The 144,179-nt window shown below is 43.3% G+C and overlaps 3 protein-coding genes across 4 annotated transcripts; all 3 read left to right on the forward strand.

Moving 5' to 3' along the window:
* Positions 1 to 18,510: 18,510 nt before the first annotated feature.
* On the forward strand, positions 18,511 to 76,628 carry LOC139300656 (protein shisa-6). Its single transcript, XM_070923812.1, has 8 exons — positions 18,511 to 19,067; positions 23,488 to 23,645; positions 29,188 to 29,283; positions 29,688 to 29,756; positions 68,374 to 68,436; positions 69,288 to 69,308; positions 70,907 to 71,065; positions 76,015 to 76,628. The coding sequence occupies exons 1-8, from the start codon at positions 18,511 to 18,513 to the stop codon at positions 76,626 to 76,628; spliced, it is 1,737 nt and encodes a 578-aa protein (XP_070779913.1).
* A 26,888-nt stretch (positions 76,629 to 103,516) lies between these two features.
* On the forward strand, positions 103,517 to 103,924 carry LOC139299595 (phosphoinositide-interacting protein-like). Its single transcript, XM_070922410.1, has one exon. The coding sequence runs from the start codon at positions 103,517 to 103,519 to the stop codon at positions 103,922 to 103,924; it is 408 nt and encodes a 135-aa protein (XP_070778511.1).
* An 8,239-nt stretch (positions 103,925 to 112,163) lies between these two features.
* On the forward strand, positions 112,164 to 124,357 carry foxk2b (forkhead box K2b). 2 transcript variants are annotated; one of them, XM_070922686.1, is made up of 9 exons: positions 112,164 to 112,625; positions 118,116 to 118,310; positions 119,504 to 119,657; positions 120,422 to 120,568; positions 120,695 to 120,888; positions 121,105 to 121,307; positions 121,789 to 122,034; positions 122,254 to 122,454; positions 122,725 to 124,357. In XM_070922686.1, the coding sequence occupies exons 1-9, from the start codon at positions 112,333 to 112,335 to the stop codon at positions 122,940 to 122,942; spliced, it is 1,851 nt and encodes a 616-aa protein (XP_070778787.1). In that variant the 5' UTR covers positions 112,164 to 112,332; the 3' UTR covers positions 122,943 to 124,357. The 2 variants fall into 2 exon arrangements, with proteins under 2 accessions (XP_070778787.1, XP_070778788.1); XM_070922687.1 differs by having other exon boundaries at positions 122,737 to 124,357.
* Positions 124,358 to 144,179: the final 19,822 nt, after the last annotated feature.

Consider the following 144,179-nt stretch of genomic DNA (forward strand, 5'->3'; position numbering starts at 1 on the left):
CTTAGCTGGGGGCTCTCTGAGCTACATCAACTCTCACATAGAGAATCATTTTATGTGGAGTTCACTTGAGAGCATTCCTTGGATCAGAATTAAAAAAACGAAACCACCCCTCTGTCTGATTTTTGTGGCTCCATCTACAGCGAAGAATGTGGAGCAGTCCAGACCGAAGCCTCTGGAGGCCGAAGTGAACATGTAGTGATCTAACCCCCGCTGGACAAGACACAGAAATGTTTTTTGGTTTAATTTTATTGTAAAAGAATTCTACATTTTTTGAACTTCCATGCATGCAGAATATATATAAAGCAAATCATGATCGATGTAATGAATATATTTATAGTAACGGATGCATATTTAAAGATTCAGACAAAACAGAACCAACAACCTTTCCGACCAAACCATATTCTTTCATTTCTTTCTGAGCTACCTCAGCTCTCACACAACGAAAATTGTTGCTCAGATAAGAACATTAGCTGCATCTGACTGCTTGATATCAATTTAGCCTGCTAAACTCATGATTGTGTATTTCTGTATTCCTTTTCACGCGATTATCATTCTTCTAATAACCAAACTTTTATCTATCATTTAGTGTTTCTCTACAGCCGATCGCACAATCCAGATGTTGTCGCTCATAGTTTTGATTGTGTCGTCATGGTAACTGCAGAACCATGAACTACAGTCGATGAAGAAGAAGAGGGCAACTCTGTGCCTGTCCTGGTTCTGCCAGCTCACTGTGACAAGGAGCCACATTAATCAACCCCATCCAGTGGACAAGGGGAGAGTCCAAAATTAACATGTCACCAAATTTAGCCCATTTTCCCCTCCGCAGGAATACCCTGTCCCAAATATCCCTCTCTGCCTCTGAGAGGAAGTGAAGAAACCCTTCACTAATGCTGAAGGTTAAGGTTTGACTCTGGCTCTAGAATTGTTTGTGTTAAGTTAAACATTAAATATATTGCTGAGCATTTAGGAAGGTCATATTCATTTATTATAAAAAAGCTAATTAAACAGACATGAATCCATTACAGCTCCTAGTTTGACTGTCTGATTTGCTGCAGGCAATACAGCCTCTTTTCACACAGGCAGGCAATGGACTTTGCTGTATTGATTATGTATCGATTCAAGGTTCAAGACATAGAAAGATCTGCGCCCTTAGCTCCATACTTTTGTTTGGGAGAGCATTGCAGCAAATCAGATAACATTGTTAGAGAGCGAGGCAGAAGGATTACACCGTTAGGATGCAGCAGGGAGGGATTTTGCACCGCCGAGGCTGTGATTTGGCTCTCGTCTGCAGGCCCCTCTCTCATCCCACTGGCCGGTACAAGATGTAATTTTGTCACACCAGATTGAGCACCTCTCTGTCGACCCTATGGGCGGCCGGCACTCTGTTAGTTATGGTGACAGAGAGTGCGGCCATTTATCAGCCCAGGCGATTTCTTAAATGAGGACATATTGGCAGGTGCCCAAGCAGCATGAGACGGGATGAGAGCTTCACGTCGGCCAAGAGGACGTCTCCTCTGGTTTTAATGGGGAGAGGAAGTTCAGCATTGGTGGCCGAAGAGATGAAGTCGGTAAATGTATGTTTGCAGAAATTTGTATTCACTGCATTGTCACAATACTGCACGCTGAATGCATTTAAATTTGATACAAAAAACGAGGCCCTGAAAACAGACACTGCAGGAATACTAATGATATTTCATAGGCTGTCTGTTCAAATAGGATAACCAGACATTTTCTTCTGTATAAATCAATAAAGTTGGCCTGTTATCAATTATGATTCTTTTTGCTAAGGATGCAGCATCGCTGCCTGGGCCACATAATGAGAGATGGGACAATCTCACTGATTAATTTATAACAAAAGAGTCAACAAGGGGAGGAACATTGTATATCACCTGGTGCAGACAAGACGATTGCGGGGGTCTAAATTATATTTGTTGAGATACAAACATAGATGGATTACCTCTGTTCTCAAACAGTAAATTAAAATGCAGCATATTCACCTCAGCAGGCGCCTCCTCTTGCTGCAAAAACTTTATTTTTCTCTTAATTTATTTGCTTTTTTTTTTTCATTTAAGCAGGCAGCAGGATGGAATAATAAATCGTCCTCTTTGGTGGTTGGTTAAGACTCATTAAAAATCTCTATAAAGCATTGGAGCCAACTGAGACTGTGTACCATGTGAATAGCCTGCAAAATAAATATTGTGCCTCAGCCATATTTTCTTTCAGGGATTTACATTAATAAGATAGTGGGTGTGCAGTAATCAGCTAATGGCAAGCCTGGCCAAGGAGGGCTAATAGCGTTGAGGTTGTGTTACAATTAGCTGGTGATTGCAGGCAACAGCTGAGACATTGGTTTCTTCGGAGGAGGATTTTGCTTTATGAGAGACCATTTTTAAAGACCGTTTTGTTGAGTGTAATGCTTTCCCCAGTTTGTTAGCAAAATGCAGCCTAAGACGATGAACTCAAGTTTGTTTTGTGTTTATAGTCATAAAGAAAGTCAATTTCCAGACCTGTCACATCATTCCAGCCCTTTTACAGTAATACAGCAGTTAAACAAAGAGCCTGGCTGTGAGCAGAGGACCTGACCTCTATTCAAAAGGACATCATGTAAGCCCTTGCAATAGAACAGCGTGTAAAAATAGCAGCCTCCTGGTTTAGGAGTTTTTTTTGAAGTCCTACTAACTCATCCCAGATTGCTGCGACGCTCCAACATTTCTGCACTTACAAGTTGTAGTTGGCGAGTGACGGAGAAAAACAATCAAATGTGTTCAGAGACGTTACTCCGACCAAATAAGGCAATGTATTATAGGCAGTCACGACCAACAATAATGCTGAACTGATGTTTGCGTCACTAGTTAACGTTAAAGCCAATGCAGAAATTCAATTTGTCCAATGCTTTAGTTTTGATGCTAATTAGCAATGTTAGCATACTAAAGCTCTAAACTAAGAAGGTGAACATGGTAAACATTATACCTGCATGTTAGCATAGTCATTATGAGCATGTTAGCATGCTGAAGTTAGCGCCTAAGCATGGCTTCACAGAGCCTGCGAGTACGTGAAAAAGAGTAAAGACGCAGACGCAGACCAGGTTCAAAGAAAAAAGAAGTGAGAATGCCTCTGTTTTGGTAGCGTTTTCCCTCCTTTTTGTAAATCAAAGATGGAGCGCAGAAGGACGTCGCAGCAGGCTGCTACCTGCAGTCAGTTCTTCTCAAATCTTCCACTGGGCTTTAAAGACCTTTTGGACCTGACCTCCTTAGACCTCCACATTAATGCTGATCATGAAGATTGCTTAGAAATCTTTTCAGGTATGTGGTCACGCTTTCGATTTGGCCATTAATACAATGAGTGCATAAGAGCGTGTCTTAATGACAATCTGGGCCAACAGAGTTATAGATTATACAAATTTATAACCTGGGCATCTGCGTCACTTTGGCTCTGATTCGGTGATCTTTATTCCCCGCGGTAATTGAGGGCAAGACAAAGTCATTTAATGCCAGACCTCCAACTCACCAGAGTCAAGGCTGGAAGGGAATTAAATCTATTAGCTTTGCATACATTAATTATTAAATGCTTAAGTTCACTTTGTAATGTTTTAGTTTGCATTATGTATTTTTATGCTTTTCTCTTTTTGCTGCAAATACAGCTCAGTTAGAAATGATACCATCGTGAGAGCTGAGCGTGATTGCTGCTTCCAGTGATGAATGAAGAGACGGGGGTTAGGACCTGCTGACACCCAGCTGAGTTTTGTCTTTGTCCTCTCCAGCAGAGCCATCTAGGACGTTTCAAACACTCTTTCTGTTGCGTTGTTACTCCCCATGTGGAGACTCTGTTTCCTAGTTTCCACTTTCTCCAGAGGGCCATATGGAGGTGGCAGAGGTGCAAACTGCCGTGCCATACATCCGCCTCACATTAAAAGACAGCGAGACGTTGCCCCCACCCCCCCCAGCCCCTTTATGGTGGATTAATGATTTATTGCTCTGGCTTCTCGCTCTTCTCATCTTACTTGGAGGGGGGGCAGTTTAACAAGCGAGCTCGTTTTCTCCCCCGGCCTTCAGATAGTCCTCGCTCACGGAGAAATGTGCCATGGTGCCACTGTGTGCAGCTGTGACCCAGTTCAGAGACTTTTTCACCAGAACAGCCTCAGCGGGGAGCAGAGGAATCCAGCAAGAACACCAAACCCGATGGGCACGGCTCACAGTGCACCCTGCTCCAGAACCTCAGTCCTGCTCCTCCATGTCGGTCTGCCACGTTCACCACAGTCTAGCATGCTGATGCTCACGTTGGGTGGACAAAATAATGTAAACACTTCAGGAAAAAGGACTTAAGTTTGCATAGAGATTACTACCCCTGTCTGTGACCTCAGCACTCCACATGTTACTCCATGATTTGGAGACATAATGTTTCCTTCCCAAACTTCAGGGGAAAAATCGATAACTTTCTAACCTGTTATCCAGCAGCAGGTGGCATCTTCATTCAGGACCATGAGCAAGGCTAGCGGACTCAAACACGTCCAACAAAGAAGAAGAGGAGATATTACAACGTATACTAGATTGTCTTAAATACTTTGGGAGTGTTCTCTGTAGATTTGAACCCATTCATTGAAGTAATTCTGTTCTCAGTAAGCTGTGACTTAAAGTCCTTTCCACGAGGTGTTTGTGTGGTTTTGTACGCTCCCATGATACGGCAGATCATTTTAGCATTTTGTCTGTACGTTTGCAGGATATCTGAAGGTTCATAGTGTGTTCATAGAGTGTAAAGTCAGTAAAGTAAGATGTGAATTGGAGCAGGTAGCGCCACCATGTGGTCATTTAGAAAGCAGAGTTTTTTTGATCAGAACTCTTTCCTTTGCTTTCCTGAGTTATTATAAAGTTGCTATATTCGCAGTAGGTATTGTCTAAACATCTGCATGATTGTTACATATTTTAATATCAGATTCTGAAACTTCTGAATGTTTTTATCATCAAACCAACACGTTTAGAGGATTGTGCCCCCCTTGGGCTGTGCTCTCTGACTCCCGGCTAGCTCACCTATATATTTATATGACATTTACTTTTAGCTTTATTTTTTATGTTTACTACTTGGGAGAAAACTTTTTGGAGCGCTCACACACTTTTCGCAGGCATTGTATTAAAGCTGCAATAACCTTCAGGATGTTCTCGGTGATTATGGGTGCTTTGGTGCTGCACCAACATCATAGCCATAATCCCAGTGAAGAACATCCTCCTGGGTATTTTTGCTAGAAGCAATAACAAACTCATAATCAATACAGTTTGAGTTTACAACACTTATTTGCCTGTCAGGCGTTAATAGCAGCAAAAAGTGTTCGCATATGCTTTTAGATATGGTGAATATATCTGTCTCGCCTCTAATGCCGAATGTGCCATATTTATACTTCGATATAATCAGTCCAGTACCTCTCACATATGCTGCCATTTATATTCCCCTTCCATCTCACTCTAACTGGAATTACATGTAATGTCATTAGAGAGGTGGCAGAGTGACCGGTGTCTCTTCAAAGAAAAATAATGAGACGGGAATAAGCAACATGACCTTTACATGAATTTGTATAAAACAACATTTCTTTCTGTTTCCGTGGTTCTTACATCGGGGTTTTCATGTACACCCTCCATCTACCCATTTGTAACTTTTAAAAAACAAAATAAAAATACTTAAAGGGTCGTTTTTTTGTATTTTCAAACCTGGGCTTTATTTTGTAAAATGACAAAAAAGGTACAAAAAGTTTTGGAATTGGTCCAGCAGATCTCCTCAGCCAGCAGCCATGAAAAATCGTCTGCAATGGCTGCAACGTAATCCTTGTGGTCCATTAAAAGTGTTTTGACTGAGAGGCTCCGATTGTTATTCTCAGTGTCTGACGACATTATGGAAAGCATCTCTACCAGGCCAGTTCCTCTGTGGAAACTCCAAACTCCTCTCTCCAACTCTCACTCACGTTTTTCGCGAGGTTTCAGAGCGAGACTTCTGTTTCTGGATCTTTCTCTTTCGCAGAAAGGTCTATCTCTGTCAGGATTCTTTCCATAATGTTGCCAACAATCTGAGCCTGTCTCTGGCAACGGCTGCAGTTGCCTGCCAGGATTACGTCGCAGCCTGTTCGTGGCTGCCGGTTGAGGCGATCTACTGGACCGATTACAAAACCCAGGTTTAAAAATACCAAAATTCCCCTTTAAGGTGGATTTTATGACAGCAGCTGATAGCCATCTTCATCTTTTACCAACATAAAATCTAAATCAATTAGTTTTGAACGAACCGCCCTCTCTTCCTTTCCAAAGCGGTGAGTCTCTGCTGGATATTTCACTTCATTTTCTCTCTTCTTTTTACGCATACAGATGGTTTTTCCTTCACTAATTTATGGTCTGCAGCATTAGAGTCTCTGAAATAGCTGTGAAATGGCTTTTTATTAGCTCGTTTTATTCACAGCTCTATCTATTCGGTCTGCACAATAACCTTCAGTCTGTACTGAGTGTAATCACCACAGATCCAGTGAGCAGTTTGACAACTTATAGTCTCCATTTTAACATTAAAGCAGTGGTTTCCAACCTTTTGGGCGGGTGACCCCATCATCACAGCTCAACCAAAGACAGATTTTAGTTTCATTTGTAACTGTGAGAAGCATGAAGAGGTCTTTCCTCACTATCCTGTTACCAGATAAAAAACTAAGATTAGAGAAGTCAGAAAAAAATGGTCTAAATTTGAGGTATTTCTTGAGTTTTTCATCTCTTCTTTCCCATCAATCACTGTCGGGTTGTCTTGACACCTACAATAGAGTTTGGTTCATTTGGTAAAAACTGTAAAGTCGTATACTCGGACGTGACAAACACATGGAGTAACACACAAGCTCAACAGACCTCTGTTTTAATTCCTTTTCACTTTCTGTTAGATCAGGAAACCCCACATGTTGTATGTGTTACCATGGTTACCGACGATGATTTGCACGAACGTGCACAGATCACCTATAAGAAATCACGAATCTATCGTAAAATGCTGCGTTGGTCCGTTTGCTTTCAGGCCAAATAGCACCAGAGTCCGACCGGAAGCGGACTGAGACCCTTCCCCTCAGGCGGTCTCTGTCCAGTACTTTAGTCCACACCAGAATACGACTGAGATCTCTCAGTTCGTTTGAACCGAATGAGACAGGTTTGGTGTGAAGGACCCCTCAGATTTATCCTGCGGTGGGGAACCCCTCCTCTAAACAAAATGGTAAATAGAAGGGCAAATATTAAAATTGTGCATTGTGCAAACTCTCCTTTGTCCAAGTGCTCAGTAGATTCTACAGAGCTGCTGTCTGGCTCAACAGCAGTTTTACGGTCCAACAGAGGTCAATATAGTCCAAGCGGGGGTTTGTTTTAAACCCTCTCTGATTATCAGTGTTGGTTGCTGATCAGATCAACTATCAGTGACTGAATTGATCAATACGACGTTATCATAAAGTTTCATTTGATCATGAAGCCAGGTGTTAACCCTGTCTGGCCCGGTTGGCTGTTATCTCAGCTGAGCCACACTGGACGAACACCGAACCGAAGCCCTCCCCGTGCTGATAGACCTGTTTATGTGACTGTCACACGTAGCCGGCCCACCTGGGAACGATGCCATCAGCGTGGGATGTCCTGGTTAGGATTCTTGTTCAATCACCGCTCCTGGCTGCCGGTCGTGTTGCCTGTGGCATTTTGATTGAATGTTTTCTATTCACACACAGAACTCCCCTTAATGGCCCTTTTCATGTGACAGTGATCTATATGCAGGTAATTACAATTGGCTATGATGGATAGTGCTGTCCGATTTACCATGATTATCCTGAGATTAAACATGTTTCAGAAATCCCAAATGTCAAAAACTATCACAAGTTCACAGGAAGAGCCGGTTCTCCGGTTCTGCAGATTATAATTTATTTGAAATGATATGACTGCAGTGCTAACCACGAGTCTATGAGTTTCTTTTTTTTTACCTTACAAACAATTTAGAATCTAGATGGTTTGTGGAAAGCAACGCTCCACGTGCCATGAAATGCGACAGTACGTACTTTATAAACCATGTGGGCCTTGTTTGTGACGATTAAATCTCTTAGCATGGCTGTCACACCGCAGAGTGTGAAAACACACTCATTTGATGTTTAGTCAGACAGGTTTCACAGGCTTATCTGACTGACTGAAGCCTGCCAGAACCGTGACGGATGCTTCACAGACATCATGACAAAGCCGGTGATGTGGAGTCGTGGGTCGGTGCCTGTGGAGGAAACAAAATGGAGAGAACGGATCAAGTATCGCCGGATGCCCGTTTCTGTTAGTCTTGTTGGCATAAAACTCTGTCGTGTGTTCTTCTGTTTTAACCCAAGTCCCTTTTAAAATCCTCGACTGACATCGTGAGTAACAATTAGTTTAAATTGACCTCCATTGTTAAATAAAGGTTATGTAGAAGATAAAAATGCTCAAGGTTGTTCTCTGAAAGCTTGGCTGGGCCTCTGCCAGCCAGGCAGGAGGAAGTCAAAGAGTTTCCTGAACTGAGAGGACATCCGCCAGAAAGACAAGGCCTTAAAGTCTAATTGGTCTGATTAGAGGGACTCCTAAGCCAGCACTTCTGATTAAGTGGAGTGATGGAGGTGATAAAGGCCGACTGGCAGGTGGCGCTGAACCATTAAGTGGGCAAAATGAAGCAAAGTTCACTTCTGGCTGGAAGGGGATCCCGTCTTATATTTCGTCCTCCGTGAGCAGTGAGATGTGACCATATCAGTCATTGTCTCGGCCAGCGCCGGCTCCATGCATCTTCCTACTGCAGCCATTCATAGACTGACACATGCTCACAGTGTGAACAAAAGTAAGGGCAGAGGCAGGAACATTTCTGCTTCAAGAGTTTCACATTTTCCTCCTCAGCCGACGTTTAATCGTCTCATTCTTTTTCATTCTTTTGTGTTTATGCTGCAGGACCCAAACATTGTCCCTGCGCCTTCTGCAATATGCACAATTCAATATTTGTACTTACTGTATATATATATAATGAGCTGATTAGATTTCATTTTCCTTTGGAGACACTCCAACAAGTTAAAATTCAGTTTAAAAACAATAACTGGGGAAAGGAGAACGCAGACACCCATGTATCTCTGCAGGCGTGTGCGATAACTGAGTTTACAAACCTCCAAACCTTCCAATTCTGGTGACGTTTGGCGGTTTTGTGTTCTTAAGCTTTGACAGATGTGTGTTCCCACCGTGTTCAAAGTTCATATTGAAAGAACACAGTCTCAGCACTCTGCAGAGTACAAACACAGATATGCACATTGTTAAACGCAAGGCGCAAGGGTTTTGTTCACCGTCAGCCCTGCGGTGTAATTTTGGGGCACGAGTCTTGATAAGGAATTTGGGTTGTTTGCAGCGGGTTAGGAGGAAGCATCGCATGCCTGGAAGAGAACAACTTAATGCTGATCCTCACGCCTAACTGCATAAAACTGGATTGACCCCAAAGAGGAAGAATGTGATCTCATCAAACCCCTTTTTGCTTTTTTCAGCTCACATTGAGTTTAGACTCATGTGAAACACTTGATTATGTGACTACAAACATGTATAGATTTGATATTAGACCTCCAGTAGCTTGGTGAAGTCGAGTTCCAGTCCTAAGCTGCTTGTTCCTTCACAATATTCCTTTGCGAAGTTGTCCTGAAGTCGAACTGTTGGCGGTGGAGCTTGTTGATAGCAGCGCTGCATGAGCATACCAGAGTCATGGCCGTTTAAATAGACCACCGTATTGCAAAGGCAGTGCTGGATACACTGTCTGTTACAGTATGACGTGTGTTTGTATTGTTACGGTGGTCAGCTCAAGTAAATAGAAACATTTCTACCATTATCTTTTTTGAAATTTGCAGTGCAATAAGCAACACCTTGGACTGGTATCAGTGTCACAACCCTTCCCTGTTCTGTTCCTCTTTAAACCTTCTGTATTAAAGACAAACATTAAAAAACGTGCTGTGATCTGAGGTATACGGACATATAAACACCTGCATCTAGACTCACGTTATGGCGAGACAATATCACAAAAGTTACACAGCTGTTTCCCGCTGTTTCGCAGCCTGAGCCTGGAAACAATATCTCTGAATGAAGCCGAAGCAATGACTCCAATCGTGTTTGGACTGAGCATCAGCTCTTCTCCTCTTTTTTTAACAAACACTGTCCTCTAACCATGTGAGGAGGAAGAAGGCTTAAGAGATTCCTCTTCTCATAATACGCGTCAAGTCCTTATTGCCTCTTGGTTATTAAAAGTAAATGTTATATTGACATTTCAATCACTGAGCCTTATTGCTTTCTTCACGCCGCAGACAGTGACCGCTTGTATCTGAGGAAATGTTCTCTGGACTTTTGTCTGGTTTCGGTTACATGCAGAGCTTACGTTGCCGGAGCAAAGGTCATCTATAGTGTCAGCCTGCCTTTTCTCTGCGTAATTAGGTTTTCATCATAACTTATAGAACTCACGCTTTAGAGTCTCCGGGGAGATTATATAGATTACAGCAATCTGCTGCACCGTGTGGACATGTTTAACACAACAATGTGGGCAGCGGATTTTCCATTTCCTATCTTCTGCCTCTGCACCACATTTCCAAGTGAAAGATGATAGTTTAACTGAAAATATGTCTTTTATTTTTACCAGCTAGAGTGTGTGTGTGTTTGTGAAACCCTCAGCATCTATTTCATCCTTAATAAAGCGCCGGTTCCTCTCAGTCTCTGCCCAGTGACAGTTTCCAAAGCTGTGACATTTATATCCAAATGGTAATTGATTCAGACAGAGCTGTTAGTATGCAGCTACAATTTAACAACTCTCCTCTTGGGGGAGGGGGAGGGATCAAGCCCTGGGAAGGAGAGACAGGATTTTTTTTTAGCTGTTGTTGTTTTCTGTGTTTTAGGCAGCCCCCCCCGCCCGCCCACCCCCAAAAGATGGAAGAGAAGATTGGAAAAAGAGAGGTGGCTTGTTTTCCACATTTTGCTTCCCGGCTCGACACACAGCTCGTGCAGTGGGATGCTGCTGAGGCTGTTATTGATTGGATGCCACTGACAGAATGGACTTTGTCACAGGCAGTACTCTCCACTCAGGCTGCAGGCTGTGTTTACTGGTGCATCTTACCTGCGAAGTCAAGGCACCAACGCCACCGCGGACAACACACAACAACAACAACAACAACATGAGGGACCGGCAAGCCGCAGTAATCCTCCCCAGATACTGTCAGGCCTTCTGAACAGAAATAATGGCTTCGCATCCAGCGCGCTGACTGCAAGTAGGCCACGCGAAATTGCAGAAGTTGTCACTCATGATTACCGCTCGTGAGCGCTGACCACAGGCCGTTACAATTACGACACACTTAAGGAGAACAAATGAAGCGATGATTGGCCGTATAATGTGACCTCCAGCCACCGGCAGCAGGGTTCATTGTGTGTCCTTACTGTGCGTTTTCCTTCAACAGCTGCTAACACGGATGAAGGTAATCGCTTATCATGAAAGCCGCTATTAACAAAACACACCAAAAGTGGTAACAGAGCAATCTCCGCGCCCGGGGATTACTCCGTTCATTACAGCCAACCAGGGCTCCTCTTGAACACAAACAATCGACCCGGCATTCAATTTGAAGTTGGGCTGGAGCAGAGGTGATATGAGTTTAGCACCACAGTCTTAGCTAAACAAGACAAATGCACTGTGTTCTACAGTTTACACCCTCTAATCTAGTCTCCCCCCGGATCATTAGTGCTGCACAAGTGATGAAAAGGAGGAAATCATCGGCTCTCTCGCTTGTAAGGCCTCCGCTTCCTCTGGCATCTTTCATTACACTCCATTGTCTCTCAGAATCATGAGAAGCAGCACGATGAGGATGCACGACCGTGACAGCTCTTACCAAGAAGCTTCTCCGTTACTACGATAACATTATTATTATTGGATTTCACGTGTCGGGCAGAAATACATCAGTTTGCTGCAAAGACGGCAGTGTTCACTCTTAAAACTGCACTTTATTTGGCTACCAACTCTGACGGCCAGATGTCTTCTCATAAATACGTGTTTGTTCGGCACGAAACACCTGTGATGGCGTGATGCACTCGACACACACACACACACACACACACAGTCTGCTCCTCGACTTCATGTTTTCATACTTTGCAGTGATCTCCTCTGAGATAATCTCCACAGTTCTTCACTCCTTCTCCTCCTGCTCTGTATCTTAAGTTCAACATCTGAAAAACACACATTTAAACACACAAAGATGCTAAAAGTTTTAATTTCCCCCGACTCTACTTTGCATTCTTCAGGCATTCATTACGTGTTCTTTAAGGTGCGACGCATCCAGTCACTTAGGTCCAAATTAGAGGTTTAAGTGTAGCTTAAAATCCCCCTCTATGCATCACAGAGCAGTGAGGTGTGTCAAATAGGAACAAACTACAGGAATGAACACACCAAAGGTCTCTGGCTGCTCCTCATTCTCACACTGAACATCTTTAGAGGAGTTTATTCAAACGTAAAGCTTTTGTTCCTTAATTCAGTGGCTTACCAACCACTGCTCCACCCACCTGAAAATGATCAGGTAATAATAAATGTATTGATTAGACCCTCGTCCATTTAGTCAATGTGGTCATTTTCAGAAACAACATCTTGAAAATAGCCCAGGGACAATGCACTGCACAGTATACAACTAAAACCTGGAGCATGTGGTGTCTAGCAATCTGGAAGACCAACATTGTAATAAATCCTTGAAAACTTTACGTCTAAATTCATCCCGACTGAGACTCCCGAAATGCTTCAGTCCTCTTTCAAGAAAACGGAACAAAGTCAAATGGAACAATCAGCCGGCCTTTGTATTGTGAATTTGAAGATGTTTTGTCATTAATCCAAAAGGCGGGCAGGAATCCAGTGCATTGTTTAATTCTGTCATTGGATGTTGGGCTCAACCAATGTCCTAGCCTTCTCACCAATCTGTGATTTTTTTAATGGAGGGGGTCCAGTTCCGTCTCTTCTTTCCCTCGAGGGGATGTCTTCCCCCAGGGGTTTGTCCGGGCCTCATCTTAGCATCTTAAGGGTCGAGTTATACTAGAAACGAAGTGCTTGGTGGGACGTGTTGTCCGACCTCGGCGGCGCATTTTCAGACAGTCTCTCGTGGGAGACATTCGTAGAGTTGAACTCGGTTGTTCTGTGTGAAGCTGGTGTGAATAGCGGATTGTTGGTTTTGTCTCCCCCACTGCCCCCTTCATATTGTCTTTGTTGGGTTCACACATACAGATAGAAAATAGTCGTCAGTCTCATGAATCTGTCGCTCTGTGGCTGTGTGTCGTGTTGAGCACCTAATTTACATACTCTGCTTCTGACGTAGCCGCCACAGAACACACGACGAAGTAATTCTGTTCCTGTTCTGTTTATTTTACACGTTGTCTAAACTGTTTTAATGCGACACTGACGGCCAAGCTGCTATGACTGTATCTGTGCTGGAAGCGACTGAGCAGTAAACAACTTCTGGTTCTGTGGGAATCACAACGAGCGTGATTGGTTTCTCTGTAGCTGCTTTACAACTGAACCAGATAAACCTGGGAAACAAATATAAGTGGTTAATTGATGTGTTTATATCGCATGTACACCAGCTGCATCAAGTACACCAAGAAAACGTCCTCATATTGACATATTCCCAGCAGAGTGTGAGGAGCACTCGACATGAAAACAAAGGGGAACCAAAAAATGTTCATCATTTACATAATATTTTGTAAATAATTCATCAGATCATCGGGATCTCGTCGTGGTGACAGGTGGGTTGGCAGCGTAGAACGCGCTCAGTCAGAGTGCACCGGCACCGTCATCGCTATAAAATATTATCTATTAACTGCAATGCTTTGGTCCGCCTCAAGAGAGTCTTGTAATTAATAAATAACGTTTTGCAAATAAAATTGTCAATCAAAACCTTTTTTTTTTTTCCTCCACTGAGTAAAAAGCTGCTGCAACTCTGGAATATTAGTGCGTGTTGACAGAAGCATCACTGACACAGAAATGTTTTTAGGTTTCCTTTATAAGGAAGTGTTCTGCACATATACACAAATATGAACATGAGCTTAATTATCAGTGTTATTTTTTGGAGATGACAAGCTGATTTATTGGAATATTGTTTGACTTCTCGTGAGTAAAAACCACATAAATGGTACAAAAAGTAGCCCAAGATAAGTTTGACCTGCCCAGTGACATAAACGTTGCCGATTGGGCAACAAAGAAATCTGGTGGCAGTTGTTGAGCTCAAGAGGCATGTGATTGGCTGAAAGGTGAGATGGCAGTAACAAAATAAAGTTAGATAAAAAGTGACATGAAATGTGAAATTTATGTTTCAAATTATTGTTTCATTAATATATTTTTCACTATTCATTGCTGTGATTATTTATTTCATTATTACTTATTTGGATATTTGACATTGAACACTTTTACCTTCTGACTCGTGCCTTTCATTTTACAGCCAACAAAGTTTTTCTTTATACGCTTTATGAACTTATCTCTGCAGGCCTTCGTGCTGGATGTAAAGTAAAGATTATTATGGGACCACTTTAAGTGAAGAGGCACGGTATGGAGGATCAGACACCCGCAAGGTCGATGAGCCACGTCGCCCCTTCAGTGATGCGCCGTCGTACCAAAATGGTGTTAAGATTCACTTTGCATCGAGTGTTGAGCGTTTGAAACATGTTGAGGCCGCCTGGCTCATTAACAAAGGCGACGGAGCGGACCCTTGAACAGGGCCGGTGTCAGAGGAGAGCAATTCCCCCCTGCACCAGAACTGGGGCAGACATTTTGGTTGGTGCTCTGAGCTAAGCCAAATCAAGACCCACATAAAATCCCTGATTGAAAGACAAAATATAGACCAACTAGATAGTAGAGAGAGAATGTGGGGCAAATATCCGTGATGCTAATCAACGTGACAATTACAAGGTGAGTGCTTTCAAGAGCCTTCCCACCGCGCTGCAAAGAGCTGTATTACTTTCCCCGTGTGATTGTTTTGTGCTGTTGGTGTTGAAAGCCGCCACCGAGCTCCAGATCTCTTTGGTGTCATTCATTATTTCTGTGGAAATATGGTCTCATTATTCTTCAGCCAATGTCGACCCCGTTGTTACCTGTCAGCGCTTTTTGCTGAGGCCAGCTTCGCGCACTCGGAGCCGTTTAACACTAATGGACAATTCCTCTTCCCTTTGTGCTCAACATGCCATCTGATGTGCCATTTTGACTGACAGACGAATGGAGGTCCAATTTGCAAATGCTGACTTCCGGAGCATCCAGTGTGGAAAGACATTCATCAAAAGCTCCGCGCCCTTTTTCTTGTCTCCTTGTTATATTATCTGTGCAGCGCTGTCAGGGGCGCCGCCGGTCAGATCACACTTTATTTCTAAGGCCTGCATGAGCAGATCACATGACCGGTGCAAAGTAGTATGGGTGGACAATTAAAGTCCACTTCCTTCTCTGTCAGGGGTGTGAAATTAGCAGTGTGAGATAAAGTACAACTGAAGTCCAGATGTAAAAGTATAAATCACCATCTGTGTGGTGCAAAGAGTGCAGACACCTGCGCTTTAATGACCTACTCAGGAGTCTTTGGTCTTATGTCTACAGTATGTAGTTGATCGACAGACTGATATATCAGCTATATAAAAGGTGATCCTCTAATACACAAATACAAAGTTAACTACTACGTTTTACTTTCTCCGCTTGTAAAATACTGGGTAGTTTTAACTCTTCAGGTTTCTGATTGTTACAGGAAAAAAACAAACATTTGTTAATGAAGAAGTTGTTATCATCGAAATTGCAATCATCATCATCCTCATCACTGTCATTATTGACGTCATGGCCGAAATTGTTTTTAAACCATCACATAATTCTGGCAAATTCATTCACCTCAAGGTCCACTTGCTACCTTCTTCTGAGCTTTAAACCACATCTCCCAGTCTTCATCAGCAATTCAATCTATTCAGACATGGTCCTCAGCACCAGATGTGATGCTATAATATAGCATCTATATATATATATCTATCTCTTAAGAAAACCCCTTAACCTGTTTAATGACAAGCAGTATGAACTGATGCCGTGCAGCCAAACATTATTTCCAATTCTGGTGCAGATCACAAAGATACCAGAAGAAATGTCAGGCTGAATTTGGGGAAAATGTGTCTAAAATGCTGCACAAGACTGTGAATATATATATATATATATATATATATATATATAATATTTCACAAGTGTAAAAGTCATGTAGCTTCAAATATGAGCTGAAACAAGCTGAAACTGAACATGTATGACACCTACAGACAGTGTGACATTGGGAATGAGCTACTGAAGGGAAACTGTATGTATGTACTGTAGCGTATTTAACTACATTCTGTAATAGTTTGTGAACGGATTTGAGCTCCATAAATACGACTTCTCTCAGTTCCTGTATGTCAGGTTTGAGCAGCTGATCCCACAGATCACTTCACTGAAGGCAGCTTTGATTTGGGACTTGCTGTGGTGAGCTTTGGTGAGCAGGTCATGCTTAGTACTGAAGACTGCTGGTTGGTGGCTACTTAGGATCAGTGTAATAACTTCAATGTAGTTAAATGCTGCAGAGGCATCCAATAAATATAATCAGCTTGCCCCACTGGGGGCTACATGGAACCTCTGTGCTATAAAAGGTAATAACAGCAGACCTTGGTCAAACAGCATTCACCTTGATCAAATAGCGTTCAAGCTGGCTACGACAAATAAATCTTGGCAGTGGTTTTAGTCTGCACACCAGATGGATGAGCTTTGACACGCCAGATAATAACTGAGTGAATGAGGACAGCGGAGTTCAGAGCAATGACAGCAAAGTATTTGAAAGTCAATTTGATGTCGTTTCCTTTCGCTGTCAAATCACCTGTCTGGGATGTTTTACTGTGGTAATTTTCACCATCTGGTACAACCGGATTTTACCAGACTGAAACACGTTTGTGAATACGATTAAAACTCCATCAAAATGAAAAAACTTTTGCTTTATTAATACTCTTAACTGTCTTCCACTGCCGGTGTTTGTCCTTGTGATGCCTTTGTGGAGATGGACTGTTGCATCCTGGAAGGCACTGATGAATTAATTGATCTTTAATGAATAGAAAAATGATGTTGATGTTGAAACAAGACGAGGTGTTTAATGTGCTTCTCAAAGAAACTCAGCAGGGTCTAAGAATAAAGTTTGAACCTTCAGATAAAAGTTCCTGAGATTAGAACATCTGAGAATAAATTAATTCATAATATTAATAATAGTCAAAGTCAAATTTCCTCTTTACATCCATCCAGTAATATTTCTATATCCAGTTAATTCTAAAATAAACCAGCTCGGGCGTGTTTTCACATTTGCCTGAACACACACACACACACACGCACACACACGCACCCTGCAACACTGGACGTGATTGGTGACTTGTGAGTGGATGCAGCTTGTGTGTGCACTGGTGCGTGAATGTTCACCAACAGCAGCGCCTCGCCTCTTACACACTCTTTCTAATACACTTATCTTTTTTCCACCTCTGCGACTTATCGAGTGAAGCCTGGAGGCATATGACCAAAGAGGGGAGTGGATTGGGGGTGGGGGGGCGATTGATAATTAACTGAGGTACCTGAATCGGTGACGTGGGTGAAGGTTTGGGGTGACGAGGGAGAGAGAGAGAGAGAGAGAGAGAGAGAGGGAGAGAGAGAGGTGGAGGGAGGCGGGCCGGAGAGGAGAGAGAGGTCTTGCCTCTTGTCTTGCTGAGGCTCTTTGATTCAGTGGCAGTGGCTGAGACAACCCGGTTACCGGCCACCGTTAACCCGGTAAGTCCTCTTCATCTTCTCCTCTTAATTTTTCTTCTTCTTCGTCTTCTATCTCTCACCAGAAAAAAAAAAAAAAAACGTGCTCCGTTTCCGCTCAGGAAGTCGGATAATAAAGTTTATGCGTAAAATAAAAGCGAAAGGAGGCGAAGTTCTTTAAGAAATCTCTGTGAGTCGATCTGCTTTCTTGTTGAATAACTCGATGTTATGTTTGAAGTGAATTCAGAATGACTTTCTGCTGCTGAGACGTGTGAACCTGGGCGCTGTCCGCGGTGCTGGAAGCGTCCAGTCATCGATCCCTTCTTCTTCCTTTAAACTCATTGATAAAGTTTCTCGTGGGCTGAGTCATGTTTGACGGTCTAAATGCCTCTGTACACGCCTCTCTCCTCCACAGTCACTGCTCATGGTACAGAGGAGCCACATCTCCCCGGAGGACTTCGCGTCTGTATCGCGTCGCTGCAGCTCAAATCCAAAAGCGAAGTTTCATGAGAACGCAGGCTCTTTACTGGACGGCAGAAGATGCGTTGTGTGTGTGATGAGCGCGAAATCAGTCAGTCAAAGTCCGTCAGTGAAAGCTTGGCACGTGAAGGAGTACCTGCGATGAAGAAACCCGCAAGAAGCTCCACTCGGTAAGAAGTGGAAGACATTCACAGACAGATAAGACAGCAGAGAGTGGAGGCCAAAGAACAAACACCAGCGCGTCCTCAAATGATGGGGATAAAGCACCTTCTGCTTCTTTTGATTTACTTAGACCCGCTGAATGTCCTGTGCGCCGCCAACCCCAATAAAAAGAACAAAACCCCGCCGAGGAGGAACCCAAAGGTGAAGGAGGTCAACGGCAGCACCACTGCGGTCCCGTTGGCCGCCGTCCCGGGGAGGATCACCCAGGTCCAGGCTCCCTCGGTCCAGCACGACACCTGCCTGGGCTACTACGACGTGAGCGGGCAGTACGACAAAGAGTTCTCCTGCAACAACACCGACCACCGCTTCTGCTGCGGCAGCTGCTTCCTGCGCTTCTGCTGCGCGGACCGGGGGAAGCGGCTGGAGCAGAAGAGCTGCACCAACTACAACACGCCCGACTGGATCAAAACCCAGCCCCCTTCACCGGCGCCAACAGGTGACACGTACGACCCGGCGCTGGACCAGACCAACACCACGGTGTACATCACCTGCGGGGTCGTAGCGCTCATCATCGCCATTGGGATTTCTGCTAAAGTTGCTTATGATAAAGCCACCAAGCCCCCTCAGGAAATGAACGTGCACAGGTAAGATTGTCCTTCTAATAACAACTTTTCATAGACGAGGAGCTTTGAAAGAGCTGAAAAACGGTATAAAATGTGACAGAGCACATGATTTCACACCATAAAGGTATGAAAGTCTTAAGGATTTGGGGGGGGGGGCTATACCCACCCATATAGTCCCCAGTTTGCCCATAGACTGCTATAAAGTGTAGAAAAAGACCTCACACTGTCACATAACTCCTTAATATGGAAATCTGTCCTGCTGACTCAGGTGACTTATAGTAGCCGAAATAACTTACAGCCTCAATATCACGAGTTCGAACCATCTAATGACCTTTAACAAATGCCCCCCCCCCCGAGCCTCCCTGTCAAAAATGTCAAGATTGTATACCTTTCCACGGTACACTTCCCATCCTGTGTCAATCCCAGGAGAGCGGGGAGGGGGGTGGTATTTTGTGTCCGTTCAACCCCAGAGGGACAAAGTAAATGCCACTGAAAGCCATTAAGAGTGATAACGCTCATCCTTGTTGGGAGTGGTCTCTTCTACAACGGCAATATTTTGAAGTCCTCGAGGCGTCGATGGTGGTCACTGAATTGCTCGATGAGCGTGAAAGCATTAAAACACATCCTGCGGCCATTTCAGTCTCGAGCTGAACAAATGGCTGTATAGTGATGTTGGGAACGGACGCCATCATCGACAAATGATTTCTTAATGTTGGCAAATGTTTTTTTTTGTGCCTTTCTTCCATAGAAGTTATCTGCACTTGTGTTCTGAGAGTCACGAAGCATCTCCTCTGTTCATCTTTACCTGGTGACATAAGCAAACCCCACAACTGTCAAAAGATTGTGATTCGAAATGGTGCCAAATTCTAATTGGTGCACAGAAGCTCGTGACATCACCTTTTCCCAAATGAGCTCCACCCACTTGAAACCGGTGAGAGGAGCACAGCGTTTGTTCAGGTCCTTTAAAAGGTGGATGAATCCTGTAACTAGAGCTGAATGATTAGATAGGAATTAATTCATTGACAGAAAATGTATCTGCAAATATTTTGATAATAGATTGACATTTTTCAACCAAATACTCAAAACATTTGGTGGTTCTAGCTTCTCATATATGAGGAGCTGTCCCTTGTCTTTCATTAAACTGAATGCCTTTGGGCTTTTGGACTGCTGACCAGGCAAAGAGGGCAATTTATAGATGTCAGCTTGTGCTGCAGGAGTCTGGTCTATAAGATGTAATAAAACAGTGAACATGCCCACAACAAACGATTAATCTATAATGAAAATAATCGTTAGTTGCAGCTCTACCTGTAACTCCTCTTGGCGTAAAGTTAAGGTTATTGTATTGTGTGGAAAAGACTGAGGCAAGGTATGATTTTGGTTTTTACCATTATTTTATTAATTTGTGAAGGATTGAGACATTTTGCGGGTTTCCTTCGGGGTCAGGGTCCAAGTTTTCATCCTGCTCAGTTGGGTTTCCTCCCACAGTTCAAAGACATGTAGGGCAGGTGGAGAGGAAAGTCTTTTAAGTGATGCATCCTGGTATGCTGTCCCTCCCCTCTGGTGCAGGGATCAAAAATGTATAAAAGGATAAATGGTGTAAGTAAAATTGCATGTTTTCCACCCACTGGTAAAGAAAGATCATAGCCACTTTGTCATCAAGTTACTTGAGTCACCTGCCATTAAAAGAGTCCATGTTGGACAGAGCAGAGGAGGACATGTTGCATTGACTTAAACATATGAAGATAATTGAGGATTGTTATGCCTTGGTCATTAAACTTTGGTGCCAGCTGCTTTGAAAATGTCAAGGGAGATTACTCAGCTTTCTTGCTCAGAGAAACGCAAGTGACATGTTCTTGATAAAAAAAAAAAATGTCCAATCTCGAGCCCTGACAACAACACAATGAGCTCTTTCAGTGGATCAGTTAAAGATTAAATTTAAGCTCCAGTGATCGCCGTAAGTGTCTTTTCAAAAGTTGGCATAGTCAGCTTTTAATATCCATATGGACTCTTGAGACTATGATACAGTATTTTATTTGAAACAACAGACACAAAAGGAACAACAAAGCTCATGATGCAGCACTTTCTCCATCTCTGCTCTGAGAAATGAAGAGATGGTTGAGTTTATGTCTTCTTACTGCTCTTCTATCCTAGCCATGGGGCGTACTTTCAAGTGGATCTGCTTAATGCCGCCACTTCAATATGAGCGGAGACCATGGGAGTTTAGAGAGAGGTCGATTAAATGAGGAGGCAAGGCTTGCTGGGTGCTCAATAGTACTTTCTTTCAGTTTTATGATTTGTTTATTTTCACCGACCATTTGGCACATAGAGCTGTCGTAATGATGTCTGCTGGAATAGACCTCAGAAGCTGGCAGCAGACATTCATGTTGACAGCCGTGACCAAACAGCAGTAGTGGAACATGGGATTAGCTTTATATTTGGCAAGGGTCTGCTCCTAAAAAGTGGGAGCTTCTCTGTTAATTTCCGGTGCTTCTCTAATGTAATTTAGACTCCTACCTCTGCGACTGAGGGAGGACTGTGAGCAGAATACTGAGCTGTTGGCAGACCTTTGCTGTTTGGTCGGTGACCTTCACCGAAACACAAGAAATGTCGAGTGAGAGCTAAAGCCAGTGATTTGAACAGGCTGTATTGATCACCTTCTGCAGAGCAAACCGAGATGCAATTTATGCGGGCTAGGTGGTGAGAATAATCCTTTGTTCTCCGATTGCAGTTAAAAGGCAAGAATGGGCAAAAACAGCAGCAGAATAACTGAGAGTTAAATGTTAAAAGGGACTGAAAAAGTTTGTATAGGAAGTCTGCTCTTAGAATTTAGAACCGATATTATCTCAGAAACACTGGCAAATATGTGGGACAATAAAAAACAACAGATTGCAGTACAGATATACCAAAGATATGTCCCAGGTCATCATCTTCATTACGTAGTTTCACCATGAGTTTTAGTTTTGTTCTAGAAAGCTTTGGATACACAGACAACACTTGTTATAGGCTCAATTCATTTCTGGTTTTTGTCTTTTTGGTTGACAAGATAAAAAAAATATGGAATATCACCAACTTACTGTTTAAGGGTAACTGTCATGTTCATACCTCTCAACAGAACCTTATGTCGTAATAGCAGACTCCTGTTCCTTTAAATCAGCTACATTTTGGCGTTCCCCAAGGATCCATTCTCGGCCCATTGCAGTTTTCAGTTTACATGCTTCTCCTCAGCCGTTTTATACAGAACCCTCTTTGGAAGTCAGAAATACGAAATACGCTCATGACAAGATGATGATGATATTGATCAGGGCTTTGCAATTAGAAACTCCAGACTGAACCTACTGATATCAGACAGGCAACATCTTCAACTTATTTTAAATTGCTTCTGAAGCTTTTGTCTATATTCAATACGTTTAATTTTTCTTTCATTTTTGTGTTTTATGATTTTTACTTGTAGTTGAGTTTTAGTTTTTAGTTCTTTTAATGGTAAAGCAGTTTATGATTTTTTAAGAAAAGTTCTTTAAAAATAAAGTTCATTATTTCATTACAAGCTTTTTTTTTCAACTGAAAAAAATGTCCATATCTTCATCAAAAAGGTCTTAGGATACATAGTGTAATACGTAGAATTGGCCGATATAGTGTTAACAGATGTTTTAAGCTCTCAAACATCGATATGGGTATCAACCCCAAACATATAGTATAGATCGGTCACAGCATTTCTGACAAAACGCTCCTGCTGTAACTTGAAAACAATCAAAAGTCTAAAAGTTAGTCTGTCTTGTTAAAACACGTTAAACGTCCTGTTCCTGCAAACTACTGTAACTCCTGCTGCACACGACATAGCAGCCAACTGGGACAATGCAAAATCAGGTCGCCTCTGTCTGCGAAAAAGAAACGGCAAAAGTGTGCTCATCCTGGAAGGGAAATGCTATTAATATACTATATATCTCCCAAAGTCACAGAGTTATGGGAAAGTGGACTGCGTGGTTGCTTTAGGTTGACATTGACACACTTAAATTGCCCTTTCATTTCCTTTAAGAAAACGCAGAGCCGGCACTCTGTCTCACAGACTGACTCTGTGCTTCCAAAAGTTGGAAATGGTGTTGGTGAAATATCGCTTTTTTATTTTGTGGCTTCAAAGAAGCGACACTGACTTAACTCTTAATAAATGGGCCTTGAGCTCGAGTCCAGCACACATAATAGGACTCGTCTGCACCTTGTGTACTGTGCTATTGAAAATCTAACTCCCTTGTGACTCTGGGTGTAATTAGGATTTCCTCTCCGCCTTGCCCCAAACCTCTATGATTCAAATTGGAGCTGTAGCTAAATAAATTAGGAAGACCTTTAGGGGCATGGCGAGGAGGGGAAAAAAAATAAAATGTTGGTAATTAGGAAAAAGAAACATTTCAGTTTAAACATTTCTTACACTTGTGTGATTTCCTTTCAGAGCCCTGGCAGACATTCTGAGGCAACAAGGACCAGTTCCAATATCTCAGTATGAACATGAAAACATTGCAGCGATGGACGGGTCGCCCAAAGACGAGACGCCGGTCAGAACCTCGAAGAATCACTACACACCCGTTCACACCAAGGCATCAAACCACGGTAGGTGGCGCTTTTATGCTTTATGCATGTTTGAACGCTAAATTACTTGTCTTATGTGCTTTCACTGCATTTCACTTTCATTACACTGCACGTCCATTTAAAAAATCCAACTTTATGTTATGTTTACTATGATGGTGTAAAGCTTAAGTGTTGTAAAGAAAAACCCCCTTCGCTTTCCTAAATCTGCCACAACATCCTTTGATTGACATCCACTGAAATAGATGGACGGGCTGTGAATCTTAAGCTTCTCCCCTCAATCTTTCTTAGGAGGAAACATATAGGGAAACACACTATATAGTGGCTGAGTTCTCGTCTCCCTCGCGCTGCAGTCCCATAAGCCTACTCAGCATTGGCTCAAAATTGAGATGCAAATTATCATCTTCTGCGTGAGACGCAAGCTTTTTGTCCAGAGATAATTCTGTCGTGCCACGCTGTTCCTCCTACTTTTATCCGGTCGGTCTCCAGATCCCTGCTCCAGGGATCAGCTCGTTTGCTAAGTGCCCCAGTATGGTGTCCCAGATTCAACAGTGTTATGTTTCACTCTCGTGTCACCCTGCCTCCACCCTTCTCTCCACCACCTCCACCACCCAACATGGAGGGAATGTGTCAGAGGAGAGCTGATACAGACTGTTTTAAACTGCGGGATGAGAGCTGCTTTTCTCACTTTTCTGCAGCAGAATGACGATTTAAAAGGTGGAATTAGTACAAATGTAACCGCCCAGGAAGCTACTTTTGCCTAAATTCTTGTTCTGCCAAAAAAAAAAGTAGATTAGGACACGCATAGTCTCCAATCCGGATGGTCTTAAATTACCTTCTCTTTGTCTCATGTCTGCAGTTTTAAATGTTCACCGGTTTCATGTAAATTATGTCCCATTTTCTACTCTCTATTTCAAAACATCAACTGAAAGCTGGGAGGAAATTTTGAGATTTTGGGGTGCAACTGGATGTTAGAATCAAATCAGTAAGTGTATCTTACAAATTACAATCCACAATAGATTCATCAGTTCTTTTTTTATTATCCATTATCCATCATTTTTAATATAGTAGTAATTCGGCCTACAATATACAGTATTCATCGGATTCAAGACAGTTCAGAAAGTCCGGGGATCCAGGAAGTTCATTAAACAAAAGAAGGACTAGAAGAGAAATAAAAGCCACGAGGGCTGAACAGACAGAGAACATAGTTCCACCAAGACTGGATTATCAACCTGGCAAAATAGGCAACTGCCCCGGAACCTCAAACCTTCATGAGTGCTCCAAGTTCCCTGCATGGTAGTAAACTGGTGGTAATTTAATTTATAACAAATTTGTTTGATACTCCTACATGCACCACTAAAGCACATTATGAACTAAAACAATAGGAACCTTATGAGAGACAACACCTGTGTTATTACTTGTTGCTAAGGCCCAAGTATCATCTTGTAGGCCAGAGGGGCTGGAAACAGCTACCCAACAACAAAATCCAACAACAAAAATGAGCTCGATTTACCTTGTCCAAAAAGTGATGTGTACACAAATAGCTTCCATAAAGGCCACAACACTGTGAAAACAAATATTATTTTTGATTTCTTTGACCGGTGTCAGAGCTGGGATGTGTCTGCATGATTTGTGTATTTCTTTTTAACTTGCTTACCTTTCTGAAGCGCTGTAGCATTCGCGTCAGCAGCAGCAAAACATCTGAACCGTGAACACATCTCTGAAAAGTACAGTATGAGGTTTGACAACACTGAACAAATTCAAACTTATTACAGTACATGGCCTTTTAGATATTAGTAAAGAGAACGTTTAAAAGGAGTGGAGAATTTGAAAAGCTAATAAAAGGTTTGGCCTGGTGCTAATTGCTGTGCACATTGTTTAAAACTTGTAGGCCACGCTGCCTGTTTGTAAGTGCAGACATGGAGCAAAGATGATTCCTCTGTGTGATTCACAAAGCCACACATTGTTATTTTGTTCATTATATGATAACGCCCACAGAAAAGATGTCTTAAGTGTCCAACCTGTGTCATATCAGCCTCCTATTGTGTGCTGGGTGAACAGTACTAGGACGTCACATTGCAGGGCTGAATGCTTTTGAACGGAGAGGAGGGTGGAGGGTGTCCAAGCAGGGATGGAGGCACTCCAGGGAAGACGTGACTCAGATTTCATGACAAATTTATGACAACAGTGATGTGAATTTAAAAAAAGAAAAAGAAGAAATGCTCAAAGCTCATTATATTAATAATACAACTTCTGGATGTTTTATATCTTTAGCTCAAGCTGCTCCCCTTAGTTGATTTCAGTGTTACTATACTTCTACTACGGTATGTGGGTCCGTGACTGCATGTGTGTCCCCTGTGGTTTCAGGTGCACATGTGTCAATAATCAGGTAGCCATTTTGTTTGTATCAATGGTGTGCTTCCATTCGGACAAACATGAGCTTTAGACCATGAGAGTGAATTTTGAAAAGGGGTTTAAACTTGGTTTATAGGCTTACAGTTATAATACGATTTAGGTTAAGGGAGTAAAAGAGTTTCCAATAAGGTTTTTGTCATTTTCACAATTGTTTCAGCCTCCCTTTCAAAGAATTACTTTAGAAGGATACAATATGCAGATGACGTCTCTGTTTTTATGTAAGTTCAGTTGAATAAATAAATAGCATACAATTTGGACTTTTAATGTCTACTTTTGTGTTCATATGCAATTTTATTTCAAGGGCCTTCCTTTTCTACATCTAAACTAGTTAGTTGCCTGCCTAGTACTGAGAAAAATACACAAGAAATGAAGGTTAATTCAAGGTTTCAAGCTTTGCCCTTGAGGTCTTATATTTGAAAATAAAGCGTGTTTTCAATTGATAATGCATGTTCACATCCCTTTATGAAAGGGGCAGTTTGTCTATTTGGCAACAGTGGTTGTCTATTTCTTACAATTTGTCCTACAATAGACCTCATGATATTTCTCACCGAGGTCAAGGATAAGTGGTTGGGAGGAGAAAATGGTCCATTTCAGGTTGATAAGATGGCCCTCATGAAGGCAGCCAGCAGCTACAGTAATTCTTTGGTCTGAAACCATCTCCTGGGTCACAGCAGCAGATCAGAGTTAATGTCTGGAGAGAACAAAGGAAGATTTGAATAGATTTTTGTGGGACACTGATGTAGCAGAGCATAAAATATACTGGTGCCATCAGAAGCCACACTCGATTGATGGTATCCTATACAGTTTGATTATTCCCTCTTTTTATCCTCCTTTTTATATTCTCTATAAGCAATAAAAACTGCACTTAAAATAAGAATTAAAATTAAGCCAACAAGAGCAACATCATGCCATTTCTACCAAAAAGGAAAGTATTAGTGCGAGAGTGGGGAAAACAATAAAAAGGGGCTGATGGCGTGCAGCAATGGTTGATTTCTGGATCTCAAAACATCAGCAGTATATGATGTGAACTCATCTCACTCGATGTTCCAGAGGAGATATTATACCTTGATGTGATGCTGATGAAGTGTGTCTTGAGGTGTGGATAGTACTTCTCCAGAGCGGTCCTAGAGTGAGCATTATCACTTCAATTTCCCTGAGTTCTGTTCTGTTCTCTCTCGTTTTCTGCCCTTAAAGTTTCAGTGTTGCTGTGAAAATAGGCGACAAATGTCCTCCTCACTTTGCAGGCAGAGAGTGGAATCATCTCTGTAGGACACTCACAGCAACTGGGTTCATTTTGAGTTTTAAAACGCTGCAGAAGTTCAGACATGAGACCAACTTTGAAATGATATTTTCGAAGGCTGACGTCACGTTTTTGATGATAATGAGGAGATTTGAGTTTTTATGTCTGAAATAAAACACTTCGCCCTTCATTCACGGATGTATGATGAAAACCTTTAATAGTGTGGTTATTCTCTAAAAGACAGGTTACATCTTTTTTCGTTACGCAGTGTAGATAAGGCAATTCTGAGGAACATTTCCGGAGATAATAAGGGGCTATAGGTTTGTGCTGCCACATGGGAGCAATTTATATCACAGTCAGCATCTCCAGCTACCTGATTTCAGCTCCACGGTGCCGTCCTTGGAGCATGCAGAGGTTATGAATCATCAGCATTTCACCCTGGGAGACGTAACATAGATATACTCCACTGTATCATCTACATAGATACAGCACTGCGCTGTTAAATGTGCGTCAGTTTGTAGTCATCCTCTGGGTTTGATATACAGAAACAAACAAGCTTTGTTGCTGCGGCTTTGACTGCCAAACTTTCGGTGTGATGAAGACCAGGCCTAATGGTCCCAGGTGTTTCTTCTCATTATGATAATCTGAAATGCTGTTCGATCTGGGCTTCCAGAGGCCCAAAGGTCTGAATGATGTTATTGACTTTGAAGTGGTTCCTTTGAGAAAGAGGCATTTAACTGTTCACTAGTTAATGTAGAGAGGGAGTAACAGAGAGACAGAGAGCCAGGAGGAAGGGAGGAGAGGTTTTATAAACCAGCTCTCCAGATTTGGGGTTTTTTTTGTTCTTTTTCCTCTTTTCTTCGACACTACATCCTTTAGTGATTGACAGGACCACTGAATGTTGTCAGCTGCTAGCAGACACCTTGTCTTGCTCCTTTGTGTTCAGGCTGCACTCTCAATTACAGCACTGGTTCTGAGCAGAGTTAACAGCGCGATGGTACAAATTGAATTAGGATGTGATGTTTTAACACAGGGGAAATCCAAAAGGGTGTATACCCGAGGTGTGCTGGCATCCTCAAAGAAGGGAGCTTAAAACCATCCAGAGTAACAAACCCCTCATCACCCCTCGTCATCTGTGGCTACTTCTTTATAAAATGGCTGGGGAACTGAGTGCAGATACTCCTCCGTGTTAAAGTTCAGTCACACCAGCGTTTAAAACGGTGAATTAATTTGGAGTTCAACTCTGCACCATTGACTGACAGCAGCCTTCGAGGGAACGCAGATTATCGAGCAGCAAGCGAGTGGCTCCGACTTGTGATTAAAGAGAACACGTTTTCAAATGCAGTTTTCATCTTTTGTAATGTTGATTTAACCAGGAGAGTTTTTTTGGCGATCCAACTGTTAGTCACGCAATATTGTCTGTGGGGAAAATGAATGACTCCCTGAAAGAGCCCCTCTCACTTATTAGCAACTGTATTAGCTGTGCTGCGTCCTCTGTTCAAGTATAAACCACTCCACTAAAGAGACATGGTGTTCAGACAGCTGTGAGACAGTAGTAGACGGTACATGCGTCTCTTGGATAGACTGTGAACTTATTGTCCCATTAGCAACTGACAGTTTACATAAAAGCTAGTTAAAAGAGCTGCTTTTCCATCTTCATCATTTACTGAATAAAATGATCCCAGGGGGGAGTAAACGACCCAGAATCTCAGAGGCTGTTACTGACCAGTGCTAACATGTTCCCAGCGTGTTGCTAGCGTGTTAGCTGCTGGCTCGTTCACTACATCACAAGTCTAGAACCACCTGTTCCACAAGGAGACCAATGAATTTCGGTGTGCAACTTTCTGGTGCGACCACACCTTTTGGCAAAGACACAATAACATACTTTTATTCATTTTTTTGTCTCACCAGGACACTACGGGAAAGAAAACCTGCGCGGCGGAGGCCAAGACATGCACAACTTCATCTCCTCTGGGTTCGTGACACTCGGACGTGGCCACTTGAAAGGTAAAGTCCCTCCTCATTATCTGATTATCACTTCACAGCACCCTGAAAACCACGTTCAGAATAATAATCAAGCTACTGTGTCATGCTGTCATTCTTCTTCTGCCAAAGAAAATAATGTGACTGTGACTTTTGTTTCAGCTCAGTGGAAGTTGGACTTTGCAAGATGTCACTTCAAGCCATTATGTATTGTAAAGTCCACACACACATTTATTATCTATGATTAAATCCACACTTCCAATGACAAAGTAACACTTCCGCACTTGGGAGGCAGCCAGTGTGAGTGCAGAATGGCACAGTAGTAGATTTCCCCCGTTATTGTCTTCCTTTGGAGTTTTAATAAGTCAGACGCAGCGTTGGAGTGAGGATGAGCTGTAAACAAGAGGCCTGTTGTTGTGTTTTTACAGCGCAGCACTCCATAGACGAATCGGGGCAGATGTCCTGGCAGGGCGACCTGGACATCCCCATCTCCTACGGTACGTTCTCCGAATGTTCTGTTTCCTCCCCGAGAAAAAGCAGCACAACCTGCTTTCTGCTGGCTCCTGATAAGAAAAGTCGGACCGGCCGAGTGCCCTTGGCCGATTATCACAGAGTGCCAGAGTTGTATTTCTTTAAACTGTTTCCACTGGTGGTTGTTTGACAGCAGGTTTGAATGAATGTGATGGCCGTACAGTCAAGGTTTAATTATCTGACTGATCTATGGACGATGAGGGTGAAATTAACATGGCCGCTGTCATTAACAGTGTGAGTCTAGACCGCCGATAAACACATCTTAGGTATCTGCAAGGTAAGTGAAAGTGTTTTCCTCTGATTGAGAGTGATCATCTGACTGAAGCATATTTATTTAAGGTGGTTTTGAGTTTGACGTCGTCTTTTTCCTAAATTTGAGCTTCTTGTTCAGCCGCGGCGTCTTCCCTTCTGTCTGTTGTAGATGTCTTCACTTGGCTCGGAGTTAGAAAGCATTTTATTGAATCTGAATCAGGATTTAACACCTTACTTTTAAAGAGATGCTTGATCCAAATACTGAAGGTCCTGATTCATCCCTCTGTGGGCCTTATTGAACCACAAAAACATGCAATTAAAGCGGAAAAGCCGCAATATTTCTGACTGGTTCTGACTTCCCTCGGGTCTCTTTTTCTTTGTAAATGTGTGTATGTTTCGTGCAGGTTTTCCCCTCAAGTCTATAGACCGCGAGTTTGTTTCTGTACTGTTGCTGCTGTAAGTGATATAAATATCCAGAGACTGCTGTGCCAAATGATGTTTCTCCACAGTAAATTGTTGCGGCAGGAGGTGTATTTTATTGAACTGATGATTGTAACCTTTATTTTAGAGTCTTTGTGATATAGAGAGTGTAGAAGTTTTGCAGTGGAAATGGGTTTGCTAGATCACCAAAGTCTGGAAACACACGCAGCTGCAACTCTCTGTAGCCTCTACAGACATATAGTTACATCTATGTTAGCTTCGAACGCTCAAATACTGTAAGTCAGAACATACGTGTGTTCTCCATTGATTGTTTGCAGGTGAGAGGATCATTAGACTTCTTGGTTAAAATCTGACAAATTCCAGTATTTAGAGATACAGAGTTTCTATTTTCCAATGTGTTGGTAATGAACTGACTGACATTTTGGTGACAGACTGACGCAACCCTTAAACCAAATGACTATTACTGAACATGAGCTGAACATTGAAAATAGAAGCTCTTCTTGAACTTGCTGTAATAATCCCAAGAGTTAAACAAGCTAAATGCACCATTTTGGAGAGGCAGCGAAGAAACCAGTCAACGAAAGTTGAAATGATGTTGTTATTTTTCTCAAACCCACACACACACACACACACACACACACACGCACACACACACACACATTTTGACACAACACCTGGAAGCAAATTCTGAACAGCCGGTTTGAAAACAGCACATGCCACCTTTCACGAACTGTAGGATGAATCACTCTGTTATTTCACTTGGCTGTGGAGAGAAGTAGATTTGTGTAACTTGTGAGGAGCAGCAGTGGTGGAAGAAGTACTCTGATCTTTTACTTTGGTAAAAGTAACAATACCACAGTGTAGAAGTACTCTGTTATCCTGCATTCAAACTCTTACTTGAGAAAAAGTACAGTACAAGTGTTAGCATCAAAATATACTTCAAGTACCAAAAGTAAAAGTACACATTACGCAGAATGTCATAATGGTATATATTATATGACTGGATTATAATTATTGATTATAGTGTATTTGTATCAATTTAATGTTGTAGCTGATTTGAACTACTTTATAAAGTCTTTAATTATACATCAACTTTTATTTGTATTATTAATCTCAAAGTAACTAAATTGATCAGATAAATGTATTTGAGTAAAAAGTACTCTCCATCTGAATTGTAGTGAAGTAGAAGTAGAAAGTCGCATTAAAATGGAAATACTCAAGTAAAGTACAAGTACCTCAACATTGATTGAATAAATGTACTTAGTTACTTTCCACCACTGAGGACTGGATGGGTGTTTAAACAGCTTCAGCCAAGGACTAATATTTTAAAAGGCCACCCTCCCCTGACTGCACCCGTCACCCCCCCGCAGCACCTACCAGGTGACACGCTGCAGCGGCCTGATGGCGCTAGCTGTCACTTCAAAGCGGAGGTCCTGTCAGCCTCCGTCGTGCAAGTCTTAGTTTAACAGCTGGCTGTCGGCAGGCTCTCTAACCCCCCCCCCCCACACACACCTCCTGTCAGGAGGAAGCAGACTGACAGATGTGCTCACCGCTGACTGCATCCTGCCCCCGCTCCAACGCTGCTGCACCAGCACCTCATATCTCATTTCTGTAGGAGATAACATCTACAGCAAACATACAGAACCTGCACAGGTCATCTGATTCACCTGCCGCTGCTGCGAGAGGTGGAAAACACTACGGTACTGCAGTTATGTACTGTTTGAGGTACTTGTACTTTACTTGAGTATTTTCATTTTGAGAAATATTGTACTTTGAGCTACACTTCTCTAAAATCATACAATATTATGTTCTTTACTTCCTTCCCTTTCTTCCTCCTCCTCACATCCTTTCCTTCCTTCCTTCCATCTTTCCTCTCTTCTATCATTGCTTCTCTCCCTCCTTCTTTCGTTGTTTTCTTTCCTCTTTCTGTTGCTTTTCTTCTTCAACTGCTCAGAAACAAACACTGAGATACAACAGCAAAACCAAACAACACTCTTAATATTCGGTACTTTTACAGGTGCGGTTTGGTACAGGAGGACATTTCACTGCTGATGTTTGTTGATTAAACGTTTGACTTCATGACTCCAATTGTAACAGAGTATTTTTATATTGTGGTACATGTACTCACATTAAAGGCTGAAACGTTGAACGCTTTCGACACACAAAACATTTACAATAATTCCTTCAAAATCCACTGTTTTCTTAGACTAACCACGTCTGAGCGGCTCTGACCCGAAACTCAACTGTGCGTGTAACATTTAATTGTTTGCGTGGGAGCGTCGTAGTGAGAGGAACAGTACAAACAGTACAGATTTGAATGTACGTCAGGACTAACAGGCTGCTAAACAAAGCTCCAAGTAATGTAGTCATTAATATTAATGCATTCGTGGTATAACACGAGATGTGTGTGGATCCACACATACGCACAAGCGCTGCTGCTCTACCTGCTCGAGTGTTTGACTCATGTGATAAAGTGGCTGTGAGGCCACTGCCAAGGCTACAAGAGATGGATTTATGTCTGATATCAGTGAGTGTTGGGGGAGGGTGGTGTGTTCACCGGCCCTGTCTGTCCGTCTCTATTCCCTGTGATGGATCGTCTGTAGCGATGCAGCCATTTAACGGCTCTGGACCACGGCGAGTTTGTTCTGATGGAAGGGAAGCGGCTGTCAGACGGTAGATGTTGGAACTGAATGAGAAACCGTACATTGATCAAAAGCAGATGAGTTTGATGTTTGATGATTTGGAAAGAAAAGGAGGATGTAGGACGGTTTTCTCTTCTTTAGGGATACGGCTGCCCATGTTTCTTATTATAGACTTAAACCAACGACGTGTAGTCCAACTCTCAATACTTTCTGACTTCCCTATCTTTGACCCATCGGTTCCTACGAAAGACTTTTGTCGATGCATATGATCTGTGTCCAATCTGCCCAGCCTTTACAAACAGGCGGCAGATCAGAGGATTTGTGGGGATCACATGAAGGTGACCAACAGGTCCAATTAGACGAGTGTCACAACTCTAATACACCAGCGTTTATTTGCAAATGCTTTGTTTATCTTTGATGGGCTTTTATGTGGGACGAACAAAAACTCCACCAATGACCCAATCAAGAGTCTTGGGATGGACACTAAGGCAAGACGACCAAAAGGCATGAAGTCAACACACAAAATCCCAGACTGAGAGGCAGCAAGACCTGCAGCCCCCCCCCCCCCTCTAGAAGCCTCCCTTCTGATGCTGCCATGAGATCTTTAAGCACTTCCTCCCCAGGCCAGGTGCTCCTCATTGAGGAATCAGATGTAGCGCACCTGGGTGGAGCTAAAGAGGGCAGAAGAGCAGCGGGGGAACACATCCAGCCGTAACAGCGCTCACACTGCAGTGTGTGTGTGTGTGTGTGTGTGTGTGTGTGTGTGTGTGTGTGTGTGTGTGTGTGTGTGTCCATTCTTACAATTAAAACTTGTTGTCTAAAACCCCCCAAAAAGGTTTTCACTTTACAATCATATAAAGAAGAGAAAATCAGCGTTTGGATTGGTGTTTTCGTGCTCTTCACATTTTTAAAAACAAACATGTCCGAGGTTAAACGATCCCGTTGTGGGCGTTTAGCGAGCAGCCCCCAGATATCTTGTGTACAAACATTCCCTTCGTCCTCGGGGCTTATTCCTCTCTCTCCTTGCCTTCTCCGCCTGTGGCATCCACTGATGTGCATCCTGCTTAATTACTTTTTCATGAGTTGCTCCCTGTTTTCATCCTAAGGGAATTGCCCCCCCCCCCTTCCCCTCATCCCAATCCACATAAGGTGACCTTGTCTTTTTGGGACGCACTGCTGCAGTACTCCCACCTCCCCGCGCTGTAATCCCTCCAGGCCTACAGTGTGTCTGTGCATGGGTACGTGTACGGCTGTGTAGCTAAGTGTGAGTGCAAATGGAGGGGAGTTGTAGTGCCAAGTAGGTATCACTTGCCCGGTTTGCCTCCATTACTGAGTCCTTATATGTCTCTGAACTCGAGCAGGCGGTAACTGAAATCTTTAAACCCGAGAATCATAGATCAATAAATCATGTAATGTGACATCATGAGCACGCTGCACAGTCATGTTTACCAACCTGACTATGATGCTTTATATCGATTCAAGGAGATCGAACGGAGGTGAGTCAAGCTTTTTCACTGCCGCTGCTTCAAATCCACTCGAAAGTTTCAGAGTGTGTGGACACAAAAGTTGCAGCCTCTCTGCAGAATTTGAGCTGATACGGCGTAATTAGCTCGTGTTTTAGTCTTTGTGTTATTTATTGACACTTGTGAGGTTGATTGAAATCTGTTGAATGATCACGGGCGCAGTGGGCTCGAACTGGAACAAATAAAGGACAAAAGCACCTGTAGCATCTCCACATCTCCTCCAAACTACTATCACATCTGTGCATTGTTACGCACTTATTCTGTATTTTTACAATGGTTAATGAATGTAGATGAACTCAAAGAGACGCCCAGACAAAACCAAGCTGACTAGCTAGTGAAGTTCAAGTTGTAGTCAAGAGCTGTGTCCCATTTAACAGCTCAGTGTCCACAGGAACTACGTCCACTTTCCATCCAGTGCCGTCAGCAGTGTGATGAGAAGGTAGGAGGACAATGACGCGGGTGTTATTTTGTTTTGAACAGGCTTCATCGTCTCATCTAACACATTTAGCTGTGCTGTGCCATTACTACTTAGGAACAGCTCGTCTCACAGTTGGCCACTTCCATACAGCACAACATGAAATACCAAAGAAAATGGCAGACGTGGGGTGGGATCGAGACACGGACACACAGTCAAAAACTGCAGCTTTAAGTCTCGAGATGATCAAAGTATTCTCGGGGCTGAGACTCGAAAACAAGGCATCAGATAGAGTGAAAGCTTTACCCCTGTAGCTTCCTGTCACTGAGCTGTGAACTTTTCATCCTGGTGATTTGTGAGACAGAGGAAGCTCGTCGCGGCCCACGCTGAGACCGATATGAACCCAAACGCACACAAATCTTCTAAAGCCGCGCGTTTTGTCCAAACGACACAACTCTCAACCCTCAGATGGAACTACAACACGAGAAGTTTTTCTTCTAAAAGGTTGAGAAACAGGGAGGAGACTGAAATATTTATCGAGTAGTCGAGGTTGAACGGCGGAGGAGGCAGCTGGGCAGCTTCACTGAGATCAGAAGGAGCAGGTGACAGCAAGGTTAAATGAGACTCTTTTTGTATTTTGTGCCACTGCACTGAAATTAATGTATATTTATTCCAAACAGTAATTGGTGTATTTGCATAAAGTTGGAATTAGATTTTCGTAGAAAATCCAGTTTTAAAAGAGAAACACATTAAAAACATGTCTCTAAGGAACACTTGCTCCTGAGTGAGCAGCAACCCCCCCCCCCCAAAGAAACAGCTTTACATACTGTTACTTTATGTTTCCTCTGACAAACATCACACTTAATGAATAAATGCATGTTGGAAAGAAATCAGGGCAACAATCAATCGCACTGAATCAGACGTCGAATTTGGATCAAGACTTATTGAAAGCCAGAAGGTTGTGTTGATGTACGGCTAAGTGATCCTGAATATTTATGAATATATATATATATATATACACACAACATGGCCAATGTATGCAAAATCACTTTTATAGGCCGTGCACACCTGCACAGGTGTTTTCAGTCGCTGTGGAGATGTCAATCAGAGAAAGTCTGTACACGCCCCCACGCGGTCCCGAAGCTACAGTCACATTTGATTTGACTTCCCATTCATTTCAATGAGGGAGGGCGCAACATATTCGCTTACGGCTGCAAATTTGATCCCAACTTGTTGAATTCACACAATCTGTTTGAACATCAGAAGTCACAACGAGCTCTCACCCAGTTTCACAAAGTATTGATTCTTTACATCCTTGTTAACATAACTGCATCGCGACACAACAGACGTTGATAATATTAATATGACTGGCCATGCTAGCTCCTTCCCTACGCTATCTGTCCCGCCTGCTTTCTGCCCTCTGCCTCGTGTAACTTGGAGGTTCAACATGGCTAAAACAAATATTGTAAGTGAGAAGTTAAACCTGATATGTGAAACTCAGAACCTTCCGTCTGTCGCGGGGCAGTTTTCAGGCAGCATGGAGCCTCTGACCGGCCTCTATCGGGTCATTACAAGTCAGCGCAGCGTTCACCGGAGTGGTAATTTCCGCTTCTTTCTCAATGAGCGTGATTCGCAGCAGCAGGGAGACGGTCCTCTCACAGCTCTCAGATCTGCGACTGCCAAAAGCACAATATGAATTGATTCCTCTCCTTATCTCGGCCGTCCATTAAATAGGAGGCTAATGAACCCGAATGGGTTGTTTAGATGAAAGTCACACTCCTACCACATGGCCAAGAGTGAACACTGAGATTCATACATGGCGTCCTGACACACACACACACACAGATAGCCTCCTAACACCTCTCCTGATCCAGCCTCTCCTCATGCATTATGTAGTGCATGTTTGTACAGTGAACATCTGAAGAGCTGACCGGATGGAACGTCAACCTGCGCTATCTCACATTAAAGCACCACTTACCTTCTGCAGACATTCTCTATCTCAAATTGGAAATATAGATTGTCCTTCCTTCCATTTTCATATCAAGGCTACCGCGTATCTGTCTGTATATATTAGTGTCAGCCATTTCAGAATATCTCTGAATATTCCTGTGAATTCAAATATCAGGTTTAGTCGTTAGATCTGATAGGTCACCATTTCCATTTAGGTGAATATGATTTGGCTCTGGACTGAACTGGGAAAAGGCCTCCTAAATATATGATTGCTGATATTTGACCGAAGAGATCACTTCTTAGTCTGGCTGACACTGCAGCACCTTCATCTTCAGGTTTTTAAAGCTGTTAGATTACATGTCATCCTTCAAAACACAAAAAGAGGCAAGATAGTTTGATTTATATTGCATAATTCACCCACAAGGCTCGTTCAAAGTGCTTTACATACATTAAAAACAAGGTGAAAAAAGATCATGTCAGCAAACACACACACACAATCGTATATATAGAGAGGCTGATATTAAAATAATGGTAGTTTTACTGAATTTCATTACGATGTCTTTCTTCTGTGGTCGTCTTTAAACGGCTGCAAATATAACGGGGCGGTGAAACTGAAGATCTAACCGACAGTCAACACTGATATAAATGACGAGAGCACTCCATCAAGTCTGTGTTGTAACTTCGTCGTAAGAAGTGGTTTAAAAAGTTTACTGTGTCAGTGTTCTACCTCAGGTTTATATCTTTGTTCCGCTTACTGTGTATTTCTACTGGTTAAATAGCCTGTCAATCAATCATTCGTGGCAGACGCGTCATCTTGTCTGACATTTTACATTTTATTATTATTATTAGAAAAGAGATGGTTGGAATTGATGCATCAGTCTTTGCTTCCGAAAAACACTGGATCCTACATTTCCCACAATGCAACCCAATAATCTGAACCTTACTGCCCAGTAAACGCCCCTGTCCTTATCTTAATGTGTGAAATCTAAAGAGCACCTGTCCATCGACTTAATTACTGGTGCACTTTAGTGATATATATATTATTCATCACCTATGTTAAAGGCACAATAAGCACGAGTTCACCTGCTCAGCCACAGCTCAGACAGAAAACCTGTGAACGAGTCAGGCTCCACTTTCACATCCTTCCCTCTGAAGGCCCGGCGGCTGTGCCACCGTGAAATGCTATTAGCAGCATAACAAAGTCGTGAATTGAATGCGGCAGCGATGAGAAAGCACTATGACATGTGAAATCCTGTTAGGATGCAGATTAGCGTTATCTGCGCTGCACCTGTCAATATCTATTATGGCTGGAGGGCGAGGACAGGGCAGAGCTGGACATGGAAATGCTTCTGTCAGCACAGCGGCCACAACCAAATACCAACACTTAAAAGAGGACAGCTTGTATTTATGCAAAGAATTAGCTCTGATACAGTGGGCAGCCCGGCCCGAGGCAGCGCTGTTTTTATCATAGGGAAGCATTCTCCCTTTACAATGAGGAGGGATCGCATTCAAACCAGGACGCTGCCAGAACAATAGAATAATGCACGGGAAAAAGCTGACAACCAAGGACGGAAAAGAAGCCTCAGCGTGGAGAGAAGAGGCTGTGTTGTGAAGGACAATATCCTCATTTGGTAAACAAATAGGGATCAATTTTAGAATACTAAGACTCACACAAACATTTTACTGGTAAAAATCTAAACTAAGAAAAAGGAAAAAGGTTCCCAGGGCGATGTTCCCTGCTCAATATCCTCTTAACAAAACAGGTTAAGGAGACGTTTCAAAGGGTTTTATATTCTCGGCACAATGTTTTCAATGTATGTTTCCCCGGGTCAATATGTTGAAATCACCCTCCTTCAGCTTACAGCCTGTTGACGTTACACTCCTTGAAACGTGCTCCCTCAAATATGCAGGCAAGACAGTTTTATTGACTTTAGACATTGATGTCTCCACAGTGGCTGAACAGATTCAGATCCATCTCCCTTCGTTCTTTTGCAATTTGAACTGCAAAGTTAGCTATCACCAATATACTATAGTAGAAGAAATACTACTGTAGTATTTGTACTACAGCTTCTCTGTCGCAACTGACAGTTACCTGCTGTATGTACAGTGTGTGTCGGGGTGTGAACGTGGTGTTTTTGGGGCTCAAGTGGGAAGAATTACTGGATTTTCTCTGGAAAAAGGGAAATAAGTTGCTGCTGTAATGTAAACAGTGACGAGGTGTAACTTTTGACGGCAGCAAAAGACTTGGTGAAGGCACAATGAGGCTCATCAGAGAGAGAAAACTGCCGTACAAACAAATCAGCGCCCAGTTGGGTAGAGATGTGGTTTTTGTTCCACATCGAACCTCCCACTCTCTCCCACTCTCTCCCACTCCTCCTCACACGAGCTCTCTCTCTCCGGGCACAAATGGCTGGTAATTGTATGTAAAATGGCATCAGAAAATTACAATTGCAACTCATCAGAAGGTTGACGACATCGCCGGTGTCCTCGCCTCTAAATGCTTCATTAGTCACTGCCTCTGAGTGTTTTCTGTGAATGGGAGAAGCCGAGCGCTCCTCTACCAGCCGCCACCCACCGCTTTCCTGTGACCCTTCAGGCAGACCTGCAATCGCTCCAGTGATGCATCCTACACACACACACACACACCAGGCTTCATTCATAAATCTGGCTCTTTAAAAAGCACAGATGTGAAGGAGCCCTCGCCTGTAACAATCTGAAAGATTCAGCATCCATACGGCACCACGCTGTGACGGTGAGATCAGGGGATTGCAGGCGTACTCCTGCGCAAATCTGTGGAGTAAAGGCTGAGAGTGAGGAGCAGTGATAGGCCTGTGATTAGCACCTTCCCTTGTGTGTTGTCCTGGAAAAGCTTCGGAGTGGCAGAGAGCAAAAGAAAGGAGAGCGAGCCAAAAGGGGGGCAGGTTGAAGTCGGAGCTTTGGATGTTGTTATGGGGGCTTTTTTCGGCCACACTGTGAAACATCCATCAGAGATGTTTCAACAAGCTGTGTGGCCACTTTTCTTTAAAGCTCATTAAGAGTCGACACCAGCTGGGTGCCTGCAGGAATGCGTGATGGTTCATTATAATATTTACCCGTTTTGCTCTCATTCATCATCGGGTATAATGTGGTTTGCAGAGCGCCATCAGCATTAGGTATCATTATAAGTGCGTACCACTGAGCTTTGTGTGCAGCCCACAGCAGCTCATTTTACCTCACAGTATAAACGTCCTGGAGCGAGACAGCTGGGTTCTTTCTGGGTTTCCTTCCAAAGCCCAAATACAGGTAAGGTGAACTGTAGAGGCCTGTCCAGGGTGTATCCTGTTTCTTACCCAATAACATACTGGGAAAGGTCCAAAGACAGCGAATGGGATAAGCAGTATAGAAAATGAACGGATGGATGACTGCAGTCGGCAGTAAATGTATGCAACGCAGACGTGGAACCAGGTCACCCACCAAGACGAAGGCTTGCAGTAAAGTCAATCGTTTGTCATTAGATATTTATACAAAATCTGAGCATGGGAACTACACCACGGTTAGGTTTAGGTAGTGAAAACACCCGGGGGAGGAAACACTGATTGTACATCTCAAACAGGACGCAAACGTTAAAGCGTGTTTAGGAGGATAAATCTGATGAAAGCAGGTCCAACCAGTCGCTAGTCGAAGTCTGTATTTTAGTCTTTTCTGCAGTTTACTGATCACACACTTGCAAATTGTTTTGGCAGAGTGTGAGACTGAAACAACATAGACAGTGACTGAATGAGCAGTTGAAGTCCAAATGCATTTCAAAAGAGTGTTTGGACGAATCTAATTCAGTGTTCTTGTTCAAACTTTCAGACGTTTATCTTCCTACAATTCCTTTGTTGCACTTCTGCTACTGAGCGAAGTTTGGGCCACATCCAGAAGGCTCAACTCAGAAAAAAGACCTGCTGGTTAGATAGATAATTGAGGTGATACGAGCCTCCAGTTTCTGCCATCAAAATACACAAACGTATGCAAACTGGGTCAAAATAAAAACGTATCCTAGAACATGTGTACAGTAGCACCACTCGCACGCCCAATGACGGTAAGTCTGAGTCTAATCAAGAGTTTAAATAACGTGGAGTCTCCATTTTTGGTTGACAGAATATGATGAAGCAGTTTAACTTTTACTGCTTTTACTGAAAAGGAGTTAATCAGTCGTGAGTCGTAAACACACCTGCGGATGGTTGCGTAATCAGGAGGTGACACCACCCAAGTCTTTTTTGTGAAAATACATCAGACTATCAAAATAAAATGGTAAACTGAGGCCAGAGTATCGAGTTCTTTTGGGCTTTTGCAGTTCTGCTGTTCCACTTCATGCGTTTGGAGACGTTTGAAATGTTCACATCATGAGTCAGAATATCTTTTAGCTGAATTTGACTTCAGCTCGTGTCTGAAAAGCTCACCGTTGTGTTTATTTGCATTTGAGGCTACATCCAACTGATGTGATTGATCTGCAGACTGTCGATTAGCTCCGCTCTCTAAAGAGCTGCATCTTGAGATAAATTCTTAAATTTTCTGTTGAATGAGATGGAAAAGAGATGTCTTTATGGAGCAGTAATGATGCATGCGGCCGTCTCCTCTCTCCCTTATCGTCGTGATGTGAGCTTTAATATGCTGCAGAGCGGTGGCCCTATCAGATCAGATGTGGCTCCGGGCGAGTGGAGCCTTCATGGGTGGAGGGGATGGGGGCGAGGAGGAGGAGGAGGGGCTGAGTGGCTCCCGGTGCATCATATTCTTCCCATTTCTCTCCAGTTCCAGACAACAGGCCCTGGCGAAATGACTGTGGGTGCCGCCAACTGTGAAATTAATTGAACTTGTGATCCGAGGGGTAGAGACCAGCATCCGGCCCGAGGAGGCGAGTGTGCATCCGTGCTTACATTAGCTCATGACAAAAGGAACAGCCAAGCCCAGAGGCGCTGACTGGATCCGTGGTCAGTTTCCTCGACAAGATGTCTCCGGACGCGGCTGAGCTTCACTTGACTGGCGTGACATTGCAGCAGAGTGTGTGAGACATGCTGTCATGCCGTTGGCTCTTGTTAGAGGCATTATTTTGGAGGGAAATCGAATTTGTTCACAGATCCATCTTGTCAAGCTGATGATGGGTCTGTAGATAATGATTCTGTGTTTTCTGGCCAGGAGATTAGATCCAGAGCGGGTTGTATCAGTTTGGTCCTTATTTTGTGCAATGGTTCGGCCTTCATCTCAGGAAGTCGGAGGGGGCAGGAGCATCCAGGTTAAACTCAAGACAAAGGTGAACTGTGAAATTATCACCCAAACTGTCTGTTGTAAGCATTCAACCCAGTTTATAGACTTTAACCTACCATACTTGGAGTGGTTGTGTGCAGTTCCTGTATTACCAACCAGAAGATGTTTAGATAATGTGGAGAAACTGTCAGCCTGGTTATAAACTGCAAACAGTTTTAATAAAGCAGATTTATCCTTTAAAACAGAAACTCACTTTGTAGTGTGAAGACGGCAGAATGCTTCAAAATAAAGTGACTGTTGGATCTTCTAACAGCAGCGACTGACCGCCGCGTGCTGAGGTGTGAAAGTTGGGAGCGTTTGTGGGTACAGCTGAGTACAACAACATGAAGCCCAACGAGGAGAGACTGCTGGAACGGGTCTGAACGATGCTGAAGGCCTGAGATTTACCCCTCGTCTTAAATTATGTGATCTTGATTTCTTTGATAAAGATCAGAGTTACTCCACGTCTAAATCAAGGCTTAAATTAAATCCTCCTAGGAGGCAGGTTTAACTTCAGATTAATGCCGTCTGTCGGTAGAGTCAACATGAATTATTTGGACTCTTTTAATGAAGACTACAAAAAACACCAGTCAGACAAGTCCACAAGCACCTGATGAGACCACATCCACACATTCATGTTAAGGCTTTTGATGGTGTTGTTTTTCTCTAATCCCTCCTGATGATTAGCTTTTTGTGACTTCTTCATCATGTGTGCATGTAGTCTCACTGACGAGGACCAACACAGGTGGAGGAAATTAATCTCGTTTAACTTAATTCAGGACTGAAAAAGTAACAAATGCAAATGTATGATGTTTTTAAGTCAGAATTTAACTATTAAAGCTGATTTAATTTGCTAACAAATGTGCAGGTTGACCAACATCTGCCTCCTGCTCCAAACTGCTGTCATCTACGAGTCTCTGTCTGATGAAATCTGATCAGAGGACAGTAAATGAATCAGATACATTTCTCTAATTTTCCCTCTGGCCTCCGACCAGAGGCAGAGCTGAGCAGCCTGGAGGCTCTCAGAGTGAAGAGGAGAGTAGGCCATCTATAGCAGCGTTCTGCTTTAAGCACTTTGTGTCCCTGAAGTTTCCCGGCTCTGCGGTCCCGGCCCCGTGGATACAATGCAATCTGCGCTGCCCCACATTAGATAAGTATCCTCCAGCTCTCATCCAGGTCACATTGCACCGCAGAGTGCAGCGGGGCTTCCAAGACTCTGCTGCTGCTGCTCAGGTGGAGGAAACACTGCGTACGTGACGAAGAGCCTGTTGGTCAAAGTGTTTCAGCTGAATCGGCCCTCGGCTCCAAATGGATCTGAATCCACCGGTTTGGCTACCTAGAGGTCGTCTTTAGGACACTCCAAAATAGCAAATATATATATTTTATTAAAAATTATATACAAGTCTGGCATGATGTCCACCTCCTGCTACAGAAATATTGTCTGCATCTGCAAGATTTGCAATAATATGTTCAAGATATCAATAATCTCTGCCTGACATTAATTATGTTTCAAGACTCTGAATATCTAATATTAAGTAGAGCTGTTTTAAGTCTTTTAGGGTGAGTCCTGTCTCAAGTCACTTCCAACCAGGTCCAAGCCAAGTCTCTCAAGTCCTTAAGGACAAGTCACACATCTTGTACTGTCAAGTCTCAGGTCCTGTTCAAACAAATCAGAGTCAAGTCTTTCAGGTTTCTGAATGCTGACCATTAAAATGACAGTTTCAGTTGAAATATACAGACGCTGTCTTATTTGTCCTTTTGGGATTCCACCGACTCAAACCTTTACTCTTAATAATTTTATTTTATATATCTATAAATCCCAACATGAAAACATAACATTTTTCATTTTCATAGGCCCGACACATGATGTCTGTGGCATAAGGAGTGAGATTTAAGGTCACACAGTTTTAAAATCCTAATCCAGCTGCTGCATCGATCAAACTGACTGTCCAGAAAACATCTAGACTGATTTTCAGAAGGTTGTCAGTTCGTTTCTGTTCACTGTGACAGAATAACACGTAGGTGTTTGCTTTTCAAGGATGAACCTCAGCATGACTTCAGTTTATTTTAAGGAGCAAAACTATAACAATATTTAATTAGAACTCTTTGAATATGTGGTTCAAATATCACAACCTTTTAGAAAACAGCCTTCTTTGTTATTAAGCGCCACGGCTGCCTGCTCGCCTTAATCAATTAAATGTGTAAGCTTTTAAGCTCATTCCTCTTGATATCTGTGATATGCATAATAATGACCTCATTACTGCAGGCGTCGGCATTGTGTTAGGGAGATTGGATGCAAAAGGCACTTTTATCATTTGTAATTTATCCTTCAGAGGGGCTGAGGAGGAAAAGAAAGGAATGGTGAGAGGAGCCTGGGAGGCTGCGACAGAGAAACCAGACACTCTGCGAAACTGAAACCAGTCTGAGTCATTCCAGGCATGAACACACATCCAACCATACGTGGCATCAGTACTATCCGCACATCTGCAAGGAGCATGGAAAGTCACTTTTTCAAAGACATTCTCCCTCCACATACAAAACACGTCATCCACGAGCTTTTAAGCCGACTGCCACAAGAAAAAAACAGACTCTTTTTCAATAGAGATCAGGCCTTGGACGTGTTCCTCTTCAACCTGCGCTGTTTCCTTAGACTGTTTTCAAGGTCTCTCTCTCCGCTGTCAAGGTTTCAGAGTGAGGTTTGTCTGTTAGAGGACAATATTCCTGTTTTTATTTGATAATTGGATGACTCTTGGCCCGAGCGGAGCCTTGAACTAAGAGCAGCTCAGAGTGCTCGGCTGTGTTTGTTTTTCAGAAATGTTTATCGTTGTGATTTCAGCACAATAATGCAGACAGACAGATATAATTAGAATGAGTTCTGCTCTATCATAAAATAATGACTTGTTTTTTTAATCTATTAAGGATGCCTTGCATTAGGAGGCATTTTGCAGATAACTAATTCATGTTTTTGTAATTTTTCTAAACCAACAGACTGAATGTCAAACGGGTGTGAAAAGCACTGAGAGCGCAGCTGCTCATCCAATCCAGTCTTGTGTTATCCTAAAGAGCCAGATTAAACCAGATTAACTCCAGCACATTTTCACAGACAAGGGAAAGTTCAATTATGTGATTTCTGAGTTCTTTTCGAGTGACTCCAACATCTCAAAGTTTCCACACATTATAATTCTGATGGTCCAGACTGTTTCCACATGTGTCAAAAACAAAAACACACATTTCACCGCTGGAGCTGTTTCGATCCCATCTTTTCATTTAAGAATCAACATTCAGATGCATCTGTAACTGTCTATTTATGGGGAAATGCACCTGGATTATGTTTCGCACCAGACAAAATACTTCTACTGAACAAATCTGCAAAGGATTCAACGTATTCACTGAACACATTTTTTCTGATTTTGATTCCCACACGACTGACTGAAAACTGTTGGATTAATTAAAGTGGATCTGTGGTCGTGTGTATTCACCTCCACAGGTTAGTCGTTTTTTGTTTTCCAGTTTCTACTCCTCTGATTCTGCTTGAAGTGGTCCCCTCCAGCCTCAGGGCGCTCTCGCTAACGAGGACCCGCTCAGGTGTTTGAGATTAATCTCGTTTAAGTTAGTTCAGAACTCATTTGTCGAGACAAGTTTGACAAATAAATGTGAGAAACCTGAAGAAGAGCAACACAGGAGAGAGCCCTCTTAGAACGAAGCTCCAGTGGTAGAATTACAATGCAGCGAAACCAAAATGCAGTACGATGTCGAATTACAGGACGCTAAGAATACAGAAGAGAACTCTCAAAGTGCTGCTTTTTCAGAGCGTCACACTAGTCGTGTATGAAGAGGAGTCCCTGCCTCCACTGTCGGCCTTTATTGACAAGCAGCTGGAGATGCGACGTCGCTGACAGGTTTTTGGCTCGTCTCTGTGGACAGTTTGTACGTTCGGGACACAGACAGAAGCTGAGGTGTAACCTCGGCGGCCTCTGGTCGCACAGCGCCGACGCGTTAACGGCCGCCATTAAAGCTCATCAAGTTTTCCCACTGAGATCATTAGCGAGCTGCCACTCCGCACAGCAGCAATAAGTCTTCCTCGGAGGGTTTTCACCTCAGCGCAGCCCTTTAATCAACGAGAGATTGACCCAGGAGAGGTCTGACAGGACGTTTGGCACCAGAACCACTTCTGTTTATTGGGTGCTCTGTTAGATGCTCGTGCTCGGACTTGTTTTTTTTTTTTTTAGTCGCATGAGGTGAGAGAAGAGGCTCACTTCTTGTTCTTTAGTACTTCAGTCGTGTAATTTTGACTTTGATCCGTTTCTCACTTGAACCAAATTCCCTTCAAATTTCTTTCATTTTTCATCCCTCAATCAAAAACCTGCGTCTGTCAATAAAGACACTGAAGTTTGATGCGTATGTCATTACTCCGTGCTGAAAATGCAGTAAAAAGTATTTCTTCAGCCGTCTGTCTGTATAACTAGCTGCTCAAATATTGGTGAAATGTATTCTGTCATTATGAAACTTTTAATTCAGCTCGCTAAAGCAGACGTAATATTATTCCATAATATAAATGACATCTTTCCAAAAACTGTGAGATCAAATCAGATCTGTGCTTTGTTTGTGGCACAAAATTCAGATAAAGTTTGTTGATTTCTGGACATTTTCATGGCAACAACAATATATAATGGCTTTGTTTGATGCAGTACGTCTTCGGAAATGTATTTAATACTTGATGCTAAAACTGAAGCAGAAATCTACCGTCAGGTTCAAACCAAATGTTCTTCTAAAGAATCTGTTGTTCTGGTCTCAGGCTCGTCCCACAGTGACCACCGTCCCCTCGTGTTACCGTGACCACTGGTCGCCGCTAATGTAGCGTTAATCTCCAGTGTTTCGTCCATTGTTGTTGTGGTTAAAGAATCTAAATGTAATCCTGTTCTGACGATCTTTCTGGACATCAGGTGGTGTTTCCTCCCCGTGACGCCTTCAGGGATCCTTGTTGGCTTAAAGGAGGGATTGTTTGTGTGATGGTAGGAAATAGAAGTCCCACCTGCTCTTTCTGCTGCTGCAGCCTGACGGGTCGACTGCAGATGAAAACTGTGGCTCCTTCCATGAACCTCATGAGGGGGGAGAACACTGGGCTGATGGGGGGCAGCACACTGGTTATTGAGTGTTTTTAAAGAGGCATTTTGCTGGTGACCAGTGGCGGACTCAGAAATCCAGATCCTGGTGAAGATTAAAATAGTTTAATTCTGTGCCTGAGATTTAAAGTATAACTGCTACACCTCTGTAATAAAAACACACAGGGAACTATTAACTGTTTGAGTATATGGAGGCACGCAGAGGCCAAGTGGTTTTCAAGCATGCAGGGCAGCCTTTATGGCCCTGCATCGCTTTTAATCCACTGGAAGGGCACCGAGAGGGACCTTCAGCATTCATTATCTACCTTAAGGGCATCCAGACATGGCAAAGGTCCCAACATCTGGAATATTAATACTGCTGCTGTTTCTAGCACACACACACACACACACACGATAACTGTCTGGTTAAGGCAGTTTCCTGCAGTCGAAGCGAGAGAAATGCACTTGATTCTGGAAAGTTGGGAGGAAAATTTGATCTGTGGGGACATTTTTCATGTTAAGAAGATAACGCGACATCATGTTTTGTTATGGTGCAGATGTTTTTTGTTTGTTAGGCTGGTGTTTTGGTTCCCAAAGAGAGTTTTTAAGCCGAAAGCTTTTAAAGGCTAAAACCTTTAGCACCTGACGAGGTAATGACTGAGTCACTGATGCTGATTTACAACTCTCTCCCCCTCATATTATCCTCATTTTGTTCAAGGAAGTAGTAAAACGATTATTGAAAAAGCAGCACAATGGGTGCCAGGTGTACTACAAAAGGCTCTGCAGGGGGACTTGATAAACTCCCCGACGATTAACAGTCGTGCTCATTGAAAGTGTGACGCAAACCAACTTTCCAAACTTTAGAAACCTTCAAAAAATCAAAATGGCTTCAGTTTGCGGACTTGTTCAGGACTCGGACTTTAAGTAATGACTTTGTCAGCGTGGTGATTTCACCAGTGGTTAAAGAAGTACTCAGATATTTTACATAATTAAAGTACAAAAGTATTAACATCAAAGTACCAAAAGTAAAAGTTCTTATTATGCAGAATGTCCCATTTCAGAATAATGCACATTATATTATTGGATTATAATTACTGATACAGTAATGTGTACATCACTGCGGGGAGCTTGTGAATTTCTCCCCAGGGATCAATAATGCACTAATAATAATGATAATACATTATCATTTATTTATTGGATTTTGTATTAATCTGAATCTGTAAAATAACTAGAAACTAAAAGTAAAAAGTACAATATTTGCCAAAGTAATGTGGAGTAAAAGTATTAAGTAGCATAAAATGGAAATAGTGGAAGCACTCTGTACAAGTACCTCAAAACTGTACTTAAGGACGTAAATGTACTTAGTTACTTTCCACCAGACTCTGTCACAAAGACCAATTAATTCTTTACCGAGATGAACAAGTAGGAATGAGTGCAGTGTTCACGAACACTTCATTAAAGAGTGTGGAACACGTCATATCTACAGTCTCTGCTGAACACCAGCAGTGTCTCGCCAAACGTTAATGACACGTGAAGGAGTAATATTTCTAACTGTAATGCTCAACTCATAAAAAGGCAACATTTACAGTCGTCCTTTTGTAGGTGTGTTTTCTTGGAGGGAAATGCAGTCAGCAGAGATCTCCAATGAAAAGTCACATTTCTGATGAGTTCATTAGATTTCAGGGGAATGCGTTGCGGCGGCGGAGGAACCCTTCGGCAAACACCTGGCGTACACGCAGCTTAACAAAACAAAAGTGGCGCAGAGTGATTAAAATATATTTGACGAGGGATTAGAGAAGGTTATCAGATACTCTGCTGGGTTTTACACAATCAGCCGAACACTTCGTTTTGTATTAGAGACTCACATGTGGAAAATGTCCCCGAACATTTTTGCTGTTGCATTTATTTATATTTAGCTTAGTTGACTTTGATGTTCTTGCGTCAGGACTAAAGTGACTAAAGTGTTGATCTGCTAACTGATGTTGCACTGGCAATATTTTTACTATTCTTATTTATTGCGGCAATTAAAATGTCACAGGAAGAGAAAAGGCTTCAGCGGATCAGAGAGAGGAAATGAAATTCGCTCTGAAGGGCGGCATATTTAACACTTGACCCCATTATGGAGAGAGAGCACAGAGGTGTGTCTCTGCTTTATTGGCCTTTGCACTGACGATGTTCTTTTCAGAAAATTACATGATCTTTGGTTGGGATTCATGGCCGACTTTCTGCTGTGATATCCACACCGTCAAGATCAGACGCTGAATTAATAACCCGAATACTTATTATATTGCTGCTCTCAAACTCTGTCCGCTTTCTCACATATTACATCTTTTTTTTCCAGTATTATATTATTTTCTATTTCTAAATGTAGCCACAACTCCAGGGTCTTCTTCAACACTATAAACTTCTTCTAACTAGTTCTGGTTTTAACGCTTCACAGATCACCCAAGAAGAAAAAATGATGAACATTAGTTAAAATATCTTCCCTTTCTTATAATTATAATGTTTGAAAACTAAAATTAGAAGGTTTTCAATCTAAGACTTGAATGTTTAACTGCTTCATATTCATAATAATAAAGGTCTTAAATCTAGATTTTGTCAGGGAGCTCCTCTACAAGAGAGGACCATAACATTAGCTAATAACATTAGCTAATAACATTTGCTAATAACATCAGCTAATAACTGCCTGTTGATATCAGTGGTGCAAATTCCTCAATCAAATTACTAAAACCAGTGACATGCTGGGAACTTGGAGTGATATTTACTTATTGAACGGGACCCTGGCATCAAGTGGCTTTTGTGAAACCGGGTCCATATCTGCCCTTGCAGCTTTGCATGCTGGGAGGTGGGGGGGGGGGGTCAAACTAATTCGAGGTACGTGTCATGCGTGTATGTGCATCTCTATACATAAGATTTGTTTCTCTGCAACAAAATATAAGCCTAACTCCGTCAATTACTTCAATTAATATGAACTTGAACTAAAAATATACATTTTTGCTGCTTTATTTCAAATTTGTGTATATTTGTGCACAAATACGTTCAACATGAGGATTGTGGACCCCCAAATCTTCAGCTTTACGCTTCATGAGGAGGGTTGGCATGCGGGTCTGTATGTGGTAACCATGGCAACATACCTTTTGTAAGTGGAGTTGCTTGTAGTGTGCAGGGCCGGAGGGAGGTTAGATGTATCGCATGTGTGGACATAAGCCTCGTACTCGCTGTGCATGCTAATGTCCGGCCCCGGCTGGAGACGCTAAGCAGGCCTGAGGCGTTCTGCAGTCTGTTGACAAGCTTTCTGTCAGCAGTGGCTGTCAGATTCTTATGAAGCTGAAGGATTCGAGACTCAAGAAGAAGAAAAAAAAAACGGGGAGGGGAGGATGGATCCCTTAACACTGCTGGAGAAAATAAATGCTTTACGGTCAGATAGTTTTAGGTTGTTTGTGGCTGGATTTTCCTGGTCAGCGGGGAGAAAAAAAATCAAAGCATACAGTGTGAATCGCTGAGCAAGCTGTTGTCCTCTGAGGAGACTCTGGCTGGCTGAAAGGGTTTAGTATGTGAAAAACATTCTCATTACCTCTGGGTTGGAGCGGCATTAAATGATCTTGACTTAAGACACAAATACATTTGATCTAATACAACCTTAACTCTGGCACCTGGTTGCCAGATTCATGATAAATGGCCTGAATCTCCACAAGTGCGCTGATCCGAATCTGGGTGCCGAAACCGGCCCAAACCCGGCCCGAGTGCTGCTAATTGGAGCTGCTTTTCAGTCTAAACTGGCCCACGTCTGCACTCCCAACGACATAACCAAATGTGGCATATATGACTAGCTCAGATTTGCCAGAATACAACCATGTGGACCGTTTTGACCCACCAACACTTGCCCAAACATAAACCTCCAGAAAGTTGAACTACAGGACCTTTAACTTAAAACTCTGCTGGACCCTCTAGTGGCTCCATCTCTGCAAACACATGCTGTTTCTTTTGAATTTTATTTCCAAAGATCCCAAATACGTCAGGCTGAATATCGGGGAAATATGTTGCATGAGACATCTAGAACATTTCCATCTGATGGGTTAGGGTTAGGCCCCCACAGCCCCCCACAGCGTCGCATTTAAATATATTTAACAGTGTACAAATCATCATAGCTGATACAGTGATACTGTCAGACAGTGTGGAGAGATGTGTTCTCTATCAAACTCCTTAACAACACCTCCTATTGACATGGATTCAGTTTTTTAGCTTGTATTTGTTTACATTTTGGCAAATTAGCACCATTAAAAGCATGCCGAATTAGCTATAAGCAGTTCCTGTTTGCAGTGTATTCATGGGTGTACAGACAAATATCACTGGATTAGTTTGATACTAAAGGAAACTTAAAATCATGAAGATTCTCAAGCAAGTTCTGGAGTTATAAGGATCGTCTTTGTCTGTGATTTCTAACCTCACTCTGCGCTGGTATGGTGTTGTCATTGTTTGAGTGGAGCATGCCTCAGGGTGGTCTCTTCACTCAGGGAACTAAGGTTGCAATGAGTTTAAATAGTTAATTGAAGACGAAGCTAATAGACACAACACTATCATTTGTTTTCCATTGGCTGAACAAGGCTGCAGTTTTGGAAACGATTCGGTTTCTGGGAGAGAACAATTCCATTTAAAGTCTCCGATTAGTTGAATTGATTCCATGTTAAACTCCGTCACCAGAGACAACCAGCACAAATAGAAAAGGAGGGGATTTCGTCTGTAATATTTGGGTCAGCCGCGACTCAGAAATAAAAGTTGGTATTAGTGAGAGCTCAGTTTGAACACACAAGTATCTTTGTGTTGTATTATTGCCTGAGCCCTCATACTTTTACTCTTCTCAAAGTAACATTAGTGCTTCAACAGTGTGATGCATGCAGCAGAGCATCAAGGTGAAGAGATGGAGAATAGCTGGTGTTGCATTGTATAATGCAGACCATTACCTGGGCCTACCGGAGCCACAGAGACTATCATGACTCACATTAGATTAGACCAGGCTTCTTTCATTGTTCCCCAGGGCCACATTCATCTTGTTGCAGTCACAAAATATTGACTGTAATGGTGACAAATGTGGGCTGCATAGTACAACACTTTACAGCTTATATTGTGCTCTCCTGTATAAGACCAGTTCATTACTGGAATTCATTATTTGTGCAGGACAGACTGGGTAATGCTGCGAGAATTGAGAGGCACCAATTTACTTTTAACAATATGCAAGGCTTCCCTAATCCCTCGCCATAGACCTCATCAGTGAAACGGATGGCTGTGAATGTGGAGCCCATGAATCTTTCACCACCGCCGCTCCATTCGGTTGTATTAAAACACCCCAGTTGTTGAAGTTGCTAAAATTTAAAGTAGAAGCTCCAGAGTTAATCCCCAAGTCTGTGTGCTGAACCTGCTCAGTCATCCGAGTCGCCGTGCAGCAGGTGCTCCTCATCCTCGCAGGGCCTCACCACGCCTTCTTATTATCACAACCTCCAGTTAGCGAGATCCTGCGGCATCTCGTGTTGGTTTATGTAACTTGTGCCCCCCCCACCCCCCCCCCCCGCGTGGACAGGTTCGCCATGCAGCGTGCTACACCCGGAGCTTCGTGCGCTGCCCTAGTTAAAGTGGTATTTTAAGAGTTCCCACACGGGTTCATTTGCCCTCATCTCCGTCTGGAGTATAGCCTTTTTCCTTCTGAAGCATCCTTTAGTGTCCGACTGCAGCGAGGAGCCCAAGACGGTCGCTACTCCACCGTCCTGTTACAGTGAATAAAGCTGTGCATGTTCAAATTAAATGGCGTGAGTCTCCTGGTATGATAACTCAACAAACGACAAACAGCTCTTTTAGCTCATAGGTTGTTTAAATGACCCATATGAGCATTTTGACGTGCCACCTCTAAAGTTTGGTTGAGTTTAGGGAACTAAAACTACGTTCAGGTTTAGGAAACATTGTGCTAATGGTTAAATAATACTAATACGGGTCTACAGCCATGCTAGCAGCTCTGTTTAGCTGGTATAATTCGTTAATATTCATCCTGAGGGGAACATGAATGTGTGTAAGAAATGTCACGACAATCCATCCAAGCGTTGTTGAAATATTTCAGTCTTGACGGTCACGGTTGAAAGGAATAAACGCCAATTGTTTGTAGGAGATGGGATACGAACTGCTGCGGCTATTTATAACACACAAATGAACTGATTCATTCACATGAAGCAGTAAACTTCTGAAGTTAGGAGGAGAATCAATTTAGTTTATGGTATTAAACCAGACTTCACAATAAAAGAGAAAATGAAAAGGACATAACAAGGGAAATTATGAAACAAAGGAAATGGCCTAAAGCAGAATAGATAAAAAGTCTAATAAAATTGAGCACACAATTGCTAATAAAAAAAATATACTTTACTGTGCACATCTGACAGCCATAATTTAAAGTGTTGGCTGCAAAGAATTATTGAAGGTGACTAAAAGAATAAAACTCTGCCCATAAATTCCATCTCGACTGCACGAGATCACACAGAGAAAACCGGGTCCACGTGGTCTAAAGGTGACCACCTTTTTAAATTCTCCTGGGGGGCTTTTCATATCAGACAGCTGACAGGATATGAGGGGGGAGACAGAGAGAGAGGACGCACTACATGCAACAACTGACCGGAAGAGAAGCGGTTGCAGTTCACGGCCTCAGTTTATGTGAAGGGGGACGGGGAACCAGTGTGCGCAGCCTTATGCATCTTATGTCTGGTGTGCTTTGATCAGAGCTTCTACATGTTTACTCTGATATGGGGACCATATGGGGGGTGTGGGAGGTGTGTGTGAAGACTTCCTGGATAAGCACCTTTTCACACAATAAAGCAGTGAAACATTTCCTTTCGTTCGGCGATGTGACCCAGCAGTGGCTCACAGTTCATTTTTCTCTTCATCCCCGTTTTTTATCTTTTGATGTGCTTCAGATGAACACAGTTTCAATAATGCTCCACTCAAACAGCACTGGAGTCATTTTAATGGCTTTTGCTCGACTTTTGGAGAAATTTAATTAGCAGGATATTATCGTCTTTCCCGCTGCGCTTTGTTGTTTGTGCTTCTCTCTATGACCCGATGTAACGACTTGCTTCTTCCAGACGGGGATCTCCAGTCTGGTTTCATTCATCAAACACTGGGAATTAATTATGAATTTGAAATGTTTGTGCTCGATTGTTTTAATCTGCCAAGGTGACGATAGGTTTCTAACGGTGTCAGCAGGAAAGGAGGAGCCCGCCCGGTCATTACTTCACATACTCCTGATCAGCATTTCTGGGAAGTTGTTGGAGACCTTTTGTAATTAGATTTAAATCTCCTCCTCCTTCAATTATTTGAAGAGCTTCGATCTTGATGATTTGTCAACCAGATCATTTTAAAGTTAATCTATGACCTCCATCGACCTCTGCAACTCTAATTACAACAACTGACAGAGCCAACTGACATAGACATTTTACAAGTATAAGAAGAATGAATGAATCATTTACTGGACAGCAGAGATCCCACAAAATACTTGCAACATGCCAGCTGCATCTGCAGCACGAGACCATCCCCTCTCGCTCGTTTTGACACGTTTTACTAATCAAACCAAACATGCATGAGATCTGTAGGATTTACTAATTCATCTGCTATTTGTGAGCGAAGATCATTTGTGACGCTGACGCTCGCAGATGAATTTGTGAAAGGTGCCCAGAACGTTTGCGTCGCATGAAAGAGAATGAAGTAATGCTGCAGCTCAGACAGCACGTTCATATTCACCGGTTACTGGAAGACTTATACATGCCGCAGGTTGCTCCCTTATCTGCAACCTTACAGCATAACAAGCGTATATGTGATGCAAGATGCTGCTTCCTGTCTGTCTGTGTCATAAACGTGCACTGAAACACTACGATTACCAAACCAAGGTTACTGCAGAAAGCTGACAAGAACTTTGTTACTTAAATGCATGTTAACATACTGAATTACATATTAGTATGTGGACACCTATAAAGTACATATATGCCATTTTTCAAAAACCATGGGCATTAATATGTTGCTATAGCAGCCTCCACTCTCTTGCTCCCATGCAGCCACAAGAACATTAGTCAGGGTTCCAGTTTAACCCAAAGGTGCTGGATGGGGTTGAGGTCAGGGCTCTGTGTCAAGTTCTTCCACACAAAGACATTATAATGTCTACATGTCTGTATAAAACAATGAGCTGGCTTTGTACACGGAGGCTTTGTCATGTCATTGAGATTTCCCTGAGTTGCCCAAGTTGCCTGAAGGGTTTCTAAGCATGCTTTTGGACATATAGTTTATCGTTACGGCTGAAATAAAGCACCGTCCTGCTCACTCACAGCACCGCCCTTCATCACTGAGCAGTTTAAAATGCATGAAGCAGCTCACTAGAATGAGATATACTTATTTATGGTCTATATATTTTGTTCTGTGCTGCAGCACATTTGTACCTCCTGTCCAATTTAAAATCACTAGCTTGCTCATCCCCAGCTGTCCTCGAAAGCTCCTGTTTTGACATCATGTTTCCTTGTCGGGAGCAACAGCCGACAGACAGGAGCCTGAATCACTACGTGGATTCCAGTCATGCAATGCCCACTAGGATTTCATCTCCAAGCAGTCACAACCCCCCCCCGGGAACCCACAGACTGATGTGTCTGGCACCCAAAATGAACAGAAACAGCAAGAGGTGGAGAAACGAGCCACTCTGAGGGGCTGTTAGTGCAGTACTCTGTCTTGTGAGAAGTGTCTGGATCTTGTTTGTTCCCGTAGTCGCACAGGTGTGTTTTTTAACTTCCTTGCACCCCGATTCCTCAAGCTTTTTCATCTCTCACTTTTTGATAGGTTCAGCTTTTATTTAGTTTTCATCTATCAGTTCCTAGAGGTGCAATTTCTTGTTTTAATATATATATATATATATATATATATATATATATATATATATAGTGGTGTTCGCACAGGCCCATATTTGCAGTAAACACACTGAGAACTCAGTTAATGCAATCTTCTTTCATACTGAATAACATATTTTAGGTTAACAAGCTCATGAAAAGTGAAGCAGCCTCTTCCCGGGTCTAATTAAAAAGCGAGATGCGTTTGGTTAGAGGGGGAGAGAGGAGCGAGAGACATGAAAGCAAAGATCAAAATGTGACGGGTGGAGGCTCACTGATAGCAGGGGTCTTCAGATGGAGGACAAGAGGTAGCAGGAACTTCATTTACTCCACCGTGTGAGACACTTGAAGGCACAACGTGGCTCCAAACAAATCAGTCTCACAAATTGTTGTTTGATTTCTCCTCTTCATCTCCGACTGTAAATGAATGCCCCGAGGCCTCTCAGTGTACAACCTCTTCACACAGAGGAATGCAAATCACAAGTAGCTGTTTTTTGTTTTCCGTGCATCTTCCGTTAAAATGACAGGCTTTTGTGTGAGTGTGACTCCTGCAGGATGCCTGATCCCGTGCAGCTAAAGCAGCTATATATCAGGAGTGTGTTTTTAGGGCTGCAACTCTTCACATCAGGTATTTAAATTGAAGAAAGAAAGCAGCATTTCTAAGGCGAGAGGAGAGACGGTAGCAGGACTTAGTAATGGTATTACGCATGTCATTACAGCAGGAGGAGAAAATGTTCAGGAAAACAAGCCTCTACAGGGGGATTTGGTGTTTGATCGATTGCACAATGTTGGAGCGACTTAAAATGGAAATTTTATTGAGACTTTTAAAGTTTAGTTTTTTTGCATTTGTTGGTCAGGAAATCAAATACAAAGCAGTCTGCAGTAAGTAATGCTTCCATCTGAGGGAAAAGGTGGACTTTTAAGGGAAAAATAGTTCTTTTTTTGCTCGATAAATAACAAACATTTATTGCTACTGGCTTCTCAACTTTGAATATTTGCTGCTTTTCTCTTTTTCATAAAATGGTGAATTGAATATCTTTGGAAACTGAAACGGGACATTTTCACTATTGTATACACTCAATATTTAATCAACAGATTTATCAACAACAAAAATAATCGTTAGGCATAAACGTTTTTTCTTGACCTTGAAAACCATGCAAACTCGTGTGCTCGATGAAGACTGAAATCCAGTTGAAAGCTGCAGAAAATCCTAATAAGTTGACCTTAAGTTAACATTGTTGATGTAAAAACAATCATCAGTTGGGAGGGAGCGTTTCTTAACGTCTGGCAGAAGCAGACACGTTTTAAGTTTACAACCATTCACCAGGCAGCAGAGAGGCAATGAGGCATGATTGTGTGTGAGGTGAGGAAAAGCTACCTAATGATGAATAGAATAATACATAGTAATATAAAAATAGTACCAACAGAACCAGAAACAACTGTTCATATTTCTAATTTGCATCTTCTGACAGTCAAACACACACAGCGGGGAAATCAGACAGTATTAAGAGACGGACTTACACAAACTATAATGCTAGTCTTACTCTTTAATGTGAAGATTTTAAAATGCCGGTCTCTGGTTTCCCCTGTGGGCGTATGAAGAAGAGACACGGTGGCAGACAGCACTGCGCACTGCTCCACCTTCTCGCTGAGAAGCAAAACACACACAGACTGCACCAATCATCACCGGGATTGTATAATTGATAATTTGATAATCAGAAAGATGCAGCGCCTCCTGTTTCAGTGACAACGTGTCGGTTCAGGAAATAAGACATTTTGAAACGTGTCCTCGTCACTGCAGTTCGTAAGCCAGGACCTAATCTTCCAGAACAGGTTTGTTTCCCTCTTTCTCGCTGTTCATCATCTTCACCTCCTTTGATGTTGCCTGGGTCAGAAAATGTCTTGCATCCCTCAGAGGGTTGCATCCATCCTCCATTCTCACCTGTATCTCTCATTCTCTTTGTTTGGCAGTGTGGGATTTCTTCACCTGTGCGTATGACAGACCACCTATTCTACCCTTATCTGTTCACTGACCTCCTTTTGTACAAACCAGACGGCTCTTCAAAAGCTCTGATACAAAAGCCTGACAATCACTTCACTGTTTCATACACATTCATTCTCTTTCAGTCCTCGCTTTCATCTCCAGCCTCTCACCTGCTCCTTATCTCCCCTTGTTTCCTTTGCTTCCTATCTGATCTCTGATTCAACCATTCAGATTTTTGAAAAATATGTATTTTCCTGATTCTTTATGTAGTCAGGAACGTCCTCAAAACATTTCCTCACTTGCATTCATCGAAATAAATCCTTTCTCCTGTTGCGATAATCTGACTTCACCTCACTCCTTTGTCTGTAAGCTACGTGAAACAACACCGCATCGGATCGGCCGTCTTTCAGCCTTCGGTCAACATCGTGTTGCAGGCGGAGGATCGTGCATGGGAAGGGCAACAGAAAGAAGCATTTTTAAAAAGTACATTTTCCAAGTTATAACAAGGAAGTCACCTTTTCACAGCGTGCCTCCCCGCTGCTGTATAATTAGTAGTCAGGACTGTGGGGGGTGCTTTGAGCTCCGGGTAGACATCCAACAACTGTGGACACACGGCGAGTACAAAAAGACCTCCCTGAGAAACAAGTCAATTAACTTGCCTCCTAAAAGGGCTGCGGTGTACAAACACTGAGCTCGGTGAGAAGAAGGCCTGCAGCTCCGTGTGTGAGCTGATATGCAACACACACCTGACTGCTGTGCATCATCTGAGACAGGAACTACAGACAGGAAGTCGTTAAGGCGTGGCATCCAGGTGTGTCGACGTTGCCTAAAAGACAAAAACAATAAAGTTTTGACTCTTAAGATCCCAGAAGAACGAGGTCCGCGTGGCTGCCTTATGAAGCTGAGCTCCAGCGGCTCTTTATTGGAACACAAGAGTATATATTCGGTGTCATCAGAGCAGCAATGACTCTAAACCTTCCGGCGGAAAATAATTTGACTACAGGAAAGCATCTAAACACTGAGAACAGCATGGGGTGGAGGACTGACCCCTGTGGGACAGCAGGTGTCCACGTCCTGTTAGAATAGTGTTACTGGAACAACTGTGGGGTGACATCCGACCCTGCTCATCAGAAGTGAGGAGAAGGTCATTACTTCCTAAACTAGGACAGCTTCTGTTCTTGTTTTCAGATGTTTAGTCCCGGTACATGTTGCTGCTGCAGTCAGAGTGTTAGCGCCCTCAGAAACATGACAGCTTTGGTTTAAAACCTCAAAACAACATTTTATGCTCCTGACCGGCAGCTTCAGGTACTTAAACAAACCTCAGTCTTACAGGTGGAATATTCTCCTTATCATGTCAGACTGTTTTTCGAACAGCTGTATGGCACCAAGACTACATGTTTTGCTGTGTGAGGACTTTCAGTGGTACAATTTCTACTTTTCAAATTGTCAATAAAAGCAAAATCCACCTAATGTTCTCTGGTAATAATCCTTCAGAGCACATTTGTACTTTGCTGCAGTAAATAAGTGTTTGATATCAACATGCAGTGATTTCATCAGGTCACGGTTCACTGCGGAAAGAATCACAACATTTAACTCAAACTACCATCTTCAAGGTGACAGTTCAGTGATTCATAAACGTCTGTGTTGCACCGCGACATGCAGCACTTCTTGAAAGGTCACGGCGCCACGCTACCTGAAACATGTGTGAGTGAAAGTTCCCAAGTGTGTCGGGATTATTACAGCATGTCAAAGGAAATGGAGGCTCAGTCTGACCCGGGGTCAAACCTGCAGCCCCCCAGCGAGCTGCGGACACGTTACCGGTTCAGAAGAACCCCGAGGCTCTTTGGGCTTGAAGCCAGAGTTTTAATAAGCAGTCTGAGCGTGTACCTGTTGAGGCACAACCTGACTGCAGGGCATGTTTGACACAAGGCTACACAGGGTGAGCAAATGTTCTTAACACCTTCACCCGGGGGCTTCAGGCAGGGCCAATAAAAATTAAAAAGCACAGCAGGGAGAAGGAACAGAAACCTGATTATAACATTTATGAATACACAATCAAGATATTGTTGCTATGTTGTTAGACAATGAGATGTGTGGCATCTATTTTAAAAAGGTCCTCCTGTTTTGAAACCATTTTGGTCGTCTTGACATTTCCAAAAGTCCCACTGAGCTCACATTTTAACGAGTGCGGCATTATCACTCGAGAGCTCATTTGAGATTCTTATGAGGGCGGTCGATACTGTGGATGACAGCACCTAATCAATTAGGCCCGCGGCCTCTCAGAAAGTGTGCGACGCTGCCGTCTCTCCATCTCTGCTGCTGTGGAAAACAGATCTCACTCCGTCTCTTTATGAAGTCGTATTAATCATAAGTCTCCTAATAAACACCATTAGACGAATGCAATAGCGGCGTCTCTCAACACGTGCCACCTCACAGTGTTCAGCCATCGTTAATTAGCATCATCATCATCCCCAATTGTTTACTTGCCGCGAATGATCATTTAATTAGGTAACTTCAGATGGAGGATCCAAATATTATGGATAGATTATAACAAGATCGGTGGCAAACGGCTCCTGCAGCGGCTTAGGGAAGCTTAGCTCGGTGGGACAAGTATCAATCACATTTATATGTAAATAGATGTAATTATCTGTTCTAATCATCACACATTACTCACGAGGCAGGCAAGAGAAGGACGCTTGTTGCTTTAATTCTGTGAAAGTGGCAGAAGTGTGAAGGAGACAAAGCCACTCAAAGACACGAAGCACCGAGCCAAGAAACGCTCCGCTGACGGGGACGGCTGTAAAATAACACCCACTTACTCAAAAGCTTCCTGATGGTAAAAGATTCTCCGAGTAGTCACTAAATGGCGAGACACTGATGCTGTTTGTTTTTCTCCAGGAACACCAAGGTTAGGTTAGCCCGAAAGACAGCTAACACGTCTGCAGAGAAAAAAAAGTCTCCCGCTAGGAATTCACATCAGTCACAGACTCAGTCAGCAGCTTCTGGTATCGACTTAGTTAAACTGAGGGAGGCAACATTTACAGACAAAACAATCGTGATGAAATCCTGATTATTTTGATTTCTTTCTAAATTCAGGCATCATTTTGTGTGATTGTGGGTGATTTTTAAAGGTCGCCAAATGAGGTTCTCTGTTTATCCAACAGAATTCAGGGTTAAACAGTGTTTTAAAGTATTCTCCAAACTAAATAAAGTGCCAGAGGAGAGAAACTAAAACTTTATTTATTCATTATGGTGTCCTAAAACAAGTCAGTCAGCTCATAAAATACCCAAAGTTTACCTGGAGAGTCTAAACTGGCCCCGTTTATCGAAACCCACAGATTATAACATACAAAAGACACGACTTGTGTCTTCAGCGGCAGCTACAGATCTGCATAATGTGTCTATATTTCTCTCTCCTCGCCCCTCCGTGCTCGTGCCTTTGGCTCTGGAGAGCTGAAGGGTTTTCTGTTAAGTCACAAGGTCAGCCTGAGTGGGGGAACAACAGGCTGTGCCTTCTCTTGACTGGAAAAAGCATGTCAGGAGCGCATGATGCGCCCAGGAGCTGCGACACACAATCCCGAATCGATACAGGAGAAAGAAAGATCCTCGGCCTCAGGGGCCCCGAGTGGGAAGTCATCGTGTAATGCCAAGCCGGTCGCCTCGGTTCTCCTGTCTCTGTTCTTTTTGGAGAGGGAGGGAGGGCAGTCTGAACCGCACAGACAAACCCTGATGAAAGAAAGGAGCAGCGATGGCGGCCGACACACAAACAGGAACACCTGGAACTGAAACTGTCCTCTCTCCTCCGTTTCTGAGCAGTTGAAGTGTTCCTCAGTCATTCGTTCAGGGTGAATCTCTAATTCACTATGAACTTCACGTGACGCGCGATCGTGTCCGATGAACTGGGGTGAACTCAAATTCGCAGCGTCTCGACTGAAACTCTTCCCCAGATTGAAGAGAAAGACGTAGACGTTCGGCACTCTGTGCACTAAGTTCAACGCCAGCAAGCAGCCCAGCTCGGCTCATAATTGCAAAGTCATTAAAAGATCTCGGTTGTAATTTTCCAGTTTGTGGTGTCTTCACAAAGCCGGCCTTTCCTCCTTTATTTAATCATTTCATCAGTCTGCTTATCAACAGTTGCTTTGTGCCAAACTACCAACATAATTATGGGAAAACAAGGAGCGCAATTATGGAAAATAACTCGGTGGATAATTCATTTTTGGAATACTCTGCTGCCTTTCCTTCACAGCATGCATGATAAGAAAGTCTTAAAATGCTTGGTGTGTCTTCACTTAATTACTTCTGTCACATACAGTATTGTCTTGTGTTTGTGCCAGCAGCATTAATAAGTTTCATCATGAAACTATTTCCAGCGAGAGCTCCGTTCTGTCGATGTTCTCGCAGCACAGGAACAGCAGGTGCGAGCTGAAAACTCATTTCACATGAGTTCAACAAAAAGAAAAGGAGCTAAAAGTTTTCTTTAATTACTTCAAAATGCACTGAAACTCTAAAAGTGTTCATGCCATGAAGTGGACACTCTTCATGGCACATGAGCATTAAGAGGTCCAACGCTGATGTCGGGCCAATCAGACGCTTCACCAGACAACAGTGGCAATATTAGACCATTCAAAACCCTGGATTAGCTTCAGTGATATATATATTTATATATCATCCAATGACATTTTTAAAAAATCTGCAATATCAATGCATGGAAATGACAGGATGTTGAAAGTTAAACGCTCCAGGAAGGGTTCGGGAAATATCGCGGTCAGTTCGGATTGACGCCTCCTCCTTTTATTTCAGTAAATATAAAATGTTCCTGAAGTAACCACGCTGGCACAGCACCTTGACTTTAATGCAGTGTTGTTCACGCAGGGCCTGGCTCACAGCCGGTGTTCCAGTTCATCCCCAGGGCGTTGGGAGTGCAGGCCAGTCAAGTCCTCACTGGGGAGACCGTGTCTTTCTGGACCTGGCTTTGTGCACAGGGACGTTGTGTTTGTCCCTTTCTCATTTCAACATGTTGCCACAAAGTGGGAAGAACACTGTTAGCATTGTGTGTGGTAGCCATAAAGTGTAACAAGCTGAGTCTTCAGTTTTAGCAGACTTTTTTCACAGTGCAGGTTTTTATCTCAAGGCCGAGTCTTCATCAGCTGTCAACTTGGATCCTTCAGCTTCTTCCCTGTTTTTCGGCTTCTTGCTTGACGGAGTCCCATATTTCACGGCAAGGATAACGGCAGCTTTGTGTGATGTTACTTCTGACGTATCGAAGAAGACATCAGATAAATCTGTGCTTATCCTTGTTAGTAATTCACAGACTCCAAGAAGACGCCGTCGGTCAAGCTCATGACGCTGTGTGGGTAAGACAGATGCTTCCTGTTGCATCTGAAAATGGACTAATGCTCTCCCAGCAGTCAAATAAGCAGGACAGAGCGACTGTCTGTTTCACAGCTGCAGCTTGTGAGATGGAAAATTAACTGATTTATCGTCAGCAGAGGATGTTACTGGAGAAAAAAGAAGTGATGATTTCAGTAAGATGTGGTTCACTTGCAGACTGAAATAAGATTCATTCATGTGCAGAGAGAAAAAAAAACATAATTAAGTTGAGTGCACAAAGTGGAAAATGCTACTGGGAAAGTGTTTCAAATAGTGAGATGTGCCGATGAGGAGCTCAGGGGTGTTTCATGGAAGAAAAGATGGCAGATTTGGTGTCAACAAGACGGATACCAGCCAACAGATTAAAACATCTGCTGCACGCATGACATCATTCACTTCTCTTTATTTTTTCCAATTCCTAATTCTCTCATAACGGTGGTGGATGGAAACAAACACTAATTCGCATTTTCTTTTGCTGATTTTCTGGAAATGTGCATCCTGAATTAGCGTGGAAACCCGGCTATAGACTTCTTAAAGAACATTTGTGTCCGACTTCCAACTGTCCAATTAGAAAATAACCAGAAAGCACTCAGTTGATCGACGGGCATCTTGCCTTTCTGGTGTTTTTAAATTTCTCTCCACCTCTATAATGTCAGCCTGATAATCAGATATTACTGTATATAATGATGTATATCAATGTGACCACATATAACTGCAGTATAAAATGAAAATGCTGTCTATCAAGGGCACAAATCCAGACCTACATGAGCTATAATGAGAGCTCAAACTAAACTGCACAGTTTGATCTGATCGGTCTGATTTGATTGAGACTATTTGATCCTGTTTGATCCTAAAAAGATTTTGGGTGAAGTGTCTCTTCAAAGTAATGATGATATATTTTAGCTGTTGCCCACTGCACTGACTTTGGACAGATTAAACTGCCTGTTTGTCAGATAACATCATCAGATTGTCCAGTTTTTGCTATTTCAGTTGTAGATGTCTCCTCTGCGGTTTGCTGCCCGTCGCAGGTCGATTAGAGGTTAAAGTCCAGAGTAGTTCGATGGTGAAGACATGCTCTCGTCTTTCTCTCTCTCTCTCTATGTCACTCTGCCTCTCCATCACACACATACGTATATGCACAAGGGCAAAGCGAGGTGATCTGTCCCACCAGGTCCACATGGCACTTCACACTCTGCCAGCATAATGACATAGCATGGGCTCTCTCTCTCCGCAGCCAGCGTCTGTCCATCAGCTTCCCCAGAGCGAGGCGTTTAAAATGGATCTGGGTCACAGTGGGATCCCCTCTGTCCACCCGCTGGAACCTGGAAGCATTCGATTCATTTGTGACAGAGCCGCCTGCATTACTACAGCCAATCCATGTGACACACTTTACTGTCAGTGAGAGCTGCTGCATTATGTATTAACACTTAGCAGGTATGTTCTCCTCCATATACTTCACATAGTGGGAGCTCTGTGTCAGCTGGATCCAGTGTGAATGATAAGACTGATATCCAGAAGAAGAGGAGGACATGCCCTGACTTTTGCTCCACTTTCTCGGTCAGCTCGGGTTTTTACTGCAGCAGCAACAGTTTTAAACCTTTTTAATGGTACGCATATTTCACTCAGTGTTGCAGCTTTTAATGAGATTATTTAGATATCAAGATAAGATTGCTTTTATTTTTGCCCTTGAATATTTACATATTGAGCAGCTGATCGGTCACAGCACATCCACCACTCCTGTCTGCCCTACGCCTTTGGGATGAAGACCTTATCACCAACATCAGCGTTGGACCTCACTGATGCTCTTACGGCTGAAACCAGAAGAGTGGACGCTGTTTTTAGAATGAATCTAACCCTAACCCAATAATCACCTATGCTCTGGTGTCCACACGCTCTTCTATATTCACAGTAAAGGTTATTATATTCTTCTTGTCATGGATTTTCATGCACGCAGTTCGCTCTGTCAGAATATCTGCAGACATCAAGTCTTCTGTGACAAACTATGGAAAGAAGCTCCATCCATCCACAGCTGTTGCAACCGACTGTAATGTATTGCAGCGGTGTACTCAATTTCATTGACTAACCTGTCAGTTTGTGGTGGAAGAGGATGTCTAAACAAATCAGATCCTGGTATCAGTGATGAACTTGTCTTTCGGTGTCATTTTCCTGCCTTAATAGTTATAAAAACAAAGAAATAAGAACATGAGCATCAGACTGCCCTCGTCAGTTTCCTAACATCGGCTAACTCGAACTCTCTGATTTCTTTTTAGTTGTTCAGACCATTGCAGTTTACTTGAGGACACAGTCTCACATTTCCAGGCATCTTGCCGCAGTTTTTTAGACGACATTGTTCTCCACTGACCAAACTGAAGTGAAGCAGCAAACACTCCAGCCTCAGAAATAATTGTATTTGTTGTGAATGTGTTCCCTGCGATGGCTCACTTTCCCGGGGCTGATTCACGCCTCGCTACATCATCGAGTGCCGGGACCAGACTTCTCAGTGAAATTCACCCTCCTCATAAACAAATTACACATTATTTTTTTTTACAATGTGTGCTCAGTTTAGTGCCTGAGTCAGCGGGAACAGTCAGATACCACACAAAGGGGATAATTGGATCACACGAATGTAAACCCTGAAACGGAGATTCCTTCAAAGAACAAACGTCCTCGCAGGGTGATAAACTTTCGAACCTTGGTTAAACACTGCTGGTACATTTAAATGTGTGGAATTTATGTTGCAGTGGGTTTCTCTGGTGTTTCTGCAATTACACAAATAGTAAAAGGTTGTTATTTATTTGGTGCAAAACTGCTTTGATTTGAAGTTCATGGCAGGGTAATTTAGCTGAGCCTTCTGTAGCTGCTATAATTGGTCCCTTGTTCCGACCTGTGTGATTGGAAAGCAGAGAACAGCCGCAGGGAGAACGGACGAAGACTTGTTTTCTAATTATGGTACACAGCCACTTAAAACCATTTAACTGGAGTCTTTACATTCCTTCCTTTCCTGAACTGAACAGCTATTTCAGTTGAGATTAACACGAAATTCCAACCCCACATTTACATCTGTGAGATTAGTCTTTATACTGGCTTAGATCAAATAACATTTGTCAGAAATGTCACATCCAGCCGCTGGGAAAGCATCATGACTGAAACGCAGGCACTGATCTTTAACAAAAGCAGAACACAACCCCCCTGCCGTCAGTTCAAAGCTTGCTAAAGAGCTCATATATTTCGTTTTACGCTATCAGAGCTGTGTTTTTATTGTCTTTAGCACTCTTATAGGATGATAGATGAGCATATTTAAATGCAAATAAGGTACAACTATCACATATCCATGTTTTGAATGCTCTGCTGTTCAGAAACACCAGACGTAATTTAATAAGGGCGACATTTTCACTCTGAAACGATTTGAGCTCCCATTGCCGCCTGGTGATGGAGGTCTCAGATGATGTTGCTTTGTTCGTCAACCACTCGAACAGCACATAACAATATTAGTGCAACATCAAATGACTTCCAGCAAAGATGGATCACCATGAGGTGCAGCTGCCTCCATGTTCTCGCATAAAGAGGCTGTAATCAATCATTTTATCAAAGCAGTGGTACGCTGAGCGTTTCTTCTGTCAAATGGGAGAAACGCTCACAGTCCCATAACTGAGCCATGACAGTTTACTGCTCACTTGAGACACGCTGAACAAATCAAAGCTCTCATATCTGAGAATACAGCAAACAGTGACGGGTGCTCTGTCGAACGGGCCGATAACGTTTGTCAGACTGCTTGTTGTGCTGAGAAAGGGACTTTCTTTAAAAAGGGTCGGCTCACTGAATCCCAAAACACATATTTCACCTTCTTGCCCACGACGACACAGTGTTGTGATAATCCACAAGGTGTGAGGACGATCAAGGCAAGACGAGGTTATTTCATATAATAATAACATAATAATATAATGTCAGAGTTCTCTGAGGCTTTGAGCTACACTAAATGCTAACGTCGGTATGCTAACATGTTGAAGTTAGCAGGTATGATGTTCACCATCTTAGTTTAAAAGCATGCTAACAAAGGTGGAAGAAGTATTCGGATCCTTTACTTAAGTAAAAGTATCAACACTGCAATTTAAAAGTACTCCATTACAAGTAAGAGCCCTGCATGGAAAATGTACAGAAGTATTATGAGCAAAATAAAGTAAAAGTATGCATAATGTAGAAAAACTGCCCCCTGTTATATTATTGGCTCATTATTACAGATGCAGCAATGTGAAAGCAGCATTTTACTGTTTTTACTGTTCTGGTAACAGCTGGTCGAGATGGAGTTTTAAATAATTTATATGGTGTCGGGTAGTTTTAATGGCGCATCGTACTGTACAAGCTCATCATCTGTTAAAGCTAAAGTTGTCAGAAGAGTATAACGTACAATACTTGAAGTATATCTTAGTTTGTTTCAGCTGTAAATGCTTCTTCATTTAGTTTGGACTCTGGTTAGCAGACCACATGACCTGAGAGGCCGAGACAACGAGAGATTTACAGATCACTACTCTAACTGTCGTCTGTGACACGCCTCAATCCCAGTGCAGAAACTAACCACGTGACTAAATACCACAAAGGTCAAGAGGGAAAGTATGTTTTCTGGTGATTTGACTGAACTGACCCTTTAACGTCGAGGGCAAGGACGAACCACAGTCTGATGACGCGTCTGATTTTCTTCTTGCCACTTGAACCTCATTAACTCTTTGTTCTTCTTACGATAGGAAACCACCACCATGACTACCAGCACAGCCACCTGGATCTGACCGCGCTCACACCTAAACTGGGTAAGAGAACACAGTAAGAAAGCAACAACACTTCTCCATGCTGTCTTTTCAAAGCTAAAATAAAGTTGTGTGACTTTAAACGGGACGATTGACCCGACTTGACTTTCCAAAATGATACGCGTTATTATCTGTCTCTGAATGAAAGTAAACCAAACAACTCTTGTGATAGACTATTTCCAATTTCAAGGACAAAAGTATATCTCCCACGGGGGAAATTAAAATCTGAGGAGCTGATAAAGAAGTCCTGGGAGAAAATGAAAGGCAAAAAGTGTATGATAATCAAAGGATCATCTGTGAAGTTATTGAAAGCCCAATTACTGATATTGCCTCCCATCTATTTCTCTAAATGTGATTTTCTGTGAAAGGAGAGCAGCTTTTAGTGTGGAATTACTGAATGCTCCTGCAATGAAATGAAACTGTGTAATTAAAGAGGGAATCGGCCCTTGCTGGTTACATAAAATCCCCTCTGTTATATTCTAAAAACTGCAGAGGTCGATGTTTTGTGTCAGTGTTTTTAGGTTAAAGCTAAAAGATCGTCGTTGAGTCATTATACAGACTTTTCCACCGTTAATGCAGCGCCGCCTGTGCTCGTCTGCCTCTTTAACGGGACGGCCTTTTCACTGGGAAAATGGGTTTCAAAAGTACTTTCAGCACCAAATAAAACTCTTCAAACAGCGCTTTTGAAGTCTATTTAGCTTCTGACGAGGATCATAGCTGTTCTGCATAATTCAAGAGTTCCTGGTTTGCACTTTGTGTTAACCCGTGGCAGCCTCTCGTATGGGAGGTTTGGTTGAAACATACTGTGCACATTGATTGTTATTGATCCTCTCTTTCTCACTTGGATTTGTTAGCCCACAGACAAATGAGATATGGTAAGTAATACACATACACATGGTGATTATGTGTATTTCTTTCTTCACCTTTTCTTCCACATTATATCATGTAGAGATTCTTTACCTGCACACTGGGGGTCATTTTTTCCTTTCTCTTTCTAAGCGCTTGTGTATTTTTTGCACTCACTAAGCTTCACGCCGCTGCATTACAATCCATGACCTTTAGTCCAATCTCAAAATCTTTTCTTCACACATTATTTTTCCTGTTTCACTCCACCCAACCGGCTCTCTCCTCCCCACCAACACACACATGCCGACACACTCTTTTTCCAACTCGGTGAATGTCTCCCCTCTACACCATATGCTCCTTGGTGTTGTGTGTCCCTGTCCTCCTTGCTGCAGTAGTCGCCCTGTCCTATTTTTAAATCCAGCACCAGAGTCCCTGCCCGTATCCCAGCACTCCCCACCCGCTGCGCCTCCTGACCCATGACTGGGCGTCCCAAATACTGAAGCCACAGGAGCTCCGCGTAGTGCAGAGAGCCTTAATGGTGCCACACATATCACTGGTACCAGAAACAGGACTGTTAAAGGCATTTCACAACGAACCAAGTGTCACTTGAGCTGCTTAGACGCAGTTAACAGATGCAGTTTCCAGCTGGCTCACAATGTGTGCAGGCAAAGAAGGAACACGGGTTAGTACGTGTTATTGATGCCACAACTCGACAACATTCAGTAAACAATAACCTTGAAATGCCCGGAGGAGAAAGTCGCCAGACTCCCTTCGAAATTCAGGGAGTTTACTGTAGTTACTGTGAGTTTACTGCCTTACATTTTAGTCAAAGCCTTTAGAGTATTTTACCCAAAAAACAACCCTGTATCACCGTAACATTGGGATCATAAGTGTTGTGACACGCCTCCATGTTTTTCTCCTGGTGGTGGTTAATGCACACAACTGCTGTTCCTTAAAGCATGTTACCTCTGAGAGTGGACACATAAATGTCTGCAGAGGAGCCAACGTGCACACCTGGTGTTGGGCAGAAAAGCTGATAGGATCCAACTTCTTGTTGGGGGGTGTGGGGGTGCGCGAACAGATGGGGGAAGTTGTGCTCACGCTACTTGGACTCCTTTAAAAAGTTCTAATTTGAAAGTTGTATAACTCCATCTTATAAATATACAAACAGAGGAGGACAGTGTCCAGAGTAATTCTTATTTTTTAAGTATTTAAATTAGTCGTAATATACAAAGTCACTCTCAACTAGCTAGCTACAGCTACAGCTAGCATCTGTTCTGTCGGTGCATTCTTGTGCTCAAACGAGGTAAAAATTCCCTCCACATTTGGTGTGAACGCACCTTTAGAGGTAAATGTAGGTGATATAAAGTGGCCCCCTGCCTGCAGCACCCCAACACGCTGTTATTCATTCCAGAGCAAATGGCCAAACAGAATCAAACTGTTGTTCATCTCAATATGCAACCACCAAAGGGTCAAAGGTCACCCAAAGTCTTTCTCGATCCACACTCCTCACTACATCACCTGCCTTCCTTTCCCTCCTCCAGTAGAGACTCCCAGTGTATATCCCATCTTTTTGACTGACTGTACGCTGACTGCACCGCACCGCTTCCTCCCCTGTCCCCTGTAGAGAGACCCCAGCGGATGAACAACATCCTGACCTCAGCCACGGAGCCCTACGACCTGTCCCTCTCCAGATCCTTCCAGAACCTCAGCCATCTGCCGCCCTCCTACGAGCTGGCCCTCAAGTCTGACTTAAGTAAATACTCCTCCTCCCTCCACAGATTAAGTAGGTGGTCCTTCACTCGTCCTTCATCGCCGTGTTCTGCCTGATGCACTAAAAAAAGACAGGGAATGACGTCACCCTCATGCTCTGTGCATTAAAGGGTCGCCACATTCAGCACGTCTGGCCCGATGAAACATCTGAATGTCCATTACAGAGACATGCATCATGATAAGTATCTCCAGATGTTTGGTGGCTCATCACGGACATAGCCCTCTCACTTTTTCACCTTTTTAGGGGAATAAACTTCTTAAAATGCATGACAGCGCACCAGAGCCTCCATTCTCATTCCCATCGACTCATCTATCGGCCCATCGACTGACATCTAATTGGCGTGTAATTTGGCTCCATCTGCAGCCCATGTCATGTTGCTAATGTCTCTTAATGACATATTAAGAGCCACTTTTTTTCAGCTGAACGGCTTCAAAAAGATGGCGCTTTAATACCTCAGCAATGCTACAGTTCATTATCTTGGCTGTGACACTTCAGCTCGATGATGACGTGGATGCTGCCCCTTCACCCTCATGAGCAGTGCATGTCGTGCATCTTTAGATTGGTTGCATGTTTCCTGTGTTTATCTAGATTCTTATTTTAATGATTTAATCTTTATTAAACCGAGGACTCTCTCATCTCTCTTATCTTTTGACCTACAACATTAAAATATAACACAGTAAGACATAACATGAGAGGCATGAAAGAGAGCTTGCTTCTTAAAACATGTTTTGAATGTTGAATGTGGCGCTTGAATGCCTGATAGGAAGCCAGTGTAAATTATTCCAAACTTCAGTATTAAAAATGCATTTTTGCCAAGTTGAGAACAGACTGTCGGGACACTGAAGATCATCCACGTGTGCAGGAGATAGAACGGACTTCAAGATGAAATGATACGTCTGAATCTTCCTCTGTATTTTTAGTGAAGTCCGTCTGCTTCACACTCTGATGAGTTTGTGACCCAATATTCAAAATAAGCACAAAGATGAAGGATGCTTTCACATTTTAACACATAGCGACCGGACTGAGACCACCTGAAAGCAAAACACACCAACCGCAGGATCGCAGGATATTAGATGATTATGAACTATCAAAAAAAGGGATCTGTGTGAGCAGCATACATATTCATGCAGGATGGTAACCATGCTGCACCTTAGTTAGAGGATCAAGCCCAGCCAGTGCAGAGTCCAGATAAACAGATAAAGTGCTCCCAAAAATTATACAAATCAGAGCAAAAAACAAACGTGTCTTTAGCTTATTTACAAGGTTATCGCTGTGAGTAAGGAAATGTCATTTGTGTGAAGTATTTTTGAAGAGGAACATCATCTAGCCTTCCTTTTGTACATGATTAAGTTCATTTAAATGATTATTTTAAATAGTTTTTTGGGGGGTATTCAAGGTTAGATTCAATTGTTAAAATGAAAACTGAAGTTTGTAAAAGGCAGCTTGGAGATCAGAAGCAGTGGGCCTGATGTTCTGTTGTGTCCTGGTTCGCTCAGTTTAACTCTGTTTAGATAATAATGTGTATAAAAAGCAGAACTCTGGCTGTATTTATCTCCCGTTTCAAGCTGACGTACAGCGCTAGAGGATTTTGCAAACGTGGCTCAAACAGAACCTTTAATGTACCAGGAACAAAAACTAAAAAGTCTTTATAAAGACACGTCAGATCCTCCACTGGAGACCATCCATTTTTCATGCGTCAGTTTTTCAGATGAGCTTAAATTTTTGAGTTAGAGCGATGAGATCATCGGAGAGGGACAATTCGGTTGCAGCTGCACTCCTCTGGACTGAGCGTGAAAACTCCTTGAAACCCGTGAACTAATCGAACGGCACGTTTTTCAGAGATTCAGAGATTTCTTTTCTTACACAGACGTTGAACTTGCGCTGCTAAGTGTGCCGTCATGTTGCCTATTTGTCAGTCATGACTGTGTGCTTGCTCGCGTGTTTTGTTGTGAGTTATCACATTTAACTTTAATTTGTTGGCAGTCCTTATGCTGTACTTTTTCCTCAAAGCATTATTTGCCGGAGTGAATTCAATGCATAACAGGTTTTAAAATAGCTATGCAGTTGTACTGAACACATGTGAATGCACCACTCGCTGTCCTTGAACCTTAAGAGAAGTTGCGCACTGAGAGAAAGCCATTTAAATGCGTCATTGGTTCTGTTCTCATGGCGCACTTGTGTAATAGAAAAACATGCATCGGTGCAATCTCCTTTCAGCGCGCTCAACATTCTTCTTTTATACGTTTGCCTTTTCTCTCCCTTATCAACTCGGGGCTTTGCTCTTATCTCGCTGGAGCCTTGTACACACACAGAGATGAATCACGCCGAACTACAAAGAGGCTTTTTCGAATTTTGAGACAGGAGCCCTGCAGAATTTGTCAAACGAGCAAGCAAAGTCGTCCCTTGAAGAAAGCCCTTCCACTTGAGGGGGGAAAAAAAAAAATGTAATTGTAGGTTCAAGCATGAGTGAGGTCTTTGGAAACAAGCCTAAAAGTAATATAATCAGTTGCTATTTTAATTAAACCATCTGGAGAGATGATGAAGACTAAATTAAATTAGTATGGTTTATTTGCAGTTTTAAAGATGGTGTGTGTGTGTGTGTCTGTCCTTCAGTGATGTCAACGAGGCAGAGACTGAGGACGCTGCTCTAAAGAAACCCGCTCAGCTTCTCCAAGGAGGCTGCGAAAAGGAGGAGAAACAAATCTTGTTGTCTTTCACCTTAATCACCCTAAAAGGGATCAAAACATCTTTTAGAACAAACACTCCACCTTTAATCCGCCCGAAAAGAAAGAAATTAAATGATATTGCTGCATGTCCCCCTTTAATTTCACCTCTGCTGCTCCAAACCTCTCTAAAGATCTCTTTATAATTGATGTTCCACCAGTTTCACGAGTTTTAGTGCATTATATGATTACAGGCCTCTGTGATCAATAGCTGACACATAAATATACTGGCTGCGTTGAATCTAATCTAGCAGAGTGGGAGCTGGGGTTTAATTAGCCGTTGTTAGCAATTTCCCGTGTTTGTAGCGCCGCTCCACGTTCGGGACCCTTTAGCCTCTCGCAATCATGTTAATTGTAAAGTGCTGCGTTTTATCAGCGGCGCAGAGATGAGATCGAGCAATGTGCATCGCCTCTCTTAAATCACTTCAGTCACTTAAAGTGTAAACAGCGTAACAAGTGTACACTCACAAAAAGCAGGTCTTAAATCACACGGCAGTTCCGGAGGCAGAAGTGCATTTGCAGTTGGCCATTTTGAGGTAGCCGAGAAAACCTTGATATTACAATGAATTCTCAAACAGTGGACGGCGTCCTTATTGATGTCAATGGCAGAGAGAGAGAGAAGTGTGTTTTATTATCTCCCTGTTTTCTGGTCTGCTTCTGTTTTGATAATCAACATAATAAACTCAGAATATTGCGCATTTCCACAGCGCTAATACAAGTACAACAACTCACCACTCTTTTGGCTCATAGTTTCTACTTTTAACAGAAATAAAGTTTTCATTCAGTGATTTTTTTCCAGTCGCTTCTACTTGACTGTTTTTCAGACTTCCAGCAGCTAAAGAAGCTTTTAATTTGAAAGGAGAGGTTGTCTCCAGCTGTGGGCCAAAACATCCCTGTGAACAAAAAGCATGCTGCTTTTGTCCTGCAACTGTACCCAACTGTGCAAACCACACAAAGCTTTGAGGCAGGAAGGTTTGAGTTTTATTAACGGTAACTTAAACGATTTTGGAAAACTATCAGAGTAGAAGTGACTTTAAATAGTGAATAAAAACCGTGATTCTGTTACAAAGAGAGTCAGAGCGTTTAGTATGACACGACTGACCACCCCCATTATTTTCTACCTGTCGGTGCTTGTTGTTGTCAGTTATCTAAGACTCGCCTTTTATTTGAGAACTCATGATATGGGTCTTTTCTTATCATAGCAGGACATAATTCATTCCTGCCACGTCAACAGCAGATCTCTCACAGTGACTGGATACTCGAGTTTGACCTATTAATGGAGTCTGTATAGATTGTCTGTATACTTGCAGCCTCTGGTTGAGTTTGGTTGACATTTTCTGCCATAATGTCACATCTAAACCAACCCTTCAGGGACAAATGCTGGAGCACATCGCCACAGGCCAAAGTTGGGCCTCCTTCATTAGGAATGCTCAGAGCAGTGGACATGAAACCCCTCACGGAGGGACAATAAGGTGACCTTCTGTATCCAGGCATGACATCTCTCCCAGAGAGCCGAGCATCCAGACAAACAATTCCCGTCATCCCTCTTCTCCACGACTCGGTGAAGCGCGGTACGGTCCTAAAGCGGCCATTCGACCTCTGTGTTCTGCAATAATTAACTACTGCAGAGGTAACGACCCCTCAGCCTCAACAGTTAATCAGAGAGTTTCCGTGGTAGCGTCCCCCTGTGTGCCGGCGCTGCCAAAAACAGGTAGATAAAAGTCTGCTGAGAGCTGATTGCCGCCTGCGGTTAATACAGCCGTAAATGACTTCACCATTAGGAGCGTGTGTGCATCCAGCGGAGAGACCGGCCTGCTTTCTGGCAGAGGAATTAAACAACCGGTTGCCCGTTCAGGCACAACCAGCTCGTGCACTGCAGAGTATTGCTGCTGAGTCCTCTCCACGCTGAAGGACAACTGTTTCTCATGAAGGAAGAGGACAAAACGAATCTGAACAGTTTGAATGGGACTCTCCAACTACAGTGTTGATTACCATTATCACTGCACCCCTCCTGCAGCAGCCAGAAGGTGTAGGACAGATATAATGGAGACTAAAGTGTCAACATGTTCCTCCCTGCTGCTTTTCAACCTCTCTGGTCCAGTTTACATCTAAGGACTCAACATTTTAGGTTGACACTTGTAAATGTCACAACACAGTAAGCTTGTGCACTTACGACAAACCCGCCAGTAGTCTCGGCACTGTTGTCTCTCTCTCTGATGTCCTTTGTCTTCTCCTCAGGTGATAAGGACGTGGACGAGTACTACACGAGGAAGCATCATCATCCTGACTTCGGCGGCCGGGGACCAACCCACATGGTGAAGCTAGCCGCAGACCCCCAGCAGCACCAGCAGCACCAGCAGCGGCAGCGGCCCCGCAGAGTCCAGAGGACCATGTCCCAGGACCACGTCCTGTCTCCGCCCAGGACACCGCGTCGCGGAGATTACGGCTTGTCTTCTTACGGCGTCATGACGGCCGCCGCGTACAGCAGCAGCCGCCACCTCTCGGACGAGCAGCTGCTGTCCGCAGACCGCCTCCACTCCCAGGATCCCTTGCTGTCCCCGGCCATGAGGCGTGACAAGTTCCGGGAGAAGGCGATGGCACGGGCGATGTCTCACGCTGACATGCTGCTGCCCATCACGCCTGTCATGGACCGCCACAAGATGACCAAGATGCACTCTCAACCCAGTGCCTCTAACGACTCCTACAACACGCTGACGGTCAACCACCAAGCGACCACGTCTAAGAGGCAGGCGTTTGCCTCCCGACGAACACACACGGTGGACCACCTACAGTACATACCCGGCCACCACCACACATACCGCACTGCCAGTAAGAACGAGGTAACTGTTTAACCGCAGAGTGGTTCGCTGAAGGATTCTTGAGACACGCCACGGATGTCAACAGGAATCGCCAAAATCAGCAAGTCTCCTAAGCAGAGGTGTTCTGTCTTCTCCTTAAAACAAACCTCCTACATTAAAACTCTTCCTGCTTTTTAGCACAAGCTTCCTGTGTCATCCAGATTTTGGGTAACTAGAATCAACCCCTGCAAAGACACTTCTCTCTTAGAGCATCATAAGGGCTTTGCGTGTTGACACAAAGAGGGATCCTTCATGTCAGACGTTTAACAGCGTGAAGAAAATATTTTTTAAACTGGACGTGGGACTGGAAGGGAATTGTATCAACTTTATAAATATATAAATATAATATATTTACTATTTGTATTTTCAGTCCTTGTTATAGCTTTAGAGATTCTCATTGACTGATGTAAGCACTTCAAGTGGTGCCTCTTTAAATTGTCCCATTTCAACCATGAAGTGGATTTGTGGGTTAAAAAGCACAATTAATGAATTCCCTCTTTTTGTTTGGTTTATTTTAAGTCTTCTTCTTTGGTAAACGGCCAGAACATATCAGCTTATTAGAGATAACAGAGGCTATTTCTGTTGCATACAATAGATGATTGTAAATAGGCTATATTAGCAGCATTTAAACAAGAAAAGCTGGCCCTTTGGCATTATGTGGGTTCTGTTTTGTTTTTCTCCCACCTGGAATCCATCATGGATTCCCAATTAATAATTTTACTTTTAGATAAGGCAGAGATCCCAAATGAATATTATTTCCACAGATGTCTGCAAAATATGTGGATGTAATATGTATATGGGGAGTATTTTTTCTTTTTTTTAACTGTGCTTGTAGCATAGAATGACTTTGTATGAACCAACCTGTTACCACTGTCGACCGGCAGCTTCAGTCTGCAGACGTGAAATCATCCGCGGGTGAAAATGGAGCCTGATGGCCGTTTTGAATTAGCTACGTTTCTGTTAACACATTTCCTTGCTTTGTCATCCACGAGGATGACCCTCCCCCCCCCCCCCCCGCCCACCCTGCTCGGGTAGTGATTGGCCAGCTGCTTCCATCTCTACATATCAGGTACTCTGTGTCGGAGCTGAGGAGCGAATAGGTCGTAGTTTAGCGTCGACGTGCTGACTGAAACAATCAGTGCTAAAAAGGACGTCATGATCGCTAGTCAGTCAAGCATTAATCAAAACTGTGAACTGTTTGTCCAGAAGTTTTCATTAAAGCAATGCCTTATTGTATGGAATCCCATGTGCTCTTAATTCAACAATCATGCTTTTGTCACATGTCTCGTTGTCTTAGCTTTTTGTGCAATATTATTGGTTATAATTTACCAGCAGTAAAAACCTGTACAGCGATAGATGATACAGTACATATACCTCAAAAAGATTAAATTCAATTAAAGGAGTCTCAAACTTTAAAAGGAAAACAATCAGAATATACCAGAAGGTATTTCTATTGGCAATTTGTTATGCTAATCTCCTGAATGGGCTATGTTTAAGGTTTATGGGCTCATAAGTGTGTATTCAGTGCTTTTGTTTTCAGCTGCTCTATCAGATGAACTGGAGAGTAGAGGTCTTTGTGGGTTCACTTCAAGACACAAACCAGGACCAGAGTGGGACTGGGGCCTGGAGATATATTCAATCTAATTAGGCGGGATGTTTGTCAATAATACCTGATTGAAAGTAAGTCTCAAGTCTTGGTTATAAGTCCCAAGACAACTCTGTAATGAAAATGTTGTCCCATGTCCAGACACTTAAGTCCCAATCAAGACGTTTTTTTAATATTAATTAATCTGGTTTATCTGGTAGATTCTCCAATCGTGTCCAAAATGTTTGGCCGGTGAAGACCTCTACTGAAGAGTCCAAAGACCTTGACGAGATATGTATGTTTATTGTCGAAGAGCTTGAGGGTCAAAAACAGTCTTCGGTGTGAATCTTCCGAAATGTCCGGAGACTTGCACTGTCCATTCCCAAAACGCCAAGAATTATGAAATTGTGGGTGTATTGATAACAATCATCAGATTCAACAACTTGACCTTATTGTACAGGCAAAACATCAGGAACATTGCTATTTCTATTACCAGATGACTGAGTTGTACGCTACTGTATATAAAGACTTGAATACAATGTTGTTTGTGATCAGAACTGTCTTTTTTTTCAATGGAAGGAAAGCGACGACGAATCCACGGTTATGTTGAAATACGCTCATGTCGTGTTGCACGACTGTCTTATTTCTCTTTAACAACGCTGAATTAATGACTGACGACCTTGTAGGGACGTGGAAAGTTGGCCAAATGAGTTCAACAAATTTATTTCATTGACTTATTTTAAAATCGGTGTGCTACTTTCCTTTTTTTATGGCAGGTCTGTATTAAATGATGTCATTTATTTGTCTTTGTACATATAACATGATTTTTCTTTTCTTGGAGAGTGCTTGCAAGTAATGAAGTACATTTGATAGTTATGGGTGTGGGGGGGGGGGGGTTAATTGTTCAGTAGACTGCTTGAGACAGATATCTGTATCCTTCCACCTCGCTCAACTAATCTTCACAAACGTCTGCTCCTTCTTTTCACTTAATTAATAATGATGTCATCCCAAGAGCCTTTTTATCTATGTGCAATATTTCCTCTTCATGCAGAATAACTCTATAGCCACTTACTCTTTTTAAAATGTTGTGAGGTTCATTTGCTGCCATAAAGGCTTTGTTGTCCTTTTCTTTTAGGACTGTTGTCTTTCATAATCAAAGAGCAGTTTTTTTTATATAATACAGCTACATGTGGTATGAATGAAAAAGGTGTCTGTGTAATTGCACAAATAACTGGAGACTAATTTAAAGGCTTCAAAACAACAAAATATGACTGTTCTTGTGCATTTTCTGTTTGTTTACAAACTATTAAAGCACATCATGTGTGTTGTATACATCGATTTAATCACTGATGCTCTTTCATATTTGTCCAATAAGCGGTATCATCAATAGACAACAAGTTTCGTTTTACTTGGAAGCTATTAGCCAGAATTTAAAACATGATGACTCACATTTCTTAGTGATGGTGATCAGTGTGAGTTCAGCTAAGTCAGTCGAGTCTAGTCGAATAGTATTAGCCTGGGTAAGATATGTTATAGTGCCACGTAAGCAAGCTAGAGTAAGATTAAACAAGTTCAGGAGACAAAAGTGATTGTTACCAGGATGAATAAAGGTATAACACCACTAGCAACATTGTTCTCAAAACACAGAGACAGTTAGTGACCCAGAAGAGGTTTATTTTCTGAAAAACAAGCTGACTACAGACCTAGTTTATGAGAGAAGACCTAATTTTCTCAGCTGGCGAACTGATTATCTTTGTTCCAATTTATTTTACTGTGTTAAAATGGCAATGTGCTGTACAGTAGGAAAATATAGAGGTTAAATGGCTTGGGAATGTTGCTTACTCCCAAAATATCTTGAGATGCTGGGACACATTACAGCACTAGCTAGCTAGGCCTTACACATTACTCAGTGACTTTCCTTTGTAAAGGACCAAATAATGCAGCTGTAAAAGTGATGTATCCCAGGTTTGAGTCATAAATCCCGGAGGTGAGCTGACGTTTTTAAGGTTACGCTATCAGCTCTGTAGACCGAACGGATCACATTTCAAATGCAAGTTTGGTTAAAAGCTTGAAGTCAGATCTGTGGCAAACTTTCCCTCAGTAAGACGAGACGGGATAGAAGCAATGACACATCGATATTCTACTGATGACTGCGTTGATTTTGTACTTTTGCAGTATATATAGTATAGTATATCAGCAGTACAGAGAGCCGAAGTCATGAAGTCACTTCCTGTCTAGCCTCTTTCCCACTAGCAAACTCAAGCTTCCACGACCACAAACCTTCATGGTTAACAGAGTTAAACAACTCCAATGAAAATGTCCAAGCTTGGCTGCTCGGGTGGCTACTTCCATGATCGTAACTTGGTTTTGTCCATATCCATAAAATTCACCAATGCTCTCTTTTAAAGGTTTTTTTTCCAGACTTTTTAGTCGTAATCTCTCCAGTCTAAAAACTTCTAAAACATGTCTGAACTAACCGCTCACCCATGGACTCACCTTTAGAAATATTGAATAACCGATAATAGATAGATATTGTCTACCTTCTCTGAACATATGAAGCGAGACACACATCATATTGTCGAGAGAGGCTTTGTTCCAAGGCTGACGTTAGAAATGTCGACGGGATTTTGAATGAAGTTTCTTACTTCTGGAACAAAACCCTGAAGTTCCACTTTCACTTCGGCTATCTTATACGTTCATGATACTGAAACTTTGAAATGAGTTTTTGGGGGATTTTAACTCCTTTTAGCGCGTGGAGGTTTATCCAACAAGCTAAAACTTGTGTTCCCTTGACTCTTTTTAGCTCTTCCTGTTGTTTCGCTTCGTCCATCAAGTGTTTCTTTGCGCTGTTCATAAGGCACTTCACTATTCGCCACAGTCAATTCTTTACAATGTGGTGGAAATCATGCCCAGTAACACAAAACAAACAGAAAGCAACAAATGGAGTAGCCAAGTTTTCAGCGTTGGTCTCAGGTTTATGGAACCATAAACATGTAATCGAATGTGGTCCTTGTGAGAAGTGGTGCTTTTCAATTCCCACACTATGAAAAGACCGAATGTGATTGAACAACCATTTACTTAAAGGCAGTCTTTGTAAGATGTGACCTTTAATCCACTTTATCTTCTAATAGGTTAAAAGATGTGGTCAAAAGGCAACTTCTATTTTCATTTGGTTTGTTGTTGTTCCCCGTCTGTGATTATTATGTCCAAGGACGCAAGTCGATACTTGTGACCTTGTGGAGAAGCTTTCTTTTCCCCAAGTTTCCCCGGAGAGAAAGCTGTTTGGAGAGAAAGGCTTTCTTAAAGTTTGGGACAGACTGTGTGCTTGACATTGTGCACAATCAATAAAGACACAGCTGTTCAGTTTCCTCGGTGGTCACCATGGCAATGTCTGCATTGGAAGTGTCATTCGTGTGGTGAATATTTAGACTTATCAAACTGTTAACTCATTTATTGTCAGTCGTCTTTGCATTCTTTTGTTGGATGTTCTTTTTAAATGCACAAACACATTTTCTTGACTTCACTTTGTTTGACATGGGGGGGTGGGGGGGGGGCACTAAAAACATACTACAACCTGCCTTTTTGTCTCACAAGCTAAAACTTTCGTTTTATGACACATGCATTAATACCTACTGTCCCCATCATGTCCCATCTGAAGCCTTCTTGAAATTCATAGAGGAGCGAGCGGGCAATGCATTTCTCACAATACCACTACAGAATCTTATGGTTACAAAAGTGCACGCACAAATGGGAAGATAGAAAATGGCAGTGGTTTCCACTTCCTTCAATACCTGTCCATTTGCATTTAGATGGAAAAAGGAACAAGGTTATTTGGACAAATGTGGCCAAAATGGAAGAGCAATGGTCAAATGTTTGGCCATTAAACAGTTGAATTCTGTTCTCCCAGTAACCTTATCAGGCGAATTAATTCTGATTGAATGATCCTAATCATCAGAAACGACAGTGGTCATCTGTTTACAAAAAGGTGATGTACGGTATATTGTAACACGCACTTTTTCGTACCAGCGGTCCAACCATCAGAGGGGTCCGTCTGAGCCTCCTGTCTATTCAAACCAAATGCCACCACCAACAATGTAAAGTATCCACATTTGCTCATAAATCTTCCTGTTCAGTCTTCACCGACGTCTGTCTCTGAGGTCTGTCTCTGATGGGATGACCTTTCCATTTTCTATGGAGAAAAAAAAAATACATGCAGAGCTCTGGGAGGAAGCCTGACTGTTCTGCCTTTTTTTTCACTTTATTATTCTTGAAATTTGTTAGCGGTGTTGACTGGCAGAGTTGAAGGATTTCAACAGGCTGCAGTTGACCTTATATATCACCGCTGACCTGATCCGATCAGAAGCCACAGCACCGTGAGGGACAAGCTGTGCTCTGATTGATTGATGTGCCAAACAAAGAGTAGCGGAACAGAAGGAAGCCACGGGGAAAAGAGCTGAAAACAGTGCGTCACAAACAAACACAGTCTGACCAACAGTGGCTGAAGAAGCACTGAGATCGCTTCAAGCCGCACTAATCAGTTTTCTTACATGAACAAAGGCTCAAATGACTGTATGTCGTGTGAAAGAAAGTCAACCGTAGTGACGAACCAACAGAAGATCGTCACCCGACGCCGCAGTTCCCGTCAGCTTCGTGGAGCGCTTTAGCATCTTTCAGCTTATTGTTCTGGTTTCATTAAAAAACACTGTATGCTGCCTGCCCGGCACCAAAAGGCGGACAGACAGTGTTAGCGACGAGTTGGTGAACGTAGTGAACCATTTAACAGCTAAATAGCCAGATATTTTCATCTCCATTCAGCTAGTGCAACACATCTTGTCGTGGTCTGTAATCCAGTCATGTTTTCCTCCAATCACAAACTCGGAGGAAACTAAAGGCCTCTGGAGAATGCGCCCATCGCTCCCGCTACCTATCGCATGCTAAGTGACTCTGATATTTTCATCAGGAGTCGGAGTGAGGCAATAGTTTGCTAACACGTTTGCGATAACATCTTAATGATGTGATAATATATCAATAACAGCTGGATAACAATATCCTTATTTATTGTCTGTAATTATTGGTTAATTCACAGCTGACATCTCATTGAAATACACACATTTACATGAACATCAATTACTTTAATTGAATATTCTCGACGCGTATTCTCTGTATTTACTCTCATTTTCTTTTAATGTGTTTTATAATTTAATTCCTAATATTATATTACATTAATATAGTTAATAATATTAATAATTTCAGGCTTTCATTCAATTTATTGTGTTCCCTATTCTCAGATTTCTGTCAATATCAGAATCAGGATAAAGGTTCGGTTAAAAGGTTAGAAGTTATATTGAACATATAGAGTCAGAGTCAGTGGGGGTCCCAGGCCTTGCTGATGAGGCCAGCTGCAGATGGGAAGAAACTGTTCATGTGAGAAGTGTCTCAAACTGTTAGAGGGAGGGGTGGGAGGGGTCAGCCACAATCTTCCCTGCACGCCCCAGGGTCCTGGAGGCGTACAGGTCCAGGAGGGATGGCAGATTGCAGCCAATCACCTTCTCTGTAGAGCGAATGATACGCTGCAGTCTGCCCTCCTTGGCAGCGGCAGCAGAGCACCAGATGGTGATGGAGGAGGTGAGGACAGACTCAATGATGGCGGTGTAGAAGTCCACCATCACCACCGTCACCGTTTGGCAGGTTGAACTTCGTCAGCTGCCGCAGGAAATGCATCCTCTGCTGGTCGTGAGGTCCTGAATGATGATGGTGTCCAGGAAGCAGAAAGACTCCACAGTGTCAACTTGAGTCCCAATGAGGGTGGGGTCACCTGCGAGCTTCAGGAGCTTTGACGGACTGATGACTGGAGGTGCAGCCTTGGGGGGATCTGGTGCTGATGGTCCGGGAGTCAAAGACATGTCTCCCCAGCTGCCTCCAGTCAGACAGGAAGTCTGTGATCCACCTGCAGGTGGCGTTGTGGTTGCCGTGGTAGCGACTTGTCAATCACAAGGTAGCCCTGCCCTAAAGCGTGCCCTGCTTTATCGTCTATTTTACACTAAATGGGACCATAACTTACAAAATGAACCTCATGCTGTTGAAGAAGACTTGAAACTAGCGATTGAGACAATAAACTCATTAGAAAAATGTTTACTGAGGTAATAAATCAAGTGAGAAGTAAAGTCATTATCTCATAGACTTCTATACAATCGCACTTCTTTTTGCAACCAGCATAGTCGCCCCCCTGCTGGCCATTAGAGAGAGTGCAGGTTTAAGGCACTTCCACATTGCCTTCACTTTTCAGAGCCGGAGGTTGGTGCTCGACCGCAATTATACCAACAACATCCAGCCTGAGCAGAAATTGGACAATTGGTGATATTTACGGCTCCCAGCTCGAGCTCCTCGAGGGAGAAACGGATGGAGGTGGGCATCATGTAAATGCAGAGAGTTAATAGAGCATGGTGCTTAAGGAGCCTGAGTGTGTAAACACCATGGCATTCACCGGTGACCATACCACCATGGGAGTCTGATGATGAAGGCAGCTAATAGGCCGAGGCAGTTCTCGTTGCACCACACACACACACACACACACACACACACACACACACACACACACACACACAGTCCTCATAGGCAGCCGGTATCGATCCCTCCGACATACTGCTTCACCACTGCTTAAATGAGAGCAGTCAATAGCAGAGCTGTCTCTGAGACGGCCCCGAGTGCTTCTGCAGTGGAATGGATAGTTGTTGAATGAGGAAGGAAGGGACGATTTCTTTTATTTATTTATTTATTTATTTTAAAAAAGTGGGGAGAAATTGTGTAACTGCAGCCTGAAGTGGAAAATCCACAAAAACCGATAGCTTTGTCTATTCTGCAAAACGCAGACGATCTGAACGTCGGTTTGCTTTTTTGGGAGAGATTTTTTTTTTTTTTTTTTTGTCCTTTTCGGTTTGTGTTGTGTTATAAATAAAAATGACAGTGACCTTCAAACATCAGTCATCTACACCTTTCTTTTGCTATTCTTACAGTCATGATAGAGATTGTTTTATTTTTTTTAATCGCTGGCAAAGGAAGAAGCTTTTCTTCCATTTCCTCTGTTAAACAAGCAGACAGTCGCTTTCTGACCGAGGTCGCGGCAGCAGAGGACCGCTCCAACCAAAGGCCTGTCTCACCACACCTTCCCATCATAGGTGTGTGTGGGTGTGGGTTTCTTTCGGGTGCAGCACTGTGAATGTGTCTACCGTTATTCCCAAATTTACAACCCTTTTCTGTCTCGTCTCTCCGTGACGGCCGGCTTTTCATCCCGTCTTTGAGTTTGTCCGACAGACAACACATTATGCAAACTAGTTATTTTCAAGCATATCCCTGCCTTGAGGGGGGCCAGTATAATGCACCCCACCTTTTAACAAACCAGACCTTTGGGAAAATTGATTCTCAGTCCACACCTGTGGTGAGTGAGCCTATAATGGCAGTCTGTATCAAATGCATTGCATCTGCAAGTCAAATCAATTTTAGTTATATAGCCGAATATCGCAAATCACAATTTGCCTCAAGGGGCTTCAAATGAGGAAAAATCCCCCCCCAGAAAAACTTTTTAACAGGGAAGAAACGAGAGGAGGGATCCCTGTGAAGAGGACGGGTCCAGGAGGACAGCTGAGCAGCTTCAGGTGCACTAAGTAGGACCTGAGCCAGACCACCTCCTCTCCACCGTAGAGACCCGGACAGAGGGAGAGAGAGCCACGATGATATGCAAACTAAAGAGAGAGGCAGAGAAGGGGAGAGGCTGAATCTCCGGGGGGACAAAGATCCAGATCAAAGACTGGATGAGGCACCGACAGAGGGAGGTCCCAGGACGGACCTGGTGGACCTGATGGACCTGATGGTCCGGCACAGAGAGGCCGGCAGCTTGCAGCCTGGCTGTACATCTGTGTGGTGAAGCCCATTCAGTCTTGGTTTGCTTTGATGGTTGTTTTACGTGGTTGATGGTAGTTTGTTTCTCCAGTCGTATTTGATGATGACGTGTCGATCGTTGGGTCGTAGACAGAAAAGAGAAAACTTGATATATGTTTCTTCCTTTAAAGTGTTTCATCTCTGAGGCCGCGTCCTAATACTAACAGTGAGCTCTGTCCTGTTTTTATGACCCTTTTACAAATTACGATGCGAATGATTATGAAGTGGCTGCCTGCAGGTAATAATCCACAACTTGGATATGATCTGAGTAATTTCTTAATGAGTCTTGGTCCGCTGGATCACAGATGACCGGCTGCATTCCCTGAATGTGCTCAGGCCTCATCGCCTCGGCCCGCTGAGCCACATCAAAGCATCAGGGACGAGGACTGTGTCCAGGAGATGAAGATGATAATTACATCATAAGCGTTTTCACAACAATTATGGGAGTTGTTAGTAAATCCCTCCTCAAATATCTTGGAAAGATCCTCATCACCGAACACTGCGTTCATAGGACGCATTATATTTACTACAGCAGCTGCAAATCACAGCTGACGTCAAGTTAGTTTTATGCATCCAAATGTCCTGGTTTTATATTAAATATTAAAATCTTCACTTCTGGTAAAACAATGGCAGTTCAGTCTGCGGGGGGCACAGGCAGCTGTGTGCTTAGAAACAACTCTCAGCAATTTAACACGACACAGTCTCTGGATTTTGTTTGATATTTAGTGTCGGCAAAAAATGTTGTTGCACGTTTCTGATCCGTCGTTGGCGTAGTTAGCACGCATTAGCTCGGAGGGCTAACTTGGCTTGTTCACTATATTACTGAATGTCGATGTCACTGTGAAGGTCCCTCCAAACCCCATTCAAAAAGCTGGCTGTTTAATAAAGCGTCGCTTGGTAGTCTATATGAAAGGAAAGGAACGAACGGTCGAATCCGAGTCGGGTTCAGCTCTAGAAGATTATGTGATATGATAGAAAGCTGCTAAATGGATCTGGAGGTGGGATTCTTATGTCAGATATAGTTTACTATGTTACATGCTGCATTATTACATGGAACATAATTCTCTATATATTCCCAGCTATAAAAAAACTCCTATTTCTGTGCTTCACATCCAGAGGAAACATTCTTCAATTACAGTCAGAGCCTCCTGCCAGACTGATGAATTAATATCCCGCCTGCGTCGTCTTATTGACAAGCACCTTCATTAATCACAGAACAAACACACAATTCAGTCTACATCTGCCACCACAATAACAACGGGTTGCTCAATTCTCCACACACTGGCTTCTCACTCCTCTCTGTCATCCTCGACCCCCTTCCTCCCTCTCTTCACCTTGAGGTTTTCTTTTTTCTTTTCAATCTTCTGGTCAATGTCACTGTTTTTTTTTTTTCTTCTTCTTGCTGTCTGGACTTCGAGCCATGAAGCCGAGCAGAGATTCCAGACTTCAGGCGTTGCGTTGAGGCCACAGAGCGGATCAATGTGCAGCACACCAGAGATCAGCCTCTCCAGAGTCTGCGAACGGTGCATTTGATCAAACGCCAGCAGAACATATATATAAATATGTGGGATAATCTGAGAGAACACCTCTCACACCGCGTGACAAAATGAAGGAGCTCGGGGGTTTCTCAAACTGCTCACAGTTTATTTGCTGTCACAACATGAGCTCCATGTTGGCTAAATGTTGAAACTGCCTCAGCCATAAGTGTACAAAAGGTGGTTACAACTTATTATCACCAAATCTGCAGCTTTTTAGTCACTTTTAGCTCACTGTTTTGGTTCCGTCTCCGCACTCAAAACCCCATTTTCAGACGCAGCAGGCAGATTTTCTCTGACTCATTCGGCTTAACCCAATCTGTTACCGGCGCTACTCACAATCGGGGGCCATACTATTGACCTTATCTTATAGACTTACCCTGAACAATTTTTCAACTAAAGAGCTTATTGATTTGAAGATTTTACTCATTTCTTTTAAAGCCCCCTCATCTACCTGCACACAACCTCAGATCTCACCACAAAACTTTAGTAACAGTCCCATTAGGACTGAAGGAGACTGCTTTTGTTGTCAGGACTTCCTGCTGAGATTCATCTGGCAACCTCGCTCTTTCTTTGAAAATGCTATTAGAAACTGATTTTTATAAACTTTTTGTTCTGCTGCACTTTGCAGCTCTGTTTTGAAAGTTGCTATACAAATAAAGTTATTATTGTTATTATTATTAGCATGTATGAAAACAACATTTTCACAACATATCTGTTTTATAGTGTGTATGTTACAGATACTGGTCTAAGTCTGGTACCTGGTGGCAACACAGGAACATGAAGTGGGACCTCCTGTTTCCTCTGTGTGAGGCGAGGGCTGAGGTGAGGTGTGAGGCTTCCTGCAGTTTGAACATGATGAAACGAGGAGGTTCACAAGCCGTCAACAAAAGATGCTGCTGATCTGACTGTATCCTGCTGAGAACTATCTGACAGGAGGGGGGGCCACCAACAGAGACCAGCGCTTGTTTACAGAGAGTTTTGTGTGTGTTTGCACACAAGCTCATTTGTCTATATAAGTGTGTCAGGGATTTTCTTTCACGCTTTATTTCCTGTTGTTCAAGTTTTGGATATAAGACTTTATAAGTGCCTTAAAGTTTCACATTTTTAGATTTATTTGCAGCGAGGGAAACTCTCTTTTCTACTTTTCTACTCTCTACTTGCATGCCAGCTCAAACCGATCACTTACAGGCAGAGATATTTAATCTGGGCAACTAGGCTGAAGTCTCTCAGAGGAATTTACTGGAGGGGAACAAAGTAAGCACACAAAAGAAAAGAAAATACTCACCGCGGTCCATAAATTTCTCAGCAGTAAACAGCTCTGAGAGGCCTCCAGCAGACTGGCTGTTCAAGGGTTCACATCACAGATTCATCAATCAACAGCTCTAATGCTGCAGAGTGCACAACACCACGCCCAGGATCCTTCAGTGGATCACCAGGTCCTGTTACTGCACAGGGGTCTTGCTTTGGGGGGGGGCGTTATACGGGTGTATGATAAACCCACCCAGCTGTTGTACTTGTGGTGCAGTTGTGTGCACTTCCACAGAGCCGCTCGCTCTGCCACCCTGGTGATATGAGGTAGATGAACAGCTTGTCTCATGAGGCGAACTGTCCTAGATTTAAAAGACACTATGTGACCTTGATTTCTACAGGAGAGAAACCTACAGAGCGCTGAGTTATTTCCTTAAGCCTGAAGGAAAAGCTGCACTTTGTGTTTGAGCAGCGTGATCTGGTGCAGCCTACTTCAGTGTGGAAGCCTGCGAGGGAGGAGTGAGAACGCCTCGCCGTGATTGATATTGACCGTACACATGTTGGATGCTGAAACAGGAATTACTGTCTTAAATGCATGCGTAAGATCTAATGAAGGAACCAACTGTTGAGCCTGGATTCTCATGAATCCCAGCTGCGTTCACACATACAGATACAAAGCAGTAGGCGGTCAGTAAACAACTCTGTGCTTCTGTTTCTGCGGGCATTAAAACGCTGTAGCACTGCGTCCGAAGATGCAGCCTCCTCCTCGTTTCAGTGCCTTGACGCAGCGGGGGTGCTGATGCAGAGGGCTCCAGCACAAGAAAGAAAAAACACAAACATGCGTCCAGGAAAAATGTGGAATCAGGCTCGACTTTGGCTGCAATGTCATCCAACAAATCACTGCATTTTGCCAATCTAAGCATGCAAGCATTCATTGTTAGGAGATTAGTAGAACTTGAATGCCGCATTTTTACAGTTTACGATTGTCAAGACGGAGGATGAAATGATTTAAAGGTGTTATATGATTCTGTCTATCAGTGTTTGTCATTTGAAAAGTCTCACAGCCTCTTGATTTTCTTTTAAAGCAGAGCTAAAGTCGAGAACGGGATCAATCCAACCTGCTGATGTTGCCATCGCTGCTGTGACAAGCCAGCAAGAACATAATGGAAGTGGTGAAGATTTGTGTTTTACTGACAAAATTCTGATTTTTTTTTCCGATACCACAAGTTCCTGAAGACAGAAGTGATAAAAGGAATAAAATGTAAATATCCAGCCTAAAAGCTTTCATTAAGTAATGATGTCTTCTTGATTTGATTAGTGATGCTGTGTCTGTATTAGTTTCTGTGTTGACTCCTGCTACAGGTTCAATAAAGGCCGCACACTTTCTTTCTTTAAATCTGTACTCATAAATTAACAAAAGTGTGTCTTTTTTAAATGAGCTCTCTGTTCATGTGAGCCCAAAATCTTTTAGACACTTTTTTTTGATCCCATACAGGAAATGTTGTTGAAATAGAGGTTTGTCATCCTGAAGCCATTTGGGACGGTTTAATATACAAATAGATTTTATCTATGTCACAATTTGAAGTTCCTCCCATGTTCTTGAAAACAGCACGTACACTTCAAACAGCTGGGGTCATCGGCTCTTTGGGGTCACATGTAATAAAAAGACTGTGTTAACTGATTTCAGAGAGGGGAGCAACCAGACTCCATGAATTGCTAAATGGAAAGTGTCGTATTCGATGTGGAAACCGGGATAACTGCTAACCTAATTAACACGGATTCCCTCCTGTGATTTGCCAAATCAGAGAGTGCTAATTTCACCCAGCTCTGCACAAGCTACCTAAAGCCGAGAGAAGGTCTGTCTGCGCTTGTTATCGACTGCTGTGTGTTTATTGACTTGCTCCGCTGATGGGCAATGCTTTTGGCATTTGGCGAAAGAAGCAAGATGGAGATAAGAGTCCATTTCAGGGAAGTAAAGTTTGTTTGTTTTTTTAGTCCAGGAAAAATCAACTGAGCACGCCAATCTTTAAAAGATCGTTTCACATTCATGAGTTCAGAGGTTCAGAGAGCTGGGCAGGAGGTTTGGAGTGAAGGAGCAGTGTGTTTCCCTTAATTTACATGTTGAGAGATCTGTTGATTCACCTCTGCGGACATGTTTGAGGTTGTAGTTTGTGTCCAGTTACAGATATTCCATTCACACTACAGTGTGGACAAAGGTATGCGGACACAGGTGATGGTTTGGGCTCGCCCTCTTGGTTCCAGTGAAGGGAAATCTTAATGCTACACCAGACAAGGATATGAGACAATAGTGTTCCTCCAACTGTGGCGCAGTTTGTGTTTGTCCCCATGCACAAACCCAGGTCCAAGTTCATTTAGCTACTAAATGGACCTTGTGGTTAGATAGTTTCCAATGTGAAGAAGAATGAGGTTCAGGTTTTCAGCCAACGTGGACAAGAAGTCCTTAAAATGCTCCGAAAAATGTACATAATGAAAATCTACAATCCCGTGACAAATGGGCGTTCTCCTTCTGCGGATGAAGATCGTATACAACGCTGATCAAAAGCTCCAGAACAGCTACTAAATGGACCATGTGGTGAGATTGTAATGCTGTTATTTATTTTAATGCTGGTATTATGAAGAGCTTGACACATATTATGATGTAGTTAGTTTGTTTCGCCCCTTAGTTGCATTAAAAGCATCAAGTCTTTATGAACTCTGAAGCTGCCACATGGAAGATGAATGTAAGACTTTGTTCTTTTGTTTTTCAGGTTTTTACTTTTTCTGCGTCATTATTTAGTTGCATTGTCAGACTCTTATATCACCAGAAAACAACCCTGGAAGCTCCACCGCTCGACTCCACTATCTTTTCTAATTCACTGTCTGTGGCTCGGCTCCAGGCTCTCTATACCTGATGATATCACAAATTCGAGTCTTCACTCTCTGGTTTCTGGCTTTGGGAGAATCGTTCACAGTCACATGTATTGATTCGAGTGTACGAGAGTGCAGGAATAACATCAAGAAATTCTTAAATGCGTGCCTCTCTGTGGATTTACGGGCCAGCTCTCACTGAGCCTGATAAAATACTGTTGACCTTAAGTGGTGTGTGCTGCAGAGAGAAAGAAACAGTGACAGGGAGTCTCTTTCTGTGAATTCACTTTATCTGGCCTTTCAAGTGTCCTGCAAACCACTGCGAGTAATCTGCTGAAGAAAAAAATGAAGAAAACTCATAAATGTTTTGATCTCAAATGGCGAAAAGATTGCCCCGTTAAGGTCAAACCACTTTGTGTTTCCTGTGTGAGTCTGGAGAGGCTGCCGAATAATTAAATGCGGCGTGACAGTTTGGAGCAAACCAAAACACATTCAGGAGAAAAAGAGCACGCTCATGAATAATTTAAAACGTTAGTCTTTCGGTAAACACTGCTTTATAATGAACTATGAGTGTAAGAAAATAAAGCTGCCAAGAACTGACAACGTTTGAGTCAATTACAAAACACCAGCGTGAAGGTGCAGAGAGGAGGTGACAAATACAATCAGATGTACAGTTTGAGCCGAAACTTTGCATGATAAAGATTTTCAGACAAGCAGCCATTTCTTGGGGGGGGGGGGGGGGGGTTGTTTTCAATCTTCCGGCACTGAGGAGCTGCCGTAATTATATCCCTGTTCCTCTTTAGAAATGAAGCAAAGTAAAAGAAATCAATGGCAGTCTCAGAGAGATGGAAACGAAAGGGAAAATCAACCGTATCGACGTGATACGAGAGAGTGTTCCTGCGCTCGTGCTGGATGAAATCTTTAAAAGTCAAACAGCAGAAAGGAAGTGGGACTTCCGTCATTTTTCACTAACTTACGTCATCCAAACGTCTGATGGAGCAGCCCGTCGAAGGAAATGGTCACAGTGGAAACCAAACTGCTCGACAAGGACGTCAACTTTATCTTTAAAAGGCACAAAGATCTTCCGCCTGGTTTATTAAGAAATGGACAAAAGTCAAATGAGGCTCTCTCGTTAAGGCATTTAAACATCAGCACACAGCTGATATGTCTTCTTCCTCTGAGCCATAGAGCTCAAAAACTATTAAAAACACACCAGTGAGCCTCACTGTGTCACTGGGAGACATGTTCCTTCATCACCACGAACACACACACTGTAGTTTATTTAGACTCTGCCGCCACTGAAAATAGTCCCCAACAAATGCACCATTTCCTCCTGTTTGGGTGACGTTTGCTCAGAACTTCAGCGTCCAGCTGTTTGAGGAAATAACTGTGCCTTTTTCTTTTCTTTTTTTAATGAAACTATAGATCTGTGAGACAGACACAGACAGAGTAGGGAAGACTGAAAGTGTTGAGAGACGGACATAAATTTGATAAATGCGTAAGTATTATAATTAGATTCTGACAGTCAACCCAAAGTGCAGAAAATGGGAGGATTGATAGTTTAATTAATAGTTATGTTAATAAAGTCAATGAGAAGATGTTTTAAGATTTAACCTTTCAGTGAAAGAAAAGGTTACAGGACGAAAAGGGACTCATTGTCTCGGCTCCATGAATCATGAATTTCTCTCTGTTACTTTGCATAACAAGCGACACAGAAATAACAACCAAATCAGCAAAACTGCATAAAAGCGATTCATACTTTCCTCAGACTGACACAGAAAGGGAGCGAGTTGAACAGGTGGTCTAACTTCATCTAACGCGGTGCCATCTCCACACTGAGGGAGGACTTAATGAAATCACCTCATGAAGACGCAGGAGGGCTGAGGAGGGCTGAGGAGGCCGGAGCAGCTGATCGGTTGTGAGAGCTCGTCCCTGCGATCGCACCAACAAATGGTGATTTAACGTCACGGCTTAAAAATGGAGGATAATGTGATCCCTGACATCGACCCCTCAGTGATAAACAGCGACATGATCTATAATTGTATTTGCATGTAAATTACAGTTGACATTGCACTTAAAGGAATGTGCATCTCTGTATTCTCAACTGATCATAATTGAAAATATGAGCTTATTTCCCCGTTTTATCAAATGTAAATGTTGTAAACAATCCGTTACCAACAGAACAAGCTTAGTTTTCACATGTTTTTGGATATCAAATGTCCAAAATTCACATATAGGTATGTTTGAAATAATCATCTGGAAAAATGCTGCTTCTCATGAGAACGTTCTTTACGTCTTTGTCTCTTACAAGAAAGCAAAACGTGTGTTTGTATGTGATGTTTCACATTTCAAATTCCTCATGCGCCTACGTGTGTTATCTGTATCTGTTTTATGGAGGTGAGGGGTGAAGTGTCGCACTGAAAGGATTTAGTTTCATTGCCAGCTATTCTGAAGTCAAGACAAGTGGTGAAGGAAGAAAACGCTGAGCAGCAACGAGGACTTGAAACCCTGGTTTCCTGGTTTCAGCCAAAATACAGAAGAAATGAGGCACTTGAACATAAAGACTGTGGATATGTTAGCAGGTGTTGTGCCACCGACATGTTCTTTTGACCTTTTGCAGAAATACAACAGTGTACTTTGTTTGTGCCTTTGGGTGTACCACAACAGTTGTGATACGCCGACTGTCCTACATTCTCCTCTGAATTTGGAGACATGTGGCGCTTTAAGCTGAAACTGCAGATTCAGAGGGAAACTTGCTAATTGCAGCTTGTTGTGAGAGTCCTGAACTGTTTCCTCTGAGTAATCTAAAGTCTGTGAGGCGTCTGTGCTCCGCAGGGAGTTTCTCCAGGTAACTCAGTCGGACCACCTTATTGACTTTGCAGCACGAAACAGAAGTCTCCCATTTATCTTGATTAGGACTGAACATCTGTACGGCCTCGGCCATCAAAGTGTCCTTGAACGTTAGAGAGTCTGCTCTGCATAAACACAAAATATGGAAGTCTGCGAGGACAAAAGGGGGCGTAAAATACTCGTCCATATGACCACAGGATCTTCTCCTTACTGCTGATGGGCATGTGGATCAATATCATCGATTGGTCCCCGCTGCTCTGAGGGGAATTAGCATTTCAAAAGGAACTCCAGCTACAACTGTGAAATTAAATCGACCGGAGGGTTTCTCCATCAAAGGCGAGACATGCCTAAGCCTTGACCTGTGATCTCTGAGCTTCAGCAAAGACAGACTGCGCCAAACATTATGCAGCTTTAAAGCCTGGTCGCCGTGGAAACCTCGGCATTACGGAGCACCGATTGCGAAATCTCGGCCGTGCACGGGCAGGGATAGCGGTGCGGCTGCGCTGCCTTCATCCCTTTGACCCCGGCTAGATTGCTCTTATTTCCCATGGTTCAGGAAGCCAGGCCCTCTTGATACTGAGTCTCTCTCTTGTGAAGCAGAGTCATAACTTGCTGTATATTGCTTCGCTTGGTTTGTAACCTCGACCAAAAGCTCTCGACTCCGTTTCAGAGCCGACATCATTAGAGTTTTATTGCTTCTAAGAGGATCGTACTGAACCCTGGAAGTTTTTAAGGCAACAAACAGGTTTCTGAGACCTCAGAGTGTTTGTTTGTGGACTTCCCTTCTTCTCTCTTTCATTTAATCACTCAGTCTGCTGTGATGAGCGATGGCCGTCACCGTGCCCACAGAAAATGGCCTTTCACGCCATTAAAAAACTGACGTGATCTCAGGTGACATCTTGAAAATGTGATATTCGCAGCACAGGTTCACCTGCCTGCTGCCATCCATAGCCTTCTGGAAATACTGGAAAACCCTCATGTAGACTTTAAGGTGGAAATCCATGAATGCACTGTGGTTCAGTCCAATTCATTCAAGTTAATCAATTACTGTCCAGACCTGAGACATCATGGTCCTTGGATTTTCTCTGGATGACATTTGACTTGATGTGGGTGGCTCCTATTCCTTTATCTGCTCTTTGTCTTGGTCAGCCATCAACCTGAAGCCGTTCCTAATCTTAGTTCTACCTCATGTTAAACTTCTAAATTGAATTCATATTCCCAATAACAGCCCATAAAGTCCCACCATTGGTCGGTCGAGTGTCGGAGACCAAACAGTCGGCTTTTAAAGGATCCAGCGGGAGTAAAATCCAGAGTTACAGCATGTAACTAACTTTCTGTTTCGTCTAGGTTTCGCCATCTAAGGACATCGCTAGTGAGACAAGGATGACGTCCTCCGTGGAACTTCTTGGCTGGCTGCTGTTTTACCCCAATGCCCCGTTTACAGTTAACAGTTAACAGTCGTTTGGAGTCATGTTACTGTCCACGAGATTAATGGAAGTGTTTTTGTTGTATCTCTACCAGAAAAATATCTGGCTAAATGATTCACTACGTTCACCAGCTGGTCACTAACTGTGTCTGTCTGTATATTGATCATAGCCACTTTAAAGCAATGACAGACAAGTAAAGGAGAACGATAACGTACAGGATTTTGATCGGCCATGAATGTAGATTGCAGGTGAAACTATGCACCAGGTCAACCTCAGGTTAATTAAAGTACATTGATTGTGGTGTTTAGGGGCGGGAGGGGGGGGGACACATGTGGCAGTGTTTGCAGTGGTGCACAATAGTGATGAGTCTGGTCTGTCCCACTGTCTCCTTCTGTCTACACTGTCCTCTGGCCGACAGTGGGGATCAGTGGGGGTTTTCCTCTTACTCTTCAAATGCTCATATGTACATTTTTGTCACTTGGTGTTCGTCATTTCTACTTTTTATGACTTTTTATGAAGAAATGATGTACTTTCTTGTACACTGTACTGCCGCAGCAGCATGATTTTGTGCTCCAATAGGTACAGTCTTATGTGAATAAGGAAAACATCTTCCAATGTAAAGGAAAAATCTGTCCTACATTTGTTTGGCTCACTGTTGTGTTTCATCAGTTAATGAAAAGAAGCAAAACACACTTTCTTTTAAGTGATACCTTAATACAGGTAATTCTAAGAGCTGTGCATCAAGTGAGGCTCTTATATATCTTCAGTTTGCATGTTTTAATCTCTCTTGAAGAGCAGCCACACAATGTATACCACACTTGTACACTCTTAAACATTGTTCAGGCTTTATATATTAACAGAAGGACCGGAGAAACACTTTCTTACAGCCCGCATTAAAGGCTAATTCACCTTAAGTATACCAAACTAGCACAGCCTTTTATAAATTTCTGCTCAGGACTGTAAGTGCATATAACAAGACTTTTACGCTTGGTGCTAAAATGGTCTTCCATACATAAAACCCTTTTGAAGCCTGAATGGCCAGCATCAAAAACAAACATATAGAAAGGTGTTTGGTTCCCACTCAGCATCTTTATCTACATATGTTTTGAATAATAAAGGTCTTTCTCTGCTGTGTGTTTGTCAAAAGGCTGCTGGCCTTCTCCTCCTTCCCTTTTTCTAATTCAAAATGGGACAAATACATGACTCATCACAGACTCATTATTAGATAACGTTTTAGAAAAATCATCAAATTATTCATTTCAAGTGTGAAAATCGCCCTTTCAGTGTATTCTTCCGGCCAGTGTGGTTCACCCACTGAGACTTGCAGTAATACGCAAAGACAGGCTCTGTCATCAAAGGCAGGGTCCTGTTAATTCTGGCTGATTTCTCACCTAAAGCACCGTGTTCATGCTGATTGGCAGTGACAGTCCTGGAAGTGAGCTGACACCTCCGGGTCACGTACCCCTCTTTTACCTTTTAAGAGGCTATTTGAAATGCCTGTTATTTCTCAAATCTGTTCTTTTGGCCGAATATAAAGACACTCTTTGGAGCTTCCTTTCTACGATTCGCTGCATCCATTCAAGTCCAGTCCAGAGGGTCAGATATGGAAGAAAATGTTGATGCACTTTAAGAGTTGATAGTAGATGTTGAGAAGCTGCGTTGGGAGTCGTCGCACCTCCGAGGCCACAGGTGGTTGCAAGATTTATGTGCTTTCTTCCTGAGAGTTACATGAGAAGATTGATACCACTTTAAATATAAAGCAGCAAGCGGCCTGTTAGCTTAGCTTAGCTTAGTGTGAAGACTGGACCAACGGAAACAGCTGGTTCTGTACAAAGGTGACAGAATCCACCTTCTAACATCTGTAAAACTCATTAATTAATACATTATATCTTGTTTGTTTAATCAAAAACTGAAACGTGACACACGTTGTGGTTTTAAGGGGCATTATGAAGTCAGGTTACCTGGCAACCTCACGGTGATGACAAGACTCCAGGAAGTGACCGGGCCGGACGTCGAATGGTGGAGAGTTCATGAAGACTGAGTGACATTCAGCAGAACTTCTGGCTGGACATTTAAGCATCAAAACAGGAAATGCTTATCCCTTTTTCCAATAATAGTCAGGGCAACATCTCACCTGTGTGTCCACTGGCCAGTTTCAGTCTTATGTGCACCTGTCAACATCCCCACCTTGGACAACCTACAGCAGTGAGCCCAGAGAATCCAGAGACCGTGAACCGTCAGATTAACAGTGCGGCTCACTTTGTTCTTTGCCCAATTATCAGACGTCAGACATGAGGTGTGACTGAGCTATTGATCTGTTTATACAATCCACATATTTCCCTTTCCCACAGCATCTATTAGCACCGCCTGCCCTTCTCTGTCTTTAACATGCCACAGCAGGGGTGGAGCAGCGTCGGCCATTGACGTCACGAAAGCCCAAGGACCATCGGGGGCCAGAATAATCAGCGGACCGTAGATACCTTTCCTCTAACTGCTGAAAGCATGCTCTATTTTTAATCCAGTGTGCTGAATTAACTACGGCCATGTGTATTAATACACACGGATGATGATGAAAGCAGGGAACTGCACCGAGTGAAAGCTTTCCTCCCTGAAAACAGCTGGTGAATGGAAGAATCCAACCTTAACAGCTTCAACACATATTTCATTTGGAGAAAAAGTGATTTCACTCTGGTGAATCAACGACCCAGATATGTCAAAGTGTTTCTCGTACTTCATGATAGGCGCGTTATCATACAACAGACCGTGTTAGAGTTGTTTTTATTCGCTGCCCGCACATTTAAATTATGCAATGTTCATTTAAATCTATTAGCAGCAGGAGAAAAAGAACGATGGCAAAACTGATGCCTTCGTTTTTATATATAATCTCTCGTGGAATTCGTTTATTACCTATTAGACAGCGTGCTGGTATTTGTGGAAGGACTCTGCTGCTTGTGATCACCTTGAAGCTACAGTTTTATTTGTTTATATTTTACTTCTTCTCTCCCTCTCCCTTGATTTGTCTCCAGGTGGGAACAGCATGATTGGTTTCCACCTGTGCAGTCAGGTCATTCTGCTCGTTGGCTCCCTCCGACTACAAGCTGGCCTATCATCATTCAGGAGTTCACTCTGTCATTTTGAGCTCTCAGTCTGCCTGAGCTGTGGTTGCGCTGTTTTGAGCAAACCTGTCTAGAATAACAGAAGAAGGTACGTGGTGGGAGGTCAGGGATGATAGGCTCGTTGGGGTGCCTTTTACACTTTTCACACACGTCGTTTTGTCTCGAGACACTATGATCGTTGGTAGGTGCGACCTCTGTATTTGTTTTGTTGAAGTTATTTTTTTAGGTCTTTTGTCTGTTTGTGTTTTCAGAGGTTTTATCGTATTGATTTCTATTCGTTTGGCACGACCACCTTGTTCCGTCCTCTCCTGCATTTAGTATCGAGACGAGCCGAAAAATAAATCACTTTCATTTTCACACCTTCAAATTCTTTAGTTATCGTCTCCGCTTCCTCCTGTTTTCACTGAGGAGACGTGACAGCGTGAAGGACTGACAGCTGGAGGAAAATGAGGGACTTTCTTCTGCAGCAGGCTGACAAATATATTTACACAGCGGTGCTAATCAGATCAGTTCTCCCACATGTTTCTGGTATAATAGTCATGGTGGCTGGCCAACGTGTTGGTGTTGGTGTTTTTTAAAATGGTGTGTTTATAACAATTTGATATCATAAAATAAGTGATTCATCAGATGTGTGTTGATACAATATTTCCTCATCCAGACCAACAAAGCCAAAATCAGCAGGTCTAATGATCGTTTGTGGCAGCTGCAAATAATGTTAATAACTTCAAGTAAGCTAGAGAACACTGTAGGTAACCTTTGCGCCGGTGATCGCCTCTTTTGATGCGATGTCTGCGGTGGATACAATGCTGTCAGGTCATATGACCTCCTCATAGCAAGTTATAGTGACCGGAAGTTAAAAGACACAACAGGAAATGGGACAGACAAAAACACTGGCGGGCCACGTAAGGTCAGTAGGTACTGAGGAAATTTTATTTTTGAATACAGATGCCAAAACACAAGCAGCAGTTACTTTATTAGTCCCTAATGGCTGTTGTCTGTAACAGTAATAATCTGCCTACTTGGTGCTCCAGCATGAGACAAGGATGCCTTTAATCTCCGCTATTGTTTGTAATGACTGTTGAGATTGTCATGGTTGAACCACAGCTGAGAGACCAGCACTACTTACAGGACAATGTACCACTTAATCATGATCAATTCATGTTTGTGTAACATGTTATCAAACCTGCACAGAGTCAACATCACCAGGAAGTCAGCCTCGGTGTCGGCTCGGAGCTCGCTGAAGCTCTGAGGCCTTATTTTAACTTTGCTGTTGGTGCACACATTATACAAAACCCGAGGAGGAAGGGTTAAAGTTTGGGCCGCCACAGAAAAAGAAACTTACAACTGATGTTGTTGGCAGTCTGAAAGGTCAGAACTGTGCTGGATGACGTGCGTCAAAAAAAAGTTTTGCGGCCTTTACATCTGTAAGTGTGACATAGTTTGGACTGACACCTCAGGGTGTTGATGCCTCTTATTTAAGGATCATTAAATCGGTTGAAAACATAATAAATTGCTGAGAAAAGGAGGTGTTGGTACGTTAAAGGGAAGTGGAAACAGCTACAAATTAAAGTAGAAGTTAAAGTATAAACAGCTTTTCTTTTAGAGGTTGTTTCATTGCTAAAAGAGAACTATGAATATTACAGATCTCTCTGTGTCTCCATGGGTGAAGGAACCTTTATGCTACAGTTGTTTGCGTGCCTTCCCCCCCGGGATTACTCAGCAAAAAGCTGTAAATATGCAAAGCAGATTAATTAGTTTCCCAAGGTCACCTGTACAGAAAAGGGCTCCACGTGTTAATAAATCAGGGACGTATTATCTGAAATGTGACGAGTGAATATCTGCAGATGAGTTGCTGCTCGGGTTTTATTGATATTTGCTCAGGAGTTAACAAGGCTCTGTGCAAGGCTTCATTTGGCCAAAAAGTATTTCTGTATAATCCACAGCCTTGAAAAACCGCAAGGGTTGGAGTTGTTAGAGCATCTTAGTTCTGGTGGCTTTAACTAGAGGGTGTGCGCGCTGCACCTCAAAGTCCACAGTTCATTTGAATCCAGTCCTAAAACCCCTGCCAAACCCACAAACTCAGCGTGCTGACTCAAGACGAGGCTTATTAGCTCTAATCCCTGGCAACCCTCTGTGTTTGCATTATCAAATAGAATTAGACTGATACCTGTGTGTCGCTTTACCAATAAACTGGCTCAACTTTCAACTTGTAAACACCAGCAAGTCAGATAATCCACCTGTGATGTGACAGCATGGAAATATTTGGCTTTTCTGCTTAAAAAGGGACATTTCTGTCCATCGACTAATCAATTAACCGACAAATTGTGCTTTAAGTGCTCGTGCCAATCAAACGTTAGAGTGCATGTACCACACTTAAGGTGCACAATGACGTCCTGCATGTTACCAAAATGCTTAAATGAGTTTAAAATCTGATGTATTGACCACACGTCTTACGTCTGATCTTGATCAAACACACATGGAGTTCTGCAGCAGCTCCACCTTGTCCTTTAGCAGAGTAGAATACCCTCAGACGACTATGATCAAGTGAATGGGACACAACCCACTTAAATGGACCATTAACGAGAATTAGGCTCATCATAATTGCGAGATACTGTAGCACATTACATGGGATGGCTGATTAATTTCTCACATGTGGCTGCAAAATAAAAAGACTTTGATCCATAAGGCACGTCAGAACAATAATTACAAAAATACTGAATTAACCGATTAATTAACTAATCCTGCCATGAAATATTTCACTAAAAGTTAATGATACAGCTAAACTGAATTCAGCCGTTTGCCCACAGGCCCAGGCACATGCCAGTACTGCCCTCTGTTGGACGGAGTAAGTCATTGCGCGTATTGACACGGGATGGTACAGTGGGGCAGTTTATACAGATGACAGCTGTAATCGAATGAGTTCAGGCAGCAGCGTCAGTGTTTACTAAGTACAGGTGGCGGAGCTGAGGAGCTGAGGAGCTCTGTGGAGTGTAACTGTGTTAAAGACTGAGATCATGTTCGGATCAATGGCCGCGTGCTGACACTTGTGTCTTTTCCAAAAGAGCACACAAAGCAACACAGACACAAATGTAATATCAGGGCTGTAAAATGGAAGCAGGGGAGTCGTGTTACAGACACATCCCTCTTGTATTCCCCCTGAGAGTCTGACGCAGGAAGTTTCAAGACGACAAAAAAAAAAGAAAAGAAAAATCCTAAATTTGACCAAGATTCTATTTGATTTCCTCCATTTTCTGAGGGTTAATTTTGCCTCACAGGTTTTATTGATCTCATGTTCTGCAAACAAAGCTACAACTTGCTAGATAATTGCTCCAGGGTACTTTGTGATCAATACTGTGCCAACATATCAGGCTGTATTGGAAAGTCTCTGTATGGGTGATTGCTTGCTACATCAATCCGGCTAACAGAGAGCCATTTCCTAGTCGCTGCCCTGCCCTGCTCCGCTTTGTGTGGAAAGAGTACCGTCCAATTGAGGTAGAGATTTTCCTCTCTCATTGTCCAGTCCTGGGAAATTTCAGCCATTTTAAACAAAAGGCAACACCCGAGCCGTTGGTAGAAGTTTCTGAAATCATTTTACAGACCAATGGAGGCGTCAGTCTGAGTGGTTTGAGGTCTATGGATCCTCTGGGGACCGGAAGGCAAGCTCCTCGCACTGGATGCAGCATCAGGACTGAGCGCCTGCGATGGTAGATGATGGTAAGGGGATGGTGGTCACAGGGTTCTCTTGAGGAGGTGGAGATAACATAGGAGGGTGGGTGGATGGTTGTTCAGTGGGAATCTGTAGCACTGCATTGCACTGGTTTCTCTGGTCGGACGGTGGGCGGATTTATTTGTCAGCTTCTCCTTCAGATTTCTGGGTGTTTTCTGACGGTTAAGATATTTAAACTTCTTGTTGATTCTTCAAAAATACAGACAAAGAGACCTGATTCAGTTTTAAAGGTAGGTGTTGGTCTGCTTGTTTACTTCTTATTTGCCTGCTTTGAACTGTTTTCCAGTGGAGCTGTGGGCTTCAGGAACACGAACATATGCAGCCCTGACTTTATTAGATAGAACGTGTGTTATTCCATAGCGCAGATTTGGGAAAAACTCAAAGAACATTTTAACAATTATTGTAATAATTTTGTCCTTTTTGCGTCAGTATGGTGAACAGAGGCTTCCTGATCACACTTATATCTCATATATCACTCATTATATTATACGTTATTTATTTATATTTTATCATTAGAAACTGAGACACGTCCTCCCTCACAGATTGATTCTTCTTCTGCGTTACTTCCACAGAGTCATCCAGGAGGCCATGCCAGGCAGCCCAGAGAACATCCCCCTGGGAGAGTGCACCCTCTCCCAGTCCAGGGACCAGCTGACGCCCCCGAGCCGCACAGAGAGCACCGTGTTCAGCCTGTCTCGCAGCGAGTCCCTCTGGACCACAGAGGCCTCTCGCAGCAAGTGTGAAGTCTTCTGGTTCCCCATCCACCTCATGTCCACGGGGGGAAGCTTCCTGGCGTGCGGCATCATCATCAGCGGCCTGTACTTCGCCGGCCACTGCAAGAAGGTCACCAACATCCTGGGACCGGCCCTGCTGTCCATTGGGCTGATGGTTTTCGTGGTGGGTGTGGTCCTCATCCCCATCACCAAGGAGAACAGGAAGCAGTCAAATATGAAGAAGCCCCTCAGTTACTACAGACCTCCGATGTTCGATCTGTGATGTTTTGTCACAAAACTTCACGTTTGGAGGTGAAAAACTTTAAGAGCACACAGGATTGAAATGAGCCTCTGTGGAAGCTAATTATTATTTAAAGTGGCTGCGTGGTGACATTTATGTTTATTTCTCTGCTTTACCAGGATTGACAGCACTAAGCACTAATTTCAGTCTCAAGTGTGCATGACAACGTTTGCATCGATAACCATGGCTGTGGAAAAAGAAGGTGAGAGCACGAGGACGACAGCGTGCCGCACAACAATTATTCACACTCAATTCGGCGAGGTTAGCAGGAAGCCAGCTGTCCTTATGTCCTTATATATTCATGAGGGGAAAGTGGACAAGAGGGATTTCCTAATGCTGTGTGGTACAGTATATGCCAATTCATGAATAATTAAAAGTTGTGAGAGCTTGTGATTGTCAGTTCCCAGTTTACTGTGTCTTGTTGCTTCCACTGAAGTCCTTATTGTGGAACTGAGTCACTGACGGACACTTTGAATCTGACTGCATTCATCCTCAAATATATGTAAAGGGAAAACATTTGACTACCGTGACCTGGAGGCACATTTTCATAGGATTCAAATATTATGTGGCAGGACATTTTAATTAACCTCTTGAGACCCAGCGTCCATCATAATGGACATGAAATATTCAGAATATAGATTGTATTTAAAGCAGCTGCAATCAATATGGGATGGATCAACTTCTCAAATTAAAACAAGCTTCATTGTCTTGAATGTTAAAGGCAGAATGAGGAGGAATTTATGCATAGACTAAATATTCCCTCTCAATCATCACCTTTATTTTCTTATTTTGCTGTGTTCACGAACACGGCGGCGGCCAGAGCGCCGAGAAAAACAAGCCGGGGAGGAGGGGCCAACAAATCCCACTCATTCTGCTTTTAACTAAACATTAGATATTGTTGCACAATTACAGTATTTTAAGTATCCTCACGCTTATTGTTTTGGTTTTCCAGCCCACAACTTTACTGTTTCGGTTGATTCTCACGGCTCTCATCGGACGCCAAGCTGTTTTCAGTGAAAAAGCACTAAAGACCAAAAGTCCTGGTTCCAGATTCTCAAATGTGAATATCTTTGGGTTTTTAAACTAAAAACAAGACATTTGAATATGTCAACATCGGCTTTGGTGAAATGATGATGGACATTTAACTAACTAATTAATCTGCAGATGAATCGTTAATGGAAATAATAATTAGTTACAGATAAAATCAACACGTGTAGTTGACACATGACTGAAACAACCAAAATCCAATATTTTATATATATATATGTATATTATTGTATTTAGGACATGTTACACTGTCTCATTATAGAGGACATGCAAAACAATATAAAGACACAAGTTCATAGGAATGTTGTAATAAAATGAGAGAAAGTCTTATAATGACTGATGTGAAGCGTTAATCTCCAGTTTTCTAACATTTTAATCACCGTCAGTTGAGAAATGGAAACTGGTTTATGATACAGGTCCTGTACAAACAGAGGATGTGCGTCACGCTCAGACACAGACTCGGTGGGGGGGGGGGGGTAACTTTGTTTGAAAGTCAAATGATATGTTAAAGTCCTGAGAGCCTCCCGTCATTTGCATGGAGGCGGACTGGACTTTTGGAGGGTTCAGCGGTGTTTTTAATAAATGACGGCGCCTGACGGGAAGCTGTGAGCTGAAGCCTGTTTACAGTGAACCGCCTGTTTACCTTCACTTTAAGGCGGGGCGTGTCTCTACAGGTGCGCCGCCTCGGCTCAGGTACACAGGATGCAGCATCCTCCCGTTACACACGCCTGAAGCGGCTGTAATGCTGCCACGATGAACCCCATCAGGTGTTTAGGCCTGTGCGTGCATATGTTCTTTTTCGCCGTCGTACTTGATGTAGTCGGCCTGATTCTCCTCTTCGTCGGCATATTCGCCAACCTGCGCGTCGGCGGCCGCTTCTATGGCGACTTCTTGATCTACTCCGGCTCCCTGGTCGTCTTCTTCAGCCTGGGCTGCTGGCTCGTGTGGTACGTGGGCAACGTCCAGGTGTCTGAGGACGACGGCTTGAAGAAGAGGAGCAGTATCGTGCTGCTGGCCAGGAAACTATCCGAGAGGTTAAGCCAGAAGCTGAAAGGGGAGGAACGTGTGAAGCGTGTGGAGGATGAGGACTGCAGCCAGGGGGGACCACCTCCACACAAAGCCAGCAGGGTGACATGGGGCAAATCCACAGCCTACAACAATGAAGGGTATGATGACAGTCTGGACTCCCCCGCCGTGGAGAAGAAGAAGGTGGAGACAGAGAAACAAGAGGTCTGAGTAGGCGACCTCCATTTAAAAACACTCATTCTGTGTTTGAAATGTGCGTCTGCGGTGATGAATATCATGAATGCAGAATATTAAGGTTGCTGGCAGCTAAATGAAAAACTTAATCAATGAAAGAACCGTTTCCTGCTCTGCTAAAATGATGATCATGGGCTGGGCTGCGGCCAGGATTTTAGAAATACTCCAAGGTCCAAGGCCCCCCCCCCCCCCCCTCGAAGAGACGGGCCTGGCACTAAAAAGAAGGTCTCATTGTTTTGTTAATGTTTTCATTTTCGGTAACGTTTTATTTCCTAACAATTCCCAGTCAGGGTTAGTTTTTACAGGGAAAATGGAGCGAGTGTTCAGTTGGTGCACTCTCAATTAATCAACTGCTATTAAGTGCCAGTGTGACAGTCTTTTAGTCAGCAGGTCGGCTGAACACGCAAAAATGTGAAATTGGTCTTCAGGCAAGAATCCAACATAAAGGAATAAATGAAGTTTCCATTAACAAAAGACGAAAGAATGAATATTTACTTGGTTTTAAATGGAGCAGTTGAGAAAATTCCTATTTTCCCTTTAATCACCACCAAATGACACATTTCTGTCCAAGAGACTGAAAGTATTTAACTGTTCAGTTTTATTTCCAAACATCGAGGTCAAAATGCTGTTTTTAAGATTTCTTATTACCGAAGCGGGAACCTGCCTGGGGCCCCGGACTCTTAAAGGCCCCAAAGAGTCCAGGTTCACCATGTGGCAATTAGTTTATGGTAATTTGATTAATTGCAAATGTGTTAGTTGATATTGTATTCACCACTGAAGCATTATAAACTGAAATGATGAGGACCTTAAGGCAACACCTTCATTATTACTCTTATTGTAGAGGGCCCCAAAACCGTCTGTTTTTCAGACCAGGACCCTCTGGTTATTATTATAATCTTTTCTTTTTTAAGTGTACTGATATATATATATATTGAATCTACAAACCTTAACTCACCCTCAGTGGTAGCCATGGCCCTGTTCACATAGGTCTGCAGGGCTAAAGCTCTGAGCCGTGGCTACAGAAAGGCCACTGTGTCCAGGAAATGGTCCTCCGTCATTTCAGCTTTATTTACTTCTTCACAAATGCTTTGCTACGTGTTCAAAAATACATGTACTGTATTTTATACACGTTTACACGTAGCTGCTGCCAGACGGAGTAAAGTCAAGCCATGTTTGCTCTTTGATTTGCTGTCAAAGCAACATAAACACCAGTCGGACTGGTTTGTCTCAGTGCTGTGGTGTTGGTTAAACAAACCTGAAAATCCTCAACAGTGGATCATGTGTGACTCTGGATGCTGTATGTAACATACTGTATGTTTACTAACTTGTCTGTAGTTTCTCTATTAATCACATTTTGGGAATAGAAGCCTGATGACAGATTGGAGTCACATCTCTGACAGTGTCTCATTTATAACAGCTGAAACGGCTTCTAACAAACACAGAGTTATCAAGACTGACGGCCTCATGCACTTTAATCAAACTCATGACAACGTTAGAGTAAATAAAACATAACTCATCTCTCCTGTGCACACCTGCTGCGGTAGGCAGGACAGTAAGTCAAAGCCGCAGAGCAGAGACAAACAGTGGCAGCTTGACTGGTCAAACAAGGTTCTCACAGAGGAGTTTCCATTACGTGCATTTCCTCTATGTGACAGTCGCCTCACAAAAGGTATCATTGTAGTGATGAGTGAACCGTGGATTGTTAAATATTTAGGGAACACTTGAATGCAGTGTATCCACCCAGCAGAGCTGCTCCCAAAATAAACATAAAAGGGTAAATATGTTTCCTGGGGTAAATCTCTGAACTCAGCGGAGTCAAGAGGAGGCTTTGAACGACCTGATAAAAGATGCAACACACTGATGCAGCCCCGAATCACTTTGGTTTCATTAGCAAAACAAAAAGATCAAGGGTGGGGGGGGGGGGGCAATTAATTATAGCAGGCTTATCGCTGTGTAAACACGAGCTCAATGGCGGCTGATTAGGAAATATATGTGCATAAATCTGTCACACAGGTTACAGACAATGGGTTGATGTGTCATAGTAATGACATGTAAGGTGCAAAACAAGTCGGCCCTGCAGAGGAATGAAGATGGACTGTGGGGCTTTCAGCTGCTGTTAATGAGCAGCACAACCCGTTGTTGTGGTTGGATACCAGTCTTGCCACTAAGTCTTGAGCTATGAAGGAAATGTGAGGCGTGTTGCGAGTGAAAAACAATGATCCAGAAGACACGAAAGCACTTTTCTGGAGAGAGTCGCTCTCACTCCTGTCAGAGCTTCAGACGGCGTCCGCCTGTCCGTCTCACGCAGCGCGAACATGAAGCAGAGGAAGTCCACCGTCGTCTTCCTGACGCTGGCTCTGATCTTTGACATCGTCGGCCTCATCCTGTTCTTCCTCGGGATCTTCGCACCTCTGAGTTTCTGGGACTTTTTTGTGCTGTCCGGACCTTTGCTGATCTTCCTCAGCCTGGTCTTCTGGATATTTTGGTACATGGGGAACATCACTGTGTCTGAGGAGGAGCTCAACCTGACTAAACAGGATATACTGTGACTGCAGTATGAGTGAAGCTGGACTGGAGTCAGAGCCGGCCAAGCGTCTGGACTCCTTCAAATCAGCAACATGACGAAAATCATGAATGTGTGAAACCTGTGGCTCCCTGAACTCAGCGAAGGATGTGTGATCCATCCAGGAACACACTGGACTAAAAACTCCAGGGTGAAGACAACTTGTTATATATGGACAGCAGTGATTCCTGGACTTTGTCGGAGTGGAAACTGTATTATTCCTCAGCACTTTCATTGAGAGGAAGCTGCACCATGATATGACTTATTTATCTCATTACTATCACTTATGTACAGTGTGACTTGATATTTATATTTCAACATGTCCCCTCATGTTTGTGTACGATAGAAAAGCTTTTGAAATGAGTAGCTAAACATGCCTGTTGGTGTGTTCCTCGTGACACTGCTCCTCAGTTAAAAACTAGCCAAACAGGCACTGTAGGTTTTAGCTCGGGGTTGTTTTAGTAAGTTCCACCCAGTGCAATAGAAAGAATAAACATGCCTCTCACACAGGCAAAGCTACTCCGGTAAGAAGCAAAGAAGCTCCAGCACCTCATTTTATGTTAATTACCAAAGGGGTTTACCAATTAGCAGTTTCATCTCAAAAAGCTCTCCAAACGCTGCGCGATCTGAGCTCCAGTTTATTCACCACAACAGCCAGCGAGGAGAATGAACCTAATACTCCCCCTACAAGCCCAATTCTTCCCAGCCTTAATCAGCACTCAAGGCACCATTAGCTCCCTCAGACATGGAGAGTGTTATTAATGTGTCCATTTGGTTCCTGCCCCTGAGAGAGGAAATGGAGGAGAGGCGTAATGGAGCTCTCTCTCTCTCTCTCTCTCTCTCTCTGCAAAGAGATGGAAACCCTGCTGCTCAGCCCCTCCTCCCCCCATGGGACACCGCCTTCTCTGTTGTGCTGCAATCCCCAAGTTGTCTTGATGGTATATGTTGTTATAGTCTTAATCACAACAACGCCCAATAGCATCTCCCGTGAGAGACGCAGTTTACTGTATGAGAGGATCTAACTGGAGAGCAAGCAAATATACATCCTGGTAACGCAGCATGATGCAGCATGAGCTCTGAGCAGGCATGAGGTTGTGAATCCTGAGCATGTGGTTTGAGAGAGCTTTGGCCAATAGTTGATTCTCATTAGCTTTGCCACAGCAGTCGCCACTCTTCCTGGACGGTAGTGAAAGAGCGACAGACAGTCACCAGCGGACAAACAAGTGATTGCCACAACTACACAGAAAGTACAATAACAACCACAGATAGATCTTTCAAATGTCTTCAATTTTAAAGGTTTTTAGTGTTTCAGAATGTGGGGTTGTTAATGGGCTCATTAAATAATCTTGATATGAAATGTTACCTGAGATCTGTGCTGTCAAAGTGGTTGCTTAAAGCAATCAATCTAATGTATGTGAATGTATTCTTACATACTGATCGGGTCCATTAGTCCGTTCATGTTGATGTAATCTGCACTCTACAAACGCTGTCATTAATATTCTAATAAATGCTGGTATACTTTGACTGTGGGCAGATACATCTCTCTTCTGGCAGGTGATGAAGTGATGACACCGAGTTCATTATTCGGCTCTGTTTGTGAACACTACTTCAGCCTAAAAGCTTAAAATGGCTGGTGAGTTCATGATGTCATCTTTGGAGGATTGTGATGGTGCATGTCTCCCTCCAGTGGTTGGTAGAGTTGAAGTTAGAGGTTAATGACTCCTATGGGCCCTTCAACTGTTTCCTGCTTTAATCATCCTGCTTTATGTCAGAATGACAGACTTCGGACAGCATTTGCTTCTGTTATACTTTAATTGATTGAATGATTCTTTTCATTATGGATTCATCTGCTGATTATTTTCTCCATTAATCGATCGATTGTTTGCTTTGTAAACATTCTGCCGTCACAATGACCCAGAGCCCAAAGTGACGCCTTCACAATGCTCCTTCTGTCCAAACCTCAATTTAAATCATTAAAATAATTAAAAGGAGAAGCAGCAAATCATCACATTTGTGAAGCTGGAACCATGAAATGTTTTCAGAGCAGTACATACTTGTATAAACTGTTGGGTAGTTTAAGTTTAATTTATAACAAAACATATTTTATAAGCTCTTCATATGTTTTGTGTGCAAAGGACTTAAAGTAACTAAGGCTGTCAAATGTAGTGAAGTTAAAAGTACAATATTTCTCTCTGAGATGTGGTGGAGTATATCAGTGGCATGAAAGGAAAATACTCGTGTAAAGTACAAGTACCTCACATCTCAGCCAGTTGCTTTCATGATTTATCAGTTAATCGCTTAGTCTATAAAATGATGCCCATTACAAGTTCCTAGAGCCAAAGGTGGCAAAGCATGTCACATACAAAATGTTGCATCAAAGTTGTATTTTGATTTCCACAAAGACCAACAGACATATGTAGTATTGCAGGAACCCGTGGACATACAAAAGGTGCCTCCACGCTGCATTCAATGAACAACTGTTAACGCCTGATCATTGCTTCACACCTTGTCGGGGGGGGGGGGGGGGGGGGTGTTATCATCTTGTTGAGGCCTTGAACGCGTGCACGCACACGCGCACACACCACTTCCGCACAGACAGTCCCTCAGTGTTTACAAACAAGTGGCCTACAGATGGCAGGGTCACTCACCCCTGGTGATAACAAGGCCTGCAGACAGGACAGCCCGGGATTACAAACCTGCAGCCCCAGCAGGGGAACATGAAGTAGGTCTGTCTGTCTGTCTGTCTGTCAAGGCAACGAGATTTGTTTGCACAGATTACAGACTTCAGCGATCATCGCTGAAAAGATAGCTAACCTCACCATTACAAAGTAACAAGATGCTGCAAAGGGGGCGACGTGCAAAACCAGGCGTGGATTCTGTAGTGGAGGAGGAAGACCACCATGCACTGTGGCTTTGCACCGCTGCGACGTGGAGACTAAAGGGAGCCGGGTGCCGTAAAATACATCACATACATGCGGCTGTTTCTCGGTTTGAATACATGATTAGTCGGCGATGTCGATGCATGATCAAAGATTATCGATACCCTGTCGCTACGGTGGTTATTGTGACTGATTGCACGTGTAAACGGTTGGTCCGCTCCTTTCCTGTGTGGTTATAAAGATCCACTCCGCTTCTTCCGTCTCACCGAGCAGCATATGCGCGTATGGCTACCCACCAACCGACCTTGAATGTGCCCTCGGATTAATTCTCACGTGTGATTGGTCGCAGTCGCGTAGCAGCATCAGCTCCCTGGATTCTCATTGGTGGATCGCGCTGTCAGTAAATTCATATCCGCCTCCTGCTCGGTTTGGTTGGATCTCTCTGCTACCCTTTCTCTCGGCGGTGGGTCGGAGCCGCTGTCCCTGGCCTCGCATGTTCCCCTCTAAATTCCTGTTTTGAATTTGATGCCCCTCTTGTAGATTTACTTCATTTACACGCCTCTGAAAGGCCACAGTCGGGCGTCCGTACACCGGTGTTTTATTTGCCCCAGTATTTGGCGTTTAGATAATTTAACCCGAACATGGCCGTGGTGAGCGGATCGTCTGGGCCGGTTGCCCGGCTCGAGGGCCGTGAATTCGAATACATGATGAAAAAGCGCTCGGTGACCATCGGCCGGAACTCGTCTCAGGGCTCCGTGGACGTGAGTATGGGCCACTCCAGCTTCATCTCCCGGAGGCATCTGGAGATATTCACCGCCAGCGACGACGGCACCGGCAGCGGGGATTTCTACCTGAGGTGTCTCGGTAAAAACGGGGTGTTTGTAGACGGAGTGTTCCTCAGACGGGGCGCCCCTCCTCTGCAGCTACCACGAATGTAAGTTCCCCCTCTTGGTGAACATGTGGATGCTAGCGCTAGTAGCCAGCCAGCTAAAGTTAACAGTTAACAACATTGGGTTTATATTGGCCGGCAGGGTCGAGAGGACCACGTGTTTTAGCATGTTAGCAAGAACTCCGCATCCTGTTCCCAATGCCATTTTCTTTGTTGACATTTTTGTTAGCAACAGTGTTAATTAGCCGCCTGCCTCCATTCCACATCCCCTCCTGTGGTTAAGTTAGCGTTAGCCGCATACCACAGTGTCTGTATTGGAGCTACTTAGCCTAAATAAATAAGCTAGCTCGTGGCTATGGGGATGCTATTGTTGATATTGACTAGTGGTAGTTTTTCCTATCACGTGGACACTCTTGAGTCAAAAATGTATGCCTCGTGATACTGTAAACATTCATCCTTGTTGTCATGCAAACATGTTAGCTAGCAGTTAGCTGCAGCTTCCCCGTAGTTGTGAATGGGGCTCCTCTCGACCCCTAACGGTAAACGTAAACAAACCAGCCCGTCCCCGCCCTGCCGGCTCACAACAGCAGAGCCTGCGGTACCTTTGGCCTCTATTAAATTCAGCCGAAGTCATGCTAGCTCTTGTATTTCACCAATAATTTGCTAACATTAACCATTAAACAAGAATTTAAATTAAAATGTAAACGTTTTTGTCACGGGGGTTAGTTTAGCTCTTAAAAGAAAGTTTCTGAGCTGTGTTGTGCAGGTTGTAGCCTGCACCGTGCCATTGTTTAACTTTCAGGATTGTTGATAATGTGCTGTTGTGAAATGCGATGCTTTTCAAAAAAAAAAAGAAAAAGCATTTATCACACAGAGGAATCTATAACCCTGATCTGTATTCATTTTACTAATGGGTTGCAAAACTTGGCATTTGTGTTCCAGTAAACATGTGCTGCTTGGTTTGGATGTAGGCCATGTTTGTGTGACCGATCCAGATAGTCACAGATAAAAACAAGCCATAAAGTAATAACAAGCTGGGTTCTGCCAGGATTGTGGTTTATAATATCGTAAACCAAATGTTTTGGACTGTTGGTCAGAAAAAAACACAAGCAATATGAAGCAATTATTCAACAATTTTGCTAATAATGTCATTATTTAAGTCATTTATCAAACATTTGCTGGTTCCAACTCCTCAAATGTGAAGATGTGCTACCTTTCTCTTGTATCATTCTACATTGAATATATTTGGCTTTTGGTCTGTTGGCTGGACAAAACAAAGTCCTCGATTAATCAGTTAAAAAGTAATTGACAGAATAATAGGCGCTGAAAGTAATTGTTAGTCCCACGCACAGAATTTACACTACAAACCAGAATGGGAAGATCATCTGTGGTGAAAACTAAAACAAACCAGCCTGTTTACATTTTCACCAGGCAGATTTATTTGTGATTCAGCACACCAGGAAGAGGTTGTAGTTTATTCACTAAATTGATTTGTAACGTAGACAGACCTGCCAGCACGGGCCTGACTTCCCACACGGCTCTGTTATTGTGCAATCGCTCAACGTGAAACCGCTTTCTTTTTGTACTGCACAAAGAAAAAAATTGTTTTGACTTGATGTCACCACTGAAATTTTATTTTGTACACACAAAATGTGATAATCAATCATATATATATATATATATATATATATACACACACTAGTGCATTTCATTATGTAGGCACCACAAGGAACAAGGAAGGAACGGCAGTGGTTTCATGTTATCATATTGATCAGACCGACTGCCAATAAAGAGCTTTTAATCAGCAACAGTCTTTATTACATGGACTTCCATATGTAAGACGCCACCTAGCATTACGCTCACATGCTTTACTGTAATCCTCAAGCTAGAGAGGGCACTTAAACGACCCTCACTGTCCGCGATAAGACGATAGCGGCTGAAGATGCAGATTGACAGAATGAGAGGACTCGTGGAGCTGTGGCTCAGGGCACAGCTCGGTTGTATTCCAGGGATTCCTCTTTGGTGATGTAAACAGAGAGAAGCAGCCCCCCCTCCCCTCCCTGTCCTCTCCCACACCCGCAAATTCTCTCCAAGTTGGAGACCCTTTCCTGTCTTGCTGTCTTCTTTTGTTTACATTCTTTTTTTTTTTTTTGTGCAGGGTGGGTGGGGGTGGAAATCAAGTGAAAGTTTTCAGTTGAACAAGCTTAGTTTGTTGCCGTCCTCACAGCTTAGCAGCATGGCAACTGTGCGTTTTGTGTTTTTGGAGTTCAGGCCTCATTGTTCATACAGGAGGAAAAATGGGGTTGATAAAGAGGCTTCAATGAATGCATGCTTTCAGGGGGATAATCAACAGCATGGACACAGCTTTCCATACCACTGAGCCTCACCCGGACAATTAGAAGTGTGTAATTATGAATTAAAAGTATTGTGTTGCATGCTGAAATGTTTAGTTAATTAAGAAACGAGTAGATGCCAGGGCTAGGTATGGAAACTTCCTGAATACAGGCCAATATGTGGCTGTTGATTTGAGTATCTGTAAGTGTCTAGTATCAACAGTTAGTTTTGAATCATTGTTCAGATCCTAAGGCTTGATTACTTCCTCTTTAATCAGATATTTCCTTATCTTAATCGTTCAAATGCAAAAATGCTGAACATTCGCTGCTTCAAGCTTCTCAAATGTGAGGTTTTAGATCATTGTGAATTTGATATCTTTGTGTTTTGAGCTGTTGGTCGTACATTTATAGACTAAACAAGTAGTAATTCATTGAAACAACAACCAGTAGATTCATTGATAATCAGTTGCATTCATATGGATAAGTTAGCCTTCATCACCTAGGTCTCATCCTCTTCTCAAAAGCCTCACAAAATAACATTATACAAACATTTAGTCTTGGCCACACACCAACCAAAAGGTGTCCATAGCATCAAGTATCAACAGTTGGTATCTGATTTGAGATAGTGATAGTTCCTGAACTAATCTGGAAATGTTGTTAAGGCGGTTTGTGTTAATACAACATTAAACACGATGTGTTTGAGAAGTTTGTCGTATCTTGTTACAGTAGAAAAGGATGTGGTATAGAAAGAACATGCATTTGTCCCTCAAACCAAAGTATTGAGAAAAGTATTGTTTTTAGTGTTTTTGTAGAGACGGGTGGAAAAAAAAAAAGACCACCTCCATTAATATATATATATATGTATAAGTTCCCATAACTTTTAGGGAAAAGGACCAGACGCAGTCTAAACAAACATATGCTGCCTATGTAATACACTGTATACTCATTATTCAATATGTCCTTATCAAAGTTGCCCTAGTTGGTGACAGCCGAGCTTGTTTGTGTTGTGAACGTACAGCGGTGTTCAGTAACAGCATGATGAAACACAGGGAAGAACATAAAAGAAGAGGATTGTTTTTGATATTTTATTATTTATTGATATATTTAGATCTCATTGTCCCCACTCTGTCAGTTACACACAGCTGCTAGATATTGAGAAAGGCTCTGATGTTATTTAAGGATGTTCCACAACTTTATCAGATCCACAGAGAAGTCTCTACCCTTCCTGAAAGGGTGCTCGGAGGGCACATGCATAATGAAAGTGTCTCCCCTCACCAGTCCGTCTCCAGGAAGTGTTTCGGTCTCCTCCCGTGAGTGGCAAAGCTAATTTGAGATGTAGGTGTCGGGGAAACGGTTCTCTCAGCAGATGCCAGCGCTGTGAGGGCCCGGCGAAGAAAAAAAAAAAGCTGCTGTGCCTGGCACTCTTTGACTAAATGAAAACCAACGTGTGCCTGCTCCGTCTCCAGGGTGTCAGGCAGCCTGATCCTAACAGGGATTTAGAAGCCTTCCTTCTTTTCTCTGGTGTCTGTGAATGTTCCCCGCGACGGTTTCCCTTCATCCCACATATATAGACGTCTACAGTATACCAACTATGAGCCTGGTTTTACAAGGAATCCTCCTTTCAAACTACATCAGTTTCTCTTGGCAACATCTTTGCATTCCTGAGTCCATTTTGTTTTTAATTCTGCTGCATCTCAAATGGAGAAACGCTGATGGTGCAGACCCGTTGCATTGGGTTGCGCAGGTGTTCATGACGCCCCTCCGAGTGTCACAATCATCTGCAGCTCTACGAGACAGGGCCGCCTCTTTGTCAACAAAATTGAGTTTAAACAAATAAGAATTAAACACGTAAGTGATTCAGATTAATTCAAACACAAACCACAAAATCTAATCCTACATTACACTCTAACACTGTGCAATACTGGATTATTGAGGCTGATAGCAAGATAGTTAAGATTTTTTTGTATATGCATGTAACATAAATAAGGATCCAATATATATTTTTTAATGCAGTTTTAACCATGATAATTACTGACCGGGACATTTTATAGTCTTATTTATCAGCTGATTTATACGCCAATACTACATATCTGTGATAAGCTTTATCTGCCTTACCCTGACTTATTGATCTGGCTTCAAGGTGTGTTGTGATAATGTTTCTGCGTCGAATCCAAAGTGCCTCCTCACATTATATCTGAGATGGTTTGGTGTCGTGATTATCAGCTCGCGATGTCTTCTCAATCCTGCGTTAATGAAGAGAAGAAAGATAACCCAGTTTACTGGGGGCAACAGGCCCTGCAGTAGATCCACCACAGAGGCAGAGATGCCTCATTCAATGCAGCAACAAGGCATGTTGCATTTCAAGCCCATACCCCAATTTCTGCTGTGTGTTCAGCGTCATTGTGTGAAATGTAGGAAAGGACGTTGGGTATAACAGAAGAGTGAAATAAGTTCCACAGCGGTTTAGATATTTAAATAACTGCTTGAGCTTTTAAGTATTGCTTTGCATTATTAATTAACCACCCAGTATTTCTTTTTTATCTATAATGTGGTCTTTAAGATGTCAGAAAATAGCAAAAATGTCCATTTTTTGTTTCTTAGAGCCTTTAGTCACGGACCAACAGCCCAAAGATGTTCATTCATTCATGTTTAAAAACGCTGGAGGAAGCTGGAAGTATTGAACAGTTACCATTCATACTTAATATATATTTTTTAACAGTTATAGTTATTCGTCGTCAGTTCATTTTCTGTTGACTGTTATGGACAGATGAATCAGTCAACACAGTTCAAAACCTCAGAATAGAGGTGTGCATTGCCATTAATTGTCGACATGCTGCTGAGGCTACTGCGCATTAAGCATGTCTTTATATTTACCACTCGGCCTCATTTAGGCCTGTCCCCCATTGAGGCCACCAGCTCCAGCCTGCCTCAGTCCTCTGCAGTGTAGTAACATAGAGCTCTCTGTGATGGGTCCTGCTGTTTCCCACAAAGATTTTCAGTCAGCTTCACCCAGTCATTGCATCAGTATTCAAATTTAATTAACTTACACCTTGTCTCTCTTAGCTAATTAAAGTCGAATCAGCGAACGGTTCTACCACAGCGCAGGTTTATGTGCTCTGTGATTTGATTTGCCTTTGAAACGCCGTCTTCTTTAACGCCTGCCTCTGCACTGGCTGTAAATCGTGTCTGTTTCCTTTTGCAGGTGCACTTTCAGGTTCCCCAGTACAAACATCAAGATCACGTTCACAGCCCTGTCCAGTGGGAAGAAAGTGAAGCGCGAGGCTCCAGAGTCCCCAGTGAAACCAGTACAGCCCCAGATCTCCCCGCTGACCATCAACATTCCAGACAACATCGCTCACCTAATGAGCCCCCTGCCATCGCCTACTGGCACCATTAGGTACTCACTGCTGCAAGTTATTATGTATTCACCAGCTTGAAGCGAGCAGGAAGTGACTTTTCTGTATGTGAGGAAAGATTAGAAACGATGGAAACGAAGTTTGAGGCTAGTTTTGAAGATTAACCCGACTGGAGGTAGTTTTAGTTTATCCGGAATTGTAAATTCAACAAGAAAAGTAACAACTTTTTGCGCATCATCATCTTCATCTTGATAAAGGTTGGTGAACACCAGCGACAACAAGGGAAATAAGTCCAGGACGGAGTTTGAGATGTTGTATTTTATAAGTATAATAAAATGTTGTTAATACATCAAACCAAACACCAAAAGCAGCGCTGTATTACGTTCCCTAAAAGGAGCTTTCCCTAAGTTCAGGACTTCTATCCATCCGTTCTGTAAACCCAGTTTCTGGATCTAAGCTCCTATAGTGGTGCACGGTGGTGAGAAAAGTCACTCCCACTCAGCCCCTTGTTGACCTTGAGGTGTCAGCTGACCTTGACATGGCCCCTGTGTGGTGATCAGCTTAGGCTTAGTTCACCGACTGCAGGGCTCAGAGAGGGAGGCGCCTCCATCTCAGACTATTAGATCCTCTCAACCCCTGATCTCGACCAGATGGCTGAAAACCAGCCCGGTTTCTTCTGTCGTACTAGTCATTTGAAGGTTATATGATAAACTGCGTTTGCTGTTGGCAAATTAACAGTCAGCGTAATGAAGGAGGCAGCAGGTGCAGCACACGGAGGAATCCGGCGCGGCTGCCTCTTTGTTTGGTTTACCAACATCTCCAGAGTCCCCTGAGAACTGAAATGGACGTTAAATATGGAAATCGTCGCCTACATGAAGCCTCTTCATCCGCTGGTTACTCAGTCTATTAACTGGATAATTAGTCTTGATTAAGATTTGAACGCGTTGGTGCTTTAGGCCTGATTGTGGCTGCTAAAGTGACTGCAGTATTTCTAGACGATCTGGGAGGCGATTTGCATAGATATCGGCCAAAAGCGTGTCACTGCAGCAGACTGCGGATGAGCCGAGCCAGGGAACCTAACTGTGCCCCCTCTGGGACACCCCAGGCTGGTTATGTTTTAGGTTGAAGCGCTTAATCCAGACCTATGGCCTGTTGTTTATTTCTTGATTTAGAGCAAATAATCTTTGCAGTAAGTCTGTTGGCAGCTAACAGTCTCGTTGTGTTTTCCCTGCAGTGCTGCTAACTCGTGCCCCTCCAGCCCGCGGGGCGCAGGCTCTTCAGGCTACAGGATGGGAGGTCGCATGGTCAGCTCTGCAGAGCTGCAGCTCATGAATGACAACTCCCAGCCTGAGAACGACAAAGACGCCTCTGGAGGGGACAGCCCCAAGGTGAGAGGGGACGAGTCAAACCTGACCTTCAACACTTCAGCACTTATTTCACTTTAGAGTGTGACGTTGACTCACTGGCCTCTAACACACACCCACAGGGCTCCATTTAAATCCCACTCAAACTGGTTTTAAATGTGTCTTTAAATATTACTGTTGACACACATTTCAGACACAATAACTCACCTTTTTTGTTAGTTTCTGGTTGCTCTTGTGTACAAAGTATATCGACCGAGAGTCTGAGGAAATTCCAACATTATCCAAGTGTAATTATCACCAGAGGAAGATGTTTAGTGTTGACCAACTCGACTGATCTGTGGTGCATCATACCGACTGGGTCAGACGGGCAAAAGATGAACTGATGAGGAGGAAATGCTCGTGTCTTGTTGCAGCCACAGTTTGGTGATTTTGGAGCTGCAGCCTGAAAGGCAACCTTTTCTTGATAATTGATGAATTGTTTCAAGCAAAAAATGTCAATAGTTTTTGGTTGCATCTTCTGCAATGTGAGCATTTGCTGCTTTTCAGTTTCATATTGTAAACTGACAAGACAAGACATTTGAATACCTGCACTCTGGAAAACAGGGGTTTGTTCACATTTAGACTAAACGATGAATCCAGGAAATAATCCGATTGTTTTCTACACATATCTTTGCTAGTGAGGAGTTACTGATATCTGGAAGCTGACACGAGGACAGTTTGTTTTCTGCGTGTAGGACAGGGTGGATGTAGTGCGATTCATAAACGTGCATTTGTCCTCTGCTCCACAGGATGACTCCAAACCTCCGTACTCCTATGCACAGCTGATAGTCCAGGCCATCACACTGGCTACGGACAAGCAGCTCACACTAAACGGAATCTACAATCACATCACAAAGAACTACCCCTACTACAGGACTGCAGACAAGGGCTGGCAGGTGAGTGATGGTTATACAACTATAACAGACCTGCCGAGGAGCCTTTGCACCGGAGACACGGCCGCAGAAACGACCAGTAAGACGTCAATAATAAAGCTCCCCACTCGGCCTTCTCCTCTGTTGCAGAACTCGATCCGTCACAACCTGTCGCTGAACCGGTACTTCATCAAAGTGGCGCGGTCGCAGGAGGAGCCGGGCAAAGGTTCGTTCTGGAGGATAGACCCGTCCTCGGAGGGCAAGCTCATCGAGCAGGCCTTCAGGAAACGAAGGCCCCGGGGCGTGCCCTGCTTCAGGACCCCACACGGACCCCTCTCCTCCAGGTCTGGTTTCACCCCGCTGTCTCACACTCCTGCTTTGATATGTACACAGAATCCTTCAGATTAGTTTCCCAGAGTGCATTCTGTTCATCTCTCAGTGTTAAAGGAAGCTCTTAACAGCTAAAGCGTTCCGTACGTTTTGACCCGTAAAACACGAGGGAAAAACGACGAATACCAGTATTGATGTTTGAGAGTTAACCGGTCCGTCTGGCCCCTCAGGAGTGCCCCGGCGTCTCCCAATCATTCGGGGGTTCTCTCCGCTCACTCCAGCGGCATCCAGACCCCCGACAGCCTATCACGGGAGGGCTCCCCGGTTCCCCTGGAGCTGGAGACCTCCTCGGCTCCTGCCCCGGTGTCTACCACGGTGGTCCAGCCCAAACTGGCAGTCATCCAGGAAGCACGCTTTGCACAAAACACACCAGGTATGAGAGACCCCCCCCCCCCCCTTGTCTTTCTCCCTCTCAGTGTGGTTTAAAGTTGGTATTCAGTGGAGCTTCACTCACTTTGTCTCCACTCACCAGACTTCTGTCTTTAAGCGGATCCTTTAAAGCAGTAATGTTACAATAGATGTATGAAACAAACCTCATCAGTAGAGTTCACTGTAAAACCGTAAAGTCAGAATCAGAATTACACGAGGCTGTTAAATGTTACTGCCACTCACATCTTCACAGCCTCCAGTTAAAACAATTACAGGTCTTGTTAAACTCGTCTGCTTCTTGGCCGATTCTCTGGACGTCACACATGAACAACACATTCTGATACTTCTGAAAACGGCCTCAAACATTAGCCGGCCTGGATGTGAATACGGAGAGCTCCCTCTGTTCTCTGGCACAGCCTGAATGCCCCACATGGTGTTCATATGTTTCCTGAAATAATAATAATGTTCTTCTGTATCTGTTCCAGGCTCGCCTGTTAACAACCAGCCGGTACTCATAGCAGTCCAGCGTCAGTTACCTCAAACCATGAAGCCAGTGACTTACACCATGGCCTCCCCAGTGAGCACCAGCACCTCCCAGCCCGCAGTCCAGACAGTCCACGTCCTGCAGCAGATCCCAGCAGGGTCCCTCAGCTCCGCCGTCATCGCCCAGCCAGCCACCATCATCAACAAGAGCGAGCTGCTGGAGAACGGAGAGCACACAGAGGTCAAAGGTGAGCGCGGTGGTTTTTTATCCGTCAAGGGCTGAACTCACAACCCTCTTATCATGTCGTTAAAATGTTAAAATCGTTGGCGTCACGGAACAGTCTCTAATTCGACAAAGGTAACGGTTGTAATGAGATAAAGCAGGTAGTTTAACCGTCAGCTGTAGCATCAACCATCGCTGTATTCTAACGCACGAAGCCGTTGTTCAAATGTTTGTGTCCTCTCAGTCAAAGTGGAGACGATTCCCACCATCACCTCTATAGGAGGCTCCAGTCGCATCATCCAGAGCACCCAGTCCTCCACCCCCCTGCAGACTGTGACCATAGTGCAGCAGACCCCCATGGGTCAGCACCAGCTGCCCATTAAGGCCATCACGCAGAACGGCACACACAGCATCACCACTGCCATCCAGGGACCCGCCAGCTCAGGTGAGAAACCCAGTACAGTACCCCCACCCCCACCCCCCGAACTGAACTCGAGTTTGAAGTTTGAATGATGGTTATTAACCCAAAGAATTCAAGCGAACCACAAGATCTCTGAGAGTCATGTTAAAGACTTCCTCTGCCTGAGGTCTTTATGATCCCACGCTGACGGCTGAGCCGACCGCACGTCCCACAGGCCTCCTGCCAGCGGCTGGTGGTTAACCGCGGTTTGAACAGCTGTGACAGTGTTAACCCCGTCCCTTCTCTTTCCTCCAGTTTCAGCTCCAGTTGTGGCGAGCCCCCTCCACTTGCTGGCGACCCACGCCTCGGCCTCGGCCTCCCTCCCCACCAAACGACAGAACGGGGACCAGCTGGGCGGCGAACAGCCGGACGCCAAGCGCATCAAATCAGAGGACGAGGCGGCCCCGACCCCGGCCGCCGCGGCAGACTCGGACTCGTCGGCAGCTAAGAACCCAGGCAGCCACCTCAACTAGTCTGTGCGACCACACACCACACGACCCCCCCCCCCCACCACCACCACCACCTTCTCCTCCCCCCACGGTTTCTCTCTCTCTCGTCCCTGTCGTTCGTTTTGTTTCTCCTCCTTCTACCACTGACTCCCGAGGTGCCAAACGGAGAGGATTCTTTTTCATTTTCAGTTTGGGTTATCTGTTCTAGAGCATCAAAAGGAAAAAATAATGTCCACCCCTTTAAAGACTGGAATGTGGGTTGAGAACAAAATAAAGAAATGGGACAAAGATGAACTCAAAGGTGTCCCCTGTGAGCCACTGAAACAGGAGAGTGACTAAACCAAGACCACAGGAAGCCTTAACAACAATTAACCCTTAAGAGCTGACCTTTGACCTCAAGTGGTCCATCGGGGAGAGGCCCTGACTCAGCTCGGGCCGGACGCCACCTTTCTGCCGTATCTACCTCAGAGCAGATAGGAGACTCCGGCAGCCGGCAGACGACATCCTCCCCGGACCCGTCGGGACGGCTCTGGACGAAGCGACCAACCGAGCGACGAGCACGACGAGCATCCAATGGTTAAAAAAAAAACAAAAAAATAAATTTAAAAAAACCGTCAACGCATTCAGAAAGGGATCAACTCGGAGCCAATATTCCTGAAACTCTGGCAGCTAGCCTCTCACAATACTGACCTTCCTTTATCGCAGCTGTACGTAGATATGCAGTATTTTGTTGTTCAAATGTGGAGCATAGGATTTTTTTTTTTTTGTATGTATTTTCACTCATCTAGATAAGTAATAATTTAATTAAAGGAAGCGTACAAAACGATGAGGTCAATGACATTTCGGTAACTAAGTTAGAAATCTCACTTTTTTCATGTGGACTTCCTTTTCTGTTCGGTGAAGCAGTGTAATAGTTTTTGTAATATTTGTTTCTTTTCCCCTCGTTCTGACATATCCATACGACATTTGCTTAGTTATACCTACATATTTTAATACTTGCACAGATAACCGATATAAGCATATGAAATCTCCATGTGTAGTTCCAGATGTTGACCTTGCATGTATCCGACAACAGAGACGTTGTTAACTGTAAATTGAACAGAGGAAAAAAGACCTGCTTTGTCCAAACCAGACCTGCACTTGATTACATGTTTGTGTTTTCATCTCCCTCCTTCTCCTTCCTCTTCTTCTTCTTCTTGTTCTTTTTTATTCCCCTCACCCTTCTTCTTCTTCTCCCTCCCCTCGTTCCTCCCGGCTGTGTTGACGTTGTGGTGTTGGCAGAACCCCCTTTGCTTGATTATTTTACTCTGTTCTGGCGACCTGGCGAGTCTGTTTTCTGATTGTACACGTTCCAAACAATAGTAAAAGGAAAAAAATGTGATGTTTGTTCTGCTTCAGTGGAGAAATGCTTTTTTTTTAAATAAATTAATTTAAAGCCCTTTTCTCTATCTTTTGTTTCAATGTCGGAATCAAGGTTTAATTTTTGATCCTGAATAAAGCGGCAAACAACTGTCAGTGTGAACACAGGTTGTAGTTCCACTCTTGTCCACAGGGGGGCAGCATCGGGACGTTTGATAGGCTGTCGGATGATTGAAAAGCAGCAGATTAACTTTGTCCTTTAACACAAGATGGCTGCATCCTAAAAACACACCAGGGTTCAGTTTGTTTTGTACTCTTGATTAGTGTTTCTCATCATCAGTCTGGAGCTAAAGAATATTTTACACATTGATTTAACAGAGTTCAACCGTTTCATCCCATCTCATACAAACATTTGTTGCCTCTTAGTTTGTTTATATTTTTTCCATTCGTTGAATTTTATTTTCTCAATATTTTAAATGCAGGAGCACAATTTACTAAACAAGAAAACTATTTAAGAGGGTAAAAACAACCACAACAGAAAACATACAGGAGCCAAAAGAGAGAAGTTGAACTGAAAGCGGCACAAAATAGCAAAAAGTCCCAGTTAAGAGACGAAGTTGCAAAGAACATTTATTCTAAATATTTAACTATTAATTAGTTTATATGCAAATTTAAGTCGCATCAGTAAAATAAAGCTCTGCTCTTCTAGTTGCAGAAGTAAATGATTTTAGCTAGCGAGCAAACACTGCTGCACATTCAAAACAAAAGCAACAAAGTGCTTTAAAGGAGGCGGTAAACAGTATATAAAACAGAAGCTATGAGGTGTTATGAAATGAAGAACTTAACGACGTGCAGCGATCTGTGTCATCTGAGACTTTGAGGAGCAGGATCCTCTTTAGCCAATAAAATGAAAAGATGAACAAGATCTTAAAATATGGATCAACAGACAAAGGGAGAAACTTCTCACTCCTAAAGACAAATATTAGAGCCCGTATGAACACTGCAGTCTTTTAGAAACCGTCTCTCCATTACAGTTTATCCCCTGAGTTTGTTTGTGTTATGTGTTTGTTAAAAACATTGACTCTCGACGATGTTTCTGAGTTATTAATCCATCAGTTGTCCGGCTGCCACGTGACTGACGAAGCAGCTCAGCACGTAGAAGCTCGGCTCACTGATGTTTCGTGTTGTTCTGGTGTGTTTTTGGATAAACAGACGCCCAACGACAGTGAAACAATTATCCAGTTTTCTCCCCGCTGAGCTCCAACATTCCTCCTTTGTGGCGGAGGAGCTAAATAAAGCCTCTGTGCTGAAGGTGTTTCCTCACTTGGAGATTCAGTTAAAGCTGCGGGCAGATGTGCTAACGTACGAACGCAACAACAAGCCTTTAGAGTAATATTGAAACTTAGTGGCTGGTTTCTTTTTACTTTGTTCGCCGCTTCTTCATATCCGTGTGTGAAACCACAACCCTGAAACGTTACTAATGATCAGCACAGATGTGCACAAACATCAGCATATGAACACAGATACATTGCATCGCAGCGCTGGAGGAGAAACTGGCCTCGTCTCTGAGCTGGATGCTAATTACTGCAGGTCTGTCAGTTGATACCTGATGATGCCGCTGGGAACACTGAGCCTCACCTGCAGTTTTACAGCACAGACGCAGGAAAAACACAACGTGTAAATGAACACGAAGCATCTTCTCAACAGGACGGAGGCTCCTGAATGAGCGAGCACCCTGAGCTGTTTACACCCTCCGGTACACAGACGGAAGAACTTATTTAACTATTTCCCGATCGATCAAGAAGTGAGGAACAATGTAATGAGTAAGAGAATTGGCATGTACCCTGTGTCTTCTCTGATGTGACCACATGGGGGCGCCCAAGTCAGACATTTTAAATTCTGCGCGTAGCAGCTTTAAAGAGTTTTGAGGTTTTTAGCTGTTGGTAAGATAAATAACACCAGCGCTGAGTGATGTGCATTAATATTTATTTGGTGCAGACTGAAAAATATCCTTTAATTCATTTCATTCTTATTGGTTAAATCATCATTTTGCAGTTTTGTGCAGCTAATTGAGTGCAAACAAATGTACAAAAAACTTTGGGTTAATTAGCAGTTAAAAACTCCTTGTAGTTGCTTTAATCGCTTGATAAAATAATCAGTGGATTAATTAGTAATGACAACAACTGTTGCAGCTCAGAGTGCATCTTTAATTTCTTCTTCTGCTTTTCAAAAGCAACTGACTGAATATTCAAATATATTTAATTGCCGACCTTCTACCAGGTGTTGGCTCTGAACTCTGGAAGGTTTCTCCTCCAGCAGAAGAAGCCGTTGTTTTTGTCAAACGTGTGTTATGTAACGGTGAGTTTGGCCGGCTGATGACGAGGCTCTGACCTCTGACCTGCAGACAGGAGAGCTCCTCTGTATGTAAACACTCGCGATACAACATGGAGTCTCTGTGTAAATACTCACTGACGAGCGTGCAGCGTGTTGACAGACACCAGAGGAAGGTGACGAGCAGCTGGCAGCAGCAGCAGCATTTAAAACACGGGGAGGAGATGGGGGGCTGGGGGGGGGGGGGGGGTATTATGAACGCATTCGTGTTGCCTCCACTGCTGGCTGTGTAGGTGGAGTCTCCATAGAAACCAGGAGCTTGTTGTGACTATTGAGTGTTGATACTCTGGAAGCTGGCTTACAGAGATGAAGAGTGTGCGGTCTAAAACCAGCATTATCCCGTCTTTTCAAGAGACGGGATGTTTCTCTCAAACGAAGACCTAACCCTTGACAGAAAACCCAAAACCAGAGCCTGGTGTCTTTTATTAGCTCGTCTCTCAGGTCATGAGTTTGCTTGCTGTTTGTTTTCCCAGAGGGAAACTATTCCAGGACTCTAATCCTGTGATAATATCTAGACTCTGCAAGTCGAACTGCTGCTCCTGAGAGCTGCTGTTTCCACAGAGACCCTCTGAGGATCATCGTGAACAACAGTGGGGATCAGTGGGGGGACGCGAGGATCCATGGCGAGATGGAGAAAGACGTATTTAACATAAAGGTCTGCGCTGTGTGGAGCGCTGAAACACAACCCTGTTCACAAAATCTCCCTTTCCACGTGCACCTCCTCTTGTGATCCTTCTATTTTAAGAGACTAAATCCAATTATTTGGTAATTATTGCAGCCCCTGTTTTGACATACCAGCAAAAACAACAAGCCTTTCAGTTCATGTGCCTGCAAGCTGCAGCCTCACTGGTTTTAGTATTTCATGTTTACTGAAGCTCTTTTAGCTTTTTATTTCCTCTTTTGTGTGTTATTTGTTTGTTCTTAATTTGCATCTTAGTGACCAAATGACTCACTCAAGCGATTTGTGAGCGTTGATGGTGATGATAGTCATGAAGAAGATTCACATGCGTGCTCACGGATTGGTTGGCGTTTGAATTCATTTGATTCGTGAAACACAATCAACGCGAGAAGAAATGATCTCTTGTTCCAAATATTAGGTTGCGTGATGACAACGCCCCCCTGTTGGACAGTAACTATCTATTGGCTCACTGTAAGCTTTTTAATTTAAGTTTCGTTCTCCTTTTTGCAAAAACCACCATTTTGTATTTTGCCCTTTTTTTTGTCTCTTCCTATTTTTTCTGTTGTTGGTATTTTGCAGTACCTGATGACGCTTTTTAAACAGCTATTTGTTCCGTATGTTAAATGTTTTCGTACCTAACATATGTGCTCATGAGTTCTCTTATATGAACCACCATTTTGCAGGAAATCATCTTTGCCGTTCAGGGGATAAAATCACAAGGCGCTTATTTTTGTCTGCCTTCATGTGTTCTGGGTGATTCAGACTAAAGACCTGAACTAAGACCCTGAACAGATAATAGAAAAGCTTTCAGGAAATCTCCACAGAGAGCCAAACAATCTGCCGCTCACTATCAACAACATTTTGGTCCTCAGACGTTCGTTCATCAGCTCAGATTCATGCAGACGAGCAGCAGCACGTGTGTGTCGATGTAACACAGACGGCTCTAACTGGTCAACTGACCTTCCATTCACTTGACAAATGCTGCAGATTATTACTTGAACCGTCTTCTGCAGGACTGCAGTACTTCAAGTGACCACATGATGCCAGTGCAGAGCAGAGGATACAAACATGTCCACACACACACACACACACACACACATTACAACTAAGTCACAAGTGCTGCACCGGATACTAGAGTGTTCACAACGCTGAGCAGCACAAGTGCCACCTATGTTGCATCGAATGTTTGTTTTTTTTCACTCTCAGCCTCTCAACCGCCCTGACATCCGATGGCAGCCGAGGGGCGGCCATTTCCATAAGCAGCAGTGTGGGGGGGGGGGGAGTGAGGACAGAGGTATGAGAGCGTGATTGAGACAGAGTGGGAGACAGAAAAAAAGCAGTGAAAGCGAGACAGCGAGAGAGAGAGACAGCGAGAGAGAGAGAGACAGCGAGAGAGGTGGGTGGTTTTGAGCACAGAGGAAAGATGCTCGACTCTGGGAGGCTGCGTGGACGTTTGTTGCCCTGCGGAGATTGTAACCCCGGGTAACAGCTGCTCCACAACTGGCCCATTCTGGATCCTAGAGCCCCCAAACATGCAGGACTCGCACAAATCTCAGCGCTTTAAAAAACCTCTCTCGCAGCAGAGAGCACTCGCACATTTCACTGGGAGGCCTCAACACGCGTGTTTACATGCTAATGGGACGGTAAAGTCCTCCTGCTCTGTGTCAGCCTCATGCTTTATCTCTCCATCTCTGCTGGATGGGTTTGAACATGTGGCTGGCTGCTGCTTGCTCTAGGTGTTGGGAGGGCCGGGATCAAGCGGTGCCTGTGGGTCATCAAGTGGTCTGAAAACATCACATGAGATCCTCTTGGACCGACATCAGAGGCGCCTCAGAAGGAGTGCAGCGAGTTTGTCCGTCCTGTAACGCATGTCTAGAGCTTCACAAACGCATGTGAGGGCGCATTTTACTCCACAGCTACGGCGGAAAGCCACTGTGGAAAACACAGTTTGTCACGGCCAGGAAGTGAGCTCATGAGGACTCCACCCTGCCATGTTGCCTCATGAGATCCTGAACCTAAAACCTAAAACTCTTCAAACTATAAAACCCAAACTAGCAAGCATTTAGAGAGTGAACACCTCCGCACAGAAACATGCTAAAGGCTCCTCAGTCAAAACTGCAGAGTTAGTGGTTTCACCACTATGATCAACACCTTTCCCACTATGGAGTCATGTGATCAATAGTCAGAACACAAATATTTATTAGAGCAGCTTTAATGAATGAATGAATGCTATAAGAAGTTTACCAGACCTCTGCAGCCTGCTGCACCCGAACCTCTGATCGAACCGTCAGCGGTCAAGTTGCATTGTGGGTAATGTAGGCACCAGGTTTTGACAAGGAAGAAGAATGTGTGAGTAGAAAAGACGCCTCGACGCAGTGTTAAATCGTTTCACTTCAAACGTGTTCCCTTTTTCCTCCTCACGACCAAAACTTCCACCAAGTCTCATTTCCGTCTGTTGACGAGTTTCTGAGATATGTCGCTGACTCTGCTAGTCTCCTCAGAGGACGTGACGCTGTCTGTGTGAAGGTCAACGTGACCCCCCACGTCTCCTGGAAAACATCATCGACATGTTTCTGCTTCCCTGGTGATTTCCTGGCAGTATGATTTGGAAGGTTGAGGAGGCGTCTGTGTTTATTCCGGCCTGTGTGTGTTTCTTTAATGACCGAAACACGACGACGGCCGCTTTAAATCATGTTGTTTATTTTGTTTGTTTCTAACCTTGGCGTCGTTACGGTGATTGCTTTTGACAATGAAATGTGTTGATCACAAGTCAAACAACCCAAAAGGAGCAGCTGCCGGTGAAGACTGATTAAGTGATTAAGGGAGGCAGACATTGATTTCGTAACATTCAACTTAGCAGAACACCAGATCTCATGTCTGCTTGGCCCGTTTACAAGAATCCACGAAAGCTCTTATGCTTCCCTTAACAAACGTAAACAAATAATAAATAAAGAGGAAATAACAAGAGACAGGTCTGTTGCTGGGGATGAGGGATGAACCCCCCCAAGCTGTTCACATCATCATCATCATCACGCTACATTTTGGAAACTCCATGAGCTTTATTCTGTTTTATTTATCTATATGCACACACAAGCTCGTCATCTTCATTGATCTTAATGTTTTCGAGCTCAAAACTCATGATCTCCTAAAATGTGTCTGTTACAGTGAGCACCTGCAGACCTCTTGGCTACTTCACGGTCTCACGCCAGTCGCCTGAAGCTCGTAAAATACCAGTCTGCGGCGTTAACATTCATCTGGGATAAATGAGACGCGTTAATGTTTTTTTTATGAATGTATTAGTATGCACAAAAATCAGACTTTATTATCTTAACAACGTGAATGTCCCTTTTACCCAATTGCACCATAATAGCTCTAATAAGAGTAATAGACTTTGAGTGTCACTCCATTAGTGCAGCAAGACGAAAAAGAAATATGCTGTCAATTAAGATGGAGAACGTTTTGAGAGAAATTCAATGAAATTTGATTAAAAAGTTGGGCGCACTTCAAATCAAGCAAAGACAAAAGCTTTAATAATTCCCTGGGCGTCGGGTTTCTTGTTTTTTTAATTGCATTCTTCACTGAGGTGACTGAAAAGCTCTTGAAGATAATTTACCAATGCTGCACCGCCGGCCCTCTCGCCTCTTAATTGGTCAGTGTCGCTCTCTCGCTGCACTCAGCTCGGAGATGGAAAGCCTCCTCTCAGTTCCCAAGGAAACAACGAGGCTGCTTTCACACTGCAGCGCTGCTTTCTTTTTCTTTTTTTTCATGCCCTGCCAGCGTAGCATTCGTGGGCTTCCACACATCCAACACACAGACAGAATGTGTCTCAGTCAGTGATTTTTCTGTAAGTAAACTTTCCCTGAGCCGGCTGCGCTGCGGCTTCATGAAAACCATCATCGTCTTATAAAAGGACTTCCTGTTGTTGCAAAGATCACATCTCACGCCACGTTTTCCATTTTGTAACGCTTCCTTCACAACATGATATAAAGGCTCCGGTGAATTTGTTGCATCATGTCTCCCGGACTACCGATTCTCTGATGGCAGAGCTTTTCATAACACATGAGCCCGTACACACCTGTACACCTGTGTCTGGCTGAAAACTGTGTGTGTTTCTTTTTCTATATTTTTTCCTACAGTCAACAAATCCCATTAAAAGACCAAAACCAACATGAATGTATCCTAATAACAAATATTCTGTGTGTATCCAAGGCCTGGGAGCGCCATCAGCTCCATCAATGAGCCACACTGTTACCATGAACACACACACTGTAGTTAAGTTTGACCCACACACACACCGTCCTGCTGCCCCAAATACCCACTGGAGCACCAAATGTGGATTAATCCGCCGCTGAAAATAGTCCCCAACAAATGCACTATTTCCTCACGTTTAAGTTAAAAAAAACTACAGTGAGCGGTTTTATGAAATTATTGAAAAAAAACCTGTTTATTTGTGACCTGTTTTTTCAAGATTTATGTCTGCAGCAGGAACCAATGAGCTTGGGGCTGAGAGCCACTGATAGGCTCTCAGTGGAGGCCGGGGCATACGAAAAAGAAGCCCCCTCCCAAAGATGGCGGTTACTCTCACAGCGGTTATCTATTCAGAACAAGAAGTTTCAAAAGATATTGAAAAAATGAAATTGATATCATGTAACCTGATAAGCATCAGGAAGTCGTACTGAGGTTATATGTACAAATGTTGTTTTCTGTAATTGTGTCATAACATAGTAAAACAGAGCTAATTCTCCGGTCAGGTTCCATTAAACCGCTGCAGAAGAAGACAGAAAGGACATAATTAAAAGAACGGCAGTCAAACAACAGGAAGCCATTTGGAAAACGTGGTGGGAATATAAAGCCACACATTTAAGTCTCGTGCTTCATGTCACTTTTTTGTTGCAACTTTTTTAAGCACAAAAATCGAAAACGTGCATAGAAACAGTTGGACGGGAACACAGTCGCAGTGTCCCTGCTGGGTCTTTGTGTGTGACAACTTGTGTTTTGTCATGAAATAAAGGATTTTTATATTTTGACCATGTTCCCTTCAGTCTAAAGAGGACAAAATGTTTCTATAACCATTCCAGTAGCCGACGAAGACGGTCAGATGTGGTTGGAAGCTTCTTCTTTAGTTTAGACCATCACACATACTATTCACATATAAGTATATTTCATATACGTTTTGCCATAATATGTAACATCATTTGGACGATGTGATTTTGGTCCAACCTTTGTCAAAGATATCAATCAGTCGGTCTTTTTCACAGCAGACATTTTGACTCGTCCCAGTAGGAAATCACAGGTGTTCCTAATAAAATGAACATCACAGTGTGACCAGCGGGCACCAGGACCCCGAGGCTGAAGCAGCTAAATGGGATTCAGCCATCATCCATTTTATTATTTGCACCTGTGACACGTCAAGACGTCTTCTGTGAAAACGGCTCGTAACGACCTCTTGACCTGCGTATAAACCTGAAGGTGACTTACACAACCGCCAACATGTGGATGAGCCGGGGGGCAGCGGGGCGGAGAGCCCACCGCGGCCACTCGTACCGACCAGAGGACCCCTCGGAGCTGCTCCGATCAGCACACTTCAGTCTCTGTTGAGTGAATAACGCTGATTAGAGGCACCCTGTGTCGACATTACTGCCTGATCCAGATCCAGACTTTTACTCATTTCCTCTTTTCATCTTGTAGATGAATTTACTTGTTTTTTTTTACCAGCTTGATTTATTTTTGTTTTGTATTTATGTTCCTGTTCTCGCTCTCCTTTACTCCTGAAATGAAGTAGTATCAGATCCGTACCACCTTTAGTATTAAAAGGTGGCTTTAAGGTGGTATGTGGTTTTATCCTCCTGCGTCAAAATGTCCCTACAGAACTACACATTTGTTTTGACAGATCTGAATTAATTATAGAACAAATATAAAATACACGTTTGCAGTATTAAGTAAGTATTCACCCCCTTTTAACAGGACACACCCGAATCATCACTGGCCACATACTCACTGTACTATACCAGTATACCAGTGTAGCATGTAGCGTGCAGTATGCAAACACCTATGTCTACCAGCCTACCTCACTTACTGTGTCCCACAATGCAAAGCGCTGGCTTAACGTTGTGCAAACTTTCACTTCAGCTCTGCTGGTGTGTGCTCATGCATCGATCTCATCTCCCAGTAAGTATCTGAGTGTCTGCGGACAGCTGCATGAGGCAGACCAGCGCCTTCACTCGAGGCTGAGGTCAGAGGTCAAGCCTTCGTCTTCAGATAGCGGAGTCCTGTTTCAGATAATCCACGAAGAGAGAACTCTGACCGTTCGATAGATTACATCTGTTCAGTCTTACTGCAGCTCGTTGTTCCATCATGAGACATTCAAAGGCTTCTGTCCACCCCACAACACCTGTCTTAGTCTTCACGGCTCTAAGCAGCAACATGGCAGCTGGTCATTCGGTTCTCATCTTCCCGAGGGACATATTCATGATGTCGACTCAATGCTGTATTTCAGGGTCCAAATGCATATATTTAAAACGGCTTTTGTTTAGAGTAACGAGGGCAAACAGCAACGTCAGAATTCAGAGATTTAAGAGGTTGTTTCTTTTCACTGCCACTGGGGGCATTAGATTCACACCACACTGCAACACTATTGATCACCTCTGTCAGCTCCGCAGACTTTGGGACAACATGTGTTCTGGTAGCTGTGAATTTATGAAAATGAAATGAAAACAATCCTGATGTTTGTTTTGAAGGTGGAGATCAGACTTCTTTACACAGCTGACAAAATAGACGTTTAACACATGACCTCTATCTCTAAAAATAATCTCACAAAATTAGGAAAATAATGATAATGCATGTGTTACATTTTCAGTGAATCGACAGGCATGTCTCGTCCATTAGTCGCCATGACAACCATCTCATTTAACTAGCAAAGAAGAAGCTGGAGGTGTTGCTATCCTTCAGCCCGGTTCATGTTTGGCCCCCCGTGTAGAATAGATGATAATAGATAGATGTAAAAATAGATCAGAGTCTATTTTTGCCAGCCACGAGAGATCCCTCATATACATCTGACTGTCCATCATGAGTCCAGCAACGCTGCTCCTTTAAAACTGAGGCCGTCACCATCTTCCTGCGCCGGAGCCGATACAATATCAGCAGAGATATCTGGATTGATGCAGCTGTTGGAAGTTTCAGAAAGAACTCTTACATTTACTTTTCTTTAACCAACTTGAAAAGAAGAAGAAGAAAGTTGTAAAGTTGAGTTGAAACACGGGTTTTCATCATCAGCGCTACGTCCATGTTGGACAACTTCTGGTGCACGTTTGGGCTCCATATGTGACAATGTTGAACTTTAGTACTCGTGGAAGCTCGACTGTGGTGGCAGCAGATGAGTTCAGACTCAGTCTGCGATGACTTGTACCAACAGATGCAGACGAGAGACGAGTCCAACCTACAACACATCGAATGTTTTTAATGCAACTTTAATATTTCTGTTTCAGCCTCAGTTAGTAAGTTTTACATTTAATTCCTGCTTGGTACAGGAAGTCCAAATCCTCCTCCAGACCAGAGGCAAATAACACATTAATCTCTTCAAGTCATCCAGTGACTTAAATGCAAAAAGTATGTTTCCAGCCTAATAGAGAACCCCAGATGATTAAAAGTCATTAGATGTTGGAGTACTCCTTAATTATACTCATTATAAAACATAACCAGCCCCAGTAAGCTTGTAATTAACCCCTAAATTACTATGTGGGACATATTGAAATGTCTGTAGCAATAACTGAAGGCGATATGATAATCATGAATGAGTTATGGACAGTGTGTGCAGAAACTGCCCTGGCAACAAGTGCAGCATGACATCGTATCTGCAGCTCCGGGCGAGAAAAACACGACGTAAACAAAAGGTGGAAAACAGCAGGAATGCAGAGGAGCGGGAACAGGGGTCAGAAAGTTTACATTGCCCAGATCGATGGTGTGACACATGTGAGGCCCTGTTCCTGTGAACTACATTCCTTCTGTAGGGAGGCCTCCAGGATAAGGGCTTGCTGCAGTGTTCTTGTGCCTGCCTGTTTAATCACATTTACAGGAGGCCACAAGCCGCGGCCGGGGACCGCCAGGCCGCCTGGACCGGACTCAGGAGCTCACATGGCATACCATGCTCGCTGGCTCCCCGTCTCCACCGCGCAGGCACGCCTCTTTCCTCCTAAATCCCAACGCAAACCAATACCTAAAGCCGTCAGTCAACGCCTCCCGACCAGCCTCAGCTCCTCCCTCGGTCCGCCTCCGTGCCGGATTCCACTCCAGGTCTTCTCTCTAGCTTGTTCCCTTCTTCGAAAGTAGGTCACTGTTTGCTTTGTATTATTCAGCAACTGGAATGATTGTGCGGTGAGGGTTCTTGACTGAGATCTGGGTGACATGAAGCCAGCCAGTGGTGTGCAGAGCAAAAGAGAGAGAGAGGGAAACCTGCCAAGCAACAACCCCCCCCCCGACCGGTCGATTAATATAAGGTTTAGCGCTGCAAAGCAAAGAGAAACTTCCCCCCCCGTCAGTTTTGCGCCCTCATGCTTGAGCTGCAACCTGCGTGACCCCGTCGGCCTGTAAAGGTCACGGATGAACCCTCGATGAGCAGACGCGAGGAGGCCGATGAATAAACAGTAACCGAAGCTGTGAGCTGAAGGCCGCAGAGGTCACAGCGACACGGGGGTCATGAAATGTTTTACTATGGAAGAGCATGAGATGGGATGAGGCTTCTGCAGCACACTGGTCAGATGTGTGCGTGCAGGTATACACAGTGTGCCCACCTGGTATGAAATGTTTTCTATTTTCTGAGCTAAATGAATCTGTATTGAGTCCACAGGGTATTAGTCCGGGCTGGGATCCTACCTGGAATGCAGAGCTGTTACATAACTCGGAGGACTTTGGTTGACCTGTGATTGATGCACTTTGTTTTTTCCTTTTTGTGGCTCCATCTGAAAATACAGCAGCGACACACACAAACAAAAGCAGGCACTATGAAATGATTGGTGTTTAAGCTGTGTCTGCTCAATCACAGATATGTTCTGAGAATTTATCAGCTGTCATTCTCATATTTAGGGACTGCGTGAAGGTTATTAGGGGAGGGGGCTCAAAAGAGGAAAGGTTATGTAGATTCATATTTTATTTCATCCTCCCCCTGAGGTGCCGCCTGATGACTTTAGTCACTGTTCAGTTAGCGTTTGCCATCATTTCTAACGTGTAATTTGGTGGATATTGTGAAAATGAAAAATTCATTATGCACCTTAAAGCCACTACAGTCTGTAGTTGTTTATGTATGTGAAAGCTACAGAGAGTTATCAGCTGAATCTGCAGCTTTACGGAGCTTTGTAGTGAGTTTCAGCTCATTGTTTATCTGTCCGGCTGCTGCTGAACGTAGTGCAGCATTTAGCAGCTAAAGAGACAGATGAGTCCCTCAGGAGGTGGTGGAGACCAAAAACAGAGCTAACAGAGAGAGAGAGTACTGGACTTACACGAACACGAGTCCACATGAAGAATCATGTTGCTCTGTGGAAATGGACAACTTGTTTGTTGACAAGTCCGATATCAAGTTATTTCAGGTTTTAAGTTTTACTTATCGATCAAGTTGTACTCCTTCAACACTTTTATATGATTTAAACATATTAGTGGTGAGGGTGTTGCAGTGGGATCCTTTAAAAATCTTTAACATGCCAATATTGTCCGTACAGTCCCTTAGTTTCTCTTGTTCTTCTCATTTTCATCAGGCTGAATAAATAACAGATGATGTAAGCTGTCATGGCGTTAATGCCATTGATGAAAAGGCAGCAGGTTTCAGACTGATGCGTCGGCCAGAGTAAAGATAGCGTGTGAGCAGGAATAAATCGTCTCTTGGTTTCCTGCCGCCGCTCTGATAACCTTTTCCTTTCCTCATTAACAGGTGGAGATTACAGATGTACCTCTTCCTTGAAATCTGTCCTGGTTTCATCTCAGCGTGATGAAAACCCATCAAACAGGCTGTTTATTTGATAAACACAAAAGTAGTGTGAGGTTCTGGAAAGGAAGTGCAGCTAATATTTATCCTGGAAGGCTGCAAAGATGCTGTTACAGGAAAGCAGTCCCCTTCCTCGTGTCGTGTTTCAGTTACAGGAGCGTCATTGTCTGCTGTTGATGATTGCTTAAGAAGTAATGCCACACAACAGATATGAAGGTGTGGATGACAGTAAATACCTAAAAACTGAGGCTGACAATCTTTGTTCAGCCTTCCACATAACAATTTGTGAAGTGTGAGGGAACGTTGACTCATTTGCTGTCATTTACACTTGACATTTTAGTGTCTCTGTCTGGATTAAATCAGATGTGATTTCATCCACAGTTTAGCCACAAAATGAGTCTGTTTACAAATCTGACTGCATCACAAACTTCCAGTCCAGAGGAACAGATGACAACTATCCACAAACCAACACAAACACATCGATGAATGGTATTTTTCTCGTCTTCACGGTGTCACTCGCGACACTTCCTCACCTGCACAGATCAATGCTCTCTTCAGTGTTCAACTGATCAGGGATCAGAAACGCTTCGACAGCACGTTACGCCTTCTGTTCGACCGTACGCCCGAGATGACTCATTTCAGTTTAATTAAAATCGACCAGGACGAGTAAAGATGGAGCGTGTGTCTTGGAGAGACGGATGTGTTTGCACCTTTTCGGATCTGGTTAAATGCGTCTTTTTGGGCTTTCAGATCTGGTCACCTCCTCAACGTCACACGGTGCCAAACACATCAGCAGGTTTTTGATCTTTAAAGAGTTTTAATGCCAGTAGGAAAAGGCTCAATTATACATGATTTGACTCTAAATTCAACCGTTTTCTAACTGGCTTTACAAACTAATGAAACAATCCTATTTGTTGGTACATTTTAGAAAATGGTATGAAATTTCTTCGTGCATTTAAACATTAAATCCTTTCCAGTGAGCGGTGAGGAAAGTGTACCATCTTAGCATGGTTTCAGTGGGAACATGCAGCCCACACAGCTGTTTCAGTGTGTCTTTGTTGCCTGGTTCAGCGGTGGGTTTATAGCTGGTACTGTTCTCTGCCTCGTCCTCCACAGGGAACAAGACAAAATCATCCAACGTGTCCTGCAGAGCCGGAGATGGAGGACGTTGTCTGCTTCAAATCAGCTCTGTACAGAGGTGAAGAAGGACCAAAACATTCTGCTCTCGAGGAAGTGCTGCTTCTTTGAAGAAATATAACTCTTTTTAAAAATTGCAGTTGAGTATCAGAGGACCAAGTGTGAGCTTGTTCTGGCCCAGATGCTGCTGTATGATTGGGCTAGATGTCGGTTATGTGGACGTGGGCCAATTTGAACTAAAACTCAGCTCCAGTTTGCGGCGGTCAGGCCAGCGTTGGGCCAAGCAATTCTGGTTACCTGGGTCTACTTCATGTCAAAATCCCTGAGAGTTCAAAACAAAAAAAGAACTGGACATGTGGCAACAAGACCGGTGTCAAATAATCCTCATTAGCTTTTTAGCTAATGCTACAGTAACTTAACTTACTGACAGCAATAGGTAGATGGAGTTCCCATCAAAGTGTGGCCGGTCTTGAATCTGCTGTGGGCCCTGAGCGGCGCACTGAGCTCGGCCTTTAAAGAGACTCAAACCAGGACAGAGTCTTACCCCGTTCAACCCCTGAGTGCTGCTTTTATGCATGCTTACTGACAAGCTTACTGACTCCACATCTGCCTCGGGAGTCAGGCGGATAAACATGAAGAGATCAGTTTGTACCCACAGCACCACATCGTCACAGATTCACAGAATTACATCACCTGTTACCAGAGCAGCAAAACCAGCTTCTGGTCAGGCTCTTAAAGCCTCTGAAACAGCTTTCAGCACGTCGTGGGACACTAAAATGCTCCATTGAACGCCATATTTATGTAATAAAATATGACAGCTCCTGGTGAGGCATGTTTTTATTCCAGACTGATACTCCTCCAGTAGCTGCTGAGGAACATCCTCCCACACTGTGCTGCGATTGTTGTGCTGGTCAGGCATCTAGAAATAGCAGTATTATTGAAGTCGAGGTGGACGAGCACTGAGGGTTAAATTGACTGCTCAGAGTTCAACTTGCTGCTGCTGCTGCTGCTAATTTCTTCTAGCAAGCAAAGGATGCAGAAGTGGTCAGAGCAAGTTAAAGTACGCACGTACGTAAGCCTTCGTCTGGAGACGAGCCCGGAGAGGTGAGCCTGAGTCACATGTTTCTGCCATGATTTTCATCTCAATGATGTGACATAAGTGTGCGTTACGAGAACAAGGACTAATCCTTCATTCTTGATGCAGATTTAGTGAAGCAGGAGCTGCAGGTCTGAATGTGAAGCACGTGAAAGACAAGCGTTCACACTGTGCAACGAAAACATAACTGCATTCTGTTTTACACCTTATGTTTTCACTTCTGGTTCTGTGGAACTGTAATGATCTAAAGTACCCTCCGACACATTTAGGTGGCTTGTTAAGATTTCCAGGACACCAGGGGATTTACTACGTAATCCTCCCATCAGCTGGTTGAAGCTAGTGGTCGACTATTTTTGCTCTAGTGATAGTGCACTGTACTATTCCTGTAGTGATTTTAATCGTGGGTGATCACTTCTGCAGGAGTACAGGCTGTACTGTATGGATTATCATCGACTACGTGCTCAACTGGTAGTAGGACCAGTAGGACTGGTAGCTCGAAAACATGACACAAATGAATAAATACATACTAGTCCTGGAACAATTATTGGATTTAATTAATTAACTGCACCAAAAGAGTAGTTATCAACTGCTTTGATAATTGACTCACTGTTCAAAGTGATTTATCAAGCAAAAATACCAACAAATCTGAAGATGTCAGACATTTTACAGACGAAATGATTTGGAAATTGCCGTTTACATCCTAAAAAAGGGTTTGAATCAGTTGTTTTCGGTTGACTCTGAGAACATTTCTGTGGCAGTTTAGAAGCCAAACCTCCAGCTTTTTGTGCTCCAAAAGGTCACAAAAATCAAAAAATGGAAATTGCTCATGTTCCAGAGTGCCAGTGGTGGCACACACAGCCTGTGATCTTCACAGGGTTACAGGAAGGACAGAGCAAAAGGGCTAGAAGCAACAAAGAGTACACTGTATTTGCTCAGATACTTTTTTATTATTTTTTATTTCAGCATCCAGTTTTACCCCTTTGTTTCCCGTCAAGCAGCTCTCGGTGTTGTATTGCACTTTGTCTGACGTTACCACACATATTCTGTATCAACGTGTTGCAGCTTTTTATTAAAACTAAATGTTCAAACTCAAGACTCCATGTTTGTTATGGCAGCTTCCACCGAATGGAAACACTAAAGCTGCTTCATCATTTTATACCCAGTTCAGCTCAGTTCAGCCTGACCTGTATCTCTGGAAGATCTAGATCTAGATTAGACTTTATAATACAGTTGTGTAGGTTTGCACAGCACGAGTTTGAAATAACTAAGCACCAGTGGGTCAGTGTTAAAGGGTTAAAACCACCATGTAATTTGATTTATACTCTCTGTTTATCTCTCTGTAACTTTAGATTGTTCTTCTTCACATCCCCGTAACTGCATTCATTGATTTATATTGTGGGACTGTGTGTATGGCTCTGTCTCTCTTAGCTAATTTAGTTCTCTGTTTAACTGTTAACAGGGAATTGCTGTAAAATAAAAATGTGCATAAAGGTTGAATGACAAACCACACACATGTAGATTTAAAGAGATTGAACATCAACATAAAAAAAAGCTTTTAGAAGCTTTGCTCTCAGACTATTAGTTTTGGTTCATAAACCCTCGTCGAGCCCTGTTCTTAAAGACTTCCTGTCCCTCTCTTTGAGTGTCACGGAGCAGATCCAGCTCCATAGCAACTAAATGCTTGTTTGGTGTTAGCGCTATGACATTAGCACTTGTGTGAGTCACTTGAAGGCTTGCTGGCGAGCCTCCACAGGGCTTCCGTGACAACACTAGGACAACCCCCTAAACTCACACGCACTCATTCAATAACACACACAACTCCGTCCTCCCTCCTTCCTCTACTGCAGACGCCGGCCCGGCTCTGCTCTGACTGCCTGGCGGCAGGGCGACGGTACCGCCGTGGCAGCAGCCGCTGTTCCCCTACCAGCACTGGTACACCGGAAATAACAGACGGGCCTGACGGTCCCGAGGGACGCTTCGTGTCTCGTCCGTTCTGCTGGACAAACAGTGCATCAGTCGTTATATTTACCTGCGAGAATCCAGTTCTTAACCCATTTCACTAAACAAACCTGGTTCTAAGTAGGCGAGCGTAAACATTATCCGATTATTAGGAGCCCAGTTAAGATGCTTGGCTCACTCCCATATCAAACCGGTTCCTGCTGCATGGAAACTTATTTCACCTTTGGTTCAGCCCAAGTAGGATTTAAACTGGAGTTCTGCCAGTAGATGGATTACTGAGTGCATGAAAACACAGTGAACATTCACTGTTTGTTCACGTCTCAAGACTCCATGATTCACTTTATTTCTGATCATTTTTGTTTCTTTTCTCTGCGCCATTTCAGTGAGACTCCTCTTAACGTGAGCGGTGAACAGGCCTGTTTGTTAAACAGCCAACATCCTGAAGCTCGCTCAGGGAATGACTGTGTTGTGCGTGATAACCTGAGATAATCAGGCCAGTCGGAACCACAAAAGGCAAATGAAGCAGCACAGGTTCTGGCGAATTATCATCTCATGCAAAAGATTTAACAGGAAGTAACGTGCAGATATAACAGATGGTGTGGCGGTTAAGGTGGATGGGCGTTTCCACACTGGCGTCCTGGCTGAATAGTTTTATCATTTGAACATGAACTCAGTGATCTCCTAACCATTAGACTTTAGTAGCCGAAACTTCACTTGCCAAATGGCTCCTTATGAGCTCCTTAGCTGCTGCTGCGGACTGATTCAAGGTTTTGCAGCATCATGTGAGTGTTCAGGTGAGTGTGCTGCACGAATGACCAAAGGTTCCTACGCTTCCCTTCTCCAGTTTGCAGTTATTACTTCACCATCAGGCCTCAGAGTTCAGGATACAGTATGTAGACACCTGAACATTACAAGCATTTGATTTCGTTTCGTATGGGGTTGAGGTCAGGGATCTGTACAGGCCAGTCTTCCACACCTCTTTTGGCTCTGTAGTGTTCCTTCATCCTGTCACTCAATGTTTCAAATGTGTCATGAAGCCAGTTTTAGCTGCTTTGATAACAAGATGTAGGACAAAAATATTGTTTTGCAAGTCACAAGTAAGTCTCAAGTCAAGTCAAGTCCCAAAATTGTGACCAACAAGCCGAGACCAAAAAAATCCAAGTCAAGACCAGCAAGTCACAAGTCTAGTCCAAGTCCTAACATGTACATTTAGAGTCCTAAACAAGTTATTGTGCAGTAATTAATGCCATTTTATCTAGTTGGTAATGAGTACAATCAAAGAAGAGAGAGTCAAAGTCGAGCTGCAAGTCTCTTATATTTCGTTAAGTCTAAAGTCAGCAGGTTCGTGATAACTGCTGCTATCATCTGTGTACAGTAGCAGTACAGAGGAGAAGCCAATCACAGCCTACTGAAGTTAATTGTGGTGGATAATCACTTATTCTGTGATTGCAGCGGTCAGCCTCTCACTGAGGGATGCCTTTGGCTCAACACCAATAACTTCAATCAACTGGACATTGGAATGGGAGCAGACAGCAGTCGTCTAATGAGGCGCTCTGCTGGGTCCAGATTGTTTACGCTCCGTGTCATGGAAAAATGAGAGGGCTAAATGAAAATGGCCTCCGGTGCCGTGTGGACGTCCACTACCTGTTTCGCTGTGCTCTCCTGCGGGAGGCATGAACATGGAGACACACTGACACACAGGTTCATTTGTTTAGAGATGAAGAAACAGTGCAAGAAAAAGAGAGCGAGGAGACGACGACGACGAGGAGACAAACCGAGAGGAGCTGGAGAGAGACAGAGGGCATGTGCTTGGAAACGTGTTTGTCCATGCTGACAGCATGTGACTCCATACAAGTCTGTGAGCAGAGCGCAGTAGGGGAGTGTGTGTGTGTGTGTGTGTGTGTGTGTGTGTGTGTGTGTGTCACTCTTTCTCTCTCTGCATGTGTGAGCAGGTTTGCTTCGCCAGCTTGAATACTACCTTCGTTTTGCAGAATCACGCCGCCTGCGAATGCAGTCTGGTCATGGTGTCACGTTAGACTCAGCATGTAATCAAACCAGCAGCCTCGTATCGGTGGGGAGGATCAGCCCGGTCGCTCTGTTTAATCCTCGCAGGCACTGTTGTTTTGAAAGGTTGTCTCCTACAGGATTGGCTTCCCCGTCTGATGTTGCCTCCAAATAACACCCCCACCACCACCACCTCACCCACCCACCCACATACAGGCGGAAATATTGTGTGCCACGTGAAGGCTGGCGAGGTGACAAAAGAAAGGACGCATCAACAAAAGGAGGTGATGCATATCAATGATGACTCAGCACAAAAAAAGGGGGGAGAAAACAGATGCAGATGTTTGACGATATGCAACTCGTACTCATGGAGACCCAGTCTTTAATAAATATATTAAAAAGAGTAATACTGAAAAACATCATATGTATTTATTCTTACATTTGTTGTGAACGTTTATTGATTTATTCCCCGTGTCTCTTTTTGGGCCCCCCATACATACTAACCATAGCGCACATAAAACAAAACTCCTGCTGTTTGTTTAAATCCAAATATTACAGTCATTTGCATCATCTCCACTGTGTCAGGTTTTAAAATTGATTGGGTCACACAGCCTTACACCTACATTTATGTTAATTAAAATAAATTAAGATAAAAAATGTCTTACA

This window comes from Enoplosus armatus, chromosome 17 (assembly GCF_043641665.1).
Source record: "Enoplosus armatus isolate fEnoArm2 chromosome 17, fEnoArm2.hap1, whole genome shotgun sequence".
Classification (NCBI taxonomy): Eukaryota; Metazoa; Chordata; class Actinopteri; order Centrarchiformes; family Enoplosidae; genus Enoplosus; species Enoplosus armatus.

Excerpts from the sequence above, each read along its gene's own strand:
- foxk2b (XM_070922686.1), top strand. The coding sequence starts at position 112,333 with ATGGCCGTGGTGAGCGGATCGTCTGGGCCGGTTGCCCGGCTCGAGGGC. Across the intron at positions 118,311-119,503 it reads TCGCCTACTGGCACCATTAG|TGCTGCTAACTCGTGCCCCT; the intron begins GTACTCACTGCT and ends TTTTCCCTGCAG. Across the intron at positions 122,455-122,724 it reads CCAGGGACCCGCCAGCTCAG|TTTCAGCTCCAGTTGTGGCG; the intron begins GTGAGAAACCCA and ends TCTTTCCTCCAG.
- LOC139300656 (XM_070923812.1), top strand. The coding sequence starts at position 18,511 with ATGATGGGGATAAAGCACCTTCTGCTTCTTTTGATTTACTTAGACCCG. Across the intron at positions 23,646-29,187 it reads CACCAAGGCATCAAACCACG|GACACTACGGGAAAGAAAAC; the intron begins GTAGGTGGCGCT and ends TTGTCTCACCAG. Across the intron at positions 29,757-68,373 it reads GGACATCCCCATCTCCTACG|GAAACCACCACCATGACTAC; the intron begins GTACGTTCTCCG and ends TTCTTACGATAG.
- LOC139299595 (XM_070922410.1), top strand. The coding sequence starts at position 103,517 with ATGCCAGGCAGCCCAGAGAACATCCCCCTGGGAGAGTGCACCCTCTCC.